Source organism: Rousettus aegyptiacus, unplaced genomic scaffold (assembly GCF_014176215.1).
Source record: "Rousettus aegyptiacus isolate mRouAeg1 unplaced genomic scaffold, mRouAeg1.p scaffold_m13_p_7, whole genome shotgun sequence".
NCBI classification, from domain to species: Eukaryota; Metazoa; Chordata; class Mammalia; order Chiroptera; family Pteropodidae; genus Rousettus; species Rousettus aegyptiacus.
Window position 1 is genome coordinate 90,428,386 of NW_023416310.1, and position 144,179 is coordinate 90,572,564.

At 43.4% G+C, this 144,179-nt stretch overlaps 2 protein-coding genes, 1 long non-coding RNA gene and 2 other non-coding genes across 20 annotated transcripts in view; 3 read left to right on the forward strand and 2 right to left on the reverse strand.

The window, feature by feature from the left end:
* Window positions 1-11,977: 11,977 nt before the first annotated feature.
* On the reverse strand, window positions 11,978-50,092 carry ARHGEF37 (Rho guanine nucleotide exchange factor 37). 7 transcript variants are annotated; one of them, XM_036224791.1, is made up of 15 exons: window positions 49,666-50,088; window positions 48,923-49,014; window positions 40,638-40,791; window positions 38,691-38,887; window positions 37,404-37,527; window positions 31,970-32,117; window positions 28,918-29,117; window positions 27,414-27,544; window positions 26,615-26,719; window positions 24,812-24,922; window positions 23,809-24,138; window positions 21,240-21,368; window positions 18,009-18,204; window positions 16,386-16,543; window positions 11,978-15,702 (listed from the first exon to the last, which is right to left on the reverse strand). In XM_036224791.1, exons 3-15 carry the CDS (start codon window positions 40,696-40,698, stop codon window positions 15,493-15,495), a joined length of 2,100 nt encoding a protein of 699 aa, XP_036080684.1. In that variant the 5' UTR covers window positions 40,699-40,791; window positions 48,923-49,014; window positions 49,666-50,088; the 3' UTR covers window positions 11,978-15,492. The 7 variants fall into 7 exon arrangements, with proteins under 7 accessions (XP_036080684.1, XP_016005842.2, XP_016005843.2 ...); XM_016150356.2 differs by having other exon boundaries at window positions 48,923-49,020; XM_016150357.2 differs by having other exon boundaries at window positions 48,923-49,304.
* Window positions 20,412-20,530, forward strand: LOC118606245. Its single transcript, XR_004952318.1, has one exon. It is a non-coding gene; the product is annotated as a 5S ribosomal RNA (ribosomal RNA).
* On the forward strand, window positions 33,315-33,421 carry LOC118605851. Its single transcript, XR_004952257.1, has one exon. It is a non-coding gene; the product is annotated as a U6 spliceosomal RNA (small nuclear RNA).
* A 13,045-nt stretch (window positions 50,093-63,137) lies between the features above and the next one.
* CSNK1A1 (casein kinase 1 alpha 1) lies at window positions 63,138-103,689 on the forward strand. Of its 9 annotated transcripts, none has more exons than XR_001597575.2 (12): window positions 63,138-63,792; window positions 64,422-64,528; window positions 78,770-78,896; window positions 82,165-82,263; window positions 84,590-84,673; window positions 88,296-88,435; window positions 89,816-89,894; window positions 90,888-90,962; window positions 93,396-93,502; window positions 94,283-94,431; window positions 99,038-99,460; window positions 101,164-103,689. XR_001597575.2 is itself a non-coding variant. In XM_016150350.2 (11 exons), the coding sequence occupies exons 1-11, from the start codon at window positions 63,670-63,672 to the stop codon at window positions 101,169-101,171; spliced, it is 1,098 nt and encodes a 365-aa protein (XP_016005836.1). In that variant the 5' UTR covers window positions 63,142-63,669; the 3' UTR covers window positions 101,172-103,689. The 9 variants fall into 9 exon arrangements, 4 of the variants coding, with proteins under 4 accessions (XP_016005836.1, XP_016005838.1, XP_016005839.1 ...); XR_004951831.1 differs by having other exon boundaries at window positions 94,283-94,395; XR_001597576.2 differs by having other exon boundaries at window positions 63,141-63,792; window positions 94,283-98,220; window positions 101,164-103,682.
* A 31,260-nt stretch (window positions 103,690-134,949) lies between these two features.
* Window positions 134,950-144,179, reverse strand: part of LOC107513551 — a 21,001-nt gene continuing 11,771 nt past the window's right edge. For both annotated transcript variants that reach the window (XR_001597574.2, XR_001597573.2), the window contains exons 2-3: window positions 144,026-144,146; window positions 134,950-141,652 (exon numbers count right to left, since the gene is read on the reverse strand). This is a non-coding gene — a long non-coding RNA (uncharacterized LOC107513551). The remainder of the gene's footprint in view (window positions 141,653-144,025; window positions 144,147-144,179) is intronic.

The following is a 144,179-nucleotide window of genomic DNA, read 5'->3' on the forward strand; positions in this document are numbered from 1 at the left end:
CATTTAGTCACATCTCTTCCTTGTTTATGTGGGGAGAGCTGGGGGGCTAAGAGGGTGGAGGACTTCTCCTAAGTCATGCATACAACAAAGCCAATGGGATATCAGCCTTCGGCTCTGTCAATAACTACACCCCTACCAGCAGGTGATAACGGCCAGCAGTGCAGTGCCAAAACCCTGACCAAGTGTCCTTCTCAAGGACATCCACGCAGGGACGCGGGGGGGGGGGGGGGGACAGGGGCTCACTCCTTCAGCATGACAAAGGGCTTTATTGCCCTTTTCTTAGTATCTCAGTTTCTCTAATTGCAATTGTACAAATGTACTGGAAATGTCGTTGTTTTAATCGTAAATGGAGTGCACAAACATGGACATGGGAAAATTTTTTTCAGAAGACAAAGATGAACAGAAGAGGGAAAATAAAACCCTTTAGTAATCTTGCCACCCGCATTGACCCTTATGACATTTTGGGAGCATATTCTTTTGCGTTTATTTGATTTTTCCTATAAAAATTTACGTTAGGAAGTTTGGGGATTAGCTCAGGGGGACCCAAGCCATCTTCTTAAGGAAGAAATTGGGGCAAGTTTTGGAAGAGAGGAAGGGAGATCTTCCATTCTTGGGGGTTGTATCAGACAGGGTTCTCGGTGTGAACACCACAAACTAAAGTGAAGGGGATTTTTTCGGAAGGCAAGTGAAAACCTATGCAATCAATGAAAGGCCAGAATAGTAGGCTTGCGTCAGCAGGAATTAAGGGAACTCGGAGGGCCAAGAAGCAGGAAGTAGGAAAAACAGTCACTGCCTTTAACAGAGACAGAGATGGGGTTGCTATCAATGACCCCACAACTGCTAGTGCCACAAAGAACGGCCAGAAACCATTTCCTTGTCCTTGCCAGAGTCGACACCCTGGGAAAGCTCATTTTAGATCAGTGTTCTCAGCGGTTCACCCAGGTGAAGAAAGGTGGGAGATGATCCCTTTTGACTTCAGGCCCGCAGTGGGAGGAAGGAGCCAAGAAGGACCCCTGCCCCAAGACAGTGGGGGAGAGGCAATTTTCCTTAATGAAACTCTTTAATGAGGCTTATTTAGGAGGAGATGGGTTCTGTACAGTCTCAAATCAAACCTACCCACTAGTGAGCCTAGAGTGAGCCAGCACTTGGGGGCTGCTGCTTCTGGAGATAGCATGTATGTGAGTCAGGAGTCTTGGTCCTAGCTTGGCCATTAGCTTGCTGTGTGATCTTTGCGAGTTGCTGGAGCTCTCTGTGCCCCACATCCCTCCTCAGGCCAATGACCTCTGCACTGCCCATCTCAGGGTCTGCTCGTTCATTGGTTGGAATGAAGTTAAGGTTATGGAAAGTTAGAAAAGACAAAATAAATAAAGGAGAATTAACAGTAAGTAACAGGGAAATTTTCTGCTGCAATTCGGTTTTTCCGTGCCTGCAAAGTTGAGGAACTAGGAAACAGGGTTCCGGTTCAGGAAAACAGTTGTCACAGGGTGTTTCTTTGTGTGCCTGTATGCGTGTGTCTCCATCTCTCTCTAACTCCACATTTCCTTCTGTCTCTCTGTTGCTCTTTTTGCCCTCTGCTCTATCTCTCTCCCTCCTCCATGCCTTCCCCCACCTCCTTTTCTCAGTGTTATCCAGGTCAGAGCTGAAGGTTCTCACCAGTGGCAGCTCAGGGCCCTTTTAGACCAGGTTTGCCATCCCCTAATGGCTGTGGTTGGCAAGATCAGACCAGGTCAAGACAGTCTCTGGGTTTTTCTGGGGCTCTGGCTCCAGCCTCGCAAGGCAGAGCATTTCAGTGTGTTGCATGTCCCAGGAGTGTGTGAAAATAGAACCTTAGTGACAGATCAAGGCAGAGAGGCCCCAGGCTGCTGCACCGAGCTCCTGGGGGAAGAGAGGGAGGGAGAGGGGGGGATCCTCCAGCATTTGGTGCATGTCGGTTTCAAGCCAAGGTAGGCAGCACTGATGCCCCCAGCTCAGCCCTGCTTCCTGCCCACTCTGCCAGCTGTCCTGTCAGTCAAACCTCTGCGTCAACACAAACCTGGGTGAGAATCCTGACTCTCCCACCTACTCACTGATTAATCTTGGGCAAGTCGTTAACCTCTTCTAACCTCGATTTCTTCGTCTGAAAAATGGAGCTGGTAAAAGGTGAGTTGTAAGGATCTTGTTGAACAATAGCACAGCACAGAGCAGCAGTCAGCACACAACAGCCTGCAGACCAAGTCCGGCTCACCACCTGTTTTTATATGACCTGCAAGCAAAGAAAGGAGCTTATATTCCTAAATGGTTAGGGCGGGGAGGGATCCAATGAAGAGCAATACTTCATGACATTGAAGATGATGTGAAATTCAAATTTTAGTGTCTCTAAATAAAGTTTTATTCACACATAGTCATGTTCATTCATTTATGTATTGTCTATGAGTACTTTTGTACTCCAGTGACAGACCTGAGGACTTAGGACAGAGGCTATACATGGCACTCAGATGTCTAAAACACTGCTGGCCCTTTATAGAAAAAGTTTGCCTATCCTTAGCAGAGGTTTAAGGGTACGAACTACCTGGGTTCAAATCTCTGCTCTGTCACTCATTCTGTGGCTTTGGAAAGGTCACCTAATCTATATGTGCCTCAATTTCTTCTTCCGTAAAATGGGAATAACAATCGTTATTATGGGTTGTTTTGAGAATTTAAACAAGTTAATATTTATAGAGCAGCAGGATCAATGTCTGTAATGTCTGTAGTATTGTTACTTACTGTTAATTATAGTATTATTTAAATTTTAAAAACGAGATCATGTATATGAAGACTTAAGCTTGTATCATGTGTTTTGGACTTGATTGGAAGCAAAATCAGAAAGAATAGTGGCTTCGTCCCTATTAGACACACAAATACAGACCTTTACAAGACATTGGAATGCACGGAGCGTGTGCAGATGGACAGGGTCTCAGGGGAGGGACGGAACTGGATTCCCAGAGGCTCTGTCAGGAACAAATGCACCAAGTATATAGATGATGGTTTGGATACATAAACCTAAGTGTGTCCAGTTACTTCACAAAGATATCAATGTGTGTTTGTTTTGTTTTGTTTGCTGATATTGAAGAATAAAAAAGAATGAGAGCTGGTTTCTTATCTCCTCCTTGACCACTCCACCTTCTGAAGAGGACAAGATTTTGACTCATGGACTCTAGAAAAGAAGTTGAACATAGGGTCATTTTTCTCAAGGTGGGCAAGGGCTTTGAAGAACTGGGGTGACTGGGGAGATGTGACATCGTAGCAGCATGCATGACATTGTTTAAGTACAAAGCATAATGTGCTGCCACCAGAGCGAGTGCAATCTCAGACTGCATCAATGGAAGTAGGTCTTATAGGAGAAGGGAGGTGATGTTCCTCCCTCGACTGCCCCTGTCCTATTCTGGGCAATTCAAGAAGAATGAGGACACATTTGTTGATATCCCAAGAACTTCCCATCAACTGCACTGGGTTTCTCCCCACCCTTATTATCCCTGGCCAACAGGAGCAATTGATAAATGCCAGTAGCTCCTGTCTTCCCAACCTCAATTCCACAGAACTCACCCAACTCTCCCCTGGTGAAAGCATGCCTGGAGGGTCAATCCTGCCTCAGGTCAAGATTTCTACTTTATCAGCAGCTACAAAAATATTAACCTGATCCCTGAGGACAAAGTTCGGCCTGTTTGGCAACTCCTGGAATCACCTGGCCTCAGGAGATCCAGCATTCCCCTGATTTTAGAGACAGGATAGTCCATCTTAAAGTCTTCAAGGCTCCTTGACATGTATCTGCAGCCTAATTTCCCAATCTTATCTCTCGTTAGTTACTCCCCTTTACACATATGCAACTCAGCCAAAGGAGAGCACAGTTCAACTTTTTCAAAAACACATGCTATATTAGTTGTTTTTCATTGTGAGGGGCAGAATGCCAACTCAGACCAGTTGACCAAGAAAGGAAACTTTATTGGCTCATGTGACTGAGATGTACAGGGTTGTTTGGCATTAGGCCCAGTTGGATACAGCAGCTTAGTCTCCCTGTCTCAGTCTCTCAGCTCTGTGTTAGCTTCATTCTCAGACCAACTCTCCCCTTGGAATTTTCAAAATGGTTGCTGAAAGCTCTAGACTCAAAGCTTGTAGTTTGATAACCTTAGCAGAAATCGAATCTCTCTCCTCCAAGAGTTTGAGCCCAAGGCCCAGGCTTGGCTCTCATAGAACAGACTGGGGTTCTGTGAAAACAATTATTATTCCCATTTTACAGAAGAAGAAACTGAGGCACATATAGATTAAATGACTTTCCAAAAATTACAAAATTTGTGACGTAACCGAGATTTGCCTACCCCAAGCCAAGTCCTATGGCAAGAGCCATTGAACCCAGCAACTGAACAGACCTAAGTCACATGGCCCAGGATGCAGGGGAAGAGACTTCCTAACACTGGGGGCACCATGAGAGCCAGTGTTGCTTATGTTGCAGAAAAATCAGACTGGCAAGAAACCAAGCACCACTCAGAGAGTTGGAAAATTCAGGTTTCTTATGCCAGTGGGCTCAGAAGAGCTAGCGCTATGAGATCTGGGAGCAAGGGTAACCTTACTTTTTATAAGGCTTAATGAACAAAGGCAATACGTCTGTTATCTAGACAGAACAAGCAAAGGGAAGGGTGAGTCTTCAGTTGATCTCGAGGTCTCCCTGCCCTCCAGCCTATGCAGCAAGCACGTCTACAGAAGCAGAACAAAGAGCTGATTACAAGGTTAGCCATTGGAATGGAAAATTCCTCTTCACTTATACCACAGCCCTAGAGAGTGAAAAAGGGTGTGTCTCTAAGGGACAACGTGCATTCTGTAATTAGGAGCAGGAAAGCCAGGTGATGGGGAAGCAACAGCACGTGCTCACTACCACACATGCTGTGTGAGTCCTCCTAGCACCCCAGGGAACTGGTAGTAAAGGAAGTCAAGCCAGGAAGAGCACCTCTGGGTGCTGGTGGGAAAGTCCCGCATTCTCTCAGAGCGCCTTACTGGCTATGGGAGAGGACTGGAAGAAAAGGCAAGGGAGCCATAGAGAGGAATTTGAACTTTGAATGTTGACCTCCCGGCAAGCATCATAACTAATGAAAACAGAGATGCCTCTGGAGCCTGGCCCCAGAATCAGGGAGGGAGACCCAGGGGGCAGGAGAGGAATTGCGCACAGACACTACCCAACACCTTTCATCCCCTTCCTTCCTTCTTGAAGAGCCCTGTACTGTATTCAGGTGTCCGCTCAGCCCAGCCTCGGGGTGAATCATGATTGGTCAAAGCCCTGTGGTGATGCTCAACCGCTCTCGCCAATGACTGGACTAGATACGAACATGGGATGCGACTCTGACCAATGATATGTGTGTGGGGGGGGGGGCGGGTTCCAGAACCATTTTCTTCACTGATAAAGAAACACAGAGGAAGAAACAGGCTTATGCTGGACATTGTTGTGTCCGGAAGTGCAGCATCTATGTTGTAACCAAGAGGAGAGCCTCCCTGAAGGTCGGCTGACCACTGAAAAAGACAGAGCAGAAAAATGAAAGAACCCAAGGCCTTATGACATTGAGACACTGGATTAATCAACCCTGGAGGCATCCTACGTTGGGACCTCTTAGAATGTAGTGTGATAAATTTCCCTTTTGGTTTAAGCCAGTTGCACTAGCATCCTCTTTTATCATAGCCACAGTACACTAAGTGACTCAAGTAGGCTCTACTTATTGAGAGAGAATCCAAAGAGAGAGGACGTTTTCAACACCAGCTGTTGAGGCCCTGGGCAAGGCGCATCACCATTCTGGGAAGTGTAAGACGGTGAACAGAGGGCCAGCTTCAGAGACTCACACTCCTAGGTCCACGCCCTTGAACACATTAATTCACCTCTCTAGGCCTCAGTATTTTCATCTCTAAATGGAAGAGTAACCTGCATTTGAACAACCTGTGAGAATTGAGACCATACGTAGGGTTCTAACATATAGTTATAGTGGCCGTTAATGGAAAGACCACTTTTATCTGTGTGACATTGGATCAGGATCTCAAATACAACCCGACAATCCCTTGTAAAGTGGTGACATTTTATCAGAATTCCTTCAGAAGCTTTTTGAAAAGTCCAGACTCCTGGACTCAATCTGTGGAGATCACGGTGTTGATAGATCTGAGATAGGATCTGTGGATTAGTCAGGACTCTCTCAATTGCAAGTGGCAGAACCCCAATTCAAATTGGCTGAACCAAAACAAAAAACAAAAAAAAAGAGCAATTTATTGGCTCACATATCTGAATGGCTCAGAGGGATAAGCTTAAGACATAGCTGGATCCAGGTGCTCATAACATGTCAGAAAGTGTGTGAATGTGTGTCTCTGTCTCTAATCTCTGCTCATGGTTTGTCTCTGTGTTGGCTTTATTCTTATTAGCCAGCAGTTCCAAACTGAGAGCTACTAGCCTAGAGCCTCCGATAAAGAGAGCATTTCTTCCCCTAGCACTCTGCCAAGATTCTGGGCCTGCCGCTCTGGCGAGCTTTCGCCCTGGGCTGATTATTCCGCCCATGACTGGCCCAGCCTGAAAAACATTCTCGCCCCTGGAAACCTAGTGAGCAGGGGCTCTGCTCAAACCACAGGGGTTGTGTGTAGGGCAGGGAGGACTCTGTAAGAGAACTCAGAGGCCATTCCTTGGGGGAAGAGGAAGTGGATGCTGAGCAGGCAAACACAGTACAGGGCTCCAAGTCCCTGTCTCTTACCAAGTCACCCAGCTGATTTTGATGCGCAGACACAGTGGGGAAAGACTGCTGGATAGATCACTGGTTTTAGGACCTATTAAGAGCCATGGAATCTCTTTCTTCCTAGAAAAAAAAAAATCTTAAACAGGAGCAAATCAAATAGATCTCAAAAGGGCCCTGTGCTGGTAGAGGAGGGGTCTGGGGGCTTCCATCATTCCGCAAGCAGCCCGGAAAGTGTCCGGGGCTCCCCTGAGCTCCCTGATTTTATTGCTCTCTGAGGTCCCTTTTGCTCTGATTCTCCAACCCTGCCTTTGGTGCATGAGCAGAGTGGTGGTGATGGCGGCCAGTCTCACAGAGCTCACCTAATGGTGTGCCCACTCCAGCCCCTGCCCCTGCCCCCGCCTTAGGAGCTAGTGCCAGAGGAGTGAACAGAGACAGGAGGGGCCAGTGGCTGACTTAGAAGGTGTATCAGACACGCCACATCGGATGCTTCTGGCTCTGAAAGCCCATCCTGGCCCGAGGCCAAACAGCTTCATGGGCTCTGCAGAGTGCTGGTTCCTCGGGCTGCGTGGGCGTTGATGACCCGCCTGTCTGCCAGTGACAGAGGGGATGGCGACAGCACTTGCATCAGCTGAAGCAGAGCGAGTGCTACAGGGACACGCTGGCTGGGGAGCTGTGGCGGAGGATGAAGTCAATTTCACACTTTATTAGTCAGTCTGGGCCAACCGAGGCCATCCTGAAACGGAGCTGAGGCCCTGACTCTCCCTCCTCCCTTCGCCAGCAAGAAAGGCCTCTATTGCCTAAAACACTTCTCATGGAAGGAACAGTATTTTTTTTTTTTTTCTATTCAAAACCCTACAGCATTCAAACAAGAAGTTGAGATCCCTTTCATTCTGCGAGGGACTGCCGCAGCTGAGAGGCCCGCAAGGCTGAGAGGTGAACACATCTGATGTGTGTGCCGGAGGGGAGGGAGGAAGGAGCTGAGATGTGGGGCCATGAGCCTCCCGCAGGATCACCAGCTAAACCATAGGGCGATTAGTTAAATTTAGATTTCTGGTAAACCATCAGCGATTTTTTTCAGTATAAGCATATTCCATTTGGACCATACTAAAGCATATTTGAATTTAGCATTAAATAAAAGAGATAAAATGCCCACCTTTGAGGAGCTTCCTTTCTAGCGGGGAAACCAGACAACAAACAAACAAGAATGTAAGAGGGAGAGATATCTGTATAAACAAGAATATAGAGGGAACCTATAACGATAGTAAGATGGGGGGATGTATGAATGAGCGATGGGGGGCAGGGTGGGGGTGGTGGGAGGCTTCCCAGATGCAGTGGCCAGCGGAGGCATCACTGAAGAGTTGACCTGCGTGGCGAGAAGCCGGCCTTGAGCCCACCTGGGAGAAGAGCATCCCAGGGAAGGGAAGAGCCAGTGCAAAGACCCCGAGTCGGGAACGAGCTTAGAGTCATTGAGGGATGGAAAGAGAGCAAACGAGTACAGTGAGGAAGTCGTAGCACAGTGATCAAGGCAGAGGGTGCGGTGAGAGGGAGGCAGGGGGCCCATCCAGCAGGGCCTTCTGGGTCAGAGCGAGAGCTTAGGTTTTGTTCGGTTTTGAGCAGAGGCGTGACAGCCTCTAATTTCCTTCTTTCAAAGAATCATTCTGCTCTATGGAGAGTAGGCTGAGGGTGAAGGACAAAAGTGGAAACCTCCAGACCATCAGGAGGTACCTGCAGGGGACCAGGTAAGGGACGATGCCGCTCTGCCTGGAGTGGAGGTTGTGGAAATGGGAGAAGTGAACCACTTTGGGGAAGATTTTAGAGGCCTCGCTGAAGAATTAATTGTGAAGGGCAGAGAGGAAGAGAGGAATCGGGGTGAATCCCGAGTTTTGGGCATGAATAGCTGAATGGATGCTGGCAGCACTTCCTGAGAGGGGAAGAGTGGCTTTGGGGTTGCAGTGGCAGGTTAGGTATTTGTTGGCACTGTACCTTATAGGAGGCAAAGAAGCATGACACTCTCATGGGAGAGTGCTAGAGTCCAAATTCCATATTCAGCTCTATTAAAAATAATGTATTCCATGCACATAGCAATACCTTTAAAAAAAAAAAAAGCGGAGCACATTATTGTCACAATACAAACTATGAAGAGTTAATCTGGACCAACCGTTTTGGGCTGATCGCTCTGATTCTCCAGGCGGGGGTGGGGACACATGGCTCCTACGGGAAGTGCCATACCTTGGAACCTCCGACCTGGGAGGTGGCCAGGAGAGTGGTGTAAAGGGAAAGGGGATGAGCGTTGAAACTTCTCCACTAGTTTATGTGTGTGCCATTGTGTTCGTTTTTTTAATTACACGGTTGCCATTCTGACCTATGGCTGTTTTGTTTGTTTGTTCGTTTTGGCTGGAAGAGAGGAGATGAAAAAGAATTTGTGATAAAAAACATTTAGAATTTGATTATAGTGGACAATTTGGTGACAGACAGAGGGGAGAGAGATTTGGAGGCTGGGAGAATGGGGTGAAGGGTTAACGAAGTACAGATTAGTAGTTGATAGTTGGTCATGGGGACGGGGAACATGGCAGAGGCAATGTAGTTAGTATTAATGTCACGGCTAGGTGGAGAGCCAGGGGAGGGAGGGAGCAATTGGAGGGATCATTTTATGAACATTATAGATGTCTACCCAATGTACTGTATACTTGAAACTAATTTAAATAAGTAAATTTTTAAAAATGTAGAAATTTGAGAAAAATAAAATAAAGGTAGGGGGAATGTAGACTCACAAGCACTGGCCCTACCAGCAAGGCTATCTACAAATGCGCTGTGGGCTGGTGAGGAAGCTTCTTGAGAGAATGAAGTAATTCAAGATGGCTGACTCTAATCACCAGAGAGCGTCTGAGGACATGGTCGCAGCTACGTTCTCAGGGGAGCAACCTTTGGCCTCTTATGACATCCACTAGTTTTCAGTTTTGAAAGAGATCACGCAGTGAGGGGCTATTTTTCAGAGTCTGAGTTGGTGAAGGGTCAGAAGCACAGACATGAGAGGAAAGTTTGAAGCCAAGGGGGAGTGTCAGCCCAGAGAAGAGAAAATTCGGGCATGGGATCACTGCCTGCAGTTTGGAGGGACCGCCGAGGGGGCGGGAGGCAGTAGTATGGACTCAGACGATCAAGCGCTCATATGTCCCAGACACAGTACCAAATGCTTCCATTCCTTATCCCGTTTCAACATCCCAACAACAATTCGAGGTAAGGCTATTTCCTGGGTTTACCCACAGAGAGGAAAGTGAGGTTTTAGAGAGATGAAGCAACTTGTTCAGGGGTTACACAGCTGGTAAGTGTGGAGTCAGGATTTGAACTCAGGCACTGGCATTGTGAAGTCTGGACTCCTGACCTCCCCTGCCTCTTTCCCAGACCTGCTCCCAGGTCCAACCCACCTTACTCCCTCGGTCCAATCCTGTCCTCAGACAGGAGGGTTTCAAGGTTCAATGCGAAGTCCCTTGCACTCAAAGCTGGACCCTAAGCTTGTGCCCAGCTCTCAATCCTCCTCCTGCCATGAACTCCATATCTTTAGGGAGCCTCATCCTGGAGTCCCCAGGACCTGGTACTTGAACCTCAACCCAAAGACTGGGACCCCACTGGCCTCTCTGTGAGCTGGCCTATATCTCTATCCTGTCCTCAACTGTCCCCTCGGGGCTCTGACTGCCTGCTGGACATATGCCTCCTCCTCCACATCCCTGGAGAGTGCGCCTGGGCATTGCTGCCTCCCAGCCTCACAACTCTGTCACTTGACTTGACCCTCTTCTAGGACTGGCAGCTGGATCTGTGTCCCCAACCTCAGCCTTGCCGCGTGGTAGAGACCAAGACCTCAATCCCAACTGCAACACCAGTGCATCTGGTGAAATGCCTACAGAATGAGGTCCACCGTGGCTGGCTACTGTCGAGATTTGTATTTGGCTTTTCAGTTTGCAGCTCTTGAGAGCTTCCGGTGTGCCAGGTTCTGGATTACTCGTATAAAGTGGATGCTATTATGTAAACCTCCGACCGTCCTGTGAGTACCGAATAGAAGCTGTGGTGGTCGTTATTAACGCACCAGATCTTTCCTCAGGCCAGAGGCTCTGCTGACGTCCCCAGAAGCCCGAGACCTCAGAATCGAGACAAGAAGCCTTTTCCCTAGATGCCTCACCCCCACTTCTCATCCTCCTGACCTGGGGCTCACTGCTCCCCACCCTCCCATCCCCCCCCCCCAGGACCGTCAACCCACACTCAGGCAGAAGATGCAAGAATGGGTTTTTGTGACCCGCACAATCTCCGCACAGAATACTTCACATCAAAAGGTTAAAACAAACAAAGAAAACCCTGGTTTCTGGCTTCTCTTGAAAAATCAGAATGTCTGGACCTACTGAGCCCTCATTCTGATGCGGCAACGTAGATGGGAGCCAAGAAGTTGCTCCTTCAGACTGAGCGTGTATGCTTGGGTCCAACACAGTCCCCACCACTCCCTAATGTCCTTCACCTGGCTCCAATGCGCATTCATTTCAGTTGGACTCCACAGCGCCTCCCAGCCCTCCCTCAGCTGACGGGTGGAGCTCTGCTGCCACCTGGTGGCCATAGTTCACATGTTCCCTCACTGCCTGTTGGTGATGCTCCTGATGTGGTCCGGGACCACATGCACTGTCATTTACGCCTCTCAGCCATCCTGTGAGGACAGGAATTGTACCCATTTTACGGATGAGAAAAAAGAAAAGACAAGTTCAGAAATTACAGAGAAAAAAACAGATGAGAAAGGTTAAGCGAATGGATTGTTCAGGATCCTAGCTCCTAGTGATGTGCCGGGAGGGGAAACCAACTCTTTTCTCTCCTTAACACCAGCCCAAGGCGTTTCAGTCTCTTCCCTGCCTTAACAGGCCCTAACATGACTCTTCTACACTGGAAGTTGGGTCCTAGAAGAGGGAGCCAGGGACTAGAGACAAGCCAGAACTCGACAATGAGTACTTCGGCGGCTGAGTAGGGAGGACAGGGGAGGCTGGGGACCCTCATCAAACTTTGTCATACACAGAAATCATGATAAGAGCATTTGCTATTTGCCTATGGTCAAGTAGGCCTTGAACTCGGGTTTTCTAAGGCCAATTAAGTGCCAGGCACTTTTCACAGCACCGCGCTACCTCCCCAGGCCTGCGAAGGCCTCTCTTTCCCTTTTTGCTTTCCTCAATCTTATTTGTCCTACATGGCCCAGCACCTGCCCCACCTCCTCCAGGAAGCCTTCCTTAACCACCTAAGCCCCTGTCTCCCGCCCCCACCAAATCTCCCTCTTGTTTCCTGCCCTGGAGTGCCAAGTAACTGCCTGACACTTGCACGTCTTGCCTCTCCAGCTGGCTGGGAGGTTCCTCAGAAACTGGGCCTCTGTGTTCCCACCCCTCTGGGATGTTTATCTGAGCAATATGTATAGAACTTGAGGCACGAGACAGATGCTTAGGGAGACTCTGGGGTGCGCCAGAGCTTGCATCCTGAAATAGAAACCCTGGGTGTGTCACTCCTCCGCTTCGAACCTCTTAGTGCCCCACCCCCACTGCCTTTAGCATAAAACCCAAAGCTCCTCACCATGTTGACCTAAGCCATCTCTCACCGCATCCACCGCCTCTACCCATACCCTATGTTTTAGTTCTACAGCATTTCAGTTCCCTGACAAACCGTGCTCACTCTTACCTCTGGGCCTTTGCACATGCCCTCCCTCCCAACTTCTCCTAACCCTAGTTACCCATCAGGCCTTGGCTTGGATGTCACTTCTTTCAGAAAGCCTCCATTAGCCGCCACATCCAAGTAGGGACTGGCCCCATCCCTGGGCTCCAGTGGCACCTGTTACTGCCCTATCCTAACACTTAATGCTGCATTTGACTGACTGTTGACTTGCCTCTCTCACCGGACCGTGGACTTTGGGAGGAAAAGGCCCCCATCTGTATGGTTTCTTGCTGTGACCTAAGGTCAACTCCTGGAGGTGTGCTGTAGATACTCCTTAAATAAACACGAGGATGAATGAGGTACCATTTTTATGTACAGCAAGCATCCAGTGAACAAATGTCACACTAGGGTAACTGACTATCCAATGGATAGTCACACAAATTCCGGAGACATTTTCACCTTCGAAGTCCTTTATTCCCAGTAGTTCACATCAGTTATTCACCAAGCTAGATCTCATTATATTAACCGAGAATTCACTCATCTTTCCTTTGATATTGTAATCTTGTCCTCATGTCCAAAACCGGGCTGGGGCCCAAAAGCTTAAAGAAGTCTCACTCCACTGCAGGGAGCAAGGGGCACCCCTGTGAATCAGTCCTCAACTCCTAAAGGTCTTGTTGGGTTTATAGGCAAATGCCTTAGCAAGTTCAATATGTGACAGCCCAACAGTGAAATAAACAAGACACAGTGCAATGGTTCTAGGCATTTTGGTAGGGAAAGGCACATTACACAGAGTCCCCTGGAGAAAATTCAGGCCATTCTTCATCTTCTCAATATGCATTTTCTCACCCCTCAGTGACTTTTAATCTCATCCACGAGAAACTGCAACCTATGTGCTACTGAATACTTTATTTTCCCTTCATGAGATAGATTTGGTTCCAAGTGTATTTCAGTTTTCCCCCTTATGCCTACAAAACATCCAATTTTGTTCAGATCCCTTTTAATGGCACTTATAAATATACATTCTGGGACCTGACAGAACAGCCTGTCCTATTTCAAACCACCTCTAGAGCTGCCTGTTCAAAACATCAGAGCTAGTACAAAGCACTGATGGGGCACGTCCTAGCTTACAGCTCGTGGTCATTTCTGACCCCAGGTCTCTCTAGTCCGCCACTGGGTATCTAGGGTAGAGGTCTCCAACCCTGGCCACACACTAAGCACCTGAGTTTTGGAGGCCTGGGCCACATCCCAAACCAATTACATCAGAATCTCCAGGTGGGGTCCCGGTGTCAGTCATAGTGGAAAGGTACCCGGGCGACTGCAATGAGCAGCAACGTTAAGCCCCGAGCCAAGGTTCTAGCACACAGCGGCCTCTCGGTGAGTGTTGTGGACCACAAATGGATTTCTCATTTTATCATCTGCTCCCCTATGCTTCCTGATTGTATCAGAAATCTGAGCAGGAAAGAGAAAGGAAGATGAGTCAAGAGCATCTTTTAAAGTGAATTTGGGGCTGGGAAAGGGGTTATGGGGACTGAGTTTCTCCCGCATTATGTAGCCTTCCCGCTTTTACAAGCCCAAAGGAGGTGAGTTACAGGCTGACACTGACCTGTATATGTTTCTTAAATGCCCTCAAAAAACCAGAGCTTAGAGTTACATTACCAAAAGATGTTCTTGGAAATAAGTCTTAACTGACACCTGTTTTTACACACACTCTATTTTGGGTTGGTTCCAAAATTTGTATTAAGGACCATGTTCGATCACCTTTATACTCTTCTGTGACTCTTGTAATTTGTCTTAGCCCAAAGTGACACCCTAGAGATCATGATTCAACAGTGGCTGCACCCAAAATCGCCCCAATGGGTCGGTCTTTCTTGAATGGGAGCCATTTTCAGGGGCTTCCATTTCCAGGTTCTACAAAAGGATAATAGGTTTGCTCTCATGAAGTTCGAGAGTTTGGCTACCCAGAATGCAGTATTGAGAAGCCTCCTGCAGCAGATGCTGGGTTGGGGGAAAGGAGGCCATGCTGACGAACAGTGCCCGCCATGGGCACAGGAATGGAGAGTGGGCAGAGATGCTGATGCTGAGACCACTCCCCAAACATCCTGCAACTAAAGGCAATTTACGTGTACATCCGCTTCACGGTGTGCAAAGGGCTCCCACATCATCGGCCTCAACCCTGTGAGCCCGGTCTTTATGGATGGGAGACCTGAGGTTGTGCCCTATGTCTAAGGTCCCACAGCCAACTGACATCAGGGCCACGGTTGCTTCCAGGCCCTCAGCGGCCTCCTGAAGTTACTGGGGGTTCCCCTGGCTCCCCTTCTTCCAGAAACAGGAAACCAAGCCATGACCAAGTCTCCACCACCCACCAGGCCTATAATTACCTGCTTCACAGTTTCCTCTGGGATTTGCATGCTCCTTTGTCCCCTAGTCCAGAGAAAACGGTCACAGTGTGTAACTGCTGCCAGCGGCCTCACACACCCCACTTAACACACCCTCAAAATCCCCTCCTCCCTGGGATGCTTCTGAATTTGCCTACACACATTCCAGAACTGTGACTTGGTCACAGCCACTCCCAGGCCTGGGCAAGAGTCTCCTAGGAACCCCTCCTCTGGCCCGACAAGCCCTCGCTCTCCCGCTAGAGGGGACTCTGTGGGGTTTAGTTCCCAGCGAGGAGAAATAAAAAGACGACTGGTTGGTTATGGTGCCTCCTGACACCACACGCGGAAAAGTGAGCTGCCAGACCTGGCAGTTCGAGGATTCTCCAGTGCCCCTCCCTGCAACCGCACAGCACACAGGTAATGTTCACTGGGTGACTCTCTCCATGGGTGCAGACGGGGGCACAGGTAGGACTGGCCTTCAGCTATGGCAAGCCCTGATCACCCTGCCATCTAGGGTGTTGTGACTCCGGGTTGGAACGACTTCATGAGCGGTCCCAGCTGGAGCCTTTCGCGCCCACCCACACCAGGGCGCACCCTCCTCTTCTGGCTGCCTTCTGGGTGCCCGTCACCCTACCCAGCCTGATGTCCCCTTCTACCCCGCCTTCTCTTCGCTTTTTCTCCCCCGGAGTCCCAGCCTGCAAGCCTGTCCATCCCTTGGTAATGTGGGCTCTAAGGAAGGCACCCTAGGAGGGCAGGCTCCAGCCCCACGGAGCTGGGCTTGGGGCCCTGGCCAGGAAGCTGGAAGGCACGTATCCCCTCTGTCCGTTCACTTCTACAAGGCTCCATTCCGGGTTTCCTTTCTTGTCCTGGGCCTCCAGGACAGTCACAGACTGGCCTGCCTGCAGACTCACTTCACAGCTGCTTCTGGCCACAAAGGGGTACACTGCCACCACCTGAAACACATGGGGAGCGACACAGAATTGATCAGGGTGGGAAGACAGACAGACGCAACCCAGAGAAGCGGTTCATCTTCATCCCTCCCGGCAACTCGGTCCCTATTGCTGGGCAGTCATCACCACCTAAACACGTCTTCTGTGCGAAAGACGATGGCTCCTCCTGCTACCTCCACCCCTAACATCTACGATGTGATCGGCTCTGTTCTAGCACTTTGTCTGGCTTTGACTTTCACAATTCTATAACTATTTGTCCCATTTTTCAGGTAAAGGAAATTGAGACTCAGAGAAGTCAAGGAACTTATTCAAAATCACACAGGCGGTTTTCGATGTGCTCACAAGGTTGCGCGGCCATCACTAGTTAGTTAGCAGTTACTTCCCATTGCCCCTGCCCGCAGCCCCTGCCAACCACTGATCTATTTTCTGTGTCTATGCATTTGCCTCTTCCGGACATTTCGCATCAACAGAGTCGGACGAAATGCACCTTTCTGTGTCTAACTACACGTGGCAGCAGGTATCGGCACTTCCTTTCTCCAGGTCCCACCCCTGGCCAGGACACTGGCGTGGCCATTGATCAAGGCCCTGGCCTCAGAGGATGGTAGCCCCCCCAGGTAGGAGGAAAATCAGAGCCCCACTCCGGGTGGCCATTGGAAGGCAAGCCCCCACCCCTCTCCCAGACTCACCTGGGTCCCAGTTGGGACAGAGGGGACTGGGGCTGGGGCGGGCTCTGGTGATAGATGTCGGAAGCCCTCATGAGGCCCCGCCTGCCCTCCGAGCTTCTCCTCGCCGGGGACGACGCTGTACTGCTCCAGTCTCCCAGCTGGCGCGTATCCTCGATGTCCTACAGGACACGCAGAATGTTATCTGGCTGTGGGCCACCTTCTCCACCCCTTCAATGACAGAGGAAGTCGCCGCCATTCATGGATGTCAACGTCTCCAACACAGCTTCTCGGCAGTGAAGAGGGCTTGGAAAGCTCATCTAGGAAGCTCATGAACCCACCCCGCACCCTGCACTCACAGTCTCTAGCTTCTGCTTGCACACCTCCAGAGACAGGGAGCTCACTCCCTCCTGAGGCAGCCCACTCTGTCTTGAACAGCTCTGACAGAGAGAAAAAGTGTCTCCTCAGACTGGGTTGAAGACTGCTTTCCCAGTGTGGTGCCACTGGCCCCCTTCCCTCTGGTGGCAGCCCTGAGCAAGGCCACTTTCCCAGGAGGCAGAACTTCTCTTCTCTCAGTGCTCCCGATTTCTTCCTCATGTAACAACTCCTCCAGTGCCGCCCTGGTTGCTGTCGCTATGAACGGCCACCGCTGCCCGAGAGCGCCCTGGGCGCAAGGACTGGCGTTGACTACCTAGACCTCACAGCACTCGGGTCGGTGCCGTCTCCATTCTCCTGCTGCGCCAACCAAGCTCCGAGCTCTGAGAGGCTCCGTAAGCTCTCCAAGGTCGTAGGGCTAGTAAAGTGGCCTTGCTGGGAGCCACGCCCAGGCCTCTTGACCCCAGGAGCCTTGTTTTAACCCCTGTTCAGCTGTTTTTCAACGTGAATCATGATTTCTGCTGGATTTGTGCTGCTTCCTTAATTTTTTAATAGGCTCACTTCTTTAAAATTCTTCTTGCACTATACAGTACGAATAAAATCATGGTTTTATGTACTAATTTTGTTTCCAATACACATGAAGATCCTTAAGTAATAATTATAAACTGTCCGAAGTGGGAAAACTGTCGCTCTGTCCCCTCCCAACAATCCTGTGTGACCCTCGTCCTGCGTGTTACATGTCCTCTGCTGGGCCATCTCCTCCTGGGTTCACACTGCCACCTGCCTCCAGTTACACTGGGGCACCCAAACCGGAGCAGCACACCTCGAGGGTGTGACCAGTGCAGAGGGGACAAGATAACACCTCTCTCAATCTGGACGTGAGACGTCTGTTCATGCAGCCGAGAGCTAAGCATCCCTTCTCTGTATCTCCATCTTCCAGGGCGATGCTGAAGGTGCCGAAGTCTTTCCAACCCAGCGGTTTGTGAGGTTCCCCAGGCAGGGCCCTTGTCTTCCTTGCATAGCATAGCACCCAGCACACAGTAAGTGCTTGACAATGAATGTTACAGTGAAAAAGACTCAAACTCCTCTTTTTGGCATTGCACGCACCACATTAGGCCACTTGCGTCCAAGCCCCACATTTTGACCTGTGCCCATTCCCTGTCTGGATGTTCACAGCCAGACTCTGGCCCACAAGACTGCCCATGTCTCCCCACCGGCTGCTGCTGGGTGGTTTTCTTAGAGGGGGGAGGACGGCCACAAAGTCCCACGTACCCCCAGTGTCCACCAGCCAGCGGCTGCTGTTGCCTTTGGTGTCCTTGTTTTGAAGGAGGGCCACGACTTGGCCCTGCAGCAGCGTCAGGTCCAGGGTCCCAGACCCGCGGATGTTGCTTGTCACCTGGTACAGCTTTTCCGGGCCATATCTGCTCAGGAGAGCCTGCACTTGGCGTTCAGCTCCCGGAAGGAGTGGCTGGGGAGAGGCAGGACAGAGACAGACAGGCAGACAGGCGCTTGAGTTAGCGCCTCAAAGCTGGGCCAGCGCTTGCCCTCAGGGCGAGAACCAGCAGTCCTGGGCAGATGCCGGCCCCACCCCTGCCACCCCGACGGGGGCAACAGTCCCCTAATGGACATCTCTGGATCGGATGAGGAAGACATAGTCTTAGTATCCAAAGGCATCTCAGAAGGAACTTCTAATTTAACCCCTAAAATCCCTCCCAGGTCTATACTGCAAGGGTTTTCTACAATTCTTATTCAGGTTCTGAAATCATTCGGTTACAGAACTCCAGAACTGGGCCCAGGATTCTGCATCTAGCACCAAGCTAAGTTATCCCTCAGAAAAATGCCTTGCACAGGCCTTTCAACACCACTAGGTGTTAGATTGTGATCTTCATGCGGACACCAGGCCTTACTCATCTGGCGTGTTAGCCAGCCGGCACAGGGCAGGCACAGGTAGACCCTCCCACACGTATGAATGAAGGGAATGCCATCTTTCACCCCCTGAGTTTTCAGTCCACAAAAATTTACGGAGCACCTACTGTTTAAAGGCTCGGTAACCCTTGTGAACGGTGTAGCAGAAACTCAGGAAGAGAGCTTTGCCCTCATGGAAACTGCCATCTAGCTGCAGAGAATGAGTCTCCCAGAGGCACTTTTAAGCTCGTCCAAAAATCTCTTAACAGGTCCTGTGTTTTATCGTTCACTGTTTCCAGCAAAAGTATCAACAAGAAGGGACTCAGGGGTGACAGTTCCCTTTTTGTAAAACAAAGAAAAAACTAAAAATGTTGAACAGAGATTTACTACACATTCATTCTCTCTCTCTCTCTTTCTCTCTCTCTCTCTGCCTCTCTCTCTCTTCATATATATATATACATTCACCATGTTCTACACAGTTATTTCTAGGTAGGGAGCTGTGGGGTTTAGGGAGGTAGACAGAGGTGTCCTTCAGGGACATTTGGACACAGACTCTGCCATTACTCATACCCCAATGGGTTCACTGAGTCAGGATCAGGAACCGGCAGAACCTGATGTTTCAAAACAGGCCCTTAAATGGAAGTGTAGAGACGGGGCAGCTTTTTATTTCAGACGGGTGGTGTTAGCATGAGTATAAAAGGCAGCGGTACGGCAAGCGTTTGCCTTCTTTCCCGAGTCTGGCAGCTCCCACCTGAGTCTGGCAGCTCCTACCTGTACGGAGAGCAGCAGCACTCCCTGGAGGGACTGGGGTGGGGTGGAGGGAGGCAGGGAAAGATATCGTCACTAGGACTGTACTAGGACTGTCCTGTCGGCTACATCACTTCTGTGGGTTCTGTGCCCTTAGCCAAGCAAGTCAGGAATTTATAGGAAGGGTGTGTGTGTGTGTGTGTGTGTGTGTGTGTGTGTGTGTGTGTGTGTGCGCGCGCGCGCGCGTGCGCATGTGCGTCCTGTCAGTGGGGGGTGGGAGAGGTGGGATCTATTCTCTTCCTACCAATTTGCATATGATACACACTGGGACTCTTATGTTCCCATTTGTTTCTTCTTTTTGTTTTTCTGAGTCTCCTTTTTTCTAGTATCGGCATAGATTGCTTTTCCAATAAGGTAACTGTTATTTTAAGTAGAATGAGAGAGAAGTTTCCCCAACTCACTCGAGTGGTTGATCTGTTCTTCATTTTCTGCGCCCTTCCTCTCTCCAGGTTGAAGGGACCATGTCACACCCCGGTCGAGGACTCGCTGGGGCAGTCTCAGTGTGGGGGAGGGAGTGGGGGCAGCTGAGGCCCCAGGAGCAGACACGTGTCTCTGATGGTCTTTGACATTCTCTGCGCTCTCGCCAGGTGTGAAGCCTGCCTGTATCTGCCCAGCTCTTCTGGGCTCCTTTCCTTGTCTCTCTGTCTCTGGGCCCCCTTCTCCGCTGGGGAAGCTTGGGGCTGTCTCCTGACCCTTCACCTCACATCTCCCATGTGACTGAACACAGTTTCAGTTTTCTCAGACCCAGGTTCGTCGTACTCTGGGAGCCCCTTCTCCCTTCAGCTACTTTAGTTACTTGTAAAACATGCACTACCTGGGTATAGTCTTCAAGTGGACCGGAAGATACACTTTCTTTATATTTTAGAGAAAACTACTTTACCACAAAAAGGATATGGCCAGCCAAAGCTTTGTAAACTATAATGCAGCTGAAATACTGTCTTTTGCAGTTAAAAATTCCATAGTATCTATGGCCGTGCCACCCTGAATGCACCGGATCTTGTCTGATCTCAGAAGCTAAGCAGGGTTGGGCCTGGTTAGTACTTGGATGGGAGACCACCTAGGAAGACCAGGTGCTGTAGGCGTTAATAAGTAAATAAGTAAGTAAGTAAATAAATAAATAAATATTCCCTAGCAAACAAACTTCTAGTTAAAAAATAAACAAGTCATGGGGATATAATATACAGCACAAGGAATATACTCAATAATATCGTAATAACTTCATATAGTGACAGATGGTCTTATCATGGGGATTATATTGTACAGTATATAAATGTCGAATATACTCAAAACTACTATAATATTGTATGTCAACTATACTTTTAAAAAATTCCATAGCAAAAAAAATTTTTTTAAAATGACTCCTTATTCAAACTTTTTATTCATCCCAAATGCTGGTATTGAAAGCAGGTTCGGTGAGAAGGTAGTGAGGAAATGGTAAATTATGGTAAAAAATTTGAAGGAGTTCTAGGTTGGGAATGTTAATGCTACTTGCCCATTATCACACCTAAGTTCACTTACTATTGAAATGCGTGGGTTCCCTTATTCTTGACCCAAGAGTTCTGTCCTGCTCTTTCGCTTACTGGCCATGAAGGGCGAGGGTGTACGGGGTGTGCTTCCCACCTGACCCCCTTCCCCGGCTCACAGCGAGAAAGGAGAAAGGGAACGGGAGAACGTTCATGGGTAACAGGAGGCATTGGAAGAAGAAAAGAGAGAGGCAATAGGAGATCGGGCCTCACCCCGCTGGCAGGTGAAGGACTGGACGGTCTTCGCAGGGGAAGGAGGGACACTTACTTGTACGGTCGGAGGTGGCAGCACTTTCTTGAAGTTCTCTTGAAAGGAGCAAAGCTGGTGGCCAGCCTGGCCTAGTGCATCCTCCACCAGCTTCCGGAAGGCTGGCTCAGAGAGCTGGTGGTGGGGCAGCTGGGTGGGGACAGACACCGTCATCAGAACCTTCTTCGAGGGAGAGGGGACAGGGAGACCCTGGCAGCCCACATGCTAGCCCCAGATGTGATATGGTGGGCCTTTTTATCTTGGCCAGCTATCATTTGTTGTCTGGCTACTGTCCCACTTCCCTTCGAGGAAGCCCCTTCCATGGCAGTCCCGGAGACTTGCCCATCGCGGTGCTCTAGCCACAGAACCGGCAGCTGTGGCCTCCCTTCTCCTATCTACCACGATCAGTCCAAGGACTGGGCAATAGGCCCGAGCAAGGCCAATCAGAATGCCCTCATCGGATTCAGTATGTGACAACTAGGAATCCGAGGGTCGCTCTTCCTTTGGGTTCTGAGATGTAAAAGTTCATGCTTGGAGCTGTTGGGAGCCACCATTCCCACCATGCAGGAAAAGGCCTGAGAATCGGGTCATCCCAGAGAGGGAAATAGCACCAAGGATGGAGCGAAAGTCAGAGCCCTGACAACGTTATTTGTACTGAATGCAGCCAGGCCTCAGCGCGACCTCCTCACGGCCTCCCAGGGGTGCAGGTCGGCGTTCTTCTTTATGCCTAAGCTGGCTACAGTAGTTCTGAGTAACACCGTCCAGTGACTTTGGCCCTGTTGGGCATCTCCTGCACGCTCGTCTGACAACCTGGGAGTGAGTGAGACCCCACACCTAACAGAGACGTATCCTCTCTGCTTGTCACCAAACTCACTGCTCTCCTGCTCTTGGCTCTCATTTAGAGCCTGCCCCACCCCCGTGCTGACAGATTGAGGTTTTACCATGCAACACTTCCCCAAGCTCCGCGGAATAAATCCAAGAGGGATACAGACAAGGAAGATGGCATCAATCACCATCAGGCTCTAACATTCTACATTACAGAACCAAACAAAAAATGCACTCTTTCTGCTTTTATAAAGTCGACCTGCCCGACTGGCATCCCTAGACACTCCCCAGCCTGGCACACTGTGGCCTAAATACAAGGGGGTCTGGTAGCCCTGGAGAGAAAATTAGAGAGCAGGAGGAGAATGAAAAGATCATCTAATCAGATTTACCCTCTGCCTTCAGGAAAGAGAAATGCTTCTTATGGCAGATAGTTCAGGCCTAATTCAATTCAAAAAGAGTGTCTGAGAGAGAACTCTGTATTAAATGCTGCGAGGGCCAAAAAGAAGAAAAGCCCATAGTTCCAGTCCTTCTTAAAGAAGAAAAGCAGCTTCATCCATCACCCCAGCAGAAAGCTGGCTCTGATATGTGCTTAGCAGCAATACATCCTAAGGGCTGCCGGAGTACAGAGGATGGAAGAGGGGGTCTTCCACCTGGAAAGGGGCAATTCTGAGAGCTTCACGGAAAGACTCGTTTACCTGTCATATATTTGGGGAGCTCCTACCCCATGACAGACACTGTGAAAGGCCTGGGGGACAATAGGGAGGGGCATCCAGACCAAGGAAGGAGTCTCTGCAAAGGGACTGGAGTCTACTCAGAAGAGGCATGCTGCAAGGCATAGAGTGGGTCTATGGGGGGAGGGGGGCGGGGGGAGGCGGTAAATGGGGGAAATTTTAGAGGAATTTCCATGCAAAGGAATGGATGGGAAAGCTGAGCTGGAGAAGCACAGGAGACAACATGTGGTATCAGGAGCACCGAAACTGCTCCCGAGGCTGGACCCACAGGCCATTCAGTTCTGATGATGACATCAGAGAGACCTGAAAACAGCTGAGGATTCCTTCCTACATCGACCCCCATCTTCAAAACTCCAAAATCAAAGTTTGCATTTGGAGGTTTGTCCAAACCTCTTTGCAACCTATTTCTGCTTTCAGCTGACAGCTTCTCTTACAGGCTGCTGAGCATTTGGAGGTGACCTGTCAGGGTTCACATCCCACTTCTGGCTGTGTGGCCTTGGGCAAATGGGTGTGTCTCGGTGTCCTTTTGAATAAAGATAATAATAAAACTTAGTCTGTAGGGGTGTTCAAGGAGTAAGTGAAATAATGCACAGATGATGCTTCAGACAGGTACACGGTAAGTGCTCACGAGGAGGCGGCTGCTAGAAGCAGTGAGTGTAGCAGAAACACCAGCTGGACACATTTACTCCTGACTGCAAGGAAGGGGCCTTGTCTTTGCCAACTTCTAATCCGCTCCAGGGAATGGCCTTAGGTCTACCATTTTTTCATGAGAGCTTCCTCTGCTTCTGAGTTCCAGAGCCTGGGCATGGCCTGGAATCCAAGTTCTATTCTTGTTTTCATAATCTGACTCCATTAATGGAGAGGGAACAGGCACAAGAGATCCCCACAAGGTCCCCACAGCCTCCTCTTAAGCTCCTGAGGACCTGTTCAGAAGGTCCAACCCCCATCACAGCCCCTGCAGACAGAGAGCTGAAGGGGCTTCAAGGCCTCGCCTGGCTACTCCCCCAGAGCTGTCCCAGTCCCAGAGGCCTTACCTGGGCCAAGCTGCCCTCTGCCCTCTGTAGCACTTGCTTTGCAAAGTCCCTCTGGAGAGCCATGAATGTACGCAGGATCTGGCCCAGCCACTGCATGGCCAGCTGGTTAAACTGTGGGAGCTCAGCCACCAGCAGGGAGTTGAGCGTCTGGTACATGTGCCAGGCCTCCTTCTCCTCGTAGGTCATGCTGCTCTCCTCCAACTGCTTCTCTTCCAGCCGCTCAAAGTCCAGTAGTTTGTCCAGACGCTTCTTGATCAGGTTCTGAGGGCCGCCCAGGGCTTTGGCCAGGCTGCACAGCGGCTGCCACACCAGGCCTTCCAGCCTCTGCTTCTGTGGGGGAGGCGAGCGTGGGAGTCCAGGGAAGAGGTGGCAGAGCGTGGGCACTGGGTCAAGGGGCTATAGGTAGGCAGGTAGGCAGGCCTGGGCTCCAGTCCTCCCCCCACTGACTAGCTGTCACCTCCAGCATATTATCTAACCTTTCTGAGACTCAGTGTGTCCATCTGAAAAATGGGGACAATGCAGGTAACTAGATTAGCTGCGTGCCTGGCACAGAATATTCAATTTGCCATTTCTTAACATTGATACTGTGCACAGATCTAGAAAAAGATTTTATAAAGAGTGGTGGTCAAAGCACAGATTTGGGGGCTCAGATCCCACCTGCACTTTGACTATCTGAATAACCTGGGCTTTCCCCCTCTCTGAGCCTCTGCTCTCATCTGCAGAATGGGCTATTAATAGTATCTACTCTGTAAGCTGTGTTGTGAGGATTAAATGAGGTGAAGAATGCAAAAGGCTTATCGCATTGCCTGGCAGACAGGCTCAGTAAACATCAGCCGGGGCTATTTTTATCAGCAAAATGCACTATTAATAATCTCTGCCCTGCTGACTACCCAGGGTGGTTATGGATGTGACAATCACGTAAAGGGCCTGACGTCTAAAGATTATTCTTATAGGCTCTGTCAGCTGCTCAACAGACAAAGAGGCAGGGAGAAGTTCCACTTACAAACTCAGGGAAAGCCTGGAGCTGCAGGTCTCTCGCCAGGTTGCAGTACTGCACCACGGGCCCCCCGCAGATGTCCAGATCACATTCCCGTGGCCAGAAGCGGAAGAAAGCCTGGACCCAGGCAAATGAGAGACAGCCAATCATGGCCTGTGATAGCCATCTTGCACCTGAATCTTCCTCCACCATATTCCTAGAGAGGTTGTCCAGGCTGCCTGCACATCGCTCCTGACAGGGAAGCATCTAGCCTATTCTATCCTTGGACAACTTGGTCGAATTGTAAGCTCTTCCTTAGACTAACATCTTTCTCCCTGTTCCAAGCACTTCCCAAACTTTACACATTTGCATGTCTCCCTTGTGATTTTTTTTTTGCCATATCCCATGCATTCCATTAATACTTTTCTATAAATTCACTAAGCATTCCTATTTAAATGGATACATTAAAGAAACACCTTATGATAGTACCACAAAGGGAAAACCAGTAATAATTGCCATAAATAGGCATGCAAGAATAACTGCTATAAAAACAAAGTTATTAAGTTCTGTCTGGATGTCACTGCCTGCCGAAGACTTCCAGCCAGAAACTGGCTCTGTCTGTGCTAAAGACAAGCCAGCAAAAGAGGCTTTTCCTGGACTCCGAGGATTAACACAGGGAGTCACTTTCTCGCCATGGAATTCCATGTCAACACTGTATCTGTCGTGTAAGTCCTGTGTCTAGAGAAATGCAGCCTGAAGCTTCCAAATATTCATCCTCCCCTGCAAAGCCAGGCATGTCTCATGACTCTGGGTTCTCTCTCTAAAGGCCCCTCCGTTCTTTATCATATCATGGCTCTGTGTGTTTTCTCTTTCCAGCTTCCTGTGTTGCTCAGATCCTTCCATGGGGGCCCGGGATGGAGCAGGAACTAGCAGGGAGATCTGCTAACACAGAGAAGCTACCACTCACTCCTGAAACGTCACTCCAAGTCCGACTACCCAAACAGCCCATTATCGTCTGAGTGAGCTGGTTTGCTCAAATGGACATGACTGAGAACAAAACCATGTTAAAAGGAACAGAGTGGATGGAATGAGTCGGCATCGACGACAAGAATGGGGCGGGGGGAGGTTGGCACAAGGAAAGTGACATGAGGGATGGGAATGCAGCCTGCAGCTCCCGTGGGATGAAGTTCGTATGTAGAAATATGCATTTTCTTAGGTCTACGTAACATTTAAATTTTTATTGAATTAGTTGCTCACACGAACGCATCATGACATTGCACCTAAAAGTCTGAATTTCAAATTTTCTTTTTTCCTTAAAATCAGGACTGACAGCACTGGCCCCACATTGCCACACAGAACCATCTTCCCTGAATCAAGTAATAACCGCCCTTCAGATTTTACTCATTCATTTGGTCATTCAAATTCTAAATATTATTACCTATTTCACTACCAAGAAAGTCTCATAAACGAACATTAGGCTTTGCACACCTGCACGCTTTGCTCAGTAATATTAAGCCTGAGTTTGTCACCCCTGCTCTGAGTACCAGTTTGAGGGCTCTGACTCCAGGGAATTTTGACCCTGCCCAATGGGAACCCCATCCTCTGTGGGAACCCCACCTTGCCCAGTGGGAACCCCACCCCCTGAAAGCTCAGTGGGCTCAGGACCTGCCCCGGTCTGACGGGCCCTCTTCTGGCCTGCAGCCAGCCACTGGATGACCTTTTCTATTTGGTTCCTGTAGCTGGTGCTTGTGCTATGGGACCTGCATGCCCTCTGGCCAGGGAATCTGGCCCCGCCCCGCCCCGCCCTTTATTCACTGCGGGACTCTTTACCTCCAGGTTATCCAGGTAAACGGCCATGTTGTTCTTCAGCTCCGTCACACACAGCGACACCCAGTGGAACCTTTCTTCTAAGTCATCGAATTCTTTGTCTTCTGTCTGAAAGTGAAGCTATGCTTGTGAGGACCAAGAATATCCACATGGGGGCAGTGTACACCCTGTACCTGCATCTCAAGTCTTCCCTTGGGACCACTTTTCCACAGACCTGCCATCAGAGCCAGCTCCTCCTGCCCCAAAGCTGGAGGGACAGTTAGAGGCAGTGACTGCAGCTTAGTGGTTTTGTATTCAGACCACAGAATCGGACACACGAGAACATGAGTCCTGGTTCACTTGCTTCTAAGCTGTGTGACCTTGGGCAAGTGTTTTACCCTCTCTGAGCCTCTCACCTACAAAATGGTGGGGAGCTGGGATGTAAAAAGAGCACTTACTTCAGTGTGCGGATCAAGTAATGCCTGATTCAGAGTAAGTGATAGCTATTCGAGGCTGATTCAGAGTAAGTGATAGCTATTCGAGGCTGGTTCCATGCCCAGACCCAAAGATTAGCTCCCCTATCTGTGTAAAGAGGCCTCAGAGAGAGAGAGCCAGTAGCACAAGGTACAGTGGGGAAAAGCCTTCCTGTCAATGGTGCCAATTCTGCCTCCTCCTGGCTATCAATGCTGGCAGACCGCTTACTTCCCTTTCCTCAGCTTCCTCCTCTCTGAAAGTGGTCTAAGCCTCCTTCCCCACCCACTGCACAGTCTTTGTTGCCCCTTGGGATGACTGGGACATGACTTTTCCTCCTGACCATGCTTACCCTGGGCACAAGCCCCGCCTCCTGCTTCAGCAGATGGCTCAGTCGGGAGGTCTTCTTGGAGAGGGTGTGTGTGTTGATGCGGGCCAGCCGCTCCCGGAGGGTCAGTTGCTCCACCTTGGTGTACTTGGAGGCTGAGCCAACAGAGACAAAGGGCATGGGGTCAGAAGGTGACCCAGGAAAGCAAGCATCCCTGACACGTCTGGTGAGGCACCCGCTTGGGCCCTCTTCTCAAACATCAGGGTCACGTCCGTTAGAATGGCAGGTCACGGACGACAGACATGAGGCTGAGCCCTCACTCCAAGGTGTGAGGCCCAGCGGAACAGCTTCCTGTCTGCTTTGCTTTGGCAAGTCACTACTTCTTGGGTTTCAGTTCCCTCATCTATAAATGAAGCCCGCCAGCTCACAGGCTTGCTGGGAGGGTCATATAAAATGATGAGTCTGAATGCACTTTCTAAAGAAGAACCCAAGCAACAGGTGATTTGCCTGAGGTCCCTCAGTCACTGTCAGCCTGGCCAGGCTGGGACCATACTTTCTCATTCCTGGCTCAGGGCTTTCTACTGATTGCCAGACCCCAGGCCTGAGTTTGAAACCTGGCTCTGTACCTTACCAGCTCTGTGACCTGGAGCACATGACTGAAGCTCTCATTGTACCCTGTGAAATGAGGCTAACAGTGCCAACCTGGTTAGGGCTATTGTAAGGATCTAACATGACAAAGAATGGAAAATATGTCATAGTTAGCCCGTAGTAAACATTAGCTAAATCATCAGTACTGCAGTCTCAGTTGTACAAATGAGTTTCTCCCTACTTGAGACGCTGCTTCATTTTCTAAACCTTTCTGTTTTAACAAACTGAGAGGCAGGATCTCCACTTCCCACCTTTCCCTGTCCAGGTATACAGTCCTTTGCCTCTCCGGTATTCATTTCTTCTCCAAAGAATAGCAGGCATGTGGTTAGGATGGGATTAATCTCACTTTATAGTTCAAGGAGTGGGTGCTGACTGGTATAAACCAATCCATATAATCCCAACCTCCTGTCCATAGTGATTGGTTCAAAGAAGGGACTACAACCCAGGCCTAACCCGATTAGCGCATGGTGTTCCCTTAACCATGGCGATTGGTTCAGGGTCAGCACGTGACTCAAGTGGGTCCTATCAGAGTGAAGCTATAATTTAATTTTTATGTCTAAAGGGAGAATGGCTTTGTTGTACCTTGGAGGGTGCGGTATGTAGATGCGAGTCTTGGAATAGCAACAGGCATTTACTACTATGAGAGGGGGCAGCCTGGACATGAAGGCGACACACAGTAAAGAGCAGAGACAAGAGAATGAGAGGAAAACTGAGCTCGCACCCTGAGCAAACCCTACCTAATGAACACATACCTCTGGACTTGTGGTTACATGAGCTACTACCTTCCCTGTATTGGTGAAGCCAATTTGAGATGATTTTTTTTTTTTTATAATTTGAAGTCGTCTCACCAATGTATCCTTTGACTTCCCCAGGTCCTTACCCACTTCCTTGCGCCTCTTGTATTCATTGATGTTGGTGTTCACATCCTGGACGGCAGACGTGGCCCTCTGAAGGACAGGATAGGCACCGGAATCAGGGGGTGTGTTCTCCAGAATTTTCTGCAGCAGCAGTGGGTACTTGGTAATCCTCTGTAGAGGGATTACCAGCAGGAAACTGAGGCCCGAGGGTCCAGCTTGTGGCCTGAGGGAGAAGGCTCATGTTAGGTAGGTAAAGCCCACCATTTGGGGCACCAGAGGGCCCAGGCTCTAATCCCAGCTTTGCCATTGAACTCACTGAGTGATTAGGGGAAGTCACCTCCTTCTGTGGTTCTCATTTTCTTCATTTGTGATTTGTGAGGCCTAGAGGTTAGATGTGCACTTTTACGTTTTCACTTGACCCCCTTTCTGGGGCTCGGTTCTCCATTTGTATCAAACCTAATGGTCAATTCTCTGCCCTTGGCCTCTCACTCACTCAACGGCAGACACAGCTGACCAGTCCCTCTTTCTCGAAACACTTTCTTCTTTTGCCCCCAGAGACACCACAGGCCGCTCTCTTGGCCAACTCTTCTGGCCCCTCTCCTATGCTAGAGTGCTCTGAGGCCTCCTCTCTTCACTCCCCACCCATTCTCTTACTGACCTCATTTAGTCCTACAGCTTTAAACACATCCCAAACCCCGATCTCCACTTCCAGCTTCTGTCCAGAGCTTCAGACTCACATGGTCAACTGCCTACTTGACATCTTCACTCAGATATGTCTCAAACACAACACTATATATTGGGCATCCACATGCTATTTCATGTCATAAATGGTTCTGCTGCTTTAATAAAAAAAAAAAAAGCTTTTAAAAATCACAGAAACTCAATGCTTAGAGATGCATTTAAAGTATTTAAAGGAAAAAGTCGTAATATCTGAATCTTCCTTTAAATAGTTTAGCATAAAAATAGATGAAGCAAACAGCAAAAGATTAGCGCTGGTTCATTTCAGGTGGTGGGCACGCAAGTGTTCATTACAGCCCTCTCTTTTTCTGTAGGTTTGAAGGTTTTCTTTTAGAAAAGTAAAAAAAGAAAACAAAAACAGAAACAAATAGTATCAAGGACCCTTCCAGATGCACTATTTCACAAATGGACAACTGTTTTTCTAATCCCCTTCTTGATGATGGCTGGAAGTTGCAGAAAGAGCATCCAAGTCGATGGCATCTGGGACATCTAGGATGTCTCCAACAGTCTTTCCTTAATCATGACCAGTAGCCCTCAACCCTGCTTTTCGAGAAACCCATGAGGATTTCAAAGTTCAATGTCCAATCATGCTTCTTCCAAGAAGATTCATGAACATTGCTCACAACCATTCTCTGGCCCCCTCTCCATGGTACCCCGGCCTCTTGCTCTTTCTCCTAAGAAAAAATCTCCAGACCAAATGGCCAGGAAAGATCAGCCATGAAGCTTAAAATAGGCAGAGCAGGTGGAAGCCCCCTCATCCACTGCAGGGAGTGGGGAGGCAGGGCTAGGATCACCATCAGGACATACCTACGCTGACCATCTGCTCTCACCAAGGGTTTCCTAGTGTTTGGCTGACCATGGGCAGGGAAGGTGGAAACATTTGCCACATATTTGCAAACTCTGTCCTCTGGGCTTACTTTCCATGGGAAAGCGCCACTTGCCTCATGGAGACACCTGTCACCTCACCAGCCACAGGGCAGGGGGGTCTTCAAAGAGATGACCACATCTCTTTCTCACAATCATCAAGGAGTCACTATAGAATTATGGTAGCCTTTTACATGTACAGCCTTCCTAAGGTAATTTGGAGGGAAAAAAAAATGTATGCAGCCTTTCAGATAGGCTGCAAAAAGTACAAGATAATACCCAGAGCTCGGTGAGTGTGAGGAAACAAGCCCTCTTACATTCTCTCGGCAGGAATATCAATTGGTGAGGTCTCTTGGGAGAGAAGCTTAGCAGTAGATGAAATATACAAACCCTTCGTTCTATCAATCCTACTCTAGAAATCTACCTACAGAAATGTCAACTCAAGCGAGCAAGGTAGGAGTTAAAGTAGAAGTTATTCGGCAACTGTATTTAAGACAGTAAAAATTTGAAACCAACACAAATATCTACCAACGGGTAATAGTTAAATAAACCATAAACCTGCCATGTCAAGGAACTTTATACGGCCATATATTTGAATTTGCTTTTATATGCATAAATGAACTCTGCAAAAATCTATACAAAATTTAAAAGTAGTTACCGTAACTTTGGGGTGGGAGCAGCAGTTGGGTGGATGAGGGACAAGGTTGAAAAGATTTTTTTTTACCAGTAAATTTGGAATGTTTTAAAGCTTTTTAACCATGTAACTATGTTACTCATTCAAATTTTTAATTTAAAAAAAGTTTATTTTCTGTATATCTCCACCTGAAGCTTCCACCCAATGTTGCCTGCCACCCGGGGCAGTATGATCCTCTCCCATGGCACAAGACTTCAGCCAGCTGTAGAGAGGCCTCCCCAGTTAATACACACCTGCTTCCCAACACTATTGCTTCCAGCACATGGTTCCCTGCACCTCGCTAACCTTCCTGTGGTGTCATAAGAGCTGTTCACCAACAGTTCCTGCTCTTTCACGTCTGGACACATGATAGGATAGCAGTGCCTGGCCTCCTGGTGGTTGGATGAAGCTAGGGTATTAGTTCTGGCCTATGAATTATGAGCAGCAACGGATATCATTTCTGGGCTACAGCATTTAATTATTAACAGTAGACCTTCCAGAGCTCTTTTTTCCTTTGCCACAGTTACTGATGGTATTCTAAATAGCGGCTGCTGTCAGCTCGGGTCCCAGAGTGAGGATGATGCAAAGAGCCCCAAATCAACCCACAGTGGAGCAAAAGGAAGGTATAAACCTTCGTGGTTTGAAGCCACCACCGAGAGTTGTGAGTTGTTTGTTTCTGCAGCATAGTCTATCCTTTCCTGCTTGAGATCTTCCTGAAGCAGTGAGGGTAGCATCAAATGGAGGTGACACCTTAATGACTCCTGACCTTGGGGTAAGCGTAGCAAGGTCATTCTACTCACATCACTGACTCAATGACGCCCTGGATCTCCCGCTGCAGCTCTGGCTCCCTCCTGTACGACTCCAGCAGCAGCAAGGCCTGGTCATAGTTGGCACAGTAGAACTTATAGACTCGCTCCAACTCCTCTTGGAATTCCAGGAACAGATTACCTGATAGTGAAAAAGAAACAAGGAGTTCACAAAGGCATGTCTGTATGTCCCTTGCTTGGGACAGGGAGGCAGTGAGTGAGACAGCTGAGCACTCCAGCTCTAGAGTAAGACTGCCAGACTTAACCAGCTTTGTCACCTTGAGCAAGTTACCTTCTCTTGCTGAGTTTCCATTTGTTTCATTTTCCTTTCATAAGGTCACTGTAAGAATTAAGTGACAGAATATAGAGTTCAGGCTGGTGTTCTGTGAGTACTTAATAAATGGTAGCTATAATTACAGCGATAATATTGATAGTGCTCATATTTGTACAGTGCTTTACAGTTTACAATCTATACTCAGGTTATACCTTTACAATGACTGCGTGTGGCAAATATAACTACAAACCCCCAGTTTATAAACACATGCGCTAGCACAGCACAGGAAGTTACAAGCATGGACTTTGGACTCAAAGAGAACTAGAGCCAGATCTCCAGTCAATTCTGTTCCAGTTTTGTAACCTGGGGCAAGCCTTGGATCCTTGGACCCTCCATTTTCCCATCTATAGACTGGAATAAAAATAGTACTCAGCTGAGAGTGTTTTTTGGTGAAAATTAAATGAAATAATAATACATGTAACACAGTTGACACAAATTTCGTTCATCAAATATTAACCAACTACTTATTTATTGACTATGTACCAGGCACTCTTCTAAGCTCTGTGAATAAACAACGCCCCGGCCTCATGGGGCTGATATTCTAGTGGGGGAGACAAATAATAAATAAATATATTACATATGCCAGGTAGTGATGAGTACCATAAATGAAGACAAAGCCAGAAAAAGAGTTAGAGAGTGATAGGGGATCTATTTATGGAAAGCTCCCATGAAGAATGTTTACCAGAGACCCAAAGTACCCAGCCCTGGGAATGTCAGGGGGTAGAGCAGCATTTCAGGCCTGGGGAAGGACAAACGCAAAGGCCTGAAGCAGGTGAGAGCTTGGCATACAGGCAACAGCAAGAAGGCAAGTGTAGCTGGAACAGAGTGAGCAAGGACACAAAGTAGAGAAAATAAACAGGAAACTGAAGTCAGATTGTGGAAGGCCTCCAAGGAAGTAAGGTGGAGTAGGGCATTTGGATTTTATTCTAATGGTGGCAGGAAACAGCTAGAGGGTTTTGAGTGGAGAGGACATGATCTGGTCTCTGTTTTAAAAGGACCACTCCAGTGCTCAGTTTCAGCAGCACATATACTAAAGTTAGAACCATATAGCGAAATTATCATGGCCCCTATACAAGAATAACATGCAAATTCTTGAAGGGTCTCATGTTTTTAAATCAGAAACTTGTGAGATTGGCTATTTGTAGGGAGAGATAGAACGGGGTGTAAAGGATGAGGGATGAGAGAGGAGCAATGCTTTGCCGAATATACCTTTCTGTATAGTTCTGACTCTTGGAACCACGATAATATTTCACATACTGTCCCCCCATGTATATAATTTAGACCAACCAAGGTATGGAGGGGAAACCCACAGTGAAATACAAACAATAGGAATAAACCTAATTCTTTTACAAATGAATAACATAACCATACTGAAGGGCATGAGGGAGAACTTAACATAAGTAACTATTTTTTTATAGGGGTACAGGCTAGTAATTCTGAAACTACTTTATGTGTCTACTAACTTCGAACAAATAAGTAAATATATTGTAGTTAATGACAGCCATTTCTCCCTGTCAGAGAAAGATGTTACAAATAAGAAAAAGAAAAAGATTTGAATGGATCCTGTGATGCTGGTGGAATTGCAGGTATCAGTATGAACTCATGGTTTTAAATGTGAAAATATAGATGGATATAGAAAGGAATATAGATATGTGTATAGGCATGTATTACTATATAAACACATATTTCCTAGCTCTATTAGCTGAGAAGGCCTAGGGGCAATGGCATCCCAGGAGCAATGAACACACCGAGAGCCTGGAACTTGGTGTCTAGATACCATTCTCCAAAGATAGGAACCAGGACTCCTAGGAGAAATGGATGATTCCAAGGGCGAGGCAGGGAAATTGCAAGATGTGCCTGGAACACCTGAGGGTGCCAGAAAGTAAGGAAGTACAAAAAACTGTTGGAGACACTCCTGAAAGGGCATGGAAGCCAACTGGAAGGCGCTTCCATGGCCAAAGCTGGTACAATTTGAGCAAGAAAATTAATCATGAGAGTACTAATTTCTGCCTCATGGAATAAAGTAAAAATCCATGAGTCCATATTAATATAAATAAATAATTTAATAAAAAATGAATGGAGAAGAAAGCACAGATTAATTTGAATTAATAAATGTAGAAGAAATAAGGGAAATAGAAAATTATCATTAGAATACCAATAATAATTATTGTAGGAAGAACCACCGATGGATGCTAAAATTAATGGATGATATTTTAGGAAGAAACAGAATATTTGCATAATATCAGTTTGTGCCACAAGATATTTATTAATTACAAAAGGAGGAATAGTAACTTTTTAGTGTAAACCCTAAAAGATACCACCTTCTATCAATAACATAATCAAAGTTGACATTGTTCTAAGTAATAAGATATAATGACATTATGTGTCCCTGATATGATGCCCTGAGGACATGACATAGACTATGATATTCTTGCCAAAAATGTATAAGCTTAATTTAAAAATGAATATAATTTTAATTTTATAAATCATATAAAATGTTAAAAACAAAATTTATTATAATACAAATTTATAAAATACAGATTTTATATAAACTTTCATAAAATACACAAAATAATTTTAGTTTTAATAATTAAAAAGCTCAAATTGAAGGATATTCTATAAATGTGAACTCTTCAGAAGTGTTAAGAGACTGAAGAATTGTCACAGACTAAAGAAGACTAAGGAAACATGACAATAAAATGAAATGTGATACCCCAGGTTGGGTTCTGGACCAGAAAAAGGACATTAAAACTGGAAAAATCTGAATAAGGTCTGTAGAGTTAATAGTCTTCATGTCCTATATACTTGAAACTATTTGATATTATTAACCAACGTCACCCCAATAATTTTAATTTAAAAAATAATGTTAATTTCCTTGTTTTGACAATTGCACTATGGATATGTAAGATATTAAAATTAGAAGAAACTGGATGAAGGGTATAGAGGAGCCCTATATTATTTTTGCAACTTTTCTGTAAGTCTGAAATTATTTCAAGATTAAAATTGTAAAAAGACCCTTAAGTGAAATAAACCAGATACAAAAGCACAAATACTGTATGATTCCACATATGTGAGGTACCGAGAGTCATCAGATTCATAGAGACAGAAAGTAGAATGATGGTTACCAGGGGCTGGTTATTGTTTAGTGAATACAGAGTTTCAGTTTAGGATGATGAAAATGTTCTGGAAATGAACAGTAGTGATGGTGGCATAATACTGTGGATGTGCTTAATGCTACTGAACTGTCCTTCAGTAGGTGAATGCATAATAAACTGTGTTAGACCCATGCAGTGGGATATTAGTCAGTGATTTAAAAAAAAAAAAAAGAGAGAGATTTCAAGCCAGGAAAAGACATGGATAAACCTTAAATGCACACCACTGGATAAAAGAAGGCACTCTATAAAGGCTACACAGTATATGATTCTAGCAATATGACATTCTGGAAAAGGCAAAACTATGGAGAAAGTAAAAAAAAAAATCAGTGGTTTACAGGAGTTAGGGTTGAGGGAGGGATGAATAGGCAAGACATAGATGATTTTTAGAGCAGGGAAACAGCATGTATGACGCTGTATGTAACAGGGGATATGTGACATTATACATTGGTCTAAACCTACAGTGCTGCCCAACACAAAGAATGAACCCACTGGACACTATGGGCTTTAGTCAATAATATATCAGTACTAATTCATCAGTCATAATAAATGTACTACACTAATGTAAAATGTTAATAGTAGGGGAAACTCTGGGGGTAGGGAGGGAGTACATAGGAGATCTCTATACTTTCTATTTAATTTTTCTGTAAACTTGAAAGTGCTCTAAAAATAAAAGTCTATGAAATCTATACTATGTTGTTACTGAACTAGGGGTCAAAAGTGGTACCAGGAATAGTTGTTCAAGGCTGCTACTAATATCCAGGCAAGAGTATTTGGTTGCCCATCTGGGGGAAAGTGGTGAGGGTAAAGGGAAATGCATTAACCACGAAAGGGCAGGTGGGGAGCCAAGGACCACGGGAAGCCCAGCTTGCCCTACTGCCTGCTGAACCTGTGGGCTGGACCACTGACCTGGACCAGGCCCACCTTGGATCACATTGAATGGTGCCTAGTAGACCAAAATGGTCCAGCTCTCAGCAAGGACTCCCATAGAGAGATTACCAGCCCAGGACCAAACCCTTCCCCAGTGCTGGTCCAGCCAATTCTTGGAGAGAACTCCCTCAGGAGAAGCCTTCATAACTAGGGAGAACGTGACCAGGAAAGGTGACCCAACACTACAGCTAGGGAGAATCAGCGTGACAGGGAGATCAGACCACTGCAGAGATAATTCTCACTAAGAGAGAACTTGGTGTAGCCAGGAAATCTAGGGCAGTTCTCACATTCTCAACGTGGGTGTTTCTACAGGACTGTGACTGATGCCAAAGAAACTGCATCATAGAGTATGGCCAGGGGCATGGGGCATGTCAGTAACTGAAGGGTAGACAAAGGCAAACTTCCAGAGAGCAGAGAATTCCAAAGAGCAGGAATGCCTGGGACACCAAAAAAAAAAAAAAAAAAAAAAAAAGCATATCTTTTCCTCTTGCCATTCTCTAGTCACTGATTATAAAGAAATCATAGCGGCAATGAAGTTACTCCCAGTGTCTAAAGGGCACTCTACCTCTAGGTGGGATTAGTCGGAAAGAAAGGAAAAGGAGGCAGGATAGTAAAGAGCTAGGGCTCTAGAATCTAAAAGGGCTGGGTTCAAATCCTGACTCTGTCTGGTCAAGCTGTGTAACCCTGGGAAAGTTACTTAACCTCTCTGAGCCTCAGGTTTTTCTTTAGTAAGATGGGGATAATAATAATCAATAAGTAATGGTGTCGTGAGAATGAAAAGGGCTACTACATGTTAAGTACTCATATTCTCCATCTTGTAAAGTGATGGGGTTGGACCAGATATTATTCGAAGGTCCTGCCAGCGCTGACACGCTATGTTTCAGGGATCCCAAACACAGACTCCCATTGAGCTGCATTTCCCTAGAACTCTGGACTCAGTTCTGCAATGACCACATGCTGAGGACAGCTCCATGGGAATCTACGGCTGACAGCTGCCTCGTCTTTTGCTTACCAATTAGCTGTACTTGTTCCTCTTCTTTGGAGTCTGTCTCCTGCAGATCCTGAAGAAATTTGCTGTTCACCTTGATAATATCATCAATGTTTGAGAACAGGACATCCAGATCTCCCTGTGGCAGCTGGAAGGAACAAAGAAGCCACAGGAGGTCACTGGGAGGTCAGAAAAGTAACTTGATTTGCAGGCTTTGAAGAACATCCAGAACACTCACACCCTCGGGGGCCCATCACTCTTGGGAAGACTGCCCCAGTGGAATGTTTCAAGGACTTTGACATTTTATAAATTAGGTATTTCTATTATGCTATAAGAAAACAAGAAGAGATGGGGTACTTGGCATGGAAGGAAAGTTGAGCTGGGGTTTTATCCTAGCCTGCTGCCAACTATCATTTTTCTTCTCTCAGTTTCCCTAATTGTCATACAAATATGGGAAGTTGGACTTCTTTCCAGCTCTGACATACTTGGCCCCTACAACCGTGACCTTGAGATGTATTCTGAACTCCAGCCCCTATTAACCAGGGTATACCATTGTTTAAAAGGATGCAAGATATCTATTTATGGACATATATGAGATAGATCTGTAGGAAGATAGTTCTAGGTGCACGATTAAATGGGAAAAACTATAGAAAAATATCTAGAGTATGCTCTTATTTTTGTTAAAATAAGTAATAATCTATATTGTTTATCTAATGCCTATGGAAAATAATCCTAATTTCTGGTAAGTAATATATGAGAGAACTTTTGACCTTTTACATTATCTACTTTAGTATTTCCTTCATTCAAGAAACACTAATTGAATTCTATTATTTTTTGATCAAGCACTGGGATATATTGAACTAAACAGTCTTTCTCCTGATGGAACTTCCAAGCTAGGAGATGCTTGAAATTTTATGGAGAGAATTTGTATAATTTCTGAAATAGAGAGAGGAGAGATATAAAAATGAACACTAGATTAGAAACCCATCATAGTGATAACTTCTCCATGTCCCCTCTCCTAAAATGAGACATAGAATGTAGGTCATTTTAACCAATCTGTTCCAAACTAGATAAAGGGCTATTTCACCCATTAGTTCACTTCTTTAGCAGATGAATACACTAAGTTTCCTAGGCCTTGCTGAAAGTTTCATAACCAATAAATGGAAGTATGAGGATTATGTCCAGGGAACTTCACATCTACCAAGTCTTCCCCTCCATCAAGGCTGCCTCAGGAACAGATGTGAGGTGTCAGAACCTGGGACCCACTTTGCCCCTAGAAAGACAAGCCGTGTGTGGCCCCAACTCAAGTACCTGCTGCAGGCGGCTCCTAATGTCCAAGGCACAGAGCTGGAGTAGGTGCAAGTAGGAGACTTCGGTGTCGATCAGCTCCCTGACGGCCAGCCTCTGATGGAGTGACCATCTGTCCTCAGAGACCTGACTTTCCTGGTCTGGACTCCCTGTCCTGGAGGATGGCTCATCAGCCCCACAATCGGCCATGTCAGCAGGTTCTGGGGAAGGCAAACATTCCAGCTCATTTCTGGGAGCTCTACTGGGACATCCTGTCTCTAATCCAAAGACACTATTCATCAAGCAGCCAAAAAACATCTTTAGCTCCATTCAGAATCAAGATGAACTGCGTGTTAGCATTTGTGGGCAGTAGAACAAAGCTCAGAAAATTGTTGACATTTTAAATTCATTTCCCAGGATTTAGATAATGTGCTTGCCTGGCTTTTCTTCTATGTTTTCCCCAGCTCTTGACCCAGATTTCTTTATCTGGTTCAGCTGAGTCTCTGTCTGTCTCTCTTGTCTCTCTGTCTCTCTGTCTCTCTCTCTTCCTTTCTCACAGAGGTTCTCTCCTATCCCCACCACTACTCTATTCACACCTTACTACTTGTCACCTGGGCTATTTCCACAGGCTCCAGGATCATCCCTCCAAATCCAAACTCCTCTCCCACCTGCTTCCACCCACACTCATTTATCCTGGACATTCTTCCAGTTTGAATTTCCTGAAAGAAAGCTTGTGACTGTGGGAGTCCCTGCTGTGAGATGCCACCCGCAGCTGCATGGTGCTGCTCCAGGCTAATTTTTCCCTTCACAGCCATATTCCAGTGAGAGTTGCATGCTTTTCTCATACCTGCATGGTCACTTCCTGCCTCTGTGCTTTTGCACCTGCCGTGCCCCTCCCATGTCTCTATCCTCCAATATTCATCTTCTTTACGGCCTTCCCTGATCCTTCCAGGCCATCTTGTCCACAGTATTGCCATTTGTACTTTTTAAACTTAGAGATAAGATGGCCTGAAAAACTTCCCTACTGAAAAACACCTAGAAATATTAGATCAGCTGGAACAAACATCCTTTTCATTGCAAGGCAGGGCTTGCAAGAAAGTAAAGGAAATCAGGGCACTGAAAACAGAGGGAACTGAAAACCAGAGCAGGAGCTGCTGAGCTGATGCAGCTGTGGCCCAAGTGGACCTGTTGGACAGCGAAGAGGGCATTGCCAAGCGTGGTGACCCAGGGACTTGGGAGCTAGTGCCAGACAGGACCAGGAGACAAGCGCCTTCCTAGAACTGGGACCCCCAAGGACTCCGGTGAAGTGGCAGATTAGAAAAAAACATCTCCCCACCCACACAGAAGATGACAAGTGGTTTCTCCATCTTGGCTCGGGTCCTGAGTGAGGGAAAGTCTCCTCTGAAAATTCCTAACGGGCCTGCGTCCACTGAGCTTCAAGTTATAATTGTTATGGGAGAGGGACTGGGGAAACCCCTAGAGAATCCTAGGTTTGACTGTTGGCTATAGGCAGACAGTAAACAGTCTGGACTAGAGTCAGAAGGTACTAGAAGGTCTTGATAACAGATTTATGAAATAGGTAGAGAATATGGTGTTTATTTTGCCATAATAACACATATAATATATATATATACACACACGCACACAAAACTAAGACACGAAATAATTGTTATAACAATTTTTTTATAATAAAAAATATAGGTTACTACCTATAAATAGAATTAACACACATAATAATGCAAGTGACCTAATTAACATGACATATAACTATATTGAGAGGATGGGGAAGGAGAAAGCTGTACATGTGTGGTAGGAGAGTAGAAAAAAATAGCTAAATCCTTATTTTCCATCGTGGAAAGTCAAAGAACAATGCCTAAACCGAAAGCTCAACAAGTAGCAGTACATGCATGCTATTTAAAGACATGGAGGTAAATGCAAAACTAATCAGCTAAAAATGTTAGAAAAAATTACCTTGTAGTGGCTGGAGCAGGAAGGAAAGAGAAGAGGACAGGCTGTTTTGCATAATAAACATTGAAGGATCATCTGTCTCTGTTTCTCATAACAAATGCAGAACTATCCATCCTCTTAAGTTATATACTTTCATAGCTTTGATATGAACTAAAAGCTAAATATAAGAAAAAGTGAGTTCCTCAGTTTTGCTGGAGGTCAATATTCAAAAAAAATCATATTCCAATATATGCCAACAATATTTAAAAGTGTAATTTAAAGAAAAATAGCAACATAATAATAAAAAGATTTAATAATATAATAAAAATAAATATTCCCTCCTAAATATCTCAATTTAACAAAAGATGTACAGGATGATCTTTACGAAGAAAATTTTAAAACTTTATTGAAATACTTTTAAGAACTAATTATAAGTAGAGATATACTATGCTCATGGGTAGGGAGAACCAGTGTCATAAAGATGGAAATTCTCTTTACAATTCCATACAGTTCCAATAAAACTTCTAACAGAGTGTTTTTGTTGTTTTATATTTTTGTTTTCAGTAGACCATAATAAAATGGTTCCAAAATATGTAAGAAAGAGTAAAAGGTTAATAATGGCTAAGGCAATTCTGAAGATGGGGGGACCGCTTCTACTAGATATCTAGGTCTCTTTGAAAGCCATTATAATTAAGCAGTATGGTATTGACAACCTAAATGTCCCAAGGAGAGTAGCTAAATCACTTGTGGTGTAGCCATGTAATGAAAGTCTGAACCATAGTGAAAATGAATAAACTATGTATCTGTGTATCAGTATGGATATCCTCACATTGTAAAGAGGGAAAAAACAAAAAACAAGTCCTAGAAGGGTACATAGGGTATGATACTATTTTTTAAAGTTTAAACCATAAAAAACAATGCTAGATATTTTTTGAGATACAAAGACCTGTAGCACGGGTATTAAAATTTTGATGGAAGCCATTAATAATAAATTCGGGATAGCAGTGACCTCTCGAAAGGGTGGCAGATGAACGGAAGTGAGGTGGTATCAAAGGGGACTTACTGGTGTCTGGGGCATTTTTCTTTTTAACTTTTAATTTTGAGTTAATTACAGACTCACATGCAATTGTAAGAAATAGTACATGTACTCTTGAACCAATTTTTCTATCATACAAAACTACGGTACAATATCACAACCAGGAGACTGACATTGATCCTATCAAGATACAGAACAGATCAGTCACACTTTTCACCAGCTTGGCTCCCACCCCATGCCATCCTTAACCCCTGGCAATCATGAATCTGTTCTCCATTTCTATAATCTTGTCAGTACAAGAATGTACGTAAATCATAGAGTATGTATATTGTAAACCATATAATATAGAGCCTTTTGAGACTCACTTTATTGAATCAGCGTAATTCCCTGGAGACTCATGTAAGTTGTTTCATGTATTAGTTTTTATTGCTGAGCATCTGAGATGTCTTATTTGTTTTAAAAAAAAAAAACTGAGGCAAATAAGACAAAAATGTTCAAATTAAACAGAGCTAGGCAGTAAGGTTGTGGACATTTGTTGTACTGTTTTTTGTTCTATTCTGGGTGGTTAAAATATTTCTTAATATTTAAAGTGGCACACATCCCATTCAACCTTGTTCTCACATTATTTAGGGCCATGCCTCATCTTCTTGGCTAGACGCCAAGCTCTTAGAGAAAACATAAGCACTGATTTATCTTGTTCTTCCTCTGTGCCTCATGATACAGATGATTACTGCATATTTACATACATAAACGGTTATTTTGCACCTATTAGTAGCAGTAGAAGTTTCTGTCCTGACCCCATGGATCAGATAAATTATAAACTGAGTGTTTGAGGAAAGAGAGGTTGTTCAGAAAGCAAAGGGCCCAGAAAGATCCTGGAACGCTTTTGTCTGTTGCACAGCTCTATTTCAGCTCCTGAACACTGCCTGTGGTCTGCTGACCTGTCCCTGGCCCCAATCGCTGACATTTGCCACCCCGTGCACAGCTTCTCTAGAAAGATCCCAGTGGTATTTCAGGAGAGCAGCTCAGGCCCCACTACTCACAACTGTTGATTATATGTATATGTATGTATTTATAGAATACTTAATAGGGAACTGCTAAATATTTAAAGTAGCATTAATTTGTACTTGGGTTAATTGCAATCTAGATCTCCAAGCAGGCCTGGCAAAACCTCTCAGTAGCAGCATTTTGTTATTTCTTGGTGTATAGCCCACATAATGGAAGAAAACACACTTTGATGTCTTTAAAAGTATAATATATTTTTGGGCAATGAAAGGAATGAAGTATTGATATGTGCTACAACATGAATGAATCTTGAAAACATGTTAAGTGAAAGGAGTCAGTCACAAAGGACCAACTATTTAATGATTCTCCTTATATAAATTGTCCAGAATACGCAAATCTATGACAAAAGAAAGTAGATTAGTGGTTTCCAAGCTGAAGGGATAGGGGATTAGGGTGTGGTGACTAATGGGTACACGGTTTCTTTTGGGGATGATGAAACTGTTCTACATTTGTTGTGATGGCTGCGCAACTCAGTGACTAGACTAAAAAACACCGATTTTTATACTTTAAATGAGCGAATTATATGATGTGAATTATATTTCAAGAAAGCTATTACCAAAAAAATATTCTCTGCTGGTAAGGTTTCAAAGAAGCTGCATCTCTCATACATTGCTGGTGGGAATGTAAAATGGCACAGTCACTCTGGAAAACAGTGTGTCAGTTTCTTTTAAAACTAAACATACACTTACCAGCACAATCACACCTCAGGGCATCTATTCTAGAGAAAGAAAACTTGCATCCATAGCAAAACATGTTCATGAATGTTCATGAATATTATTTATAATAGCCCCAAACTGGAATCAAAATATTGTTTTAATAGGTGAATTTAATAGGTGAATGGTTAAAAAAACAACAACTATGGTACATCCAACATCACTGAACACTCAGAAATAAAAAAGAATAAACTATTGATACGTTGCAACAATGTGCATGGTTCTTGAGGGCATCATGCTGTCTGAAACAAACCAATCTGAGCAGGTTACATACCTTGTGATTCCATTTATATAACATATAAAATTATATAGTGACAGAACAGATTAGTGGCCACTTGACTAGGAATGAGGGTTGAGGGCAAATGGGTGTGACCATAAAGAATGGCACTGAGGGAACTTTGTGGTAATAGAATGGATCTATTATCTTAATTGAAGTGATGGTTACACAAATATAAATGTTATAAAATGGCATAGAACAATCATGCAAATATATTATACTGATGCTAATTTCCTGGTTTTGATATTGTGCCATCTTTAAATAAGATGTAACCATTGAAGGAAGCTAGTAAAAAGTACACAGAACCTATCTGTACTATCCTTGCAACTTTATGTTGATCTATAATTATTTCAAAATAAAAAGTTAAAAACAAATAAAAGAGTATATAGCTTAATGATCCACTATCTTTGCAACACTCTCAGGGCAAATGCGGCTTAAAAGCCTGGGAAAGCAGGCTGGGTGCCCTAGTTCCATTTCTCGGTCTTGCCTGATAAGGAGGTTTGTCTTGGAGAAAGGACTAGGGGACATGTAGCTTTCCTTATAGTTCAGTCTATGCTTAGTCCTGAGATCTTTTTGATACTTTGCAATAGGCAATTAAGAACCAAAATCAGTCTAGCACATAGTCAGTGCTAAAAAAAAAAAAAGTTTCTATTGAATGTTCTACAGCAATTGCTTCTGACTCTAGGATAAGATAAAACAGTTAATTCTCTTCTTTCTCTTCTCCTCTGTCCACACTGGCACAGAGGTATCTGGACATTCACACATTCACTCAACGATCTTTGGAGTAGCTACTTAATGCCAAGAACAGATTAGTAGCTACCTGAATTCTGGTGATACAAAGGTCAAGAAAAAAACGGCTCTACAATAAGGATAGGACATTTAAAATATCTGGTTATTTGCTCTGATTTTCATTCCTCTAAAAGTAAATGTTATGGACATCCTGATTATGTCCTTCCTTTCAAGACAGAAAAAGTAACAAGGGGAAATGATACTTCGAACCTAATTCTGACCAATCGGAACTGGAGAAATGGAAGTAAGCAGATCTGTGAGGGAAAGTGAAACCATCAACTTAAAAGTGCTTTCAGAAAGTAAAATGTCACTGGCAGGGAAAGTTAAACATCCATAATCTTCTCATCCCAGGTTTTAGAGATAGGCCAATTTAAACATTTAAGAGAAAAAAAAAAAAAGGAAGCAAAACCTCTGGTCTGAGACTATAAGGATTAAGGAAGGCTGTCAAAGGTAAAGTTCAAGCATCATGATAGCAGGACTCTATTGAGGAATAAAGGGAGGAAACACTTATAGAAACAAAGGTGGCCACATAGGGGGATCCTGGCTAATGAGCCTGGTATATAATGATATTGACAGTAGCCAGAGGACAAGGTCCTATACATGGAGCTTCCAAGACTCTCAAACCCAGAAGGATCTGGGATGAACAAAATTATAAGAACCCCACAGCTCTGCCCCTGCTATGACTACTAACTACATTTTAGAATTCATGTTCAGAAAAAAGTAAGAAACAGGCACATTATTTGATGGCTTTGCTTTCCTCTTCTTAGGCCCAAAGAGTGACTGCAGGAAGCATTGTGAAGGTTCCGAGCCCAGAAAACATGATTTCAAATTTTGATTCTGCAATCAATTGGCTGGCTTTCTTGGGATAATTATGTAACCATCCTCACAATAAGATAATATTTTAAGTGTCTAACAGACTGCTTGATACTGCTTAGTAGCTCTTGTTTTTTTATTATTACTGTTAAACTGGAAATGATAACATTACCAGGGATCGGATGGGTGAAGAAGTTGTCTAAGGATACTTGGCTGGTCATACTTAAGCAGATGGTGAGAACAAGTAATCACGATGATAATAAGAAGAACTATATACCAGAGCCTGACTGAGAATGCAGCTAACACCAAAGAAATGGAGCTGAGAGATGGAGAGACCATGAGACTGGGCCCTGATGGCATTACTCAAGTCAGCCATGATGGAATCTAATTTCCTTTGGACTTTTTTTCACATGGGCTAAAACATTTTCATTCCCCACCCTGCTTTGACATGTCACGTTGAGCTGGGTTTCTGCCACCTGATTAAAACAGATGGTCTGTCAGCTCTTGGAAAGGGAAATAGAGATCACATGAAGGCAGCATAGGTTATTACAAAAACAACAAACAGGTCATGCCAGACTATCTTCATTCCCTTACTTCAAGTTAACTAGATCAGTAGATCAAAGGAATGCTGCATGCTTAGTGTAACTAAACCAGTGAAGTGTTGACGTTAGTCTCTTGTAATATCCTTACAAATAAGGAATAAGATATGGTGATGGAGGCTAGAGGTGGGAAGAGGCAATAGGTCAATAATATGGACAAAAAACTGGTACAACTTTCCGTCTCTAAGACCACCTGAATCCAAACCTCTGCCACCTTTCTCCTGGACCAGGACAGCAGCCTCCTGACTGGACGTGGTCATTTGAAAACATGAAACTGACTGCTTTACTTCTCTGCTCGAAACCCAGACAAGTCCTCCCTGACTCCCATCCCCCTTCCAAAGAACCACTCCATTCTCACAATAGTTATTTTTCTCATCTATTTGTTTTACTGGTTCATTCAATAGAGTATAAGCTCTACAAGGGCAGGGATCATGTCTCTTTTATTCATCAATACATTATCTAGTGTCTACTCTAGATCTTGCACATAGTAGGTACTCAGTTAGTTGAATTAATGAATGAATGACATTGTCAGAATAATGATCAAATTGCCAATGACACTATTACAAGACTAAGATCATACACAACTCTTGGAAGCCACCAAAAAGTTTGATGCCAGGTAAGATATAGCAATGCCTCTTCAGTTTTATATAAATGGAATTATATAGCATGTACTTTTTTTTTTTTCTTTTTTGGTCTAGCTTCTTTTAGAAAACTTATTTTGAGATCAATCCATGTTGTAGTACATATCAATAGTTTATTACTTTTTATTGCTGAGCAGTATTCTATTGTATGCATATATCGTAGTATGTTTATCCATACACTGGATAGACAATTGGTTGTTTTCCATTTTTCTACTATATTCAAGTTGGACCTAGGAATTGAATGTCTGGATCACATTATAGGTATATATTTAACTTTTAAAGAAAATGTCCAACTTTTTCAAAGTGATTGAGCCATTTCACATTCCCATCAACAGTGTATAAGAGTTCCAGTTCCCGCACAACCTCATCGACGCTTGGTGTACTCAGTCTTTTTAGCCAACCCAATAGGTATGAAGTGGTATCTCACTGTGGTTTTAACGTGCATTTTCCAATGATTAATGATCTTGAGCATCTTTTCAAGTACTTATTTGCTATCCATATATCTTTGTTGGACAACATGAGTTGTTTGTTTGTTGAAGTTAAAAAAGAGGCTCTCGCTCATCATATAACTAGACAAACAATACAGAAATTTACAAAGAAGGAATAGTCCCCCACTACCAATCCCCATTCCCAAAAACATATATAAGTAACCAAAGGTTCATAAGAATCACCAGGAGCCCTTATCAGACATGCACATTTCTGTCTTACTCTGGAAGATTCTGACTCAGTAGGTCAGAAATGGTGCGTTTTAACAAGCTCTTAAGTGATTCTGATGCAAGCGGTCTAAAGACCATTTTTTGAGAAATGCTGCTCTTAAACTTGTCATCCATAGGAATGGTTGGAGGATTGAAGGTAGTAAGTCTGGAGGGAAAACACACAAAGGGTGCACAGGCTTCCTTCAAATAAGGGAGAGCCTTTGCCTGAGAGAATGAGCATGTTTGCTCCACGCTGTACCATGGAGTCCCTAAAATTTGGAACCTAAAAGTCAAATTAGAAAAAACTTTCTAACAGAGCTATTGTGAAACAAAATCAGGCCACAGAGCCAAAAAGAGAGGGAATTTGCTAAAGTTACAGGGCTTGCAGGAAAAAAAGGAACTTCTCTGGGTTGAGAAATGGCCGATTAAGTAAGAGTGAAGTAGAGAGCGGACAAGACAAATCTCAAATGCACACACTCATATTCTCTCCCTCCCCCCCCCTCCTCCTTTCTCTCTCTCCACAACCTCAACCCCCTCTCTCTGAAGAAAAGCTCCCCTTTCACAAACACATAGAGAAGAATGTAACCCGCCATACAGGTAGTGTGCGTCTTAACCCAAATTAAAGAGCAGCTATTTGCCCGAAGCCGTATTTCTATTTGCAAGGCCTAAAATGGTAGTGAAAAAAGAAAACACAGTATTTTGTAAGAGCAGTCCTTTTTATAGAATAAGTAGGCACGCCTAGACCCTGTCCCCACAATTTTGGATCCACAGATTTTTAAATCCTTAAGCTTGTCAGTAAACGAGCAATGTGTTTTGGAAAATCGATGTCAACAAATGTCGTTTTGCTTCAGTTGCAGCACCCAAAGACACCCCCACCCCCATCAGTTAAATAAAAAGCCATTTATTTGATCTCGAGCAGAATCAGTCAAGGCACTGTTTACCACAGCAAGACACTGATCCAAGAGGGATGTGAGCCAACTGCTAGCAATTCCTGTATCCTGGCAGAAACAGAGCTGAGTTTCCATCACCTGGTGACTGGGTTTTGCACAGGTATGTCTTCCTCTTTCCTCTCATTTAAAAACAAACTATACAGGTGCCAGCTCCATTTAAAACAGGCAAATGAGACCCAATAAACTCCTTGTCAGAATGTCCAGGAGTTTGTTTTCTTTTTTGTTTGTGTTCTTTTTGTATTTATTTATTATTATTTTTTGAACGTCTGGTGGTTTCTACTATCAGCATTTGATCTTGGGTCAAATATCGAGTGTAGTGCATTATTCTAAGTAAGTATATTCTAATTTATATTACTATCACCAAAGTAGACACTGCCATTTGTAAGTCACAACAGGATTGACTTTGTATTTGCAGGTTCCTAATTTTTTTAAATTTTGTTTTATTTTATTTCAGGTACAGCCCAATTTCCTCCAGATTATCATCCTTTCCAACTGGCACAGCTGTGATTCACACTGTGTTACGTGTGCCAGCATTTTCCTGAGCACCTACTACGTGTCAGGATCCAAACTCAGCATTCATTCTTAAGCTTGACAATAGCCTACAGGGTGAAGCGACCAATCTTATCTCCGTTTTACAAAGAAAATTGGACCTTGAAGAAAGTGAGTTATGTGTCCAAGATCACACAGCTGGGGGCACCAGGATGCTGTCTGGACGCACAGCAGGTACTTACTCCTTTGCCAGGCGCCTTCAGCTGCTCTGCAACCCACAGCCTGAGCACCAGCCTTCAGTCACTCCCCAAAGCAGGAATGCTTCATGTCAAACCTGAAACTGTGTACCAGATTATGAGTAAAGCTGTCTGTGAGGAGGGGACCCAGATTTCTAAGGGGTCAGTGATCCCAAGAAGATTAAGAACCAGCACCCGGGCAGGCTGTCAGCTTCCTCATTTTCCTCTAAGGTCGAGGCGCTCACTGGGCAGGGAGTACTTACTGTACGGGGAGACGGAACTCTGGCTTCCGGTGCCAGCTTTGGCACTGCTCTGCCGAGGGCTTCGGCCAAGGCAGCTCACCTTACTGACCACAGATATCAGATCTCTTTTCCCCGGCCTTGACTGTCTATTTATAATTTTATACTTTCATTGGCAAAGATTCTCATTGTTTGTATTATCCATTGTCTTAACATATGGGTTCTTACTAAAAGTCTCCCCAAATCCTACACTGACACAGGCAGGGATAAACACACAGACACAAGGAATAGTTTTTACGAGACCGGCTTACTTCTCTGGGCCTCAGTTTGTCACCTTTAACACAACTCGGTTGGGTCACATGGATCAGGTCGATTGCATTCCCTAAGGCTCCAGAGCAACCCGGCACCAGGCGTCGCCGCTCCCCGGCTCCTCCACCTCCCCTACTTGGGATCTGACAGCAGCTGCTTTCCCCGCACCTCTCCCCGGCCCCCTCTGGCCGACTGACTCACCGTGTGTGCAAGGTGGCGGTACTCGCGCGGAGCTCGACCGCCGGGGTGACTGCGCAGCCAAGGCAGGAGGGGTGCCGGGCTCCCGGGACCTGCGCCACGCTGGCCTTTGCGCGACTGTCCCCACGGAGAGCGCGAGCCGGTGAGGCTCTGCTCACGCCGCGTGCGAGCGCCAGGAAGGGGCGGGCGGCCCGGTCTCCAGCCTTTGTTAGCTGCCTGTCTGGAGCCAGGTTGTTTCCCACTCGCAGCTCCCGGGAGTCGGCTGGAGCTGGGGTGGCCCAGTGGCAACAGCAACAGCCCTGCACTGGCCTGCGGCCAGCGCAAACTACTGCAAGTGGGTGTTAGCGCCGCGCCCGCGGACACACCCACCCCCGGTCTCTCATTAAGCATTAAGCAGCCTTCTGGTTCCGACTCGTCAGCCCGAACACACGGGCCCGCACTTAGGCCGCCTGGTGGGAACGCTGACGCCTGAATCACTGGATATTTGTGCTCCGGCCCCGATCACCAAACTTTAGGGCTGGACCTTGATTTAATTCTGCACGTCCTTTTCCCCGGGACCTCTGGGTTCTTGTCCCAGCTCTTTGAGGAGCCCTCTGCACAATCTTAGACAATTCTGACGGTCTCTCTACACCCGTTTCCTTTTCTGTGATGTGAAGGTGTTGGTCTATTCTCTCACCGTGAGCGGGACACTATTCTAGGCACTAAGCATGCAGCAGTCAACACAGCGGGCAAGGTCCTCACTGTCTTGGGGGTGGGTCGCACACTGAATACACAATTTAAAGTGATAGTTGCTATGAAAAGTATGGAAAGTTTCATATCAGGGCGACCAAACCTTTGTAGAATCATAAATGGATTAGATTGATTTGTCTAAATCCTCCCAGTTCTAACATTTACTCTTCTTCTCATTAGAGCTTATTATTTATTATTATTAGTGATAGTGGCAGTAATATTGCTTACTAAGTGCCAGGTGCCATACTAGACATTTTACTTGTATTTTCGCATTTATCTCATGCACACCATCTCTAAGAGAGAGGTGTGCTACTGCTGCTAATGTTATCACTAACCTCATTTTAGAGAGAAAAACCGAGGCTAGAGAAAGTAACTTGCCCAGTGCCACGCAACTTAGTGACCAGTATTTAAATTCAAACTGTCTGAGGCCTCCGGGTGCTTAACTACTACTCTACATCCATAAAATTGTGAAGACCCGGAATGGCGTGGTATCTTGAATGTGATGGATGAGAACAATGGAAGAAGAGAGGGTGGTTTTACCCTGCAGAGAAGAAAAGCGAAGGAAGTGGAGAGCTCCTTAAAGAGCTGTTCATGGATTAGACTCAACCCATATGACCTTAGCTGTCCCTAGCATGGGGAAAGCTACAGGAAGACGCGTTGCAAAAAATGTAACTAAGGACTTCTCTAATAATCAGAGCATTGCAAAATGACATTAGTCATCTGCAGAGAGTGAGCATCCTGTCACTAAAAGTCAGCATTCAAGCAGAAAGGCTTATTGGGGATGCTTCGGAGAAAAGTCATGTAAAAGTTAAAGACTGGCTTAGGTGATTTCTTCCAATTCTGAAGAAATTGAGTCCTAGAGTAGTTGAGTGACTTGTCCAAAGTTACCTAGGAAGTAAAGACCTGACCCCCAAACCAAGTCTGACTTCAAGATCACATTTGTGTCTGTAGGTGAGCATCTTGTGAGTGCTCAGCACTTGTTTAAGCTCCTGTAAAGGAAATATGTGGGGTATGTGGGGTATGTGTGTGTGTGTGTGTGTGCGCGCGCACGCATGTGTGTCAGAGAGAGAGAGAGAGACAGAGACAGAGACAGAGACAGACACGGGACTTTTTCTGGGTATATGGAATTATCTGCTTTACTTGTTTTACTTTACATCAGATGCAAGTGTCAACCCACCCCAGGCAATTGCTGTATTATAGGGGTCCCAGAGGTAGCAGGGTCCTGACTCCCCTGGAGACAAGCTGGATAGTATTTTTATATGAAACTAATGTTTCTTTGATTCTGTTTTAGGACTCTGAGCTATCTCGAGTTAAATTTCTAATGCACTGGCACTAACTCCCCATCTCTCCTCCTAATCACAAATATTTTGATGAGCAACAATCTAGTTGTCAACTTCAGAAGGGGTATTTTTTCTTCAGTGCTCTAGAGAGCTACTTGTTTCTTTTCTACTGGAAACGTCTAACAGAGGAATCCAACTGTCTTTTGGGATTGATTTCTAGAACATTTACAAAGAAATGAACATCAACTCGCTCCTAGTGACAGTAACTCAAAAATAAAAAATGTTCCCTGTTACTTCTACCCTCAACAGAGTGATTGATTTTTAAATTAACTCTTGAAAAGAAAATATATTTACCTGGTTCAAAATTCAAAAGTATACTGGCAGGGCTATAGGTTATTGATCTTGGAGTCCTCTCTGTACCTGGAATATTGCCTTGTAAATAATAGGTGCTTAATAAGTGTTTATTGACTGAGTGGATGAGTTAGTGTAAATTAAGAAGTTGTGGGAGACAGAGACAGAGGTGGTTTAGGGTGGGGCAGCAGACGTTCTGCCTGAGGTGCATGGGTTTAAAGGAAACCCAGACAGAACTCACAGAAAAACTGCAAATTTGACCATGATTTTATCCAGCAGTTAGTCTGTACTAAAAGCAGCAGCAGCAGACTCTTTGGGGTTGAATATTCCATAAGGCTATGTACTAGCCAGAATCTTTTGGTTGCAACCAACAAACTTGATTCTGGTTAACTGAAGCAGAAAAGAAATTTATTAAAAGAGTAGTGGGGAGCTCAGAGAATCAAAAGAAAGGAAAACCTAGCTGGAGAACCAGGCTAGGAATACAGGCAGGCACCAAGGGAGGCTGGGTGGCCAGACCCACAGAGGAAACCATGCCACAGGAAAGATGCTGCTGCTGGAAACTGGCAATGCCCTGGGGACTGCGTGCCATGGCTGATCTAGCTGCCATCACTACCACTAAGTACCGAACGTCACCACTACCAGAATAAACTTTCAATTGAACTGCTTCTTTTGACTCTTATCTCCAGAATCACAATCCGGGAGGGGTTGGCTGACCAGTCATGCCTGGGTTCCAAGCAGTCGGTGGTCAGGAAAAACTGCTACCCGAGCCTTTTGACTTCCTTGAAGGAGATGCAGGGGCTCTGCCTCACACAATGTCCTCTTCCCCAAGCTTATAAAACCATTTTGGAGACCAAGCAACCAGAAATAGGACAAATGTCCACTAAGCAGTCATCTTCTAATAATTTTTAGGCCAAAGCCGGAAAGAATGAAAAATATATTCTGTATAAAATGCTTAATAATACAACACCTGAGCTGAACTCTCATAACCGGAAGAGATGGCTAGCATACCTATTACTCAACCTTTTACATTTTTAGCTGATCAAGAAGTTATTTACAGTACCAATATTTTCTTCCCAAGTCTCTCCTTTCCTTTCCTGTTGGAATCACTTGCAGTTACAGAGTTGAGCAAAGAAAGGTTGAGAAGAAAGAGGTAAATTGTGCCAAATGCATATTTAGCCACACGAGAGGAAGGCAGTGCCATGAACCTAATAAATCCAATTTAATTTTCTGATACATTTTAAAAAACTACCTACTTCTTTTAGAGTCTCGGTCTTGGGATCACATCTATTATTTCATTCAACTTTGTGAAATCTACCTCTCTACAGTAATAATAAAAATTGATGCTACTTACTGAATGCCTAATACATGTCAGAAAATATTTATGGATTATTTCTAATTCTGACAAATACCCTATGCGATAGATATTATTCTCACTTTACAGATGAGGAAATAGAAGCTCAGAGGGATTAAGTAATCCAAAATTACATGGCTCAGAGGTAACGAGTCACAGCCAAGTCTACTACTACACATACTACCTCTCATGTGAGTCCCTTCTCCAAAGATTCCCATCGCCTTTAAAAAAAAAAATTCTACCAAGTCCAAATGTAAGTTTTGCAAATTATTTCTTCTATTTTCTGAAATATTAAACTGTCAAAAAGACAAGTCAAGATTTATTGGTTGCCATATCTTTAGCAGAATTAAACTTGTATAAGAACACAGCCTAGTGTAATAACCTCATTACTTACACATAAAAATGTGTATAACAAGACTATCTATTGAGTCTATATTATAAACTCTGCTAGCCCTAACAGGTAAGCATTACCATCTTCTTTTTACAAATGAGAAACCCAAGACTTAGAAAAATTCAGAAATTTGCCAGGGGCCTTGCTGCTAAAAATTGGCAGAACCGAGACTGTAACCTCAGCAGTAAGACTCCAAAGCCTGCATCTTTTCCACTATGTCATATGCCCTCTAGGCCAGCTTTATAATTTGTATTGAGGAATACCATTTAGCATCCCTGGAACATTCCTGTTCTCAATTTGCAGAAATATGTGGAGCCTTAGCTTTGAAGCTGATCCCCTCTAAGTCTACTTTGCTGGAACTCCATCACTGAATAAATGTCTCCGTTCTAGCAATTGGCCCGAAGGCCATCAAGAAGACATGACCACCAGTTTGACCTGGGAGCTGGACCCAGCAATTGGAGGCACCCCACTTCCTGCCCTGTGTACTTTTCTTGCCTTCCATGAGCTAGAAGCTACCCAAGTACACAGCCATGGGACAATAAGGTGGTGATGAGACCACTGGACTGGGTACATGATTGAACTCTGTGAAGGCCTCCTGTGTACGTGACTGATCCCAGTAGAGCTCTGTATGTAAACTTTTAAGATTTGGCAGGTGGGTGTGGAAAACTACTCATCAAGTGGACACCTAAGAAAAGCCCCATAACTAAGTTTCCTTGCTTATTAAATTTGCCGCTTACCAATCTGGAGTGGTCTGCCTTTTTCTTTGGCTTCTCCCTGCCCTCTGTGCATGGAGGCTGCTTTCAGACTACACCTGGGAAATTCCCAAAGAGGCTGCAACCCAAAACCCATTGCCATCGTGATTTTTAGCCCAGTTTTGGGGGGAACTTCTTTGCTTTTACTATACTCTTTGTTTAGTCAGTACTCCATTGGTCCTAGAGCCAGAAATCCAACTTACCCAGAAACAAAAATGTCCATTTGAAGAAAAAAGACCAAAGAAAAAAAGACCATCTCTGCCTATATGTCTCTTTCAGAGAGCAATCCCTCCGAAAAGCTCTCCAGCAGACTCTTCCTCCTATCTCATTGACTAGAATCACTTACTGACTGGCTTAGATGAAGACCCAACACTGGGCCAGTCCCCGCTTTGAAGCGTATAGTCATGTAGCCTTAACAAAACTGAAGTCTTATTGGGAAAGAGGAAGGACAAGGTGGAATGCTCTTGAGGAGGCAGCCAGGAGTATCTGCTGCAGGGGGAGTGGATAATTGTACAGGGAAGTCGAGGAGCTCCTCAAATATAATTTTAAGTTCTCTGACTCCAGCCCTTTCCTGGGCATTTAACATCTGACTGTTTAGATTCAACTAGGTAACTCTGGCCATGCATGATGCCAGGGCCGCAGAAGCGGGATAAAGCAGTGATAGTATATGGAAATGGCCACAAGATGGCAGCATTGCATCATTTTTGAAAACCCTGATGCAGCACAGGTTCTTGCTCATACCCCTCAGAGGCATATTCTGTGACCTATTAAGTGAATACCTGTTTTTAGAGCTTCACTTAATCTTGAAATATACGAGCAGTTTCCTTCTCAAGATGTTTTACAGTTTTGAGATGCACTGACTGGAAAAAAAATTAAAAAGCAGTTTCTTGGGGAGTCAGTAAAATCTGAGTTCAAGTACAAGAAGTATCCTTGACTCATTTAGTGTACTTGAGCAAGTTAACTAAAATCGCTGGGCTGCAGTTGCCCTATTTAAAAATTTAAAACAATGAAATTACTTTTTCCATGAAATCTTTTTATGACATAATATAGGTAAGGATAATACAGTATAAAATGCTGTACACTGAAAGTAATTATCTTAGCATGGGAAAATCAATAAAGGTAGATGCCATCTGAAAACTCACTATCTGCACATTCATTAGGAGAAAGGTTCTGAGGCCTTTAGAATAGACTAGAATATTTTTGTTTCCTGTGACACATTTTAAAAGCCTATGGTGACCTTGTCAAAAGGAACAAACTACATAAATCAGTTGTGGTAGTATCATAGTTACCTTTCCTTATTTTGGGATTTGGACAATAATTACGAAGTTCCTATTTCAGCTGACAGCCTGTCTCCATCCACCAGAAAAAGTCACCTTTGACTTGAATTGCCTAATAATAACAGCAGCACGACATATTTGTATGAGGTTTATGGTTTATACGAAGTGCTTTTACATATCCTATGTCAACTATGCCAGAAGCTATGCCAATCAATGATTGTTTGGGACAAGAAAATATATGCTAAGAAGGTCAACAGAATTTGAAATTCTAAGCAACAAAATATTAAATAATGTTTCATATAGGTTAGAAGGGGGCCTGAAAGATAAGTCAATAGGATCTTACGTCTATTATTTGCCTAGCCTAGAGAACACAGATAAGAACTAGTTTTAGGAGTTCAGATCAGGTTCAGAGTCCAACAAGAAGTAAGGAGAGCCTGGAAAGCACAGTAGGTAGCTAAGATTATTATGAAATAGGTCAGTTGGCTTCAGAATCTGACAGGGGAGAGACAGAAGTTATTAACACTGGCGAGGCGGGGGCAAGAAGCATTATCTAGGAGGGACGGTTGATGGGGGATAGGCAGATGGAGGTAAATAACTGAGATCGGAAAGCCAAGATCAAAGAACCAGCTAATATGCTCCCTATCCAGGTCTGGAGCAGGCACCGGGGTCTGGACAGAACATGCTAACTGTGAGAATGAACAAGCATAACATCGTAGAACAGTGGGGTAGATTGTGGGAAGTTCTCAAAAGCTGGTGGCCCTGGGTAAGCCACCACACCTCTCTAGACCTTCAGCTTCCTCACACAGAAGATAAATAGAATAGCTGCTTTACTTCCCTCTAATACTGGTCATGAAAAGCAGGAGTTAGTGTATCACAAAATACCTCATGAACTGTAAAGGGCTATACAAATATAACTTGATTTTTTTTTTTTTTTTTGCTTTGTACATTAGGGCCCAACAATTCAGAGTTCCTTTTTATGCCCAACCATACCCCTGGCTCCATTCATTGCAAAAAGTCTTTTTGTGATGGTGTTGGGGTTGGCCAGGATCAAATACGGCAGCTATTTCACTTTCCGTGTTCAGTATCAGTGCGCTCTGGCATTTGCACGGAGAGCTGAGAGTTAACAGGATGTGTTCCTAGGACTGGCTTGCCTAAGGAATGGCAACTCAAGCATCTTCCAAATTTAGTCTCAAAAAAAAGAGTAGATTACTATAGTGAGTAACAATGAGTCAGAGGGAGCAGTTTCATGCCCTTGCTAATGAACAATGCAGAGGAAGAGAATGCAAGCTGGGAAAGAAAGGGACATAGAAATTGCAGAAACTCCAAAACACTAATAAAATTCCTCCAGATAAAAACAGCCAACACAAATATCCCCAAATGCTATGCATGACTGCGGATTTCCAGGAATTAATGGTTTGTTTGATAAAAATAGAAATTTTAAAGTATAATTCGATCAGACGGACTGACCAGAACAAGATAATAAGGGTGGAGTGGAGAACACAGGAGGAATTTAGGCATTTCATCCTTTATAGTGTTTTGCAAGTCCTGGCCTTAGTAAGGTTTTCAGTAAGTAAACGTCAATGATTTGAATTTACTCCATGTAAGGATAGATCTCTGGCACTTAAATAAATATTACACTGCAGAATGTTCATTGCAGACAAAAGAGTGAAAGCCTCAGGAATTATTTCAATGCATCTCTGAGAGGGAGGGGTACAGCTAGCAGAAACAGTTATCTAAGAGGACAAGAAACTAGCTTGGCTTGATTTTCACTGTTAATCTCATTCTTTGCCAAGAATAAGACTGTTGAAGAATAAAATCATGAAATCTGAACAAAAAAATTTTTTAGACTTAAAGAATCTACAAGAGATCATTTAAGTGAGGCCCCTTCCCTACCTCCAGGGAAAGCTATATTTAAAACTAAGATACCATTATAGTTGGTTCTCTGCATCCTCAAGTTCCACATCCGCATATGCGAATTCAATTGTACTGAAAACATTTGGAAGTTTTCAGGAAAAAAATGAAGTTCTGCTGTTGCTGATGTGTACTATATAACTAGGCCTGCAATGATTATGTCCGTATTGAACATGTATAGGCTCTTTTTCTTGTCATTATTCCCTAAATAATACAAGGCTATTTAAATAGCATTTATAGTGTATTAGGTATTATAAGTAATCTAGAAATGATTTAGAGTATATGGAAGGATGTATATAGGTTATACATAAATATTGTACCATTTCATATAAGGGACTTGAGCATCTGAGGATCTGGGTATCCTTAGGGGTCTTGGAACCAACTCCCCTCCCCCATGGATACTTAAATATTTTTAAAAGATATTTCCCAATCTTTTCTTATTTGGGATTCTCTTCTAACTTCTAACTATCTCTCTGTTGCTATGTTTCACTGTTAGAGAATCTGATTTTCCTGACATTTAAGTATTAAAAAGCATAGGTGAGGTCCTGCCCATCAGAGTTTTATGTATTATCTGAATTTTAAGAAGCTGTAAAAGGAGAAGAGAATGTCAATTTCCTCCTTCTAATTCAAAATACAGAAGTCATCTTCAGTAAACAGCACAATATTTTTAAAGCTAAAAAGAACTTTAGAATCTGACTTCTTTTTTAAAAGCTTACATTGAAGCTGAGGAAAATATTTAAGATAAAGTCACAACTAAAATTCAGATAAGATTGTAACTACTTAGGTCAAGATTCATTTCCTTACACCACTTAACCTAGTCCTTAAATATCCAAATAAAGGAATAATTTGGCCTCCCCTCTTCTACCCCAAACTACTTAAGAATAAAATAAATTTTCACTACTGTAGTACTCTTTCCATGGGCTCTTGCTCAAAGTTAGGAAAACATCTGGATCCTCACTACTCTAAATGTAGAAGGCAACATTTTACTTACGTAGGTGGAAAAGGACATATCTTCATTTAACGAAATACACTGAAATGCCTAACTCAAGCATTTAAAAGATTTCTGGGTTAATCTCAGTTTTGGAACAATGACAAATTGATTCTTTCCCAACTCTAAGACCTTGCACATTTATTTCTATGGGAATCAACACTGATCTCTGTGGGATAATTGAGCTCATGCAAAATATGGGAGATTTGAACACATGAGATTATTGTTTTTCATACTTGATTAACCACATTCTTGATTTTGAGGATCCTTTGACCTCTTACAGTAAACTAATTCCCATTCCCACCTCCTTCGACTAAATCTAAAATCTATAAAACATAATTGTTTCACTAATGGCCAACAAATGTGTCTTAACTGTGTCCATAAAAGAGACATTTTCAATTGTATGAACACATCCTTGCAAACCACAGACTTGCAAAATTCTTGAGATTTTGAAATGTGTGGGGAAGGGAATAGCAGAGTTGCAAATAAAAGAGCTCTTCTAAGTTTATTAGGTTTTACAACAATAGCTGGTCAGAAAAGAAAACCTAACAACCTCTTTTAAGGATAGGATGGAAGGATGAGGACTAAAATTTGAAAAGATAAAATTAAGAAATGAGAAGATAAGATTGCCCATGAATATGGGTTTAATCCTCACAAACTGCTTAAACAGAAGTTGTTGTTTATGATGTAGAGGCTTTAAGACCTGTAGCATTTCTAGAAATATAGCTCAACCAATTAATTTTGGATGCCAGCAAAGATCTAGCTACAGAAATATTCATTAAAACATTGTTTATACTAGCAAGTTTGGAAATAACAAATACTCAACTGGAATTGGTTTCAATGTTGTTCTGTTACTACAATACATATTTAATATACAGTCATTAAAAAGTGATATTTTGAAAGATTATTTACTAAGATGGAAACATGTCTCCAACAAATCATTAAATAAAAAAAAGTCTCGAAACTAAATGTGCACTATGACTACTACATGTTGCAAATTAAGAAATTAAATATATGCATACATACATATATACTAATAAATATGTATAACCAACACACACATAAGATACACAGAAAAAAAAATTGGACATTAACATACAGTAATATGTTAACATTTGGTGATTCTAAGAAATTTCGGTTTTCTTTTTTCGGCTTTATCTAAATTTTCTAAATTTTTCAAACAAATATTTGTCACTTTAATAAAAAAATAAACATTTTATACGTATATGTGATTATTAAAAGATCATCAGGTAGCACACACGTGGAACTTATAAATCTTTAGTCTTGAAGCCTTATGGGTCAAAAGCAAAAAGAAGTTTAAAGAATAAAATTGAAATAAATTTATGGTTAATGGCTATATAAAATGTTTACAGAATGTCTCAAATGTGTTTGTAGTGGTCCACTTTAACAAAACCTCCTGAACAACAGAGTACAGGAACTGAGGCAAGAAAGAGACACGGACTTGCAGTCACTGTCCATGACTAGGAAACAGACTGAACGGATTATCTCTAAGACCCAACAGGACATTTCCGACACTAATAGGACACTTTGATCCAATAGGACATCACTCCACTAACTCAACTGATACTGATTATAGACAAGGCTGTGTAATAGTTAAATAACATCTGAAAGTTTTTGACATATTCGAAGGCAGTCCATTTTTTTCTACTTATTTGCACCTAACAGCATCCATCTACACTTCTTGTGCTTGTCCTTATCATTTTACCCAAAATATACTCTATTTACCAAGGATTTTTTTCTTGGGTAAATATTGTGGCTTAAGTTTTCAATTCATCCTGACCTCTCTATAAACGCAGAAGCAACCACTGGAACATGATTGTCCCAATTTGCCTTCTACCCTTTCCTTTTTATCTTTCTCTCTTTTAGAGGTTGGGGGTCTAGTCTTTTCTTTGCCATTAAGATCTGTATGATCGTGGGCAAGCCACTTTGTCCTAGAAGGGCACAACTGATATGTGTAAAACCACTCTATAAATTGCAAAGCATTTAAAAATACAGTTATTGAACTACACGATCTCAATCTCCCTTAAAGTCTAAAATTTTTATCCTGTACTTTTTTCTGTTTTTAGTGAATTCATCTGATTCAGGAGGTAGGAATTGCATTTTGGCACATTTTAGAAGGCTCTGCTGATTCAACAAGTACAGAATGACTTATAACTTTAAAATAGCAGCACCTAAACAGGTAATTCTTCAATTGCTGAGGTGAAAGCTACCAAAAATGAGACATGATTTTAAGGAAAAGTCTGAATCATAAGTCAACGCCTAAAATTCTCATTTTCCGTGTTAAAAAAAAAAAAAAACCTTCAACTTTTGTCCTTCTTAAATCTGACGAATTTAAATCTTAAGATGGAATCAACTGAAATCATGTTTGAAAAGGCTGTGATCACTCATATAGCCTTTTAGTACATTTTGTTGTTTTTTGTCAGTGTTGGAATAGTGACTACAGCAGGCTGGAAACAAATGAGACACACCAAACACATACATGAAATCACAGAATCTCAGTTGGAAGGGCTTCTAAAAGTTATTCAGACTAGTGGGTCCCAGAGTGTGGGATTTCAAAAGCTTATAAAAGTTCCAAAAAAAGAAAAAAGGAGGGCAGACATAAAATGTCAGCTTTAATTTTGCCAAATAAGGGTACTAATGAAACAAAATGGCTATCTACGCATCAGCACCATTTTATAAAAGGGCACTTTAATGACACATATATAAAAAGATAAAATCTCGGAATAACATTTTGAAATTAGATTAATGAAAGAAAAAATGCATTATACTGCTCTTATTTTTCTAATCTCTATGGAAACCTTTGTTAAACTTGCACCTGTCCATACACAGACCTTTGGGAATCCCTAATCTAGTCCACTTTATGCACACCTCCACCCTTACCCCAGCCCCTCAATCCAGCATTTGTATCCATATCATACCAAAAACTCTCTTTAAATGTATACCTTGCCCTGCTGTGGGGAACTCCCAAAGCTGGGGAATCCATTGAACTTTGGATGGCTTACACTTGGCCTTTTATTTTTAACGGTAATCTAAAAACAGAAATTTCCAAGTAGGCCAACATACTTTAGAGTCTCCAAAGGGTAATGTCTAATAGTGCTGAATTGGGAACCAGACAGCCTGGGTTTTGGTAATGCCTCAAACTTAAACCAAAACATTAGATGAAGTCTCTTCCTCTCTGTTTGAATTCAACTTTTTAAAACTAGAGTTTTATAATACAACCATTTAAGTCAGAATTAGAATAACACGGAGAAATTTTAGTTAGGGTATCTTCCCGGATAAACTCCATTACTAATTACTTGATCAAAATTGCAATTAAGTCTATAGTTTTTTCCATTTCCATTGTAATGAAATTATTTGGGATAGATTTTGTTTAAATTTTTACAACTCAGGTTTGATTCATTCTGGATTGAATTCATTCATCAGGGTTTGATTATTATAGGTGATAGCATCAACCACGGAATTCTTTTCTGTAACCATCATTACTACCGAGCCCGATTTTATAAGTCAAATTTTATAAACCAAAATGTGGTCTTGATTTGATTCTTTGGTCAGTTTCTAGTAAAAAAAAAAATTACTATACGAAGTTGTTAACGTCAATTTCATTTTGAAATAGTAATTTCTAGCCTAATTGTTGGGGGGGGGGGCGAGGTCAATGCTTTAATTTTCAACATGACCAAAATGGTTCTTTACTTTTTTGGGGGTGCGGATAGAGGTAGGTTAAGAGCTTTTACGTGCAGTTTTTTCACGGTTGTAACTTTTATTTTCTGTTGACAATATTTGCCACTATGAATCGGGTATTAGGTTCTTTCTTTGGAGATCAAACGTTTCAGTGGGGCAACGACACAATGACATAGGGAACCGAGGTAATTTCTGCTTTCGTTCTTTTCCTCTCCTGTAAAAAGAGGGTCTCCAACATTCGGTAGGGAGAAATCTAACTATTGCGGCTGATCGGCTAGACTTCGCTAAAATCGGGGGCCCTGAACAAACACACCTGGCCTGGGGCAGTTCTTCTCTTCTTTCCCACCAGAGGCGACAGCCTCTTTCGAAACAAATTGGGCTGGAATGGGCCGGTCAGGGGGAGTGGCGGAAAGATCAAAGGTTTAAAACCGCCTCAAACAAAGAGCAAAGGTCAATACCCAACTCCGAGGAGACCTGAGGCTCCCACCTTCAATGCAAAATGAAGGTGACTCCTTCCTAACTGCTCTCGAGGCCTGGGGCCGCGCGGCCTTCCAGAGACCGGGCGTGTCCGAGGTGACTAACAAACAGGTAGCAAGAGTGGAACAGCCGACGACCAGAAGTGGAAGCGAGCCCGCGGCGGGGGTGAGGAGAGGCCACGGGTCGCCTGCGCCGTCAGCGGGGCTGCACTACGCATGAGCAGTTGAGCGCTGACGAGGTGACGCTGGGAGCGTGGGCCACGACTCTCGCGGATCCGGTTCCGCCCTCCCTCTCGCTGCCGACCCTCCGGGGCTAGCGCCCGAGTTCCCTTTCCCAGAGTGCTCTGCGCCGTGAAGAAGCGGCTCCCGGGGACCGGGGGCATTTTGCGTTGGCTGGAGCCGGAGTAACAAGATGGCGGCGTCGGCAGAGTGACAGGGGTCCCTCCGGGAGGGAGCCGGCGGCAGCGGTGGCAGCGGGATCGCCGCCCTAACTCACCGCGCCCCTTTTCCAGCCCGCGACGTCGCCGTGAAAGCGAGGCATCAGCGGCCGCCTAGAAACAAGTGGCCCAGCCTAGTAACCGCGAGAACCCCTCACGAACTGCGGCCCGGCGAGAAGAAACCTGAGTGAGCGGCGGCGATCAGGTCCCCCTCGGCTGATTCCGGGCCTTGTAACGCCGAGCCAACGCTTTCCGTTTCCCGCCGCCCTCCTCCGCAGCCTTGCTCCGGGGACGAGCCCAGAGGCCTCCGTCCTCCTCTCAGAGGTGTCGGGGCTTGGCCCCCGCCTCCGTCTTCGCCTCTCAGGATGGCGAGCAGCAGCGGCTCCAAGGCCGAATTCATTGTCGGAGGGAAATATAAACTGGTACGGAAGATCGGGTCTGGCTCCTTCGGGGACATTTATCTGGCGATCAACATCACCAATGGCGAGGTAATCATCTGGGGTGGGGTTCACGACAACGCTGCGCCTGTCCTCACCGCCCCCCCCCCACTCCAACCCCCAAACTACTCGGGCCTTTTCCCACCTCACGCACGCACTGGGGAGTCCAGAGGGAGCCAGTTTTCCTGGCTTAGGAACCGTTCCCACGCTCTTACCCTAAAAGGGAAAGAACCCAATAGAAAGCTTGGGTGAACTGGGAAGTTTCCCAGCTCGTTGAAAATACCGTAATCGAACTTTTTTTAACCGTCGTTTTAAGGCGAGAACGGCAAATCCAATTTCCGTGGTCCCCCGTTTTTCCCTATATATTTCATTCTGCTGGGCTGCTTGTTATAATTAGGACGGTTTCCGATCGCTTGGTACCTCCTTAACCTCTCATTACATTTTCTGGATGAATCATTTTCCTGCACTTTAGAGGACGTGCCGATTTCGTCACTACCCCCGAAGAGGCCTTTGAGGCTGGTCGCCTCGTTTTATAATTACAAAGAAATTCGCTTCCCATTCTCTCACTTTCGCCATCCAGTTAACGAGTCGGAGCTTTGCTAATAATGTTTCCCCTCTTTTCCCAAGTGACATTGAATCCACAGGGATGCTGATGCCATTATCCCCTCTTTCCCCTGCAGGAAGTGGCAGTGAAGCTAGAATCTCAGAAGGCCAGGCATCCCCAGTTGCTGTATGAGAGCAAACTCTATAAAATTCTTCAGGGTGGGGTCGGCATCCCCCACATACGGTAAGAACCCGTCAGCACACAGGCTGTCCTCTGGGGGAGGGACGGAATGGGGGAAATGGGCCGAGGCAGGTAACAGGACCAGCTGCATCTGGGCTTTGGTGTTTGAGTTACCTGCGTTTCTTTCAGACGGTGGTTTCCTTTGAACCCTAAGTCACCACAGTCACCGAGTATATTTCAGTGTGCCAACTTAGTTTAGAATTTTGATTTGTTACAGTCGGCTCCGTTTAGCTTCCGTCATTCTTCCAGAGGCTTTCATTTGCAGTTAAGTGCTGGTCATGTTTGATACCTACCCGGAAGGGCTGGCGGCTGCTTTCTGTACGTCGGCACCTCTGATGTTCTTAGGTTTGTCCAGAGAAGAGAATTTGAAAGTGCCGAAGTGACCTGGCTGGACCAGTTCGGGTTGCTATTGGAGCTGGCTTGGGAAATGGCTGCTCTTTTGTTGTGTTTTTGTTCCAACATGTCTTCCTCCTCCGCTTAGAAAATGGCGGAACGACGTGACTCAACCGCAGATTCCTGCCCTTTTCTCTGCTTGGTTCACAAGTCAAGCTTCCTTGATTCCTCTCTTGGTAGCCCTGAGTGGCTTAAACCTTTGAAAAGCCAAGAATGAGGCTGCAGGCGGCGGTGGGGTTCAAGGAAGGAGAAGGCATAATGACAGCCTGTTCGCGAACTCTGCAGCAGATGCGACGTGAAATTATTAAAATTATACTATGCAAAATCCTTCAGAGCCTTTTTAAAGGTGTTAATTACCCTTTCTGAATGGTAACGTTGGCAACATTTCAGTTTGTACTAAATTATGGGTAATGGTAAATGCAGTTCGAGCACAGCACTAGGCTGGCATTTCCTCAAATGGGTTGTATTAAAAGAAAGCTTAATCGCGTAGTCACTGTTTGATGAGTAACTTTAACCTGTTGAGTTACTTGGTCAGTAACTCATCATATCGGGAATTGTGGCCTTTGGAGGGACCGAGGAAGGGATATTGGTGAAGACAAGTAGTAGCAATAATAGTAATCAATACAAGATAACCAAATAGAGACATTTGGGTTTTAAACGGTTAGCTTTCAAGGGTTTTAAAATAGTTCGGATTTTGAGATTAAACAATCTTTTCCTATAATACAGACTAAAATATGGCTTAAAACCTAGCGATATTCCAACATCGTTTGCAAGAAGATTCAGAGATAGTTGAAAATTAAGTGAAATAAGATTTACTGCAGCCTCTTTCCATTTCAGTTTCTGTTCCTCAAATCTTGAGTAAAGAACTAAATGACATACATTAATTCTGATGTGGAAACAACAAAAGAAACACTATCCTTAACAAAATTTCCAATAATGGTGGACATTGAATAATAAAATGTTCTGTTGGTTGTAAGTAATAAAGTAAATTATTTGAAAGAGAATTCCAGGTTTATTTTTTGGGTAAAGATTAATATGAACTCTGAGATGATCTATATTTGAGATTTTAAATGATTTTTGTCCTCCACCCCCCAAAAAAACATACTATATGGGAAAATAAATTTGTTATTGTGGTAAAATGAAAATTTTGATTAACATCCTTAGCTTTTTTCCAAAAAAAGTCAGTTACGTCAGCCTAAACATTTGAAACTCGTTTCCCTTTACGTTTGATCCCATCTCTCCAACTCTGGCCCATACTGATTTGCTTTTCATCACTAGTTTTTTCCTAAAATTTCATGTAAATACAATCGTAGTATGAGGTCATTTGTGTCTGGCTTCTCTTAGCATAATGCTTTTGAGACTTACCCATGTCGGGAGGTTTTATAAAGTTCACAAATCAGGTTGAATTTAATGTATTTGAAATCATTTTCAAAAAGCATTGAGCATCTGGCAGTTTCATTGCCAAATCCAAATTAAACACATGCCCTTTTTATCTGGTAGCTTTTATTTAAGAGCAACACAAATACAGATCAACAAAGGCAATAGTTAATATACTGAATAAGCACATGAATACAGGAAATCGTAAACAAAATAATAGTCTGTTTATAAGATGTGTGCACAGAGTTGTAGTTATAAATTGACTATGAGTGGCGTTAAAGAGATTAACCTGGCTTTCAAGTTAAGGCTTTGTGGGAGAGGAGATGGGATTTCAAGATCTGGCTCTAAGGAAGAAAGCTTGGTGAACTGGTTGGGGCAGGGATCCAAGACTAGAGTATGGCTTCTGGGAGGAGTCTCTTGAGGGTGGGGAACAAGTAAATTTGTTATAGGATTGGTAATACATAGACACAAAAGTGGTTCATTGGTTTTAAAGTGTGAGAGAACTGTTTTTCCACTGAAGCAGAAAGGATAAGATTTACATACAAGCGTTCTTTACATGAGCGTCAGCATCTTTCCACACCCTCAGTTTGTTCCTCACTATTTCCCCATTATCTGTAAATCGTATATACTCAATAAATATTTACTTGTTAAATATTTAATCAAATTGACTGTTCAGATAGATTAAATAAGGCAATCTATGTGTTACCCATTGTTTCATAAGTGTTAACACTAATTTAAAAAAATTAGATTTTGCTCTTCACTCATTCGTGTCCCAACACCCCCCGCTGCCGCCACCACCACCACCACCATTTTTTAAAAGATACTTAATGTATTCTAAACCAAGGGCTGAAAATTACCTAGCCTACATAGCAGACCTGCCTAATCAGGTCCTTACTCTTCTTACATAGAGGCATAGCATCAGTGTAAAGAGCAAAGAATGAGAGGGTGACATTCAGTCTCTTCATGTTTCTAAGAAACTCAAATTCTTGGACCTTGTGAATTGGCCTCTGGGAGCTCAATAAAAATTACTGTTTCTCTTACAATCTCCTCTTTCTTTGTGCTACTCTGAATTAATGTATCCTCTAAAGAAGCAATATGGTGTAACCAAGCTCAAGATCTGCCATGTGGTATTGACTGAGTAATCTTGGGTCAGTCAATCCCTTAATCTCTTTGAGCCTGTCATTTTCCTCATCTGAATTTAAAAAAAGGATTTTACCATTTTCTAATTTTGTTGGAGTGGGAAGAGAGAGTGCTGGACAGCAAGGTTTAGGGTTTCCTACTCTTCTGGGAAAAGAGTTTTGAATATGAGCTTTTGGGTAGGGTTTTGTTTGAACAAGTTTCCCTACTTAAATAAAAGTCACTGGTCTAGTTGACCTCAGAACAGGCAGCTCTGCAATTTTAAGACTTGTTTTCAGATAAGTCATATTTAGATCTTTGAATGTTATTTTCATGAGACACCACTCAAAAGATTCTTTAAAATGCCATCTGCATCAGGTAAACCATAGGTTATCATTTAGAAGAAAGTAAATTAAGGGAACATAGTTTTATAAGGAAACCATGAATTAAAAAGATGGGAGGGGGCATAGGAAGATTGTTGTTACCTTGTTTTTTAATTTTTTGCCCTCTGAATGTCACATATTCTAGAAGATAGTTATAAAGTACTAGTTAATCTCTACTCTTCAGTGTTAAAAGCATTTAAAATTTTAATATCAGCTTTTTTGGCTTGGAGCATATATCTTGTAAATAAGTCATAATACTGTTGTCAGAGAGCAAATATGACATCTGTAGTGGGTATGCCTTTAGTAGAGAAATCACTGGATGCATGAGAAATGTGATTTTATCTCATAGGATAACTGAACTTACAATATACTAAAGATGTTTATAATGGGTTATAATGGATTCTTAGTTATGGAGTGATGTAATGATACTTAGGTAGCATTTTTGCGCTAGGTGAAAACAAAGATACAGCCCAACATCTCATAATACGAATTAGACTGTTGACCCTCAGAGGGGTTATTGAGTCTCCTAACTTTGAATTTTCCTGTGAGCCATTTTCACCTTTGTGTCAAGGTCAAATCATGCAGCTCACATGCCTCACACCCTTTCATTTGATGCTGCAGAGCCCTACTTGCCTCCTTTACTTTATGTCATTTGGTCTCATACAGAGAAACTGTAACCTGTTGTTTGTATTATTATCTAACTAGCTGCTTATAATTCTTAATCTCCCTTTTGAAGACATGGATTGCAGGATGAGAATTTTCATTGGATATTATTAATTAGTATTTAAATTTGAGTAAATAACTTGTAAACCCATGTATAGTATACATGGATTATACTACCTTAGTTTATTTTTGGAGCTAGATCATTTTGTTTCAAAGTATATTTACACTGTACCTAAAGTATCATTTAGTAAGGTTTTCTCGTGATCTGTCAATATTTATTAAGAAATTTAATGTTAAGTTTATAAAAAGAAAGCCAGAATTTAAAAGTTTTAAATAGAATCTTTTAAGTTTATATTAAAATCAGTTACTAAGTTTAACAGAAGTTTTTCTGAGAGTAGATGAATGCCTTAATAGCTTTCATAACATAAATAATTACTTAATTTAAATGATGCTTTTTATTAACTGTTTTTGTTTTCAGTACCATACCAGGTGGTTTTTGAAATTTTGAATGACCAGTAATCATGTAACAAATACTAATGCATGTCTTGATGAAATTTTTTTAATTAGATGTAATTTATATAGAATGAAATGCACAGATTTTAATGTACCATTGACTCAGTTTTGACAAATGCATGTACTAGTGTAACCCACAGACCCTACTGAGATAAAAGAATATTTGATTTTTTTAAATAACAATTAATCCTTTTGGATCACAGTTACATATTGTTTTTTGGGATTTGATGTTATTTGTCAATATGCAAGGCTACAGGTTATTAATCTGTTTATCACCATGAAGTACACTTTGAATTACCCTAATAAAATAATCAGACAAGATGGTGAATACCTAGTGGCAATAGAGCTCTTTGTCTTATTCCTCTCTTAAAGAACTAGAATACTGCCTTTCGCTGTCTGTAAGTCATCAGTGGCATGTGTTTTTTAATGGAGACTTTGGAAGCACTCTACAAAAGAGGTTTAGGTGGAGAGTACGTTCTGATCCTCAACACAAAGGGAAATAGAAAGAGTTGCAATGAAAGTTAGGGTTCTGTCCAATATATAGATTTGAACCTGGAATGAATTCTGTAATTTATAATGCTATCTTTCATTTATAAAAGGAATTTTGTAAGACCAGCTAGGTCTATTTTCTTATTCACTTCTCAAATGCATTCCTACAAGAAAGCATTCTAGAAACTCCTTGAGGGAAAGAACCATGTCTTGCTGATGGAAGTATCTTTTATGTTTTTTAGCATAGTGCTGGGTAAAAAGAAGGCACTAATGGTTCATAATAAAGAAATTCTGCTTTTATTTTATCTATGTGCATTTACTTTTTTAATGGAACCTTGTAGAAACTTATGGCTTATACACATTTGCAGAATTTTAGGAGACCCTGATGTGTTCATGGTTTCTCAGATCTTAATGAGAATATTTATCATCTCTGTAGTGTTTACTCTTTCTTAAATATTCAGCTGAACTCACTAGCTGGCAGCCAATTTACAAATGGAAATGTGGCTCTATTAGTTCAGGTATAAAGATACTACCATATCATTAAATGCTAATGTCCATTAATTTCACAGGAAAGGTGCTGTTATGGAATATTCATCAGCTTAAGTACCTTTTAGCATTTCAGTGGTGTTGGCCTTTTGGAATTTATTTTGGTTCTAGTTCAGCAACATCAGGAAATTCATTTCCCTACACCGCCAGATTTGGGAGTCAAAAATATAACTTTTCCTCCACCCTCTATGTTCTTTGGGCTAATAAGATTAACAGGAGAAAATGTCCAAAGTTTATTAAGGGTGTATGTGCAGGGGTGTCATAAACATGAGACCTGAAGATGAATCTACCATGTGGGCAAGGGAGAAAAGGGGACAGGGGCCTGGAATTTCAAAGAGAAGTCAGGCAATTTGCAGGTAGATGAGAAAGAGCAAATGTGGTAAACATATTCTTGCTAGACTGCCCAGATACGGTGGGACACAGAAAGTTCAAACAGGGTTTGCTAGATTTCTCTCATTCTGCCACATTTAGTATATATTATGATGCTAAGGTGATGTTCTCTTCCTTTAAGCAAGGTTTTCTATTTCTTGAGGTAGCTATAGGGGTTGAGGGTTGGTCGTGAAAGGTTCTTTCTTAGTCTCTTGTTTCTTAATAACCAGCTTAAAATCAATATCCCAAAAGGCATATTTTGGGGTGGCAAAACTTTGGTCTTCCTCACAGACTATTCTGTTCTTAAAACAGCTTCTACAGAAAGGATATGGTGAGTTTAAAGTGACAGTATCCCAAGGTTAGGTTATATAGTTAAAGTGGCAGAAAATACAGAACTAAACTTAAGCCAGGTAATTTGGAGTGGGGTTAGATCTGAGCAAGATGAGCTTAGAAGGGATAGTAGAGAAAGTAAATTAAGAAGTGAGGACTGACCCTTTGGAAATTCAAAGTTAAGCAAGAGGAGAGTTGTAATAATGGACTGTTGAAGTTAAAAGAAGTCAATTTTTAGGAAGAGGTAATGTGTACACCCTAAAGATATATAAGAAATGAGATTTGGGTGTTTGGTGAGAATGGAGTGGAGTATATTGATGCTTCGTAAACAACTGTTGGCCCAGTGGTATGGTCTGAGTGGTCTAGTGAGGGAATAAGTATATAAAATTAAAGAATAATTTGGCAGAGGCCAGATTTTGGAGTTCTTCATATATATGAAAGTTTTCCCTTTTTTGGTAGATAATGGAGGAAGGGCATTGGTTTTTATTGCAGAGAAATGGCACCATGAAAGTGTAGAATAGCTACTGGAACTAGTACTTGGGAAGCTAACAATTCAAATGTCTTTCAAAATTTAGCTCAGATGCTAACTTTTCTAGAAAACTTTCCCTTTTATCATCTCTGAATAAATTGTTCCCTCTGTATTTTGTATTTATTGTGCTTATATATTGCACTTGTCATCTATCTCTTCTTCTTAGACCTTAAAATGCCTATAGCACTTAATCTGCAATATCAGACACACAGTGGGTGCTTAGTAAGTTGAATCAAACACTGGAGGAACAGATTTTGGAACAAGATTTTTTGTAAGCTTTATGACGTAATTTACAAATATAAAGCTTCCCTCATTTAAAGTATAATTTGTTGGTTTTTAGTATATGTGCAGAGTTGTGCAGCCATCACCATAATCTGATTTTAGAATATTTACATCATCCCCAAAAGGAATCTTGAACCCAACAGTCATTCTCCATATCCTGCCAGCCCTATACAATCTTTAATCTACTTTCTATCTGTATATTTGCCTGTTAGAAAAGATTCAATCAAGGTTTTATAGTTGTTATTGTAAAAACTGTAGGTACATTGTCAGTGGAAAAGTATATTTTAATACTGTATCCCCCTAAGCTTTTGGTTCTCCGCATGGTGTCTTCCAGTACCATTACTACCAATGTTAGCAGTAACAAGGACTAACAAAAATCAGATCATTTGTGATCTTTGAAATGTAATTTTGGGTAATATGACGAACATGATAATCATTTTACTGGGAACTAGTGAAAAAAATGAGAGTAAGATGGCAGATATAAACTATTATGGTTTTTAACAAGTTAATTGATAAGAAAATAAGGTGGTCTTATCTCTATATCAAACATGCTGGCCACTTTCAGTTTTCTGTGAATACATTCCTAACCCCACCCACCCCCTCACCTGGCCATCTTACGTTTATGCTTCAAGAATCAACCATTCTTTGTCAGAGAAGCTTTCCCCGATGTCTCCCTTTAAAACAGAGTTACCCAACCCCCTGGCCGCAGACTGGTACTGGTCTGAGGCCTGTTAGGAACTTGGCAGCATAGCAGGAGGTGAGCAGCGGGCAAATGAGGGAAGCTTCTCCTGTATTTGCAGCCGCTCCCCAGTGCTATCTCCTCAGATCATCAGGCATTAGATTCCAGAAACACCAATCCCTGGTGCCAAAAAGATTGGGAGAACCACTCCTTTAAAAGACTGACTGGGTCCTCATAATTTGTACTCTCTTGATACCATTCTCTCCATCACATGATATTATTATTTATTTGCCTACACACTGCTGTAAGCTTTGAGAGGAGGAGTTATTTGGTTTTGTCTTGTTAGCCACCATAAATATTGAATGGATAAATGAATAGTAGCTTTAATAGTGCATAGTGATACGTATCAAAGCACTGTTTTGTGTTGTTATACCTTCAAATTAAGGAACATTTATCTTTGAAGGCAAAGGGCAAGGAACAAGGACGCTGAGAAATGTGAGAATGTTACAGCATTTTTCTAGGATCTAGGGATGATATTTTGAGCAAAGGATTATTGGTAATAATTAGGGTTAGGATGAAGAAGAAAAATGAATCATCCTAGTCGATGATTCCCAAGTTTTAGATCTTATTCTGCAGTCTTGTTTACCTTAAAAATTGGTATACAGCATGGTTCAGGGATATCTGCCCCTCCCACCTTCTAAGAAAGAGATCAGTTAATTTAGATAAGAAAAAATATTACACCTGCATTTTCATGATCCTAACGTCTAACTGAATCTATTATTTCTATTATGTTTGCAAGAAACCCCCACTAAGCAGTACCTCTGGCTTTAGAACCAGTAGAAATCATAGATATTTTCATATGACATTATCGTTGTTGCAGGTATCTCAGAGTGCTATTTACACTCATCACTACTTCAAAATTATAGTACTAATTAAACCTGCCTCTATATCTTATTTTTAAATGCATCGATAAACTGCATGTGTATTGCTACATCAAAAGTAATCTTTTAAAATAATTTTATGGTAGCTGAATTTCCATATAATTGTTTTCCTTTATAATGCTGAATATTTTATACATTTAAAGCATTCTGAGAAGGGGTATGTAGGCTTCATGAGACTACCAAAGATGGGGGAAGGGGAAGTACATGGCACCAAAAAGATTGAGAACTCAGTAGTGTAGAATGAGTTACCCCAACCGAGTTACCCAACCCCCACCGCCGTGATACAAGTTTCTTGGTCATGTGGCTAAGTATATTTGATCCAGGATTGGTCTCTTAGTTGGATTTCTGATTTTTTCTTTACCTTCTTGTTCAATTTTAAATTAGTTCCATGCTTGTTAATGCCTTCTGCAGGGATGTGAGATTATAAAGGTGAGAAAATCAGCCAGTTAAAAGGGTTGAACAGTTCTGGGAAAAGTTTGGTGAAGTAAAAGAGATTGAGTTAACATCTAAAATTTCTTGAAATTTATCATGTCAGAATTATTATTCTGATGGATGTAACTATAGTAACACTGGCTTTTCCCGTAGTTCTTTTCTAAATCAGTTGTCATTGAGGAGAAATCAGTTTAACCTGTATTTGTACTTACAGTTTTTGTTGCTTGTATTCTACAGTGTCTGTTTATTAACCTGATTTTCCAGTTCCTTGCAGTAGCCAAATAGCAGTAGTGAGTGTCTTTCTATGTGAAAATGTTCTGGGTCCTTAATGATTTCAAAGAAATTGCCGCAAATTGTAAATCCAAATAAAGGGTTATGGATAAAAATTATGTGTTACTGACATTTTGAAATCTAATATGTATTTTAAATGTGAAATCGTGAGAGAAGGAAATAGATTGATGCTCTTAAATTTTTTATGGCAGGAGAAATCAAGTTTAGATCATTACATTCTAGGTTCTTTGTGTTGAAAGTGAAAAAGGCCGCAAATCTAAGGAGCAAATATGGGCAGGGAAGGGAAGCTTAAGGAAAATAAGAGTTATACAGCAATCTCGTTTACCAAGAATTAATAGAAAACCAGGAGGGAGCCCACCTTTAGTCAGGTGTCTAGTTCTCTTTCAGAAGGGCTGAAGAGTTACTACGTATCATAACGTAGTCTAACATCATTGGTTCTGTTTTCATGATGAATGCCATTAATAAGATGGAACTTAAATAAGTACTGATAGTTTAGGTTAGAGATCATGTCTAAGATGCAAGTTCATAGATATCTGCAGCTTTTAGAAGTAATCAACAAATGAATGCAGTATACCAGAAGGATTAGTGACTTCTGAGACTCAAGAACTTAAATCCAGAATAGATGGGTGAGGGTGCCTTACTGTTGGAACCTAGTAATTTAGGAGGGGAGGGGGACCTTTAATTGCTATAAATAAATGGGTATCCCAGCTCACAGACATACACACACTCCCCCAAACAAGCAAAACCAAAATGGGGGCAGGGAGCCAACATGGCATGATTACAATAAGGAACAAAGTGGTATTGGGAAAAGAAACAAAAATTGCCTGTACATAATTTGGCTCATGGTCTTTCCGGCACTGTTTAAGGATAAAAAGAAGGGTAGCCATAATTTTAAGAATATATCTATTATGAATGGCAAAATTATACTGTTAAGAATGGCACACATATTAAATGCTAGGAACATTAAAAGGAATATAGATAAAAGAGAGCAGAGTGGCTAAAGTAACTGTTAGCAGTAGCAACCTAAGGGGGTTAATTTGAGCTAGTTCTAAGAGTTTAGCAAGATTGTACTAGACTAGGTCCTTTTTCTACCTTCATAAAAATGAACATAAAGATTAGATGATGATATCTTGGCAAGGGTCTAAGTTTGGAAGACTCTTGAAAATGTAGATGTTATGAAAATGGGTATATTATAGCACTGATTCAGTGCTTGCTTATACTTTTTAATTCAGTGAAGACCGACATTAATATCCTACAGATGGGAAGATAAATGGTATAGGAAAAGACATTTGCCTATTAAAACTACTACTGTTAAAATTACTTTGTGTATTTGAATCAAAGGTGAGTAGAGTAGCTGCTCGCCAATGACTTTAAACTTTCAGTTCAGGGAGTGTTCTTGCATTCCTTATTTGTTTTTCTTATCTGTCAAATCAAGCACTCCTTAGCCTTTTATGTTTTTCATCTTTAATTCAGCAAATGTTAACTGAGCAGTTTCTGCATATAAGGCATTGTACTGGATGCTGGCAATATAGAGTTGTGAACAGGACAGATACAGTGGCTGCTGTTAAGGATTCTCTCGAGAAATGGATCCTGTATGATTATACTGAAAGACATCTTATTATGAAGGACTGGCTCACACAATTATGGAGACTAAGAAGGCCTATATCTGTGGTCTAGGGAAACCAGAAACATGGACAGTGAAGTTCTGTTTCCTTTTTATTCTCTTGTGGGCTCTCCACCTTGAAGAAGATGATCTTAGTCATTCAAATGCTAATCATCTTGATTCAAATGCTAGTCTCCAGAGACACCTTCACAAACACACCCCAAAATAATGGTTTACTGGTTTACAGGACTACCCAGCATCCCTTAGCCCAGTCAGGTTAACACCTAAAATTAACCATCACACCTGTTAAGTCAGTCCTCTAAACTGGAGGACCTACATTAAACAGATAATGTTTTCCTATTGTTATTGTCCTAGTCATGGGAATGGAACATACTTGGGTGCTTTAATCTGAACTGCATACCTATGATACTGATTTATAGTTCTTGGAAGTCCTTAGGTCTCATAGTAATACTTAAAATAGTTTAGTCATTTCTGAGATATTTCCATTTTTATAAATAAATTTCTCAGAGAAAAAAGAAACCTAGCTTTAAATCTCCACCTGTAATATAACACTTTTAATTGGTCCCCATGTCATTCATTCCTTCCTCTATTCCTGATTTCCATACTGCATGTTAATGCCAAGGCTAACCCTAAAATACTGAGTTAATTATATTCCAACCACACTCGACTGATAATTCCCCCCAGTTATTTATGGAACTTAAAGCTCTGTGGCCTGGCATTCAAGTCTATAATATAGCCCGAAACTGTCAGCCACCTTGAGTCTCTCCCTCTATAAATCTTTTCTTGCCCCTGCCTGGCACGTCCTTTTCTACCTTCCTTTTCAAAATACTATCTCTCCTTCAGGATCTCACCTGTAACAGGTCATTTTCATAAGAATTCTTTGGACGATTTAGTTCCCATGATCTTTTGATTTTCTGAATTCTGTTAACATTTTTGTTAGCCCCAGTGAGTGACTTGTGAATGTGTTATCTTTGTACTTTTTATGTGCATCTTAATTTTTTAACTAGATTTAGTTCAGATATGGGTTTAGGGGAAAGAGAATGAGAATAGAGTTGGACCTTGCCTTCTCTTAGCATCTTCAGACCTTAATGTGCCTTTTTTTTGGTATGCTCTAAGTAATGATGGTTTTATAAATTGTGAACTCATTCTTCAGCGTACTTCCTTGATTGGTCATGTAACACCCAAAGTGTAAAGGCATTGATTTGAAGCAAACAAATGAGACTTGTTACTTTTTTTTTTTAACTTTTGTACATTAAATTACTTGATTCTTCTGCATGTCTTGAAACTATTAAAAGAAGAATATGGCCCAAATCAAATCAGAGTTCTTTTTTTTTTTTTTAATTCAGGTGTCTGAGTACCTGCATCATGCACATCACTTTATCACAGTGTAACTTAGTAGCAGCACATCTTGTACTCACGTAAAAAAAAAAGTCTAAAGGTAAAAGGAGCTTCTAGGCTGAAAGCATCTAGAAAGTGGAGAATAGGAATGGGATTTTGGTGTTGGTATGTTTCAGATTGTCTGTAAACTTAAATGATATCAGAATCCAGTCATATAGGTTCAGTAAAGACTAAAAAAATAAAATAAAATCCAGTAATAATGTGAAATAGGCTACGTAAGGGAAATATCTTTGGCATCTGGATATTAGGACATTGGGGTAGAAAATAGAGTTAGAAACTCAGAACAGAAGTGGGAAGCATGGAAGTTGAGGTAGAAACTGAATAAGTAGAATTTGAATAAGCAAAAGACTGTTCCTGGCTCCTAATCTGTGTGTATTAATGTCTGGATGAGTTAGACAGGTGGAAAGCACAGATGGGGAGGATATGAGGTGATAGCTTTATAGGAAAAAAAGCTATATATTCCTTGAGACCAAGAGGAAGTATGAAAGTTAGAAACACCTGTCACCTTGGTTTAAAAAGTTATAGTACTATATAGCATTTCTAATTATTTTAGAAATGCATAGTTGCTCGGTGGAGAAAAATGCCTTCGCAGCATTTTTATTTTAGCTATTTTTATGGACTGTTTTATCATCTCAATAGAATAGTGGATTGTCTAATGCAATTAAGCAAGTATGGAGAAAAATGCCCAATAAAACTTGATTTTTATTTTTTCGGAAAGTATGTTTTCAAATTCATCTAATTCTCTCCCGTTTCTAATTATTATGGGAGTGCGTTCTGTTAAATTAGGCTTACTTTGCAGATGACTTCTCAAAAAATGCTTTAATTTTCAATCATGTAATTGCACAAAGATACGAAATACGACGTTTTGCCTTTTACATTTCAGGTTTATATTTAGGCTTAGGTGGATGATTGTAAAATTTGCTTATTTATTGTAGTTTTGTTAGTGAGCCATTGGTGCAAATCTTCTGTGGAGATAAGATGTGGTCTTATGAAAGTTGATTTATGCTTTCTCTTTTGCTTTTGACTTTTCGTGCCTTTCCACTTACTGCCTTAACCTTTCTGTATTTGGTGTTTTTATACAATCATTTCTTCAAAACCTAGATAATTAGATTTATATTAAAAATATGCTATAACTCTTAGTAAATTTATAATGGCAAGGACTGATTTTGAAGTTCCTGGGAGTTCCCTGGAAGAGATTTGCCTCCACAATTAAGTAATGCAAAAGTAAAAAGGAAAGGAAAATAGGAAAAAAGAAAAGAAAAGCATAACCGATTCACTTTGTTCATCATTTACCTTTTAATATTATTATTTATGTCTTATCCATCTCTTCTCATTTAACCACTGTGAGATTTTCTTTCAAATAAATGAATAAATGTGAAGATTGTTGAATTCTATGGAAAACAAAGGATAGAAGAGGGGAAATTTTAGTATCCTGTACAGCAGGCCCTTGAGTAATATTTTATTCAGCATTGTTTTATTATAACATTGATGAGGTGCCTTAGGAACTTAACTCTTGTTTATATCAATTAGCCTGTGGTAAAATTTATTTTGTTATATGTTGTTTTGCTTAATTCACTTAAAGTCACTGAACCTGTTGACAATGTTAAGTGAGGACTTATTGTACACAGTTTTAGGTACAATAAAGGCAGACCAACTCTGCCATTGGCACATCTATAATTCTTAGGCTAATGGGCTCTAGAAGGTTAAGCAGAAACTCTTCCAATCAGGGTACATTTTTTTTCTGCAAATGAATTTCTCTCTCGGGTTCATCATCTGAACCCGAGAGAGAGAAAACTTAGGCTTAAGAATTTTTAAAATTCAGTGATATTAAGTGATAATCAGCTTTTCATAATGCCCTCCCTTTTCCTTTCCCTCTTCTGTTTTGCTAGGTGGTATGGTCAGGAAAAAGACTACAATGTGCTAGTCATGGATCTTCTTGGACCCAGCCTTGAAGACCTCTTCAATTTCTGTTCAAGAAGGTTCACAATGAAAACTGTACTTATGTTAGCTGACCAGGTATGTGAAATTTTGATTAGAATTAAAACAGAATACTACTATTCAACTTTATTTAATGTAACGAAGATATTTGTGAACCTGTGGGTCACTGATTAACCTTAGGATCAGCAAAAAAAAGATAAAATAGGGCATGCTCATTCAAGTGTTACTAATCTCATGACTTGTAGATGTTTTCCTATGGGCGTAGGACAGAAACAGATTATATTAGTTTATCACTCACCTGTAGACTAGTAGTTTTCAAGCTGTTCCATCAGATGGAGTGTGTTTGATATTGAATATAGCAGGTTTCTTTTCAAAGTTTTGTTTAAAGAAAGGGCTCAAAGTGTTTGTGTATATATATATGTAAGTATAGATAAATGTATCCATAAGCAAGTTGTATGCTATATGTATTATGTGTGGAACCCTAATGAAAGCTGTACTTTTTTTTTTTTTTGAGGAAAATAGAGTACTAAAATAATTTAAGGAAGAATATTTGGACAAGTAAATGTTTTTGAAGTAATGGATTCTCTGTCATTGGTAGTATTTAAGCAAAACTGGGGAAATTTTGGAGATGTCAATGAATTTGAGTCATGCATTGGCTGGAGGTTAGATAAAATTGTTATAAAGCCAGAGCTTTGATTTTTTGATCTTAAGAAAATGAGAAAAAATTAATTTTAAAGAATTTTAAGGTGGGGGAATGGAGTCAGGAATAATAAGCCTTGAGGGAAGAGATAATACAATACAGATAATAAGTAAATGTTAAAGAATTTATCATTTTGAATTTTGATCAAGATGCTTTTAAAGGCAAGAAAGTGTTAGAAATACTTAAACTCAGTGTGTTCATAAAAATGTTGTGGAAGGGAATAACATTTAAAAAATTTGGATATCATAGGAAAGTAAAATGAGGTGATAAACAGAACTGGCATTTGAAGTAGAATTTTAGGGTGTATATACTCAAAGGATTAGATTTTTGTAATCAGGACTTGATACTTCCTAATCTTAACATAAAAACTCTGAGTGGCTCAAGCAAATATTAGCAAATTACAGTGTTGGAACATTATAGACTCAAACATTAAAAAGTTAAAAACCTTTACATGTTTTAATTAACATGTGAATGAATCCTAATAAAAGTTCTGTAGTCTCAGTAACACATAGACGTTCAGACAGTGAACATTTATTTAGGACCTGGTACTGTAATTAGTTAAAACTAGGGGGTACAGAAAGTAAGAACTTGACCCTTCCCCCTCTGACAGTGTGGAATTTAGTAGAGAAAAATGTGAAAATACAATGTCCAAGTTTCTGTGATAGAAGTCTACATTGGGTACATTGGTCGTATGGAAAAAAGAATGTAATTTAGGGTTCCAGGAAAGCATTTATTTAGGAGGTAATACAAGCTAAGTCTTTTTCTGTAGACGATAGGCAGCACTGGAAGTAGTCTGTAGTTTGTGCCATTATCTTTTGCCCAAAGTTATTCCAGTGAGTTAATAGTCACAGTTTAATGGTGGGTATTACTTCGCTGGGGTAAATATGTGTATTAAAGGAGCCAAATGTTTTGTTTTACTTTCTCTAATGTACAAGTTGTTGCTGTACCTAAAGATGGTATTTGGACATTGTATACAATCTGCTTTCTTGAGAGTATCAGTTTAAGCCAGAGATTACAGATTTGGCTTTAAAAAACATTTATCAAGGTAAAAGGAATAAGATTTAGAGTCTGTTACATCCATGGTAATAAAAGCTCTGGGGAGAATGGGGACAAATAAAATATAGAATCCTGACACATTGCTTCTGACAAGAGCAAGAACATATGGGTAGAAAGGTAATGTTGGCAGTCTTTGGATATGGAAAACATTTTCAAGTACAGCTTCTCGGTATCTTGATAATTTGAAGATTGAAACTGTTTTGGAAGAGATGCCATAAATAGTAGATAAGTTTTTTTTTTTTTTTAATGTAAATCTACATTATGAATGACAGATTAAAAAATTGTCTCGAATACAAAGAATTTGGAAAAATTGGCAAGGAAAGGGCCAAAAGGATAATGAACAAAAAAATATACACTGAAAGTTCATAGAATAGTAAATCCAAATGATCAGTATAAATGACCAGATTTCCAAGTGAAGTGTTAGGAACATAAGGTCATTACCTGCCAAATTGGCAAAATTTAGAAAGAACTAAAATAACTTTGGTAGTGGGAAAAATATGCTCTCAAATACTACTACTGGAAAAATGATTTCTTATAGCCTGTTTGGAAAAAGAGTCTGGTGGGCACCTGTCAGAATGGAAAATATACTTACCCTTTAACCCAGCAACTATAATTGTATGGGATTTGTAGCAGAATAAAAGCACTGGTAGGTAGGATATATTTACGTTTATTAATAATAGCATTGCTTACAGTGGGGAAATACTGGAAACAGTGGGAATACTATAGGGGAGGATTGGGGAAAACTTAACATCCATACCATAGAATACTTGTAGCCCTTAAAAAGAATGCTAAGACCTATACCATTTGACAGGTCAGAGTAACCAAGAAAAACTTGTTAGAATGACATGTTTACTATTCAGTTTTTGAATGTGACTATATAAATGTGGAGAAAAACATGAGAGAATCCAAAAAATGTGTACAGATATGAACAAAATATGTTAAAAAAAAAAAAAGGAATATATACATCCCTGTTTATATGAGTTATATGCTTATTTTGTATGCTACCAACTTCAGGAATCTTTGTGATATGTGTAGTTAAAAACAAAAAGTGAATAGAGTGCTTCTATTTAAGTTTACAACAATAACAACTTATAGTTCTGTCAAATGCTCAACACCTCTTATTCCCAAGTATGTGTGTCGGAGAGGGAGTGTGTGTATGTAAGAGTGTGGAAGTAGATCTGGGTAATAACAGGTTGTTTTAACATAGGTTAACCTCAGGAAGCATAAGATTGATGGTGAAAAGTGATGATTTAGCTTTTACTTTATGTAACAACTGAAATAATTCGAAATTTATTACTTTTGCAATTTAAAACACTGGTTCTTTCTATCAATTTAGATGCTATCTTGTTTATAATTATTGAAGAACAAGCCAAAGAATGCTACAGGTTCATGCTTGGATATTTATCAATCTAGACATAAATAGAGAGCCTGATCGCCCTTTTTAGTTTTGTCTAATAAAAATTTGTGGACTCTAAAATTATTTAAATATACCTGAGACATTGAAATAATTGAGAGATAATGTGTTGCTTTCTTTTATCGTGTAATTCAAATTGCTTAACTCAAGTCTTTCTCCCTTTTTTTTTTCCCTAGATGATCAGTAGAATTGAATATGTGCATACAAAGAATTTTATACACAGAGACATTAAACCAGATAACTTCCTAATGGGTATTGGGCGTCACTGTAATAAGGTTAGTCAAATGTTCTTTGCATGAAAGAACAAAGAATAAAAACTCCCAAAAATTGCTTTGGTAAACTTTCAGTCTTTTAAAAAGTCATAGTAAATTTAATTTGCTGTTGATAATTGCTTTAAAAGATTGTGCTAGAAGAATAATCGGCTAACTATTAACTTAGTAACTTGAAAGAAATTCTCTTCTACTTAAACAACCAAGGTTAGTTTTCTATATGGAAATATAAAATTCCCAAGGGCTTAATAATGAAATGTAATCATCTATGTTATTTGACTATTCAACAGTTTTATCTATTTTTCATTTGTAAGTGCTTGTGCCAGCGTGGGAACCACTGACCTCTCTGTCACCATGGTGTTAACATTTGCTGACTAAGCATGATTGATAATGAGAATTCTTCAGTCCTTGGATTTGTGTATTCAAAAGGATAACTTTTGGGCCTGTTTCAAAAGTAGATGACAGTTTCTTACTTGGGTGCCAGGTTGGGTGGGTTCTCCATCCCTCCTCCCCCTCTTCAAAGGAAAATATTAAGTGAAATGGACATTCATACAACAAAACTAGTGTTCACCGGGGTCTCAGAGTGGATAAACTTTATGGGGCGATTGGGTTTTAGTTAGGACGCATGATTGCACTTAGAAACTAATTGTGTTGAAATTTTTTCTGCAATGATTAGTTTTATTGAGTGAATTGCTTTATTTTTTGATTCAATGTTGAGCTCGGGCAGACAGGCAGCATTGGCAATGCACTTAAGCATATTATGATCTAATGATCTGATAGAAATTCTCAACTTCAGGACAACTTGGGGACTTTTTATGTTTTTTTTGTTTTTGTTTTTGGAAGGAAGATTTCTATTTGTTTTATTAAACCATTAGGAAATATTTGGTGTTTTTAAGTCTAGCTGTAAATGTTTACCTTTGTTTGCCTGTATGAATGCCAACTTGGAGCTATTACCATTAGAACCGGTGTTACTTGTTAATGTGTGAGACATTAACGTTGGTCTGACCCAGTTGTAGGAGACTAATTTTTTTGGTTGAAAGCTGAGCTTTAATATTTAAAAAATAAAGGTATTTAAATCTACTTAAAACTTACCTTGTCATTCCCAAATTGCATTCTTTTTTCTTTCTTTCTTTCCTTTTTTTTAAGTATTCCGTGGCTTCTCTTTTTGAAGCATCCAGGTTCTTAATTGTTATTGCAAAACCTGGTGATTGAATTGAAAAAAAATTTTACCGATGTTAGTTTTGGGGGCAGTTTTGTCAGTTTGACTCTAATCTTTTGGCCATTTCCCAGCCGCCTCCTTCCCATTTTTTCCCCTTCTAAAGATCCGTTATCTTCATGTGATCCATATTCTGCATGTTGACATTGCAGTACATAGTTTTTGCCTTAAAATTAAATGATGGCCTAGATAATACCTCTTTGCTCCCCCCACCCTTTAAAAATAACTTCTAAATCACATAGTTGTGTTAGAATCCCTATTTCCCAGTGATGGAAATCTTTTTATGATCTTTGTGTCCTCTTTAGAGATACTAAAAAGAATATTCATGGAACTGCTTGCTGTTACACAGATTCAGAGAGCCCCTAGGGCCCAAGCACTAGTGTTTTACTTAACTCAGATTCTAAATGTTGTTCTTGAACATTTTAGATTAGTGTTTTGTTTATGTAGTTGGTTTTTAGTGTTTTCTGTATTGTAGTTTGAAAAATGCCAGTTATATGAAACTGGATTCTTTGGTCAGCTTGTTTGGATAGTTTTTTATTCGTGGGGGGAAAAAAAGAGTTTTGGGGGGCTTTTGAGGTTGATTTTAAAGTCAAATTTATTATGAAAATTGTTCTGAATTTGACATTTAGGAGTGGCTACTCCAATCTTAGTGAATTTGCTCATCTCTTTCAGTAATAATCAGCCCTGCATGCTTATGAAAATAAATTTTAAGGTGACTAAATGCCTTCTACCTCTTCCTTACTGAAGATTTTTTTTTTTCCCCTGTACAATCTTTTTTTGGGGAAGGGCAGATTATGGTACGAAAGATTGCAGATCCAAATTCCCCAGTTTTTATTAAGAAAATCAAAGAGCCAAATGTCACCAGTACTATCCCTGATTCAGGCAGTGACACATTATAGTGGCATTAAAAACCTTAGTATTTTCCAGAATTCAAATGTTCTTGAGTATGTGATTCATATTTGGAAAACTGAGAAGCTACAGTGCTTGGTGGAAGAAGGATGGCATTTGGCTACCCTGTTCTTTCTCTAATGCCTCGGTGTTGCCTGTCTGCGCCGGCCATTGTTGCAATGTAAGCAATACTGTTTGATGCACTGCCACCCTCTATTGTCTGTTTAGTGTTTAGAATCTCCAGTGGGGAAGAGGAAAAGAAGCATGACTGTTAGTACTTCTCAGGACCCATCTTTCTCAGGATTAAACCAGGTCTGAAACTGTCTCCTATTCCAACCTCAATCCCAAATTCATGTGCTTTTTTTTTTTTATTGTTTTACTTTGATTATTTTTGTTTTGTTTTAATTCTGGAGAATGTAGATCGTGCTCAAGCACCTCTTATGTTGGCATTATTCAGACATACTTGGCAAACATATAACATTGTTAAGATCTTTCTTTGTGGCTTTTGCTTAAACTTCTGAAGTTTAGAGAAAACCTAAATGAAAACAGGATTATGTTTAAAAATCTGACATCCATACAAGAAAATGACATTCGTCTAGAAATTTTTACCTAATGGTAAACTTGAGGTAGACTAATTTTTAAAATGTATTAGGAGTTGCAGAACTACTGCATGAGAGATATCTAAATTCAGTTGTATCAGTTGCCCATATGGTGAATATGTTCTGCCTCAACTCTCTTCCCTTTCCCCTTTCCTACTGAACCTCAGATAGGCGTAGATCACGTTTCAGACCTAGTGTTTCTAGAATTGATTTACCTCAGTCTGAATTCTCTCAGCTTAACCAAATGGCATAAAATGCTTAAAGAACATTACTGGTACTAGAAGACATTGCATTCTAACAGTATAACAGTGACATAATTGAAGCACTTATCAAACAGTTACCATTAGTAACACATCAAATGAATATATAACGTAGAAACACCACAATAATTTTAACTGTAGGTGAAACCTTCATTCTTTTTCTTGTGTAGACAGGTTGGATAGATTTTTTAACTACGAATTTTTGACAAACAAGGGAAAATAGCTTTTTTAATCACAAAATTTAGGAATGTAAATTTCAAAGCTCCAGTACAAATAAATCTTTAGCAGTTAATTTTAGTGTACACTGAGAAGGAAGTATTGGCATGAGTAATTAAAAAGATCGTATTTGATATGCAAGCATACTTTGTAGTTCTTTATTTAACACATTCATCATCTGAGTAATCATTTAATCCTCGTCCATACCGCTCAGCATTATTTTAGGGACCGCCTTCTCCTGCTTTTACAAAGGTTTCAGAAATTCAGATTTATTTTATTTACAAAGAAATATCAACAGTGGTGACTAGATTTTGGTTGGGGAAAGAGGAAAGATGGTGGATAATTAAGCAATTCCATTCATTCACACATTTAACTCACATTTTGTAGCATAATCATTTAATAATTTTCATAAAGTTATATTGAATTGTTTATATCCTCTACATACAGGTTAATTGGGTGGTGAGAAAAAGTGATCTTGTGAATTCTTTGAAAGGGCAGGGGAATATGACCCCCTGGTTACGAGAAAAATTGCTGCAGATATTGGCAGTAAAAACTTATGAAGAAAATGCACCTCTGCTGGATGGGTTATCCTAGTATATCCAACATTACTCATTTCCACATACCTTCGAAGAAAAGGTGTATTCTCTAAAACAGGCACAAATTTTACTTAGAACATGTAATTAAAATACACAGAAAAGAAGCTTGACCCATCAAAGACATTAGGTCTCTTTCTGCATATGCAATCTTACACAGATACACTCTCATTGACTTCTTTGGTTCTACCTTTACATGTTTGCGCCTGTTTAGTTGTATTCTTGGTATCATGTGGTTTCATGTAAATACATCCATTATATGTTTGCATTCATTTTAAAATTTAAAGCATAGAAGTTACTAAAGAAGCTTGATAGGAATCAGAAGGTAATTCTAAGAAATTTTTTTTTTTAAGTTGTTTTTCTTTCAATTGTTTGCTCCTAAAATGAGATACCTTTGTTTGGCAGTGACGTTCCTTTTCTTAAGTTTTTACAAGAAGAGAAATTTTAAATTGATTTATTTGCTTCGTAGTGTTTTGTTTTGATATAAGATTGAGATTTTTAAGAAGATAGTAGCATGTTCATTTTTTTGTTTGTTTTCTTAATTAGATTTCATCCTACAGATTTGTGGAAGAAGATAACTAGTAAACACTTGAATTTTTATAAAGCAGCCTTAGTTTTAAGAAAGTATTTGGTTATTGAATTGCAGATGGAGCTACTGAATGTAGATTTAGACATGAATGAAACTGTCAGACATAATCATGTTAGAGATGTTCCTGTTTTCTCCTCCATTTTGAAGTACTGAAGGAAGCAATCCCCAAAAATAATTCCTTGGAGGAGATTCCATGTCCTAGTCACTTTTTATTTAAAATCCACATAATTCTTAGGCTTATCGTTTAAATACCTTGAAGCTGGATGTCGTTTTGTGTTTATTTTTCCCTTCATTTTCAGTATGAATATGCAAGAACTTAAGTCATAATTTTGTTTTGCTTAACATAATTTTTGTTTTGCTCATTTTAATATTTGTGTACCGAGCTGATATAAGCTTTTACTAAGAGAAACAGTATGAGCTTTATTTCTTTTCTAACACTTTCTCATGTTCTTATAATAATGCAGTTGCTTAGGAAGTGAGTTTCATCTTATTAGAGAGCTTTCATGATCTAATTACATTTTACTAAAAATTTAATCTTCATTCTTTTATAGTGGTAGACCAAGCAACAAATATTGCATTATTAACATAGTTACAGAAACTCAAACCTCAATGCCTTTCCCATCCAATGTATAACTATGACTAGGTTGACAGTTGCTTGCCTGAAATAGGTATTTGTCATCCTCCTAAGAGAGAGACTTGGTCAGTTCTTTTTTCAGCTAAATCAGAAACTTGCTTTGTTTGTATTTATCTATTTATTTGTGGATACAAACCCCAACAGACTAAGTGATTGGGTTTCCCAACCAATTAGACTATAAATTGTGGCAAAAAGGACTCAGTGGAAAAAAAGAACTATAAAATGTAGAAATAATTAGAACATTTTAAGTATAGTTCATTTTCCTTTGGAAGATAGTAAAGGTAAATATGAACATATTTTGGGTTTTTTGGTCAAAAAATTTTTTTTTTCCTTTTGAAAGTTTTAATCGTAGAAGTAAACCTGAATTAACATTATGAGTATCTTGAGTATCTTATTCTCTACCATATATATGAGACAGCACTAAATATTTTCTTATAAAGTACTAGTTTTGTTTTTAGTTAGCATATTTAAACTGCTGCTTGTGAGCCATCTTGATACTAAGTACCGTTTTAAGATTTTAGATCAACTTGTTATAATTTCTGTAAGTTTAACCTGGTCACATGCATAAATGTCAGTGTGAAGCATCAGAACATAATGCATGCTTGTTGAAAAAATGCTTTTTTTTTTTTTTTTTTAATAAAAATCTTGGTTTTGTTGTCATTGTCAAACTTTGAGAGTTGTCTTATTTACCAATAGTAACAAGATACCAGATTTCATTATGGCACACAGCACACTTGTCAAGTCTGCTATCCAGCATGTATATATTTCTCCACTACTTTCTACAGACAGGCTCTGGGTGTGTAATGGACTGGACCTATGAAATTGTCCAGTTGAAACGATCAACCACTTCATTTAACTGTATTTTTAAAATTTGATTTATTGATCAGGACTAGTAAAAGCTTATTGGAGTGTTAAGTTTATTCATTATTTGTTTTACTTATATTTCATTTTGATATATTTGAACAAATAAATACCATTTAATGACTAAAGTAGTTTAATTGAACAGTGTTGGAAACCTAATGTCTCTTTATTTTCTTTTAAAGTTATTCCTTATTGATTTTGGTTTGGCCAAAAAGTACAGAGACAACAGAACAAGGCAACACATACCATACAGAGAAGATAAAAATCTCACTGGCACTGCCCGATACGCTAGCATCAATGCACATCTTGGTATTGAACAGAGGTGAGTTCGACAGCTGAATGTGTTTAGCACATCCATAGTAAAAGCCTTTAGTGGGTATTTGAAATATTTGTTAGTTTCTTACAGTATCTAAAGATGTCTCTTGGCTAGGATTTGAAGGGTACTTATTGATTCTTCTACCTGCAGTGTTAGCCACTGCAGAGAAGCCAATTAAATGAAGCCTTTCTGTTTTCTTTGTTGAAGGTTATCTCTTGGGGAGAAAAATAATTGCATGATGAAAAATTGGAATCATGAATGCAATTTTATCAAGATATTTATTTTTGTAGCTGAAAACAGTACTTATTTTCTTAATGCTGATCTTGGGCTTTTTATTTTTTAGTGGTGTAAGTTGAGTTTGGGGGAAGAATATATTGGTTATTTTTATAGGGAAAATGTTATCTAAGTCCTAATGAACCAAAAGGCGATTTATGGATCATCTCCTATTCTTCAACATCTACATAAATTAACAGGCTCTGGTTTGAAGAAAAAATTGTCATAATCTTTGTGCTTAATTTTTTGAGTTCTAGTTTTTCATTGTCTCTGCAGTCGTTTTTGCTCCTTTAAAAACAAAGAAATGACAAATTATACGCTTCCAGGTTAAGAAAGCTTGTGATATTTTAAGCTTAGAAAATATCCATAAATATCCGAATGCCTTGGATTAACTGTATTTTCACGTTTTTCTTAGGTCAAAGTATTACCAGTCTTTAAATATATATATCTATCTGAATATATATGTACGTGTGTATATATGTATATGCAGTTGACCCTTGAGCCACTTGAGGGTTAGGGGAACCCACCTTCGTATACTCAGATCCCCAACATCAGAGTTGACCCTTGAGCAACTTTGGCTTGAACTGTTCTGGGTCAGTCAAACTGCAGTCAATTGAAAAAAATCTACATGTAAGAGGACTCTCACAATTTAAACCGGTGTAGTTCAGGGGTCAACTGCGTGTGTGTGTGTCAGTTCATCCGTCTGTCCGTCCATCCATACAGATGTTTACTTAGATTTAAAATGTTAATTTTTAGTTCAGCATTCCTAAAGTTATTTTTAATGAGCCTCTACAAAATTTACAAGTATCCTGTTCTTTGGTTCTTCCATCTTCCTTAACTTTATTTGGAAAGTTATTTAGCTAAATCCTTCTTGCTCTTTAAAAATTAATTCACAGAACTGTGTTAGATTTTATAATTTTGGATCCTATGAGATAGTTTTATTTAGAAGTAGCCCATTATGAACTTTTTTATTGCCTTAACTAAGTACCTTCTTGCACAAGACACCAAATTGCTCGCTCTCCTTGCTTGAGAAAATTTCTTCTTGTGTACCTGGCTTTCTTTCACAATTTTTCATAATAATTTCAGCTCATAAATTTACATTTTCTTTTCTAGTCGCCGAGATGACATGGAATCATTAGGATATGTTTTGATGTATTTTAATAGAACGAGCCTGCCATGGCAAGGACTAAAGGTAAATCAGACTTGCTCTACCAGTTGTTTGGTTTTGTTTTAAAAATAGAAATATATATTGGAGTTAATCCTTAAGGTCCTTATCAGATATGAGGTTTTTAACAAGTATATTAATTTTATTTGACCTGTATTAGGAAAATGAAATATGATCATGTCAATAAGAATTAAGTTAATAGACTCCCACAGACACACATGAAGAATAATTTGTTGGGAAACAGTAAGCAGATACCCATTGGTAACCAGCAGCTTTATCTGAATGGAAGTTGACATGGGCTAAGAAATTAGGTGAAGACTTTCTAATTTGGGTGTGTTGCCATTATATTGAAAATACATACTTTTATGTACAATAAAACTGGCTTATCCAGAAATAATAGCTCTATTATTTATCTTTAATTTTTCTGTTAACAAGGAGTTTTACCATTGCTTTTGTGAGTTTTTCTGTTAATGATAAATCACTGTGTCTAGAATTTAATGGCTGTTTTTATTTTCTGTTGGTTCTGTAAAGGAAAATAGTCCCTGTATTTTTTGATAACTGTAAGCCAGACAAATTGCTCAGTTCTTGTGTGTGTGACTTTATTTAATATGAATATTATTTTTTTGAAATATATTTTGACTTAACACCAGTTATAAATGTCACTGAATGATGGGCACATTTTTTGGTATTGGTCTACTTATAACCTTTGTCCTTGGGTTGAATATGTATGGGTTAAGAAAGCTCATTTCAAATTTTACTCCTCCTATTTTTACTGAAATCATATATCTTGATGTTCCTGTCAGATCCACCCTTTCCTAATGGCTAAAATGTTATTGAAGTAGAAATTCATGTAAAAAGTTAACAGTTGAGGGGAAAAAATTTTAAACGTAGTATACTTTTATTTCTTTTTTATTCTAGGTTCTAATTTCTCTTGACTCTCAAGTTTATATGTAATGTGTTAAACTAATAAGGCTCTTCTCAGTAGTATTATGTCTGTGGTTTGATTTTTATATTCCACAGGCTGCAACAAAGAAACAAAAATATGAAAAGATTAGTGAAAAGAAGATGTCCACTCCTGTTGAAGTTTTATGTAAGGTAGGTGTGCATAATTGATAAAATATACATAATCTAAATGATCCAGGAACAAAAAAGGAATTTTACTTGCCAGCCCTGGAACTTAACACATCCTTTTAGGAGCTAGTTATTTACCATTTCAAATTTACTTATTGATGATTTTTTAATTGATAAGTATCTTTAAGAATGGCTTGAACATATGACATTTTAAATAAGTTTTTTATAGTTTCTGGTTTGTTTGGGCTCTGTCGTCTGTTAAAAATTAGAGAGAAACAAAGAGGGAAGGTAAACTGTCCTAATTGAACCTCAGCAATTTATGAAAAAATTAAATTTAAAGTAGTATTGTCCCTAAGCCGGTGCCAGAAAAGAAAGGATACCAACAATTGGTATATCAAGGAGTAGGGAAACAGAGGCAGGCAGATCAGAACAATCTAAGATATAAATAGCACATGTCTGATGGTATAGATGACAGCTTTAATCAGACTCATATCTCCAGACTCTCAGATTTCATAGAGAGGCATGTGAGTTGAGAATGGAGAAATGTTTATGCCATGATGAATAACCATCGTCTTCCATAGAAAGAAGACCACATGGTCATCTTTGAGATAACAGATGCATATCTGAAATAATTAGAAAACAGTATATAATTAACATAGTTGGGTGATAGAAAGTAGAAATCAGCATGAGTTGAAAATAGTACTTTGTGGAAGGGGAAAATGGTGATGTTTTTATGTGTCTCCCCACCCACAAATTTGCATTCCCCTTTCCTACAAATCTACAATAAAGGAGAGGGTCAAGTGGGAGACTGATCTTTTCTGAGACTCTGTGGGATTTTAAATTATGAAATACATTTTAGGTTAATGAATAAAATGTTCATATGTTATAATCCTCCCAAATAACTTTAAAATCTGTATACTTTGGGAAGTACAGGAAAAGACAAGATTTAGTAACATTCTGTGCTTCTTAGTTTTGATCTAGGAATTGTGAACTATATCTTTTTGGATCAGCTACATATAATTGATTCAGGGTGCAGTGAACACAGAAGTATTAGATGTTATTGTAAAATAGTAAGAATATGTTCAGTCTCTCAGGTTTCACTTATGTACTTCTTATTCTGTAATGCTTATGATACTGGTAGTTCTCTTGTTGAAGTTTTGCCTGTTTTCATAAGGTGACAACACATGAAGTGTACCAGTTGACCCTCAGTCGTGGTGTTCAACTCCATCTGTAATAATACCTTTAAAAGTAAATTTGGTAATTGCTACTTACCATTAACATAGACCGTGAATATGTATTAAAAATTTTTAAGTCTTAAGAGTTTTAAAAAACAAAAATGTACAATATATATTTTTGGCTTTAGTTTCAGATGTTCACCCAAAAAATAAAATAACATAAAAGTACTCTGTAAAAATTAAAACTATTTACATCAGTGCAATCAATAAAAATACATGTTGCAAATATATTCATTCTATGATACCTTGATCTCGATGTGAGAAATTCCTTAAAATCATAAGGTTGTGAGAACCGAGTGCTTCTTTTAATTTATCTCCCTTTACATTCACATTTACTCAAGTTGAGAGGTAGTGATTTTTTTGTACTACTATGCCCATCTACATTCCTGATGGCAAAATACTTTTGGTGATTAATATCTGCAGTCTCAATAACATCCATGTATCTGCAGTTTCAAAAATATTCATATACATCTTTGAGAATCTTTTCTAGCAAACAACATGGAAAAAGTTTATGCCCACAGATAATACTTATTAGTATTTATAATAGAGAAAAATTAAAATCTCTAAATGTCTAATTATAGGGAAACATTTATGATGTATTCATTAGGTTGACTATTATGCCGCCATCCAGAAGTTTATGAAGAGGTTGAAAATAACAGAAGGAATCTTGTAATATAATGTTAATGGAACAAAACAATATATTATATATGCACTATGATAACAATTACAAACCCAGTCTATAAGATGAAGCATTGAATTGATCTGTATCCCAACAGTGGTTGCCTTGTGTGATTGCACCCTTGATGATTTTAATTTTCTGTTTATGTAGGAATGAGTGCTACTATTATAAAAAAGGAATTGCAGAGTTGGGAGGAAATGCTTGTTCATTGTCCTGTTCTGGCAAAGAACATTACTGGCCTCCATTTTATCATTTCTTTATTGTTGCTATCGAATTATTAGACATTGATAAAATTAACAACTGGGATATCTAAATAATTTAGGAATGTAAGACTCTAGTAACAAGATATTTTCTCTACCAATATTAAATGATATTAAATTTATGAGGATATCGGTCAGATTTTAGTTCTCGCATCTTCCAGTAAAGTAGTTAAAACACCCTCCTCAAGTACCTTTTTTTGCTTGTACTTAAATATATTTACTTTTCTATCTTGAAATGAGGTTTTTGTTTTTTTATGTTGTGTTCTAACTCTTGAACTTGTAGGGGTTTCCTGCAGAATTTGCCATGTACTTAAACTATTGTCGTGGGCTGCGCTTTGAGGAAGCCCCGGATTACATGTATCTGAGGCAGCTATTCCGCATTCTTTTCAGGTCAGTTTTGAAGGTGTGTTAAGACTGTAAACTCTAGTGAGGGGAATTAGTTAAATCTACCCAACATATCTGTTCTGACAAGTGGCAACTTAAAGTTCATCTCACCAATATGAATAAAATTTTAAGGAACTGTAAGTTTGGCTTTTCCATTTGTAGTGCAAATGTGCTTGAAATTATATTAGTTTGGGATGGAGAAACAGTTGAATCACAGTTAAACTAGAATCTAACTTTTCCACAATAGTTGCATTTCGTATTAGATCTAAGTAACTGTCGGTAGCCCTTGGAACTCTCTACCTTTCAATTGAACCTTATTCAATACCAAAATGAAAAGTAATTAAAATATCAAACAGTCATGGAGTCTTTGATACTGTGGAGGCAGGCTCAAACTCTAGGGTTCCCTGGATGCACCCCAGAATTGGTATCGAAAAGGGGAAGAATAGAGTGCACATGGTTTAAAATCTTAGTGGGAAGAAAATACGAATTGGAGGTAATCCTTTAACCCCAGAGAAGTCTTTGTAAGCCACTAGTATAGCTATCCACCTCACAAAGTTATAGTCCCCTTCATACTCTAATTTGGTTTTAGGAGGTGTACCTCCTATTGTGATTACCACTCCCCCTGAATAGCTAAAAATTATCTATAGGAGAAAATTCTTAAAAGCTGCCACACTTACAAGAAAATATTCAAATCCTCAAAAAATACTCTCACTGTCTTAAAAGTTCAGTAGTGTATTAAATTAGAGCCTTATTAAGGGATTAACAGAAAAGTTTTTTATTTTCCAGGACCCTGAACCACCAATATGACTACACATTTGATTGGACAATGTTAAAGCAGAAAGCAGCACAGCAGGCAGCCTCTTCAAGTGGGCAGGGTCAGCAGGCCCAAACCCCCACAGGCAAGCAAACTGACAAAACCAAGAGTAACATGAAAGGTTAGTAGCCAAGAACCAAGTGACGTTACAGGGAAAAAAAATTGAACACAAAATTGGGTAATTCATTCATTTCTAACAGTGTTAGATCGAGGAGGTGGTTTTAAAATGCATAAAAATTCGGCTCTATGTTTTTAAAAAAAGACGTCCTTGGAAAATTTGACTACTAACTTTAAACCCAAATGTCCTTGTTCATATATATATGTATATATATTTGTATATACATATATGTGTGTATATTATATCATTTCTCTTGGGATTTTGGGTCATTTTTAACAACTGCATCTTTTTTACTCATTCATTAACCCTTTCCAAAGTAAACATTTGGTGTTGGGAATATGGTATAATCAATCAATCCAAAATCCTAGACCTAACACTTGTTGATTTTTAATAATGAATCTGGTTAGCCATAATGTCTTGACTTTCAGACTAACAGTGTTAAGAATTTTTTCTGCATGTTAATGCTTTAGCATTTAAAATGGAAAATTGTGAACATGATCTAATTTCAAGAGGTGAGTTTGGCATTGCCCCAATAGTATCTGTCTTCTCAGTCGTAGAGCATCTTGTGTAAGCTTTTAAATACTCAAATAACTGAAAAGCTTGACAGTGTTCCTAGTCAAAAAAAGCAAATCTTTCTTTTAGTTGCTATTTAACTACATATGTTTATTTCAAAATGATTCTTTTGTTTTTGGCTTTGTTTTTTTTAAATCTTGCTAAAACAGAGACTAGGGATCCAATGTGGAATTGAATTCCACAGTTTTAGGCCTTGCAAATTGGAAAAAAAAAAAAAACTGGGGCAAATGCCATTGAAATGTTTCTTTTCTATCTTTTCTCTGGCACTCTCGGTGCTATAAGGAGTAGAACTGTTAGGGCACGGCTCCATATCTTATCACCGTTGCCATACAGTTCAACTCCTGTATTTCATGTCTTTTGTTTGTTTTCTTTTCCCCTTTCTGGGGCTTTTCTCCTGAAACCTGCCTACTTTCTGGAAGTGGTGGGCAGGTAAGGTTTGGTTTTTAGTTTCTAATTATTAATTTCTGAATGACTGCTCTAGTCTGAACTTGGTCTTCTTTGGTCTTTATTTTTAATTTTGTATTTTAACTATTTTATAAATAGTTATTTTAAAAATAAGCTCTAATCCGAGGATACTTTCAAGAAGTATAATTAACTGATGTCATCCTCATCCCAGCAGCTCATCTGTTAGGAATGAAGTTGAGATGCCTTCATGTTTCTGTATTTGGGAAGGATTCACAGTTGAAGGTTTAATGTAGTGGGGGTTCTTAGATGATGAAATTTCAGCTCAGGATAGCACACACTAATGCTTGCCCAGTACTCTGCCCATGCATCTCAGTTGGGACTTAATTGCTCCTTTTGAGTGTTTTAATCATTATATAACTCAACAGTGCCAAGAAGGTAGGAGAAATGGTCAGAAATGGTCCTCCTATTTAGGTAAGACAACAGAGAGTCTCTAAACTGAGGACTTGTTATACTTGACACTTGTAGTATATTTGCTTTTTCTCACAAAATGAAACCAATTTTTGCTTAAAGCTAGCTGGGATAATAGGATCATCATGAGTTGCAGTTTCTAGAACTAAAATTAGATTGAAATCTCAGCTGACCTAGAACATTCCACTTCAGGCATTCAGCAGCCTTCAGAAAGAATTATACCTTATTTTGAGCTAGTTCCATTGTTAGTTTACTGTATCTCTTACTCAATAAACAAGCAGAATTTTTGTCCTGCCTTATCTAGGTCCTAAAGATGAGAAGTTGGACCCACTGAGTTAGTATGTTTCCTTGGGGGAAAAATTGTAATTAAACTTAAGTTTAATCCTTACTTTGTATCATAGCTATTTTTCATAAAAGCAACTTAAGATTTTATGAAAATCTATATAGCATTATTAGATACAGAAGTTATACTTTGTTACATAAACACGGACTTTTAAATTTTTGAAAAATTGGACTTTTCGTAAAACACATCACATATCGTTGACCGACTGACTACTTTCAGATATGCACATCCAGATGCTCCAAGCAAAATATTGCTTGCAACTAAAACATGCCACTCCACAGAATAAAAAAATTACTTTTGATCTTTGACTTCTTGAAAACATATTTATTTTAGATATAGGCCTTAGTGTCCCAAACAGATATTACAGAAAACCTCCTGTATATAAAGCCATGAAAGTTTTTGCAAGTTTGATGGATGGTGACTTGAAATAGGTATGGGGAACCAATTCCTCTATCCTTTACCCCAAGCTCCTTTTCTCTGGGTCAGTCTCTAAGTAGTAAGGGAGTTCAAAAGCATACTCTCATAGGGTTCACTACAGTTTTTTATTCAAGGAAGAGCTCATGCAGCTCAATGATTTATTGGTTCTAATAAGAAATCCTTTCAGTGATGTTGAAAACACCATATTGCATTTTTCTAGTTACAGTTTTAGAAAGTGCTTTTTAAATAATCATATCATTTGTTATTCACAGAGTTATACTTTCAGAGGTTTCCATATCAGAGAATTCACTTTCTTAAATGAATCTTCAGCAAGTAGATCTCTATATTGCTGGAATGTCTGTTCCTGGAAAAATTCTTCAAGTAGTGGCATTCACTCGTATTTTTTATGTGATGATTTTTATTTTTGAAAATCTGTACCTAATGTTTCTTTCATAGAAAGCTATAATTTGTTTAAGTAGTTCACTGAAAATATGCAGACTCTTTAAAGTCTGGCTCAATTCAGCTAAGATGGGCTTATTATATGTAATAGGCTCCTATCCTAATTACTTTTCTAAAGAAAAGATCTTTTGAAATGTTCTATTCCAAAACCTATCAAAAACTAAGAATAAGAAACAAGTTGTTTCTCCTAATGCCCGCTATGATCTGTACTAGTTTTCATTGCTCAGGTATCACACAATTATAATTATTGTTTATCTACATATTAAGGAGAAAAAGAAGATTCACATCTAATTACACTTCCAAATCCGTTTCATTCCCTTTTCTTCAACTATATGTGATTATCCGAAAAGTACTTTTTAAAAGATATTTAAGAGGTAGTAAAGGAAAAAAATACCTTTAGGACATTCACAATCCAATTAAAGTTTATCATTTCTTTAGTTAAGGGCAAAGATGGGGAGAATTTCAGAAGGTAGAGAAACTGAAGGTGGATTTTCACATAAGTTTACTATTCTGATCATCTTGACACATCTGTTTACTACTCTGGTCATAAATACTAATAATTTTATCATAATAAGTACCTCGATGTCAAATTGTTGACATTCAAGAGATTAGAAATCGTTTTCCATCACGTTATCCTACCATGCCCATGGTCTTCCTTGAATTACCTTCCAGTATTTTCCAAGCTTCACCACCTTTTATGTCTAGCTTAACTTTTTCTGACTTCACCAATTGCTGCTAGGAACGTGGCTGATCACTCAGCAACGTAACCTAAATCACAGGGGAAGACCTTGAAATATCTGGAGAGACTGATCTGCTCTGAATAAACTCAGTTCAAAGGGAGCTGCATCTGGCTTGTCGAAATTTTTGTCAGCTTTTTTTTCACTGTGGATAATAAAGCTGGAGAGAAAAGAACTTTAAAAACCTACAGGAAATGAAGATCAGTGTGCAAGAATTGATTTGTGGATGATCTGAAGTCCACGTCTCCAAGGCTGCTGAACCTATCAAACTTTTCATATTGTCTGGATAATACAACAGTCCAGAAGACCTAGAAGAGTTCAGTGTTGCTGTGACTCAGTCGTGTATAATGCAGACCATCTACCAGTTGGGGAAGGAATCAGTTGTAACAGGTATTTTAAAATTCAACAACCTCAGATCTGTAGCAGAATGAATTCTGTAATAGGGAAGACAAAAGAAATCGGATCATCAGTCTGTGTTTTTTTGTTTTTTTTTGTTGTTGTTGTTGTCGTTTTTTTAATGCCGTTTAGGGATGATGTCTACCTGCTATACTTAAGTTGTCATTTATCTTATTCGTAGTGATAAAAATAAAATCTATTTCCTTTATCTTTCTTAATTTAATACTTTTCTGTGAAGAAGTAAGAGTTGTAGGTTTCTTTGTTTTTCTTCCAACTTTTTATACTGTCAATCTGATTCAAATTTTCTAAGCTTTATTCTGATTCTGTGTGACCATAAAACCACACAAACATGTTATAGGAAAAGTTGATTTATATAAAAGGCATTACAAAGTGATGACTATAAATGTTATATTTAAAATTACTTTTTAAAAAAAGTTATATCTTACTGCGTTGCATAGTAATGAATATAAATATATTTAAAATTTTAATTTAAAATGTTTTGTCTTATCCTTTGAAAGAATTCTACATTTCAAAAGCTCATCACAGACTTTTAAACCTTACTATTATGCAAATATCCCTTTGAACTAATTAGTGGTTCTGCCAAAAAAAAAATTTCGGCCACCCGAGGTTAATTCACAAATAGGAGCATACATTAACTTTCAGATTGAAGGATAGAATCTCCTGGTTATATAAAAGTGAACATTTTTTTCCTTTTGCAGATTTGAAAAGATTTAAATGTAGCAATTTACTCCTGAATCTGTCACATTGATCCTCAAACCCTGTTTAACTTTTTTTTTTCCATTTTTTTTAGGAACAAAGGAATCCATTTCTTATTTTAACTGTTGTTGCAGTGAAGATGGGTTTTTGGACTTTTAGAAGCCAGGAAATACTACCTAAACTACAAGATAAAAAACCAAGGACTAATGCACACTGGAGAGAAGAATGCTTACTTAGCACTTGAAGACTGAATGTTGAAATCATGCTGAATGCTTCTATTGTGATTTTTAACATCACTAACATCTTAGGACAATTCACTGGAGAAACATTGATCCCTGGGTGGAATATCATAGCACTGGACAATCTGAAGAATTAAATCTGGATTTGACTGCTGTATTCTGCCAGGAATATCGTTAGGCTAGCCTTTAACCAGTCCATAAACAGTTGTAAATCATTAGTTGACTCAGCAATTCCTCAAATATCAGATTAAAGATGAACAGATAAAATTCTTACCTAGGTATAATTCTTATCCCTACACAACAGATTTCTAATATTTTGACTGCCAGTGTAACTTATATTTCCATATTTTAGTTTGTTAGTGACTGTGGTTTCCATTTTAAAGCTATTTGGATATTCAGTGTAATAGCTATTTTAATACAACGAAATTGTGTACACAAGTTTTGGTAAATGAAAACCCAGCAATTTTAGTAGTTGTGAAAACATTTCTCTATGTCCTATTTAAGAATAATTGTAGTACTTGAAACCAAATGCCCATCAGGATAAGGGTTATTTTTATTCAGCCGATCCATAGTTTTAATTTACTTTAAAATTTCTGTGTTTTTAAAGTGGGATTAGATTACAGAATATAGTCAGATTTTTGTTATCTTTCATTTTTGTCATTGGCTTTATGAACGTATTTGGGACAGGCAGCAAAGGTCTGTTCTGTACCTTCTCTAGTGTTATGCACTGTGGAGCAACAAAGTACAGTACTACATCTTGTCCTGGGGGCTTAGCACAGTATATTTATTTAATGAAGGTGACTCTCAGCTTTCAAATGAAAGAATCTCTAGCTAACAAGTGAGGGAATATATTAATGTTTGGAATTATCTTTGGAAAAAAAGGCATATATGCATGAAAATTAATTGTGGAAATCTTTTATCCCACAAAGGCCTCTGGAGATAGTCCAACAAATGTTTGAGAAGTACCCAAAAAGGAGCAGTTTATAATTGATAAAAACATGATTTGTGCTAAAGAAGTGTGAGGTCAGAATGGGCTAGAATATTGGCTGTAAGAGTTTGGAAGGGGAGGTACCAAGGGGCATTGATACCTTAAAGGAAACCAGAAGGTGCCGATAGGATTTTCACGCTGTTCCTGAGAGATAGGCATATTTTTTGCTCAAAGCCACAGGTTAAGTTTGTAGGTAATATTTTCTCCGATTATTTTTAGCCATAGATAAAGCATGCAGCTCTTATTTGCCTGAATCCTATTAAAATGTGGAATCTTTAAGGTCTAATTGTGGCTGAGGAGGGGAGTATTTGCAGGGTGGCAAGGCTTGAGAAGTAGATAAAGCCAAAAAAGCATCTTGTTTATATTTTCAAATCGGTGATAAAGCCTAAACTTTTCAATGCAACTGATGGAGGTAAAGCAATTTTTATAGGTCTGAAGTTTCTTTATAAAAACATACCAGTTTTTTGTGGTCAGTGGAATAACTCAGATAATTATGTCTTGAATGCATTTATTAAAGTGTAACTGTTCCTTATTCATAGCAGAAATAAGCAGAAAAGTTCTCATAGAATGATTAGAACTATATGGTCTAGTTGTTAAAGCAAAGCAATGTATTTTTCATTCATTAACAAATAGTTGAACACATAATATGTTCTAGGTACTAGAAATACATAAGTAAACAAAACAGGCTTATTGGAATGAATAGTAACTCTCTAGCTTGAGAATAGTATGCCGACTGGGAGGCTTTAATTCAGTGTAATACTGCTCCTACCTAGAAGTATCCAGAAGAGAAAAGTTTCTTGTTTTTCTGTTAAAAAAAAAAAAAAGAAAAGGAGCTAATGATTTTCAAATAGATGGAAATCACATTAGTCACCATTCTAAAATAATATTGGCCCAAATCCACCCAATTTCCTTATTTTGGGTGTAGTTTAAAAAAATTTTTTTTTTTACCTTGGAATTTTAACGTTTTTTTCTGTTTTGATTTTTTAAAAACAGGTTTCTAAGCATGAATTGAAGAACAGAAGAAGCAGTGCAGATGATCGGAGCAGCATTTGTTTCTCCCCAAATCTAGAAATTTTAGTTCATATGTACACTAGCCAGTGGTTGTGGACAACCATTTACTTGGTGTAAAGAACTTAATTTCAGTATAAACTGGCTCTGGGCAGCACTGGCGATGCTATGTCCCGAGTTGTAGCCGCTGTAATTGTGAATATTAACTGAGATAGTGAAACATGGTGTCCAGTTTTCTATTGCATTTTTTCAAGTGGAAAAGTTAACTAAATGGTTGACACATACAAATTGGTGGAGAAATTGTGCATATGCCAATTTTTTGTTAAAATCTTTTATTTTGAACTATACTGCTTTGAGATCTCATTTCAGAAGAACGGCATGAACAGTCTTCAGCCACAGTTGTGATGGTTGTAAATGCTCACAATTGTGCATTCTTAGGGTTTATCTATCCATCCTGGGGTTTGCAAGTTGTTCACTTAAAACATTCTTAAAATGGTTGGCTTCTTGTTTGCAAGCCAGCTGATAATGGTAGCAACCAAAGATTCCAGTGTTTTGAGCATATGAAAGACTGCCTGCTTACCTGTGCTAGAAATAACAGCATCTAAAGTGAAGACTTAAGAAAAACTTAGTGACTACTAGATTATCCTTAGGACTCTGCATTAACTCTATAATGTTCTTGATATTAAAAAAAAAAAGCATATTTGTCACAGAAATTTAGTTAACATCTTAAAACTGAACATGTATGTATGTTGCTTAGATAAATGTAATCACTGTAAACATCTATATGATCTGGGATTTTGTTTTTATTTTGAAATGGGAGCTTTTTTTGTTTACAAGTTCATTAAAAACTAAAAACTGTTTCTGTAAGGAAATGAGATTTTTTTTTAAACAACAAAAAAATGCCTTGCTGACTCACTATGAAATCAAATCTCCCCAATTTTTTAATAGACTACTTCAAGCCATTTGTTACATAATACTCCTTTGCAAATCATTTTAGGTTTAGTGTTATAACTTTTCCTCAGATTTTTTATTTAAAAAATTGTTTTTTGTCTGAAGGGGAAAGGCATTATTATTAATTTTTAATGACTTGCAGGTATAAATCCTAAGTGCTGCAACTGCCAGGACTTAGTATTGTTGTAACTCCTGCAGCTTCAGACTAACAGCTGGACTGATTTTAAATAAGAATGAAAGTGTTAAAGGGTTTAACTACAAAATGAAGTTTTTAAGTTCCCTCTTAATTGACTTTGAGCAGATTGACTCCCAACCTTGGAGAACATCACACTATTCAGGTTCATGTGCTTGCTGACCTTCCCTATTCCCTAGCCCACCCATTTCTGTAAGTTATATACGCTTCTCTCAGTCTGATATGCCACTCTTTTCCTCCTGACCCAAGAAAAAGGTTTATTAACAATACTTTTTTTAGTAGTATAATTTATTCACTTATATAGCATGTCAGGATAAATTAAAAGAACTTTTGTCTGAAAATGCTGCCGGGAGCCTATTGTGTAAATGTAGGTGTTTTGTAAAATAACCTTGAAACTGTAAATTGACACGTGTTTGGTCAGATTGTGTCAAGCTTAGTTTTTCTTTCTTTTATTTGACAAAACTGCATTAGCAATAATTAATTCCATGATTACCACATTCTGCCATTAAAAGATATATTAGCATCATCATACTGCAGAAATCTTAATGAGTATGAACTTTTGGGGTAGGCAGCTTTGTTTTTTTTCTATCCACTCATGTCAGTTAAGGTATTCGTTTCTTGACTAATAAACCCTTTGATACTTTTAGCCAGAAATCAGTCTCATAAAGCTATTTTTGAGTATAGTTTGTGTAAAATAAAAATGTTTAGCTTTGGTAATAACTTTTCCAAGCTGAACTCCCTCTAGCAAGATATTTTTCAGTGCTTTTATTTACTATGCACTTAGACTATGCACTTTTTCTGAAATATTTTTGTAACACTTAACTTTTTTGTATTTTTGCCATTTGAAAAGGTTGTGGTGTAGTTGGTCTGTAATTAAGTTGCAGATTTATAACTGCTGTTAGCTTTGTAAAACAAAATATAGGTGTTTTTGTCCTGGTATATCGTCATTCCATCTACAGCTGGAGCTGGAATCCCATTGATCTTCTAGCTACCATTCATTTTCTTCACAGTTCACAAAAGAAGAATGTGAAATTCAGTGAATGCTGTTACTAATCCTGTCGGGAGATGAATCTCATTTCACCAAAATTAAATTATGTTTTTCCACTAAAATGATGATACAAGTTGAAGACACATCACTCAGAAATTGGAAGACCTCACCACTTAAGGCTCCGCAGTGGCTTACTCAGCTGAACTCTAGGTTACTACTCTTTACTTTGTTTACCCATTTGGGGGTGCAGTTTTTTTAAATGTTGGGAGATGGCCATTCTAACTACTGTTGAATGTCTCTGTTTTGGGAAGGTATAACAAGAAAATAAAAAAGAATATATGTAAAGGGAGAGACTGGTTATCTCCTCCCATACGGTTGTGCTCATGCTCCTATGGCCTATACATGGAATTTCGGAGGTTTGCTTTTACTATTACTTTTCATCAAATATTAAGATATTTCCCTATTTCTACCAGCCCTTGCAATACTATTACATGTTTTAAGCAGAGTATACTGTAATAATTATAAACTTAATTTTAATTTCATTATACTAAGTACCAAACAAGGATTTTAGAACCCAAGTCAACAAGCTTGTTTCCCCTAACATTTGCTGTTACCTATTGAGAATGAGTGCTTTTAACTTGACTAGAATGAACCATGGGAATTCCAAGAAGGTGTGGTTTAGACATTTTCAGCTCAGTTCCTGAAAACTAAGCAGTCGTCTGTGAGGTATTTGACTTTCTGAGCCAAACTGATATGTAGCAATATTTTAGGCTTTTTCTGTTAGTTTTTAAACATCGATGACCATGTGCCCAAGATGTGAGTGGGTCTATGTGAGATAAAGTGTAACAAACAACATAAAAAAATTTATCTCAGATATGCTGTCCCGTTAAAATGACTTCGTGAGACTAAACTTACTTTAATCATATTGCTATTGCTCATATTTTGGGGACTCTCCCTAAAATTTTTCTACTTCTCTGGAATATGTTTAGTAATAACAGACTTTTTATATACCTCTGAAACGGCCAAAGATGGTGGTGTAAGTTGATGCGATCAGGCTCTGTGTTCTGTATTTCATTATCAATCAGTATATAGTTGAAGAAAAAATATTTTTTGAAATGACTCATGAGACCCGTTGAGTATAGATGCAAACGTGTAATGAAAATGTTGAGCAACATTAGAGTAACTAGCTGTCTGAGACACGTTTCAAGCTGTTGGTCAGTTATTTTGTGTCTATTGCTTGAGACTGGACCCACAATGTGGCTAGAATTCTATGAGGCCACAGATTCAACAAGTTTGGGAGACCTGGATTCCTACTTAATTTGATCTCTGCTCCTTTTGAGCCTGGTGGGGTAAATTGATTCATTCTACCTTTTATCTTCGTCAAGCCAGATCCCTTGAAGAGGTGAATTATGAGGAAATGTTTGTAGTATTAATGATTTAAGTATTGAGAGTTAATTGGTGTCACTACTACCCAAGACCTGAGTCAAAGCACCTGACTCGGATGATTTCTGCATGAGTAGAAAAAATGGAGGTGAAGAAAATGTTTACCAGACCAGTAGATCCAAGTTCTTCATAGTGAGGCAGCCAACCAGAGTGTACAAATCATAGTTATTTATCTGATATTTAAATTCAGGATTTTCTTTTTTATCTAGTCATTTATTACCCCAGGCATACAAAATTCGAAGAAATGAACTGAGCTGTTTTGGTATCACGGTGTACCTTCCAAATTGATTTTAGATTGTCAGGAGCTGTGCCAGGGAATTCAGAAAGGAACCATGTTCCTTGGAGAAATAGACGTCTGAGTTTAGGCCTGGGGCATTGTCTTGTGCCAGGAAGAATGGAAATCTCAAAATGTAGGGTTTATACTAGCCAAATCTGTACAGAATACACTATTGAAATAGTAATAGCATAACTCAGAATCCTTGATTTCTATATTAATATAAAAAATAGGAAAACTTCCTTAAAGTAGAATATTAGCTAATAAAAGTAAAAATAATGTATTAGAAAATGATTTTGTTAAAGTAGCAAGTACAAGTTTGATAAGCAGAACATTTACATTGTCTTAAAAGTACATATAACCTATTGGAAGGCGTAAAATTACTTGGCCTGGACACTTAAAAAATAGTAACATTTTTTGATTCTCATCCTCAGAAAGGTAATTATCCCCTTTTAAAGGTTGCAATACTAAGTTTCACAGGATTAAGAAATTTGAATCCATATAGAACTTTAAGGTTCTTAAAGTTATGTACATCATCTCATTTAATCCTCATAATTACATAAAACTTAACTGTTATGGTAAGACAGGTGGTTAAGTTATTCAGAGCCAGGACCTAAACGTAATTTCCTTCAGTTTTTATATAGTTAAGCCATGGTATTCCTCCCCTTTTTATTTTTATCACCATTTTAAACTCAGATTGGTAACAGTAACTATCATTTATGGAGTGCTGTGTGCCAGGCACTTTGAGTGCTTTACATGTATGTATTTGCCTAATTCTCAGCTTCCCATGAGGTGAGTCCTATCTACATTTTAAATTTGAGGACACAAGCATAGGGTTGGAGGAGGTACTTAAGGTCTCTTGGTTTCTTAAATGAGAACTTCCCTTTTCAAAATAATTCATTGTATCTTAAACAAGTATCAAATGGTATGGGAGACTAGGAGGTGTTAGGATCCAAAATGATGTGTGCTGGGAGGGTTTTCATAAATAAGTTATCCACTCAGCTGATTGGCTGTTAGTGGAGTCCATATTTAGGACCAAATACTAGAGTTTGTTTTCTTCAGCCTGTTGGAGATGAATTGATAAAAATAAAGCCAAAAAAGATGTATGGATGTGTTCAGCCTCCCACAAACAGGATTAGAACCTGGGCCAAATGGTACTGTCACATATTTTAAAAACTTGTAGTTTTTAGCAATTATTTTACATATTGCATTTTGTCAGCCAACCTTTACCTAGTTATCACCAAATACCTCATCTATGTTGATAAAGTCAGCCAGTTTTACTACTGAAAACAGTTATTAAAAATTCGAAATTGTTTTTTTAATCAGCTTAAAAATGTTGATTAAAATTATTGGTATTGGATTAAGATATCCATATCTTAATATTCAGGAGCAGAATGCATTAATAAAATTTGCATTCTGCTAGATATAAAATTTGATCAAGTTATTTTTGCTTATAGGTGTGACTTTACAATTTTGGAATATTTCCATGTACCCAGGTTTATATAGGTTAAAATATACTAGTGTTTTCACTGAAAGGGTTTTCTCTTTCCCCCTATTAATAGTACTTTTATATTTCATAGCCTGATAATGTCATTGATGGAGTAGAATGTCTAGGTAGAAAAATGTAGCCTTTTTCAACATTGCCATATTAAGTCTGCAATGTTACTGATTACAGAGAAGTAAAATAGTTTGAATAACCATTGGAAACAATTTCTGTGGGATGCCAGGCTCTCATCTATTGGTCCTCTGCCAGTGGACAGTGACACGGATCTTAAGTGGTGATAAAGTACATTAGATATTTAGGACTGGAAGAAAGGGGGGAGGTGGGTATTTTTAGAAACTGCTCTCAGCAGTTGCTAAGTAAATACTAATTGCAAAACTACTGGTTTGCACTGTGCTAACATGTGACTCCATTGAGTGTAATGTTTTAGTCTACATTTAGACACAAAAAAACTAATAAACTAGATTTCATGTTTCTACCAAAAATGTGAAAGTAAATGGGCAGTTTTTAACATCCTTGACTACTCTGCCCTCCTGGTGAAAAATGTGTAAGTTATTGCTTCTTTATCTTGAATTTTTTTTGTGACTGCATTTTTTAGCCTATGTACAAAAGTACAAGTTCTGTGCAAACAGTAACAGATTAATTTTACAAACAAATAGCAGTTGAGCATTTGTTGAGTCTTAAGTGCCAGGCACTGTGTTGCTCCCTGGGTATTAAGGCGTGATAGTTCATATGAGACTGCAACATGGGATGTTACTAAGATGAATGCTTTACCAGTGGAGCAGATGGAGATCAGAGAAGTAATCTTGGAATTGCATCTTGAAGGATGAGTAAGATTTTACCAGGCTGACTGTCCTCACCTTGGAGAAATTAATCTGTGAGGAATGGTAGCAAAACACCCACATGAATAATTTAGTCCAGCCAAGTACCCACTCCTTTTGCATAAAGCCAGATGAGTGATACAGGTGGTTGAGTGCCAGAGGTTCACATCTACCCGATGAGATTACCCTGAGTAATATGTAAGTCATACATAAGTTTAGAATAAAAAGTCTCAGCCCTGCCATGTCTGTTCAGAGACAGTTTTATTGATTTACAAGCCAGGAGATCTGAGTGACGAGACTGATAGTAGGGGCAGAGGAGGAGGATAACAGTGTTAGAAAATCTGAGCAACAAGCATAAAGTCAGCTTTGTGGAAATGGGGGGGATGGTTTTCAGAGCAGACAGCAGTTCCAACAATATAATACTTCCATCCCCTCGCACCAAGACCAACCTCAGATTGGTGGTGGTGAGGACTCCTTGGTTTCAATCACATATTGAAACAAGTCTGTTAGGGTTTTAAGGCTGATAATCTGCCCCTATGAGCTAAACATAAAGTCTTTAAATGCCGCTTGTCTACAATTTCTGCCTTTAAAGGGAAATGCTACATATTTAATGACATCAGGAAATTTCCAGACATTAGTTTTCTTCTCCATTGTCACCGAAAGATCCTGATAAGGGAGTTTTGATACTCGAAAAATCTGGAGATAAGGCTAAAATGGATAAACAAAATAGCAATGAATGGAAAGTAAACAAAGCTCATTGAATCTTGAAGCTCGGATATTCCTTTGAAATAATATCCTGTTCAAGGTCACAGCTGGTTAGTGGCAGAGCTAGGAAAACCGAACTGGAGCCCTTTTGTCAAACTAGGCACAAGGCAGTGGTTCTTGAAAGTGTAGTTCTGGGACCAGCAATAGTAGCTGGGGACCTAAAAAAAAAAAAAAAAAAATGCATATTCTAATGACCTGCCCCAGACCTGCAGATGAACTCAGGATGGAGCCCAGCAATCTGTCTGAGAAGACCCCTTCAAGGGGTTCTCATGGACACTGAAGTTGGAGGAACACTGGCAAACGAGAAATGAGAAGATGGGTGGCAGTGAACTCGGAAGGAACCTGAGTGTGAGACCTGTAATTTCAGTTGCCTTGTCTGCAAAATGGAATAATCGCAAGGTTGCTACCTGCGTGGTGGCTGTGCCATTTGATAAAAGGTTTGCCCCAGACAATGGAAAGCTGAAGCTTTTAGCTCACGAAAACAGCATCTCTTGCCAACTCCGCATCCGGTGACGTTTTTAATTCAGACTTAGCTGTGCTGGGAAATCAGGAGAGCCCTGTATAACCAGGGCTCTTCTCCCACCCCCGGTCAGTTATTGGCACACCACTGGCTCCAGATTACAAAGTGCATCATGTTTATTTATCCTAGTTTGTAACTCGGAATTTGAAATTACTTTTTGAATGATTATTAGATCACAAACTTTTAATTTAGGAGAAAAGTTCAATTTATATACATTTTAACAATACTTCATTTTCTATCAAAACTAAGATCTATGAGTTCTGTGAAACCCCATTTTTTGAGTAAGGCATGGGGTCAGACGTTTCCCAGGCAAGAGATGTATAGGGGAATTGTCACAAGAGCAATAATAGTTGAAACTCCAAGGCAGTTTTTTCCAGACTCAATTCTGGTCTGGATGTTAAGAGAGCTGAACAACTTGGGCATACAGATCAAGGAGGAAGCTGTGTTGTGTTAGTCAAGGTATTTCATGCCAATTGCTGGAACGGACAACCTCTAGGATAGTGGCTTCATGCAAAATGTAGTTCTTAGAAAGATACTGGTGGCGTACCAGCAATGAACTGCCTCAGCAGGAGTGACTCGTCACTTTTTTTTTCCATAGATCGTTGGGCCGCACTAAGGCCCAAAATCTAACTGCAAAGGAGGCTTACAAATGTAGCTCTTATTTTCTGGCCGCAGATTGTCATTAAGTGCTATTGGGTGAAAGTTGGGTGTGTCAAGAGACCGCCCTCTGGCTTTTGGAACTCAGGTATGGCGGTAAAACCTGCAACAGCTAAATCCTGAGAGCTCCCTGGCACGGGCTCCTTGCCTCTCTGCCAGGGCTTGTCACAGGAGAACAAGCCATGCAGTCCTCGTTGCTAGGAAATGTATAAACACAGCAAGAAATAATCTGGCTGGCTGCTGAGGGTTTCGCCTTGCAACTTTCCCATAAATGACCAACAGCCATTTCGTGTTTGCGGGGGCTACAGCTCCATTTTGGCATAGAAATTGGGAAGAAAAGACTATCTCCTCTGCTAGAAGAGTTTCTTTTAGGGTATAAGCCATAACTCTCTCTTCTTGTATTCAAGAGTCTAATCCAAAAGGGTGACTGGTAAAACCACTGTTGAATATTAATGCAGACCAGGATAGTATTAGCTTGCTTTCAGCACCAGTGTGTTATTGATTCATTGGTTTTGTGGTCAGTTAAAATACTGCATTATCTCTTCTTCAAGATCTGTGGCCAGGCGACATCCATCTTGAACCTTTGGGAAATCTTTTTTTTTTTTTCTTTCATGCTGATTTTAGATTCAAAGCTTTTAAAGGGCTCCACCATTAATCAGTACTGTCCCCAAAAGAGATCAAAAATAGAATTGTAATCTCCCTACCTGCGAAAGGAATTTTATCAATATGTGGTCCAGGGTGTGTGCGTGTGCGTGCGTGTGTGTGTGTGTGGTGTTTATGTTTGCAAAAGGTCACTTTTTCAAGCCTTTTAAACCCCACAACTTTAATTTTTTCTCTTCCTCCAAACTGCTGACCCTTCAAGTTGTCTAAAACTGAAGTGCTTTCTTACCTATTGCTCAAGAATCTGCCATTCCATCTGCTTTCCAAAAAACCATGGGAGATGATCTGGAAACTTATTTGGATCTGTTGATAACTCGCTCCAGAGCCCACACTTAAGGCGGCCTGTTACTTGGTTTTTATCGTATACTCTCGTGATATGCCACATGTATCGTGTGATAAACTCCTGCCTCTCTGGCTTTGGTGCAACCTGAGCTCCAAGGTCCGTTCATGCAGTGGCAATCAGGGTTGACCTACCATGTCTACAAATGAACCTGCTATTCTGTCCTTCTAAACCTGCTCTTCCTCCTGTAATACTCTTTTGATGAATGGGAACTCCCAAGCAAGACACCTGGGAGCTAACCTTGACTCATATCGAGTCGGTCTCCTCAGTGTCCTCACTGGTTCTGCTGTAATTTGGCCTTTATCATCTCTCATTTGAACTGCAGGAGCCTCAGATCAAGTCTCCTTGCCTTAGGCCTGACATCTCCAATTCCTTTGCCTCATTCTCCCGGAATGTGCCACTCCTCTCCCCACCTTTGCTTTCAGGATAATGACCAAACTCCATAATCTATCTGTTCCCTTCTTACCAGCCTATCCAACCTCATCTCTTGGCCTGTATCCCCAGCCCCAATTTCCATCCCAACAGTCTACACTCCAGATACATTTGCAATCCCAAGGACTCGTAACATCATCATGCTTTCATAGACTTCTGTGTTAGAAATGCCTTCCACTTTCTCCTCCAATCTGCGTACTCGTTCAATTCTAACATCTCTAGGAAGCTTCACCAACCCCAGCAGAAAGGTCGATTGCTCCATTCTCCGTGTCCTCACTTTCCTAACTTGTAGTCGTGATTTCTTGCAAGTACTCAGACATGCGTTTCTCCTTGAGACTGAGATCTTAAGGGCTGGAACTTTTATTTCTCCCTGTACTCTTAATGCTAGAGGAATGGCACATGGGTAGTAAGTAGGTGCTTAGTGAATATTAACTGATGGACTCATGGATGACACATCAACTTAGAGCTAAGATAAGACAGTCCTGAGGGTAGGGGGTGAGGGACTTCTAATCAGAAAGAAACTGACAAATCTATAGGACACAGGGTCTCAAATGGAACATATATAACCCTATATGTGTTCATTCCAGGAGGGACGTAGGTGAGAGAGGGGTAGAGAACACAAGGTTTAAGTACTGAAAGCTAGCAAGAGTCTAAAAATGTTACTAATTGAAGAGACATTCAAGATCATAAACCTTTACAAGATTGTGTCTTCTAAGTGTATATTTAAAAATATGATCCAGCACTCTTTGCAGCTGAGGAAACTGAGGCCCAGAAAGGAGAAATTGACCACACTGAGGCTACAGAACCAATTAGCGCCATGTTGGTTTCTTCGTTCTTAGCCCCAGTCTCTCTCTACATCATAGTTCTCATGCAAGTTGGGTTTAGATGAGGAAGGGTGGGGAGAGAACATGGTTCCTACTTCTCCCAAGATAAAGGGCTGGAAATCTGATAAGAATTTTTTTTTTTTTGGTATGTTAAATTTTTATGTTGTAATCAAAATAGGCAATACAAACCAGTTGACATAACAAGAATGCATAACAATTGATGAGAAAAATGAGATGTGGGTGGTCATCTTGTTGGTTGCCTTTGCTTGTTTGGATTTTAGTCCTCACTCTCTTGCTCGCGTATTTCATACAAGACATTTGAAGGGAATATGTGCCCCTTTGCACACTTTTAAGCTGACATAAATTTTTTGCAAAGGATGTGCTCGGGAGGTTTTCACAGGCTGCTGCCTCTTGACTCCTCTTTTCTGAGTGCCAGTGGAATTCAATTTTGAAATTCCCGCCTCCGATTATAGCCCGAAGAGAGGAGGTCAATAAAAAGCATCCACGGCATGGCCTTTCACGTGCGATGATCTTGGGCCGGTGGCACTTACTGAGAAAGTGGAGGCCACGCCCCGTGGGGGCAGATCAGTTTACCATCATCTTTTGAAAACAAGTGGACAAAGTCCAGTCAGAAATTTTCTATCATTCTTTTTTCTCTTTGGACTCTCATTTCCATTCCACTTCCCCCATGAGATTCAATCATACAGTTCATTTTCCTGCCTTACTGCCTTTCGATGATTGTCATACTGTATTTATCTGAAACCAAAATATGCACTTAAATTCTAATTTCGGCTTTTAATTTATTTTGGTCATAAGCCTGGAAGTGTTGTTTCTTCTGGCTAGAGCTGTTCCAGTTGTTAGACTTAACTAATTAAAGCCACAAAGCACATTACAAATTTTGATAATTCGAATGTGGAGAGTTAAATTTTATTTATGGAGATAGATTTTTTCAAATGCATGTCCATGTATACATTGGTAAATGTTATTTATTCCTAGATCGAGATAGGAATCATTATTATTACTATTCCTGTTTTTCATTTTAATCCGTGTATGAGTTAAGAGGCCTCGTTCACACTGTTATACAGAACTGGAAAGAGTTTTATTATTGCAGTGTCAATTCTTTGAATTCTTTCCAAGACGCAGGAATACCTTGTTTTATTGAGCTTTACAGATGTCGTGTATTTTTATACATTGAAGGCAAGTCCCTCCACCAGAAAGAAAAAAAGACTATGATTCACTTTATTGCAATACTCACTTTATCGTTGTGGTCCGGTGCAGAACCCACAGTGTCTCCGAGGTATGCCCATATGTACCAAAAATCACTTAGAGCTTTTTTTTTTTTTTTTTTTTTTACCAAAATCAGTGAACAACTCCATTAGATCTCCCTTCAGCGTTACTATGGCCACTTCCTTTCTCTAAGGTTATTTTTCCCTGAAGGAGCCTCTGAAGCAAGGTGGAGCAGTTGTACAATATGACCGTTGGTTGGAGGCCGGGCTTCTTGGGCAGAGCTGTCCGCAGGCCCCGGGTCCTACCCCCGGGAGGGCAGTAGTTTGCTTCCCCCTGTCACCTCATTGCTTTCCCTCTCCAGGTTCAAATCTCTGGATCTGGTGCTTGAAACTCCCTTGAGCTGAAAATCAGGATGGTTTTCTGTCTCCCATTTTAACTACCCCTCTCCCTGAGTTGACTGTCTCCATAGGATAAAAACTCAGGCTATATAATTATCGAATCAATCCAGCGATCTAAAAGAATGATGCGGCTCTTAAAAACAGCATCAGTGAAGAGACAGACGGCCTCCGAAAGCTAACTGACACATCTACCTCCTCCCTGGGTTCAAAATCATGTGCTTTTAAAAGACAAGTTTTGCTGAAAACTTTCAGCGTCAGCTTTTTGAGCCATTTACAATCAGCCCTGACACAATGTAGGGAACTAGCAGGCTCTACCCAATTCGTTAAACCACTCTAGAAAATTGGCGCTGGCGTGGTGCTGGCTCCAACTCGCCTCCGTTAGCACTTTCGTCCAGGGCGTTAACTTTGATTTTGTGTCTGGGCCTACTTGGATTCTTGCCTCTTTCTGACCACATTAATTATCCCAGATTTCACCAGGTCCCTCTCCATGGCTGGCTCCCATTTCTAATAAAGATGAAGTCACAACTTCAAAGCAGTGTACATCGGTTAACTTCCTTTTGTATTAACCTTTATTCTGAAACAAGCAGAATCGTCTTTGTTCCTAGAAGGCAGCTTGATGCTTTGGATATAGCACAGAAGCTGGTGGAGACAGAGACTAGGGTCACTAGACTTCACTGTGTCACTGACAATGACCCAGCTCAGCTCCGTTCTCCACCCTGACACTCAGTCCCTGCGTTTAAACAATGGGACGCAGTTTTTGCTCTATTACATCCTCCTAGCTAAGATTAAGGGAATGGCGAAAACTGCTACGTACGTTTAGAACGATGCCGAGCATAGTTAGCTGCTGATGAGTGTTAGCAGCCATTATTATATCCAAGAGAAAGATGCTCCCAAGACTTTGAAGCCTGGTCCACAAGGAAATCTTTCTCATGCTCTCAGGCAACATGGTAGATTAGGCGGGTTTTGATGGGGGAGAGTGGGTTAAAGCGTTATCTGCTTAAGTCCATTGTTCCAGCAGGAATTGCAGGGGCCATATTGCTGAGGTCTGCGCAGGCAGAGAGTAGGCGGAGGGGCTGCTTTGCCAGCTCGGCCCCACCCAGCTGGTTTCCACAGCCTTTCTGGGAGGAGGAGGGGAGGCAGGGTGGTGCCCCAGCTATGAGTGAGTCATGGGAGCTGCATGTCTGGGCAGCAGTTTGCCCTACCTGCCTAGTGAAGAAAAGGCCGGGCCACCTGGGAGACCCAGTCTTGTCCCAGGGTGGCTGCTTTCCCAGCCCTGAGGGGGAACAATGGGAAATGCTCCCAGTGAAGTTTGGCCCACACCTGGGAGGCTGAGCGGCCCAGGCCCCGGCTCGCAGCTGTGGTTCGTCTGAGCAGAAGGGAACTGGGAAAAGCAGTGTGAGCTCCAGCTCTCAGCGATGGAGGTCTGGGTGTGGCTTCCAGCCCCACTGCGTACTAGCCGTGTGACTTTAAGCAAATCCCTCAGCTTAGCTCTAAGGGAGGAGATGACACCTGTGCCGCTGGGGATTTTATAAAAATTCAGCAATGTTTTGTCAAACAAGGGTCAATTTTAAGGACTCTGCAAATGTCTAGCTAGTGGAGTGGAGGGCGTCCAGGCAGTAGAATCAAGGGCCTGAATTCAGCTGGAAAGTGACGCCCTTCTGAGGGTTGAGGGGGCCAAAGAGAGGTCTGAAAGGCTGAGTGCAGGTGGGCAAGGGACGAGAGGAAGGGGTGAGTGCCTCGACTGAGGGAGTTCCTGAAACCAGATTACAGAGACAGGCTTTATGCCTTAGGTCACAGAGAGCTCCCGATTGTGTCTGAGGTGACTTCAGGGCTCTGGGAGGCAGGGCTAGACTGTATCTTCAAATATAAGGCTTGGCATGTGTCCTTGGGGAGGTGACATGGCCTATGAGGACAAGGCAAAACATTAGCATACCTGGGATATACCCACAAGCAGGTAACAGCCTCACACTTCACCCCTTGAGAAGGGAAAGAGCCAGTGGGTAACCCAAGGCTCAGCCCTAGGAGACCCCTGGATGGGACTCCGCGAAGCCCAGGCCCCAGGGTAGAGACCTAGTGCTCAGAGGGCTCTCTGGATACGGTTGCAGAATGAAAGAAAAACCAGGAGCCTCTGGCCTGGCCTTATATTTTGTGGGAGGGGGAACAGCGCAGAGCTGGAGCTTGATGTGCAGGAGCCTCACAGCAGGCAGCGGGAGAGCCAGGCCTAAGCGCGGGGCTCCTCCCCTCAGTCTAGCCTTCCGCCCAGCCAGCCCCAGTGAGCAAGGGCGTTGCAAGGAAGGAGCCCCTTTGTCCTACCCCAGCAGGGGTCTCTGCCCCTCTCCCAGGCCCAAGAGCCCCTCCCCCACAGCAAAAGGGCTTCCACCTCAGATTGAAGAGGTTAGGTCAGCAGTTCTCAGAGGGTACCACCCCGCCTGAGATGATCTCACAGTCTCCACCTCATCTCTCTCCCTCTCTGGCTACAGTCAAGAACCTCCCCAAGCAAGCCGCCTCCTTGGAAAGCCTCCAGAAAAATTACAAGGAAACAGTCCATGTCTGCATTTTGCATTCTCCAAAGGCCTTCACACACCTTCTCCAGAGAGGCTTGGGGCTGCTCCTCATCTCCTTCCATCCCATATGGAGAATGCAAGGCCCCGACCTCTTTTCTCCACAAACCTGAAGGTCAAGTTACACCCACAGAAGCACAGGGCAGAGGCACAGAGGTGGAGTGCGGGAGCCCAGGACTTGCCTCTCGGCTTACCCCATGGCTCCGCTGCAGCCTCCTCCAGCACAGCCACAGCCAGCAGCCCCGTAGCCTTTCACAAACATTCGGTCGGATCATGTCAAAACCCCACCTCGGTCCAGCGGAGCCCCAGTCTGAACACAGGGTACTCTCTTGCCCTTCATCACTTCCCAGTCTCATCTCTATGGTTCTCCCTCAATCACCCCCCCAGCCACCCTGACTCCTCACTGCTTCCCTCTTGCCAGACATCCCCCCCACACACACACACTATATGGGGGCATTTGCACTTGCAGCCAGCCTAGAGCACACCCCCCAGAATTCTTCTGGTCTTTGCTGAAAAGTCACCTCCTCAGGGAGGCCCGCCCAGACCACCCTATTTGAAGATACAAGCTGCCCCTCACTCCTTACTCCTTTCCCAGTTTTATTCTTCTCCTACTAACATACTTGTGTATTTTGCTTGGTATTTTTAAAGTAACAATAATCTCAGTCTTGGCTGGGGTGACAGCAACGAGAGAGCAGATGTTTTAGTCAGTCTGCTTACTGCTGTATCCCCAGGACATAGTATAGGGCCCGGCACAAAGCGAGCCCCCTACAAACACCTGTTGAACACTGACAGGATAAATGAGGAAATGCATAAATGAATTAAGAGAACCATGAGAAGCCGTTTTGCCTTCCTGGGCAGGGGAAGTTCCCTCCCAGCTATGGAAATCCTGAAAAATGCCAGATGTGAACTTTCGTGAGAGAGAAAAGACCAACCTGGGGAGGGCAAGATCGTGGCTGTTAAAACCACCAGGTGCAATCGCCGCCTCCACCCCACGCCTCCCAACGCGTTTATTTTATTTTTTTAAAAGAGAGCTTAGTCCACCCCTTTGGTCCCAGTTGTCGCTCTCTGCTGAGTCTCCTCTTCTTTCTTCACATCTTTTTAATTTAATCGAGGTACAAATTAGGCACAATAGAAGGCACAACATTGAAGCCTGAGGTTTGATGTCCTTTTGCATGTATGTCCACTCGGGCAATCACTCCCCAGTGCAAGATATGAGCCCTTCCTACCACCCCAGGAGGCCTCCTCCAAGGGAACTACCCTCCTGATACTATCACCTAGGACCAGCTTCTTCCGCTTTCGAACGTCACCCGAATGGAATCATACAGGATGCGCGCTTTCCTGCTGGGGTTCTTTTGACCGGCTTTGTGTCTATGAGGTTTCCCCTCATTGTCCTGTGTCATGACAGTTTGCTCTTTTATTGCTCTCTCTCTCTCTCTCTCTCTCTCTCTCTCTCTCTCTCTCTCTCTCTCTATATATATATATATATATATATATATATATATATTCATATTCCTCCCCACATCTTCTTGAGTATGGATTATATGACCGGGACCAGTTTTCTCGTCGGGACTAACAAGGACACAGGAGCCTCCACGCTGGCTCAACCCTCTGGGCTCTGAACCCACAGGCTAGAGCAAGACTCGCTTGCTCTCGCCAGCCTTGGGGACCTCATCACAGCCCAGCATCACATTCAGATCAGCGTCGCCACCAAGGGTTCAGGCCTTGGAATCAGGCCTGGGTTTGGATTGCTCATCTGCCACTTCTTGACGAGGTGACCTTGGGCAAGTCACTAACCTTTCATTTCTTCATCTATAAAATGCCGATATAATTATACTACTGATTATGTGGCACTGCCATGAAGATGAAAGAAAATGATCCACGACTCTGGTACTCAGGGATGGTAGATGCTTGATAAATGCTAGTTATTTTTATTATGGCTTAGACCACCAGACATTCCTCCATAATTGTCTTTATAGGGATCTTTGCCCAATGGGGAAAGATTATCTGTTTACGGACTGTCTGCCCTCATCCCCACCGGGCTGTCTGCTAAGGCCTCAATTTCCACAACTTTCAAACACTTTTATAGATGGGCACAGGGAGCATCTGGAACCCAGAAGCAGTACAAGGAAGCACACACACGTTGGGACGATTTACAAGCGCCATAATGAAAACTTTGTATTCTCGTTGGGTAAGACTCATTATCAGGTCTTTGATTCAAGACTTTGAACTTGAGCTTCACGAAGTGCAGGGTGAAGGAGCAGCCGAAGTGCAGACGGCAGGCATCAATTTGAGATTCAATCTGCTCTCACGGGTGGAGAAGCCTGAGCCACTTACGCCCGCTGACAGTGGCCTGGCGTCTCCTAGCTAGAAAGCTGCCATCCCCACCAATGTGACCACGGAGGGGGATGGGCACATTATGGGGATCCAGTGCCACCCATGTCAGCCTCTTAGGACGACCAGCCCGGCTACAGTGACGTGGCACAGGGAGGCTGCGTCGGGAGTGCTTAGTCACCCCGCCCCCCACCAGCAATGACAATGACAATTACCTCCCCAACAAACCATCACGAAGAATGGATGACAACTGCCATAGTATCTGATACGGGTGGACAACAGACAGTTTCTCAGGCGCACATTAAGTGGTACTCAGAGCATCTTCAGAAATCGCTGTTGTCTTCATGGAGGAGCGTTGTGAGATCTCGGAACCATCCGCCCCCAAGTTCCTCTCCACAGTGAGATTCTGAAGCCACCACTGGCCACAGCCCAGGGATACACTTGCACTGTCCCTGCGGCAGTCACCTCACCCCACAGGGCGCCCATCGAAACAACCGGACAATGATAAAGGACAATTGTTGAATGATGTGTGTGGCAGGCACACATCATTAGTTCCTTTAACCTGCTCAACCATTTCTGCGAGGTGGTGACATGGGTTGAACTGTGTGTGTACCGCTCCCCCCGCCCCCCCCCCCCCGCCGCCCGAGAGAAGTTGAAGTCCTAGCCCCCGGCCCCTGTGACTGTGACCTTATTTAGAGATAAGGCCTTTGCAGATGATCAGGTTAAGACGAAGTCATTAGGGTGGGCCTTTATCCAATATGACTGCTGTCCTTACCAAAAGGAAATTTGGACACAGGGAGAAGGCCACGTGATGAGGAAGGCAGATATCAGGGTGACACGTCAAAACCCAAGGAAGGCCAAAGATTGCCGGCAAAGCACCAGAATCTAGGAGCGAGGCCTCGGGTAGGTCCTTCTCTGTCAGCCCGCGGAAGGAACCACGCCTGCCGACACCTCGAGCCCAGACTTCTAGCCTCCAGAAATAGGAGAAATACATTTCTATTGTTTAAGCCCCAGAGCGTGGTGCTTCGTGACAATAGCCCTAGCTATTTTCATCCTCGTGATACAGATGAGGAAACTGAGGCTCTACTCTCCCTCTGCCAAGGCTTTCGAGAGAGAGCTGAGATGATGAAGGAGCTGAGGTGGGACTAGGAGAGTTCTGGAAAATTCCCCTGCCAGGGGCACCCGCTCCTACAGCCACGGAGAGTGTCACAGCCCAAGCATAACCTGGCAGCATCTCTGTCCCATCCTTCAAGGCCTCAAGAAGGAAGAGCTGAGTCAGCGGTTGAGGAATGAAGATGCAGAAAGACACGGGCCAAAGTATCAGATGGATTCAAGATACGTTATCCATGTCTAACATTTGAGAGTGGAATGCTGGTAAGCCCGCGGGGTCGGGGCGCGGCGGGGTGCCTGCCGGGGTTCTGAGCTCAGCTCTTTGAGCCGATCAGATTTCCCTCCGTCTCTCCTTGGTTTTCATGTGTATTCAACGTGCTGGTCCCTCGCCGGTTTCGACATTGCTTACGTCTCTTCAAGTCTCTCCACCTATTCGCTCTCCTCTCAGCGTTCTGCATCGAACGCAGATTCTTAATTTTGATCAGCTCGAACATAGCAACATGTTTTTCCTTATGATTTATCTTGTCCAATTTTAAGGAATTGTCTCCTGCCTGTTCCCCTCCATTCGATTCTTCTAACTGTAGCTGTGCCTCTTTTGTGAGGATTTAACCCCTCCGGAGTCCGCCTTTGCGTGGGGTCAGGTCGAGGCCCTTGGGTGGCAAACGAATTGTCCCAGCACCAGCTCCTGAACACTGGTTTCTAACAAGCAGGGTCCTGAGCTTCCTGTTCCTTTAAACACAGCCCATCCCCTTATACCCGGCTCCCTCCCCTCGTTGCTGTTGTCTGCCTCCTTCCTATGTAGTCCATCTGTCAAAATCCAATAATTCAAGGAAGCCCTGGGCACTCCATCCTACTCTTGTTGATGCGCAGATCCAATGAATATATCAAGGCTCTGAGTAGTCCTGCTGTTTTCCAAAGCATAATGGTCCCCATTTGATGTAGTGGGTGTCTCTGCAGACAGAGACCGTGGTCCCTGTGTTTTGGGGAGGCCGGCATCAGGGTGAGGCTTTGATATCTTCTCAAAGCACGAGGCAGGTCTCAGTGAACGAGCTGAGGTGCACCCCTGTGGTGTGGGGGAAGCTGTCTGACTCACAGGAGAGACAGAGGCAAAGGGAGAGCAGGTGGGGAACTTCAAACCCAGAGCCAGTGAGTCAGCATCTCACCCCCAGCATCGACCCTGGCCTGTGGGCATCCCCTCAGAAGCCTGGCCAATGCCAATATCCTAGGGGTTATAAGCCATTAGAACCTCCCCTGAGACCACTGACTCCTCCCAGGCTGCAAGTTCTGCTTAGGTAGAAGCGCTGACTCAGACTCAGGCCACGCCAGGGCCTCTGGGCAACTTTAGAGATGATTCCGTCCTGTCTAGTTCTTTCACGTCAGCGGGAATCGCTCGGTGGTGGCTTCCCGGAGCGCACTGTCTGGTTCCGCGCTCAGCTCAGTGAACAGGGCGGAATGCTAGAACTGGTTGGTCAGCACAGCCATGGCTGGAGTGTAAGGGTTGCCCCAAATTGACATCCTGGGCTCTACAGTTTATAAAGGGGGCCGAGGCATGAAAGAGACAGTTGGCGACACAAGCTTCTGCCTGCACCTTGTCCCAGCCAGCCTCAGCGTGCCTGCCACTCCCACAGCCTCCTCACAGGCTGTCATGTTGGTGCCCATGTTGGTGCCGTGTGACCCCACCTCTCTGGGTGCAGCCCATTGGGCTGTGGGTGGGGACCCAAACTATGGGTTGCTTCATCCGCCTTTGAGGTGGCCCACCGGGGAAAATAATTGCACCAACTAGATCTTCTTGGGGAGCATGAATTCAAGGCAAAGGATAGACTAGTTGGACACAAAAACAGAAGTTGTAAGATCAACAAAGAGAAGCAGAGAGAGAGAGAAAAAAGCCTAGTGGGTTATTGATACGCCCGAGAGTGACAACCGCTCACTTCCTGCAGCTGACACACCAGCCCTCGGGGAGTGGGCAGGGTGTGGGTGGGCAAAGGCTGAGCTCCTTGATTTATCAATAATTAGGTCCTCACGAACCCACTGAATCTGTTTCTGGCCAAAGGGATTTTTCCTGCACTGAGGGCTGAGGCTGGGGCTGACCCTCTCGGTCGCAGGTCTCAGGTCTCGGCCTTCAACTATGGATGTCACGGGGCGCTCCTGAGGGCATGTCTGCGAGATTAGGGAGGAGACCGATTAAAGTGACAACCAGCTTCAATTAGAGCTTGTGCTATTTCCTGGGCCAGTGTGGGTAGAGCATGTCATCTTGTGACGCCAGCTTTCACTTGTAGGGTCTAGTCACAGATCTCAGTTGGGGGTGTGGATGGGGCCTTACGGGAACATGTGTGAATTCGTCATGGGCTGCTGTATGGTTCTGGCCTTTCATTACTTCAGTAATTATTGATGGTGAGTGGATAAAAGCCTGGGCTCCCAGTCAGACCACCTGGATTTGAATCCTGGCTTTGCCACTTATGGTTAGAGGGGCTTTGGACAAGTCTTGTGAGTTCTCTGCACCTCAGTTTTCTCAGCTGTAAAATGGGGCTGAGGATGGCATCTCTCAGGACTGCTGTGAGAGACAAATATAAGCCCTTAGAATGGGGCCCGGCCCACAATCAGTGCTGCTAAATGCCAGACCTGTGCCAGGTGTAGAAGGTCCAAAGTGGGTTTGGCTCCTCCCCTGTGAAGCTTAGAGTTGTTGAAAAGAAACAACAGGCTCTAAATGGAGTCACTCTTGCTAAGCCCCACCAAGACCTGACACCAAACCTAACTGCAGCTTCGGCCGCCCCCGGAGTGGAATTTGAAACCAATCAGTCTGGGACATCCTGGTCCGTGCTAGTGAGGTGTCTGCCTGTAAGACCTCTGCCTTCCCCTAAGGGAAGGTGACTTCACCTGAAATGGTCCACTCTTTCACTGTCTCATCTCACCCTCTTTCTGCCTGTAAGAACCTTTCATTTTGTACAACCCCTGAAGTGTCCTCCTACTTGCTAGATGAGATGCCGCCCAATTCATGAATCATTTAATAAAGCCAATTAGATCTTCAGATTCACTCGGTTGAATTTCGTTCTTTAACAGACTCTAGAATGCAATGGCTACTGAGTGCCCCTGCCCAGCTTCGTCTTCCGTGCTGTGGGGATCTGGTCTTTTCTGGGGGCCTGATCTCAGTTAGCCTTGGTCAGACCGACATCCGCCCCGACACGTCAAGTCCTGCTTCAGACCTCCCGCCCAGCCCCGGCTGGCACATGCTGCCCAGCTGTGGTGGTAGCAGCACAGTCTGTGCCCAAGGGGAGGGAGGCGTTCGGGGCTGTGAGTCAGGAAGACCACTGCTCTGGGGGGCCCGGGGCTGGAGGAAGGAGGCCAGGCCAGGAACACTGACGCACCAGGCGTGGCCGTGGGGTCATCCTCTATTGAGTGGCCACTGTGTGGCTGGCACATGCTTGCAGACGGCCCTGTATTCATGTCTTAGGGCTGCCGTACTAAGTACCACAAACTGAGTGCTTAAAACAACAGAAATGTATCTTTGCACAATTCTTGAGTCCAGAAGTCCAAAATCAAGGTATCAGCTGGGCCATGTTCCTCCCAAGGACCGTAGTCAGGAATCCTTCCTTGGCCCTTCCAGCCTCTGGTGGCTTCTGGAATTCCTTGGCTTGTGGCAGCATAACTCCAACCTCCGCCTCCTTCTTCACGTGGCCTTCTCTCTGTAGGTGTCTGCACTTGGTCTCGGTGTCCAAATTTTTCATAAAGACACCAGCTATACGGGCCCGCCTTAGTCCAGCATTGCTTCATCTTAACTTGACTACATGGGCCGAGACCCTGTTTCTAAATAAGGTAACATTCACGGGTTCTGGGGGGATGTCAACCCAGTACAACCCCTCGGCCATCACCAACAGAACGAATTTGGGGCTTTTTCTTCCATTTTACAGATGGCGCTGGAGCAGGGAGCCCGAGCTGCACTCAAGAGGAAGAAAGAGCAGGGACAGGAAGGCCTTCTCCGGGCGGTCAATGACCGGCACTGCCTTTCGGCCCAGGATCTGGACTCCAGCCTCCCAGCCTTCCTCCCTTCTGTCTCCCGAACCCCCCTCAGCCCTTACTGGCAGCAGGCAGGAAGCAGCTTAGCTTAATGCTCTGCCCAGGCGTGCCCTGTGCTGACCTGGCAGGAATAAGCCAGCAGGAGCAGCAGGAACTCGGGAAGAAAAGCAGTGACTGAAACAAACTGGAAAGAATGTTTATCTGGGGCCAACAGAAGAGAGAAGGCTGGAGCTCACAGCCAGGGGCCTGCTTGCCTGGGAAGGGCCCTTATCTCCTCTGAGAGTCTGGGCCGTGTGTGTGCGGTGGCCAGAGGCTTGAAGTGGTGGGACCCAGCCCTGTTGTCTGTCCTCGGGCCCTGCCCCAGCTCGGAGAAGGGCTGATTCAGATCACAGAAGTACAGTCACCAAGGCAGGCGGGGCCCTTAGAGACCTCCCAGCCCAGGGGTATCAAAAATATGGCAGCTCTACCACCAGACTCTCTTTCTCTAAATCCTCCAATGCACAGCACCCCATGCAGCCACTGTCAATCAATTGGAGCTGATACAAGATGTAAAACCTGCCCTGTGGTTCTAACTGCAGATTCAGGAGTCTGAGCCTCCCTGATCTCTCCCAGAGGGGTCGAAGGACTCCCTCTAGGTCCCAGGCCTGAAGAGAGAGGCAGGTCAGGGCCAAGTCTCCCGGTTCGGATCCCAGGCACTTTTGCGTGGCTCTCAGGCTTGTGATACAGGGCGACACCCAAGCCTTCCTGTCTCTCCACTCCCCCGTGAATCATTCCTGGCTGTTGCCAAGACCCGGGTTTCACAGCTGCTGAGCTTGCAACCCTGGCGCTGGCATCTGGGCCCAGCTGCCCCTGCGGGACCCACCCCGCCCCCGGGGCCGGGCTGGTGTGTGTGTGGGAAAGCTCAGCATGGGTTTGAAGTCCAGGTAATAGTTTGCCCAGTCGAGAAAGGTCAAAAAGGGAACTCTGGGCAGAAGAATACGCATGTGCAGAGGGCCAGACAGCTGAGGGGGAAGGGTCAGGCGGCAGGGGCACATGACGCCGTTGTCCACGAGACCCGGGTTCTGGTCTTGGCTCAGTCACAGTCTTGTCGTGACACCTGGGGCTTTTCTGGGCCTCGGTTTCCCCATCTGCACAGCAGGAAGGCAGGGTCAGGTGCTCACCACAGGCCATTCCTGCCTTGCCCGAGTTAGTTCTCCAGTATCCTGCTCCTTACTGTCCTGTCCTGTGAGGGGACCAGGTGCTGATCCCCAGAGAGATGCAGTCTGGCTGCGAGGTGGCCCAGCTGTTCCTGGGCCTCTGCAGGGCCCCAGCGCAGGACTGTGAGGGGGGAGAGCCCTTACATCCTTCTCACCTCTTTGCGCTGGGGCAGGAGATAGCCTGGCACAGGGTACCAAACACCGCGCGCCGCTCTGCCCTGGGTGAGTCACGCACCCCATCTGGATCTTCCTCTTTGTAGCACAGCAGGACACTGGCCAGGGACTGGAGGCGCTGGCAGCTGGTGGGGTGTCTGGAGCCGGGGGTGGGGAGGATGCCTGCACCGCCCGCCCACGAATGTGTTTACTTCCCTCGGCTGGAATCCCAGCAAGGCTCCTACTGGATTCCTTCCTCACCAGGCCAGGAGGCCTCTCCGCCTCCTCCCCAGGCCGGCCACATTGTTCTAGAAAACCCTTCCTCCCAGTCACATTTTGGGGGCCGTTCTGCCTCCCTTTATCCCTCCACAGATATAAACCTGACCCAGTCAGGGCCTCCCTTGTCCTGGAACCAGTACCCTGCTCTCTCCGCCAGCTCTGCGCCTAACCACCGTGGGACCCTGAGAAGTCCTTTGCCCTCTCTGCCCTCAGTTTCCCCTTTCTGTTAGACAGGGATGGGGTGAGGTGAGCTCTGAGGCCGCCTGCAGTCCCAAAAGTCAGAGCCTCAGTGAGATCTCAGGGGAGGCAGGGTGATCTGGTGGCTCTGAGCACGGGTGGTCATTCATTCACCAAGGCGTCAGTGCCTGAAGGTGCCTGGCTGTGTTCTCGGTGTCGCCCAGCCGGCTGGCCGGCGGCCTCAGTGAGGGCGACGGGCATCGAACAAGCGCCTCATAGACGGTGGTGTGTGCCGAGCAGGAGGATAAGACTCATTACACATAAACTATCAGAGAGGGAAGAGATAGGGGGTCAGGGGGCGATGTTTAAGCTGAGGTGTGGAGGAGGAGATGGTGCCGGCATCATCGAGAAAGGGGCAGAGAAGACGATTCCAGGCTTCAGGGCCAGTTTGTTTGAAGAATGAGTGGGGACATTGAGCTCAAGGAGCTGGCTCTGCCATTAGACCCTGTGGGACCTGAGACACAGCCCTTCCCCTCCCCAAGGCTCATTGTCATCATTTGCAAATTAGCGACAATATCTAACTTGCAAGAGACTCATGAGGATTTGATTACATAGCACCCCCTGCTTATTTCAGGGTCTTATGAAGACTAGACACTCAAGAAATGACAGCCAAGTATTTAGTTATGCTCAGTGCATTCCTGATTTATATCCATTGGTCTGATTATATTTTATAATCCACTCCTCTTTTTCTTTATTCTGCTTCTTTTTCTTTATTCTGCTCCTGTTTTTAATTCATACTTCTGTATTACATTTTATGTATTCCTTTAAATTTCAGCAAAAAGGACATATTATTATTATGATTACTATTATGAAACTATGGAGAATGCTTTCGGGTGTGTAAGCTGCTATGCAAATGTGAGGAACTCTTATCACATACTCCAAGGGCCCCATGCTGCATCGATATATAATATATTGCATCACAGGATGAAAAGCTCTTTGCAAACCGAAGCCTCACCCGTGGGCTGGGGATCTATGGACGTTCGGCTGCCCCAACACCCCAGGCAGAACCGGACAGGCTGGCAGGGATTAAGCCCTTCTACAGCCTCCTCAGGAGCAGCAGTGGGGAGAGGCCCCCAAGGGCCAGAGTGCAGTGGGAGGGTCAGGAGGGCGCGGCGCTGGGCCTGGGGCCCTGAGAGCACAGCCTACAAGGCTGGAAGCCCTGGAGAAACATGGGTTACGCATTTAATGCTTCTGCCCTCCTGTTTTTCATTATTCTGTTTTATTTGCGATTTAACATCCTAAACCATTTCAAATCCGTTTTGGAAGGGGGTGGATGGCAGTGGGCCGCAGATGCCTGAAAGCCGGGATTATCCCTGGAACCCCAGCACAAGGCGCCGGAGCTGACGGACCCACCTGGCTCCACCTGCTCATCTCTGGGGAGGCTCACATGTGCGTGAATGGGCGAGCGCGCGTAGTGTATGAGCATACGGAAGTGTGAGCGACTGAATGCATGTAAGAGTCGTGTGTGTACTTGTGAGACTTATGTGAAAAAATGGCCGTGTGTTAGTGTGTGTGAGAGTATGAATGTGTGAGTTGTGTGCGTACACAAGTGTGAGTGTGAGTGCTTGTATGCGAATGGTGTGAAAACGGCATGCTTCAGGTATATGGGTGTGTAAGTGTGAAAGTGTGTGTGATCATGAAATGTATGTTTGTGTGTATACAAATGTGCTAGCGTGTGTATCTGATGTGTGAGTCGGTATGATTTGTGTGAAAATGTGTTCCTGTGTGTCTGAGAGTGTGTTGGAGTGAGGGCGCGCGCGCGCGCGTGTGTGTGTGTGTGTGTGTGTGAGCCTATCTACCCACAGCACCAGCATCGTCTTTAGAAAACACACAAGGATTATGTCATGACCCCGTCAAAGACCCGGCGGTGTGCCTACCGCTAAGACAAGCCCATGCCTGCGACGGATGGTCCGGTCTCCTGGCTGCCCTGGGTGGCCTTCCGCTGCCCTCAGTGCCCTCCTCCCTTTCCAGGTGCTGGTCACAGCTGGTCATCCTCTCCTCGCCCTTGGACTGCCCACCGCAGGGCTCCTCCAGAGACTGGAGAGTGTGGGGGTGTCCACCGTGGGGGGCCGGGGACCGAGAGAATGCTGATGTGTGCCAGAGGCGCTTGTGAAACTTTTTCCTGGCAACAGTGAAGCTGAAAATCCCCAGGCTTCCGGCTCCGCCGACTGCCAAGGTCAAGGCTCCCTTCCCTTTGATTCTGCTCTCTGTCGCCCTCTTCTGGGAGTCTGCGGGCGCCGACGCGGAGGGAAGCCAAGCGCTCCATCCTCACCGCGCAGGGCAGCTTCTCTCTGGTTTTCCTGCCACTCTGGCCGCACGGGGATCAGGCCGGATGCTCCCCAGGGCCTGGGATGCGGCTCACTGCTTTCTTGGTGCTTATTGTAGGTCTGACACTCAGTAGAAGAGAAAAGGAATGCACGGATTGGTTCTGTAGGCAAAAAGAAAACTGAGCCTGGAGAGGAGAAGTCAGTGACCTGGTTATACATGCTGGGCTCATACAGAGCCCTCCAAGTGCCCAGAGGTCGCTCTGCCATGGCTTCATTGGGGAGCGAGTCTTAGCCTTTTCCTGCTCAGCATGAGTCAGACTTTATCATCCGATGGGGCTGCCCCGGGGAGAAATAGGCTATCTCCAATCTGGGGCAACTGGGCCAACCCGCCTTTCCTGGGCACCCGGGCTGGTCCTGCTGGATTGTGCCGAGGTGGCCCACACCCGGGCAAAGATTATGTGGACACAGACACACTGGGAGCCAGAGGGTGTGTGTGCGGGGGCGGGGGAGATATCTTCACTCCACTCACCACTTCGGCCACGGCATCATTATTCTTCCGACAGATGAGGACATCGAGGTTCAGAGGGCTGGACTTGCCCAAGGCCACAGCTCTGCATGTCAAAGCCACTACCACTCGACCCTGCAGCTCACCCCGGAGTCCTTCGGAGTCCTTCGTGCGATCTCCAGCTCCCCAGCAGCTGTTCCTGTGCCGCTTGGGTGAGGCAGGGCCACCCGATGCCCTGCCCAGGGCTCCCGAACAGTGATAGCTTGGCCCCCTCTTCTAGTTACTCAGCGTGGAAAAAGGCAACACACAGAAAACCAGAAAGGAAGTGACATCACCCCAGCAGTCAGCCCCGCTCCCCAGATAGTCCCGTTAAGTCTGCCTGTGCTCGAGTCTAAACGAATTCCTCCCCCGGTACTTTCTCTAAAACGGAACCCCCTTCCTGACCTTTCTGCGAGCCTCACCCAGTCCACCTGCAACCCTCACTCCGCCAAGGGTGTCTCACCCCAGGGGTAGGTGTCCACGCCCTACCGTTCTGTGCTACCCCATCCCCCATTGTGCATTCCTCGGTGACAGTTCAGGAGCCCAGTGGGCTGCAGATCCCGAGGTTCCATTTCTAAGTGAGAGGACCAGAGACTCTGTTAATAGCAGTGAGAAGCATCGCATTGGCATGACTACGTCTGGGCCTCGTGCTGAATACATTGTAAGAATTCTTTGCCTTGTTCTCGTAACCGCTCTCTCTATAAGGAGGTACTACGACAATGCCCATTTTCCAGGTGAGGGAACTGAGGCCTGGAGATTCTAAGCGATTTGATCAAAGTCGTATCCAAGATTCCACCCCAGCGCATGCCCTTCCCACCGCCCTGGACTGTAGGGTTTGCCCGCTCGCTCCTGCCTTGTAAGCACCCTGGCCATCCTCCCCATTTCCTGTCTTTTCCCGCCCTCCTCATCTGGGCCCAAAGGCCCTTCCGTTCTGCTCTCCCTGCAGGCTCAGTCTCAGGGCCTGGACAGTGCAGGGCGAGGCTCAGGTGCGTCTCAGGCACCTGCTGTGCGGAGCATGCTGAGAGGCTGCAGGGATGGGTTCCTGAGAGGACAGGAACACAGCTGCTCTTTCACGTGGCTCAACACAATTCAACAGGTCGGTTTTAGGTCCCGAAACCCCAGTTCCTGACATGAGCTTGAAGAGCGCGTTGCAGAGGCCGGGGCTGGGGATTTGGGCCCAGGTACAATCACGGACCTCGAGCAAGGAGCTTAGCTTCGCTGAGCCTCATGTGGCATCTGCACAGCGAGCACGAGAATGTCCGGCTCACGGTGTGGCTGGGAGGGTTCCACGTGAGCGGGCACGGGGAGGCGTTCCATAAACTAGGAGGCTGCTCCTGGGGGAGGGGAGGGCCTGCTCTGTGGGATCAGGATGAGCAGGGGCCTGGTCGAGGGGCTGGGAGGAGGGAGAGGCAGTACAGATGCTGCCGAGGCCAGGCACAGGTTTTTCTGGTCGGATGCGTGCCAGTGGGTGGACAGGGAGAAGCGGCAAAGGGGCTCATGAAGGTAGGCGGGCCCCCGGTGGGAGCCGTTGGGGATCCCAGAAGGGCGGCTGAGTCACCCTTCTCCTCCTCTCTATCCTTTTTTAAAAAGAGTCTTAATTACATTTTTCTGCTGACGAAAGCAGGATATACTCATCGTATAAAGGTCAAACAACACAACTCCATAGTGCAGGAGGTAGGCAGTTTCCTGCGTTCGCGTTCCCAGATGTAACCGCTGTTGACATTTTGGTGGACGTTCTTCCGGATTTTTCTTTTGATGAACAGATGCATGTCTTTTAATTAAAGAAGCATGTTCCTTGCCGATGATTCAAAGCGATGCAGAACTATATTACGTATACTCCCTCCCGCACCCCTCTGGAACCAAGCACTATGAACAGCTCTCTGCGGGTACCTCCCTGAACTTTTTATACGCATCTGTACCCTCAAGTGGGCATAAAGGAGAAGGGGATAGTAATGATTACAGACACAAAAGCCGAGACTGCAGGGTACACGCCCCAGTCCCAGCAATTACTAGCTGTCTGACTGTGGGCAAGTCGCTTAACGTCTCTGAGCCTCATTTTCTTCCTCTGTAAAATGAGAATAATGACAGCACCTACTTCAAACTGTGACTGAGAGAATTAAATGAAATGAAGTGTGCAGAGCTCAGCAGAATGCCTCAGTGAGGGTTAGCATTGTTACACACACACACACACGCACGCACACTCACACGCACTTAGTCGTTTCCTCCTCCACAAAAAGGGAATCACACTGTGCGTTCTGTCCTGTCTTGTGTGGGGGCGGGATTATGAGGAAAGATGAGTCAGAGGGATCCTGAAATTTGCATGGGAGGTGAGAAATCTCGCACTGAGATTCAAAGACTTGGCTGCTTGGGTGCAGGGTGGGAGAAGCCTGGGTTCCCCGAGCTGAGTCACAGCCCCCTCTGTGACACGCGGCTGTGGTCTGGGCTTCGCCTCTTGATGCTGAGCCTTCGAAACGAGGGAGGCGATGGGATTTCTATCCCCTTAAAGACTTTTGCAGCCTTCACCCCGCGTACATCCAGATACCTACATAGTACCTTCTACCATGAGATGTCTGAAGCTTCTCCCTGCCGGATTTCACTTCCCACCTCCCTCCAGCCACCGAGCCCTGCAATCGTCCCATCCTCAGTGAAGGCACCACAGTCTGCCCATTGGCCCGAGGAAGACCCAGGGAGGCTGCGGGTGTGGGCTTGCTGCTTCGAATCTCCCATACCTGATCCCCTTGGGCCTGCGCGGCCACATGCTCCTCTCTCCCCGCCGCTCCTGCGGCCCCCACCCTGCTGCCCTACAGCCTATTTGTCACTCAGAGCTGGAACAAAGTTCTTAAGTTAACTTCGATCCTTTCCGAATCGGTGTAGTGATGGGTTGTTGGGGGCACCCCAAAGGATATGTCCATATCCTAATTCCTGGAAGCCGTGACTATGACCTTATTTAGAAAAAAAGGGTCTTTCCTGATATAAGTCCAAGATCTTGAGATGAGAAGATCGGCCTGGATTTTCCAGGTGGCCCCTAAGTCAGTGATAAGTGTTCCCATTAAAAGACGTGCAGGGGAGACTTGCCGGACAGAAGAAGAGGAAGAAACGAGGGGCAGAGAGCGGAGTGGCGCGGCTGCCAGCCAAGGCACGCTCGGAGCCACTAGAAGATGGAAGAGACAAGGAGCAGAGGCTTCTTGGCACCCCCCAAGGGAGCGCGGCCCTGCCAACGCCGTGATCCCGGACGTTCGGCCTCCGGAACGGCGGGAGGATGCCTTCCTGTTGTTTCAGGCCACCCAGTTTGTGGTCATTTGTTACGGCAGCCACAAGAACCGAATACAGGTAATAGACACATACGGGTCAAATGTCAAAACAACAGAAGATGGAAATAGTGGGAAATCTTGCTTTCCTAGGGAACCCACTTTTATTAGGTTCTTTTTGTCTGGGGTTTCTTTATAGAGATACAAAAAGATGTGAACGGGGAGTGCATTTTGATTCCCCGGTCCTGTCATCTTTTAAAATATCTGACTGTGTCACTCATGCACTTGGAAGCAGTGGCCCACAGGGCCTCCCTTGGCCTGGGCCCCGTGCCCTGTCCCACGCCCCCCACTCCAGGGCCCTGGTCTCCAAACACGAAGATCCCACGCTCCTTCTGCCTCAGAGTCTTGACACCCGTCTTGTCTTGCCTGACCCTCAGACGCTTTAGTCCCCGTTGCCTTCCTGTCATCAGATCTCACTCAGATGTCACCCCCCTCCCCCAGAAGTCCTCCCGGACCTCTCAGTTTAAAACAGCACTCCTAACTCTGCCACTTCTTGTAGCAGTCGGTTTTATTTTCTTCCTTGAATTTGTCACCGTTTAAAATAGCCTGGACGATGTGTTGGCTTCCTTGGCTGTGTCTGTCTCTAGACTGTAAATCCGTGGAGCTGGGCTTTGGTTTGCTCACCCGTCCTTCCTGGACCCGAATAGTGCCTGGCACATAGTAGGCCCTCTGCGAACATTTGTTGAATATGGAGATTAAACCTAAAGACCAACTGCTTTCTAGAAACTGTGACGTCCACTAGAGAAAGGATTTCCAGAGTCTTAAGTAATATGCTTCGTTTTGTGTGGACGTGCATTATTTTCACAGAGATGGTTGACAGCTTTTAGTAGATTCTCAAAGGCATCCTGACCCCCCAAAGATGTGAAGGGTTTTTAAATGAGGGCTCGATAGTGTAGGTCTTTGAGGACCATTGGGCATGTGAAACCTGGAGGAAAGAAGCCCCAAGAAGCCAAGGTCACTGTTTGTAAACCTCTCAGGCAGCAAAGAAACTTGGGGAAATGACGGGGCTTTCACCTCAGCGGAAGACAGACCGCCTAACAACCAAAGCTGACCAACTGCACAGGGCCGATTGGTGAGGTGGTGAGGTCTTCGTCCCTGAACGTATGCAAGCAGACATATACGCCTTTCTGTCAAAAACTGCCCTGGGATGAGTGGTCAAATAAACACACAGTTCTGGGATGTGAGAACGTTAAATGTCTTGGGTCAAAGAGGACAATCTCTAAATTAACTTAGCGATGGTTCCTTCTAGCCTCCCACAGGTTAGAGCGCAATTGACAGGCTTTCCCCAGAGTGAGTTCATTTGAGTGCCATCCCCACATTTCATATAGAAGGAGCAAGTCCAGACCTATCCCTTCCCCTCAAGGCCAGGTCCAATTTGCCTGTTCCCATGGCCCTGAGAGGGGCAGTCTGGGTCTGAGGTACAAGGACCGGCATGCATCCCCTCTTCTGGCCACTGCACTTTCACGGCAATGACCTTGGCTTTTGCACAGGCTGCCAGCCAGGCCTGCAGGACGGCTGGAGCTGTGTAATCTCCTGCAGGCCAGACAGTCCCTCTCCCCGCCTTCCTCCAACTTTCTCAGGAATGGCAGTTTTTTTTTTCAGTCCCTGTCATTCAGGACCAAAGCAACCCATTTTATATCCTTTATCTGGACCACTGGACCACATCCTGCAGCAATTTCAGGGTGCCCTTCTGGCTGTTCATTTCTGAGAGAGGCAGTTTTCAGGTTGCCCAGGGGCCTTTCTCCTTGAAGCAGGAAAAAAAAAAAAATCTCTCTCTACTGAATCGGGGGGTGCCAGTTCCCTCAGGGCACATATGGAGGCAGGAGATGGCCAAAGAGGGTGTTGGCTTCAAGGTTAACAGCATGTTGGTATTTGTGGCAGGATGTATCTTGGTGGATGAAGTCTCCCAGGGCCTTCTTCCCAGCCTAAGGCAGCGGAGGGATCTTCTGGGAGCTGGAGGACCAGATTCTACACTGCTGTCTCCAAGCCGGTATGGGAGCTGTTTGGCTAGGTACAGGGCTGGTGCCGCCTTACTTAGCAGTTATGGGATCCCAGAGAGATGCCTAATGCTCTGAACGTGTTCTTCTTCTGTACCACAAGGATCATCATGAATTTAATCAATCAGATAATATGCATAAAACAAATTCTCAGTGCCAGGCAGAAAGTAAGGGCTCAATAAATTACAGGTGCTATCATTATTATTATTATTTTAATAAATATTGCTTAACCTCTCTGGGCCTCTGTAACAGTATTAGGACACTATGCTTCCATAGCAAGGATCAAATGAGGTCAAGGGATAGGAAGTGCATTTTGAAATGCAAAGTCCTAGGCAAATGTGTTAGATAATGGTCATTGATAACAAATAAGGAGGGAAAGTCCTTCTAAGCCAGAGAGCCTGTCCTTCCAGAGTGGGCCACAAGAGGGCACTACCTCCCCTGCCCATGTTTTTTCCCTTGGCCCCACCTTCCCAGGAGGGACCGGGTGCATCCTCCCTCACTGCCTGAAGAGCCTGGGCCTAGTCCTGGGGATCTGTCTCTGGACTTGTCATTGGGGGTGCCAGTTCTTCCTCCTTACAGGACGGAGGACCATGGCATAGCATTTAGGGATGTGTTTGAAATAGTTATTACTTTAGGGCCATGTTAAGAAATGGTCTCAGCACTGGAATTCTGTAGGGCGGGGTGCAGGATCGCGCGCATGCGAGGGTCTGCCCTCCCAACTGCGCCCCCTCGGGACCTCAGGCTGCTCAGCAGGGCAGTGCAGGCCTTCCTCTCAGCTCATTCTGGAGCACAAATGAGAGATGTGGGCAGCCCCTGTGCATGTGGGAATTGTCATTTTAAGAGGTTGTCAGGTTGTTGTTTTTTTTTTCCCCTCAAAATGTAGCAGAGTTTGGAGGATCTTGCCAAAGGTGGGGTTATTGTGTTTAAAATGTCCCACTTGTCAGCTGTGATGCCTGTGGTACAGCTCCAGTTCAGAGTTCATTCTGAACCCTAATCCGTATGTGGGATGTGATTTCAGTCTCTTTCCCGTTTGACCTGGTCAGTCACACCTTCGGGGCTGAAGGCGAGCGGCTGCCATGTGGGTAGGTCCTGAGTGTCCCCCGGCCCTTGCATTGGTCCCACCCCGATGGGCCTTGCCTCTTTCTTCTGACCCTCCATAACCAGGTACTCCCCAGACGTGGCATGGCAGCTTCCTGGGGCTTCTGACTACCCTGGTGTGGGTCCTGATTGTGGTCTGTGCTGGCCCATGGAAATGTCTGGCGATGGGATCCCCTGGGGGTGACCTCAGCTGCAGCTGCCTTATGGGCTGAATTGTGACGTTCCCCCACCCCCCACCCTCAACCACCCACCGACCCACCACGCCAAATTCATTTTGAGGTCCTAAACCCAGTACCTCAGAATGTGACTATTTGGAGATAGAATTTTTGAATAGATAATAAAGGTTAAATGAGGTCATTGGTGTGGGCCGTAATCCAATCCGACGGTGTCCTTAAAGAAGACATTAGGGCACAGACACTCAGCGTGAAGACACAGGAAGAAGACAGCTATCTATGAGCCAAAGAGAATGACCTCGGAAGAAACCGAGCCTGCCGCACCTCGATCTCACTCTTCCAGCCTCCAGAACTGTGGGCAAGCGAAATTCTATTGTTTAAGTGTCCAGTCTGTGCTACTTTGTTGTGACAACACTAATAAAACTAATACAGGCTGGTAGCTTCCGTCCTTGCCTTTTCCTCATTCTCCTCTCTCCCCCGCCGCATTCCCAGGAAGAAACGGGACACGAGTCAAAGGTCCAACCCTTTATTATGGTCACAGAGCGCAGGAGAGACGGCCCCGGTCTCACCGAAGTCCTGTTTTACCCTTTCCCTCCGGGGAAGTCACCGGGAGACAGCCTTGCCCACCAGGCCGGTCCAGCGGGAGGAAAGGGGGCGTTAAACACAGAAACGCAGACTCGATTTGATCCCTCCCAGCTTCATGACTTATGAGCTGTGTGACTTGAGTCAAGACTCTCAAGCTCTCGGAGCCTTGGCTTCCTCACCTTTGAAATGCAGTGAGTGATAGGACCTGCCTCACTGGGTCGTTGTGAGGACCGAGTGAGGCGATGCCTGTGAAAGTGTTTGGCACAGTGTGTGGCGAAGTGGAAGTAGTGAGTGGCAGCCGTGGTCGCCGCTGCCGCTGCTGTTATCAGGGCGACGTTATCTTTCTCCGTGGTCCGGCTGGCTCTAATCTTTGTGTATGGGGAGGGGAATCTCACACTTTTTAAATGTCTTCAATGAGGCCTGTTAGGAAAACAGCCTGAGACACAGCTGGGAGCCATCTGGTCCCTGGGAATATGGGGATCAGACCCCGAAGTGAGGATTCTGGGGACATGCATCTACTGTCTGCACCAGCCACGTGAAAAGCACTAGGAGGGGTTTGTGAAAAGCTCAAGCTTTGCACCTGGACCGCTTCCAGTCGTGGGCAGTGAGTCATTAGCATTTCCTATGTTTATTCACGGAGTCTTCTTTTTACTTTTTAATTTTGTAGTTTCTGCTTTTAGCTGAGGTTTTTCCATAGCCCAGTGCACTTGGAATCGATCCTAGCCGTGCCTTTTGCTGTCTAAGTGACCTTGGGCTGGTCCCTTCACCTCTCTGAGCCTCAGCAACACACTGACCGTTAGGGAGCTTTGGGGAAGAAGCCAGGCTATGGAAGTAAGAGGACACTTTATGGGATGGAAGCATCATTGGCAATGAGATGATGGGTGGGTCTTAAGCGGTCACTGGCTCAAAGTGATTGGGGCAAAAGAAATCTCAGCACTTGCGAGTCTGTGTGTGTGCAGGCGTGTGGCGGCAGAGAGGATAACCCCCGATTCCTGGAGCAGGTGGAGGCAGGCACCACCACAAGAGGGCGCTTTGAGCGTGTTTTGTCTTCTCTACTTTGATGAAAAAAATTTTTCATGTGCATTTTTTAGTTTATCACTAATGCAGATAGATACGCGACAGTGGCCACTACCATAAGGCGTATTGGGAAGCCGGGTGAGGGTAGGTAGGGACAGGAAGAAACCCCCGCTTTAGCGTGTCCTGGTTCAGCTGCTGCTCAGCCGAGTGCCTGGACAAGCGTCCGAAGAGCAGGGCGGTGGTGACGTTCCCGCATCCAGCCTCACAGGGATGTTACGAAATGAACAAGATGGAAAGAAAAGCAATCTAAAGGTCAGTAACGCAGCCACACGCCCTCTTACCTTCAACGCACGCCATTCCACTTGACCCTCATGCCATGCTTGAGCCGAGGCCCCACGGGGACAACGCCAGGGTGGGGAGGAGGCGAGTCCGGCTGTTAAACCATGACCTCAAGAACAGTATTTCCAGGAATCCCCATCTTAGCATCTAAGGGATTCCTGGGAAAACTGGACCGTGAGGACAAGGTGAGAGAGAGGCCTGCAGCACCAAGGCCCTGCCGTGTCTTTACAGGCCAGCTCGAGTTTTCTTCTGCACCCAGCCCGTCGGCGGAACCCAGCGTGGGCGCCATGTATGGCAGGATGTGGCTGATTGCTCCAAGGAGTAGTGCTGGAACTTCAAGGGCCCTGGAAAGTACCTTCCCTGTAGTCAAAGGCCACATTGTCGACCAGCAACCGTCTGGCAAACCAGTCCTCTCTTCCTGTGACAGCCGTGGCTCGTGGTATTCCTGAGTCTTCAGCCAGAGGGAGGGTTTTACTCTGAACCAATTGGGCAGATCGGGTCCCCGGTCTCTGACTGACAACTTCCTCTCTGGTGACCTCTAGTAAGTCCCTTAACCTCAGCTTTCCTCAACTATAAAATGGGTTAGTACAGGACCTACTGGATACAGTGAGATAAACACGGTTTTGGGGGGTGGGGTAGGAAGAAGGGAGTCCATAGGATTGATGGAAAGTGTCCGGCTCTGTCTTTGCTACAAGTGACCCAAACGTAAGGATGAGACCAGAGCAGGATTCATTATGTTCCTACTTCCCCCATCCCCAGGTTTCAAAGTCACATGCAGTGGGTAAGAATATGAATCTGAAAGCAAACAGATTAGATTACATTCCTGGCTCAATACAGTCAGTGTGTGACCTTGGGCAAGTTGCTTACCTGAGCGTCAGTTTTTTTGTCTGTAAAATGGGCCAATTACATTGTCCACTTCCCAAACTTACTAGGAGGTTAAATAAAATGGTGCTTAGCAAAGTGATTCTCTGCTGTTCTTTGCTTATTTTACCGAAGCCTCTGCGAGAAGTCAGATGTTTGTGAGATGCTCGGACTGTTTTGGGGAATAGCCTGGAGCCAAGGTTAGGTGCTCCAAGACTAAAGAGACTGACTCAAGGCCCAGGACTTTTATCTTTAGGACCAAAAGGTTTTGTCTAACCCACAAATGACGAATGGGTTTCAGCTCTGAATCACTGAGAGTCGCTATCCAGGACTTAGTGTCAAAGAGAATCCTGAAGCCGCATCTGAGGTACTTCAAGAACGGACACCTTGACGGCATCGCCTTAGCAGCGTCGGCTGCGGGCTCAGAAAGAGGAAGCAGAGGCCGACGCTGGATGCTCCAACACCTCATTTTACAGACGGGCAAACTGCAGCGCACAGAGGAGTCCAGACTTTCCCAGAATCATGAAGCAGATGGTGACCCGGGTAGGACTCGAGTCCAGGAATGTCTTCCGCACAAGCAGCTGACGTAGGGAGCCCGGATGGGCTCCCATCTTTCCCGGGGCCCGCAAGCACCGTGGCCACTCACCGCTGTCAGGCCGACGGCCGCTGAACAACTTCTCCCTTCCTGAGCTACAGTGCTTCATCTCAGACTCCCAACTGACCAGAGATGCAGCACTGCACCTCAGGCTGGGAGACAGGGCGACATGCTGCTCTGTGCCAGGGCCCGATGGCGAGGAGTCCAGCCTAGGCGGGAGAGGGGCGTTAGAGGGGCGCGGGCTCCACCCTCCAGCCCCTGCCCCGGAGACAGCCCTGGCTACTCCGCCTGCGCCCTGTCCTCAGCCTGGGGCCAAGTCTCAACCTTTATTATTATTATTATTATTATTATTATTATTATTATTATTATTTTTATAAAAAGAGCTTCATGGAAATAAAACCCACGACGAAGTGGGTTTTACTACATTCACAAAGTTGTGCCACCATTGCCACGCTCAATTTTAGAATATTTCATTCCTCCGAAAAGAAATCTTTGCCATTTAGCCCCTCCCACCGCCACATCAGCCCTAGCCCCAGGCAGACCACACTCTGTCTCTATAGAGCCATCTATTCCAGACATTTCGATAAATGGAATCATCCAATAGGTTGAGCCCACGCCCCTCCTTTCCGCTCCGTGCATCCCAGACAAAAAGCACATTCATGGAACTTGGTAGTTTATGCCACCGAACATTCGCCTCGGCCTCCTACCTGGTCTCTCTGCTTCTACTCCCTCACCCCCGACTTCCCGCCCATCCTGCCCAGCCATCCTCCCAGTGTGATTACTCAAAATGCAAGTCATCTCTCTCTCCTCCTTAAATCCCCAAAGGGCTCCCACTGCCCTCTGACTAGATTCCGAAACCCTCACCAAAGGCCGCGGCGCCAGCCCTGTTGGGCCAGGGCCCACCTCTTCCTCGGGGGCCACTGCCCCATCCTTCCACGCCTCCAGGGAGTCCTGTGCTCACCACCTCAGGCTCCCCGGTGCCATGCTGCTCTCCTGCCCGTCTCCTCTTCGTGTGCTCAGTGTCTACCCAGTCGGCCACTTCTGGGAAGCGCTCCCCGACTTCCTCAGACATCAGGACACCCTGGTCATGTCCTCAGACATCCTGTGACAGCTTTCTAATATTTTACCACAGTAGTTTTCGTTTAAAACCACTTCCACTCATGTACCGCATGGCCCACCCACGAGGGAAGGGACCCTGTAGACTGTACTCAACACTGCAAGCAGGGGCAGGCAGTGTAGACACCCAAGACACTGGTTGGATGGCCGAATTCCTCAATCTCATTCTCTCTAGTGTCAGAGCTATTTGTATCTGGTCTGACTGGGCCAGATCTCCAGTTCCCTGAGGATAGCACCCACATCTTGTTAATTTGGGGGTGTCCCTGGGCCCATGGCATGCCATTTGGTGGGTGATCGTGTGGCCATGTAGTTAATTTATTTTCCTCTTTAGACCTGGCTTGGGCGGGAACATCTGAGTGAGCAGGCAGGGTCCCCTGTCCTTCTTCCCTTTGCTCATGATCTCAGGTCATCCCCAGAGGACTCTCCTGTATTGCTGGATGTCCACTGTAGTGGCCTAGATGACAAATAACATACTTTCAAGGATGTCTAAAGGGCCAAGGGGGGCAGGCATCCTCCCTCAGGACCTTCTTAAAATTAAAATGTCCCCTATGCCTGTAGCAGAAATCTGAAATCAGGCCCTTATTCAGAGTACTTCCCCTGGTCTGTCATTTGGGGCAGGTAGGTCCTCACGGCCTGCTGGGTGGGCAGCCCCTTCCTGAGGCATTCCCAGCCTCTTGTAGGAACTTTTTCTAAACTGCATTTGGCCGGGGCGTGATTCCAACATCAGCACCCACCAGGCGGGGCAGCCCGTCGCCTGTCTACTCCTCTCTCAGATGGCTCCCACCAGCCCTGCAAGAGAAAACGCTTGTGGGACTAACGTGGAGATTTCATGAAGGAGCCAGGGAGGGTGGTCCCGGAAAAGTGATCATCGGTTGTCAGGAACCCAGCGGGCAAGGCCAGGCCCTGCGTTCCTTTGTGCCCTTCCCCCCTAAACCATCCTTGGCTTCCCCAGCGCAGCACAGGGAGTGAGCAGCTTGGGGGTGGGGGAGGGGGGAGCCCGTGGCCATGATACTAACTAACTTTGGAAGACAGAGTAACTCAAGTCTGTCAATTTCCTCTCAGTCCTTCTGCTTACGAGGTGGGAGAAAGCCTCAGTTTGGGGCTCTCTGGCCTCTGACACTTTTCTGGATCCTGCTTATCTTACTCAAGCCTCAGGCCCAGGGCTTTGCAAGACACAGCACTGCTTTGTTTTAACTGTCTGTATTCTCCTAGTTATGTACAGTGTTATAGGTTTTCATTTATAGTAACTATTTATATTTAGGTATTAACAATGACTCATCTTAAATTGAAAAACACTGCGATTGTTTGCAGGTAAAGCGGAAATAAATAAAAGGAGGCATCTGAGTGACTACAGCCCGGGAAGCTGTGACCGGCCACATTGAATCTTGGGAACAGCCAGGGAGGCTGGCAGGGTTGTTATCACCTCCACATGGAGGACCAGGAAGGGGAGGGGACAGTTCTAGGTCATAGCCCGACTTGAACCAGGGGAGCCGAGGGCTATTTCCAGCACAGCCCACTGTCCCGCTGGGTTCAGAACATTGCTGTAAAGATAGCAGCTCTCCTGGGTGTAGAAACAGGAAATGGATGGGAGCAGTCCCACGCTCCTGTGGGAGAAGCTCTGACGCAGGCACAGGGGTTGAGGTGCAGCCTCTGACCAGGGGAGGGGTTTCGCCCCCCTCTTCTCTGCGGCTACAGGCTGCCTAGTTCTATGTTGTTTTTTTGTTTTTGTTTTTATCTAGAAAAATCATAGTGACGCTTACTGTACTAAGAACAGTCATTTATGGAATGTTTTAATTGCGCTAATCCCCGTGCACCCCCAAGGCTCTGTGGGGAGGAAATTTTCCAAGGGCAGAGAGCTAGGAGCCAAGCGGGGACTCAGAACAGCTGGCCCCAGCATCCTCGATTTTGACCTCTATGCCCCCTGTCTCATCCCCTGGTCAATTTCTCTGTCCTTTGGGTGTGAGACCGGATCTGACCGTCTCACCTGTTCATTCGGCAAGCTGAGCTTGTCGTCTCAGTGCTGAGGGTAGGTGGAAGGGAATCCGACGTGACCCTTGCCTTGGAGGGGTGCGGTCAGGCCGAAATCGAAGGAAAACGCCCCTGGCGAGGCAAATTGGGGACAGACTCACGTGGCACAAGAGAGAGCTGAGAAAGGACCGAGAAGGACTTAGAGGGGTAGGAGGCTCCTGCCCCTGGGGGAAGCTGGGAGGGCTTTTAGGAGGAGGTGGTAGTGTGGCTGGGCCTGGAGGACCCGGCCCTCTGGCCCAGGACCTGTTCCCTTGAGTTTCGCATCCCTTCCGAGCGAGCAGACAGCGCTGGCCCTGACACCTGGTCTCCTTCGAATGAGGGACTCACTGAGAAGGGGTTCCGGAGCCCTCCTGTTCTGTTACCCCACAAGAGGCTCCTTCTCACTCTGGGTCCCCAGGCAAGGGCACGGGCCACCTGGGAAACTCAGGTTCTATCGCCAGCCGGTAGGATGGCTTCTCAAAGGCACTTCATCCCTCCGTGGTTCTGTCTCCCCTTCTGCCAGAGGAGGCCGTTAAATGAGTGGCGTCAGAATCTTACCTGGTGCTGGCTGTGGGCAGTCTGGGCGGCTACTCCCTGAAGGTGGGCCGTTTTCCCTTTCCTGCTCCCCACTGCCTTGAGGAAAGGTCACTGAGCCTGGGGGAACCTCTGTCTTCTGTTGGGAAGCTCCAGGGAGGCTGGAAGGAGAAAATAAACAGTGGCTGTCTGGGTTTTCTCGCCAGGCCTGACTGAGGAGGCCTCCCTGGCTCCTTCCCTTATATGGCCAAGCCGCTCTGGGCTGGGAGCCTCCGCTGCTCTCCCCCACCCTCCACTGCCACTGAGACCTGGGGCCACCGCTCGTCACCTGGGACGCTGGGGCTGCAGAGGCCCCAGGTGGAGCTGAAGGTGGAGGGCGGGTCCCAGGACGTGAGTCTGGAGTGGCCTGTATGACCTGGCTCCTGTCATAGTCTCTGGGCTGCTTGGAGTGGCGCGGGTGGGCGATTTATGCTGGGAAGAGCGGTGTGGAGGGAGGGGAGCCATCTGGTCCCGACTTAACCTCCAACTCATGGTGCGACCTGGCCCAGTCCTTCCCCTCTCCTGGCCTCTGTTTCTCCCTGTGTCACATGAGGGTGTGGAAAATACTAATTAATTCTCAACTCAGCCCCATTAGGTGGTAGCTTCTGTGCCCCCATTCCACAGAAGGGAAAAACAGGCTTGTAAACACTAATTGGGCCACAACTATCCAGCAAAAAGAGAACAAGGCAGGATTTGAACTTGGGGCTGTCTGACTTCAGGGTCTGTGCTCTGATTGGGAGGATCACTCGGGCTCCTTTTGGTGATGATATTCAACCAATCACGTGTGCTCAAATGGAAAAGGGATTCGGCAGGAACGGCTTCCCCGGAAGGCTGGGGAGGCCCCAGTGTCCAAGGACCCAGCCCAGAGGAGACTGCTTCTTTAAGCAGTGGGGGCAGAGGCTCCATTCATCTCGATGTCCCCAGCTCCCCCCACAGGGCCTGGCACAGGCTCAGAGCTCAGGGAAGCGAGGTTGCGGAATCACTAGGTGAACCTCGGCAGTCACGTCTGTGTCATGGGCACAGCCCCCTAGTTCCTCAGCATATTCTGAGGCTGAAAATAAAACAATGGAGGAGGAGGAGGCACCGAGACGTCACCCTGATGGCGGCATCGCCTTTTTGTTCACAAGTCCCTTCTTCCCTCTCAAGCGCCAGCCTGTGTTTCTTCCTCAGGCCATTGTCTCCCGGGCTGATCAGTCCCCACTCAGCCCGGGCGTGGGACTTAGATGAGGACGGATCTGCCTGGGCTCTGGCAGCAGTGACCGTGGGAGAGGCTTGCGAGGGGAGGGTGGGAGGGGAGGTGGGGGTGGGTTGCTGGGAACAGCTCAGAAACGAGCCTCGCACAAGCACTAACATCCTGTGTGCTCTTGAGCCGGCCCTGGAACCTCCCTCAGCCCATCCATCATCATGGCAGCCTCTTGGACCCTGGCCCTCTTCCTGGGGCCCGGGGGCGGCTCAAGGGAGACCAGAGGCTGACTGTCAGCGTGGCCGAGACACCGCAGCTGGCAGTTCTGGGGGCCTGCTCAGTGTCTGAGAGGGACAGCCACAGGGAGGAGGCGCCTACAGCCCTCCTAATCCAATTTGTTTAGACCCAGTCTCCTCGGCTCACTGGCTGGAGAGAGGGGGCTGGGTGTGTGCACTGTGCTGGGGTGCACGTTTGCACGCACGTGTGGGGGATGCAGAGGTGAACAGGTGTGCCGCGTCATGTAAGCCCGGCCTGGGCCTCGTCACACATCCCCGGAGTGTCATGTCAGCTCCTTCCCGGAATCCTGCCTCCTCCGCTCGCCTCCGAGTCTTCCTCCATTTTTTCCATCCGCTGCCCCTGACCGTCTGTGCCACTAGGGACTCTGACTGAGTCCCTTCGCCTCCCCGGGGCTTGGTTTCTCCGCCTGTCTCACGGGGCCGCGGGCCGCCCTGCCTGCTCCGCGTGCGGGGAACTGGAACCCGGCCAGCGAGGAAAGAACGAGATGGACGGTAAAAGCAACTGCTCTGGTTTCTTGAGCTTCGCCGTGTGCCAGGCGCTGTGTACCTGGGCACAGACCTGACCTCGCGGACCCTCTCAAAGCCCTGCGAGCTGGCTCTGTCATCACCACACCCCCAGGGGCACCTGTTTCTAGAGCCCGATCCCGTTTACTCCTTTCCGGGGAAGAGTAGCATCATTCTCCGCATCTCACCCCGGCCCCCGGCCCCAGGCCTACATCCTGTGGGGCACCAGGCTTCGTTTGCACTGCTAGTTGGCAGGGAGCACGGGGCGGGGGGGATTCCTGGCCCCTGGTTGGTTTCCTCTCCTTTGGCCTCACTTGTTTTCACCTACAACCCAGATCCAACAGCCCTGACTCGCCCACACCCCATCCTTCAACCCCTCCCACTCTGAGGTCCGGTTTCTCGGTCATTCTGAGGGTTGGGATTGAGTGTGTGTCCCGCGGGACTGGGGTTACCGAAGGAGCTGCCAATAAGGTGGGGTGGGTGCTGGGTGCGGGGAGGAGGGAGCCACTCACAGTTTCATTTCCAGGACCCCTGCTGCCTGCCCTCCTCTGGTCCTCAGGGGGCCCCTCTCCGGGGTACTTGCTCCTCCAAGTCAGGGTCGTAGGGGCGGCTCCCACCAGCCAGGGTCCTTGTCTGAAAGGAACAAAGATACCACCTGTGAGAGGA

Bases quoted from the DNA above. Each gene is read 5' to 3' on its own strand.
- CSNK1A1 (XM_016150350.2), top strand. From the start codon at position 63,670: ATGGCGAGCAGCAGCGGCTCCAAGGCCGAATTCATTGTCGGAGGGAAA. The intron at 82,264-84,589 runs GTTAGTCAAATG...TTGTCTGTTTAG, and splicing joins TTGGGCGTCACTGTAATAAG to TGTTTAGAATCTCCAGTGGG. The intron at 93,503-94,282 runs GTCAGTTTTGAA...TTTATTTTCCAG, and splicing joins CTATTCCGCATTCTTTTCAG to GACCCTGAACCACCAATATG.
- ARHGEF37 (XM_036224791.1), bottom strand. From the start codon at position 40,698: ATGTTTATTATGCAAAACAGCCTGTCCTCTTCTCTTTCCTTCCTGCTC. The intron at 32,118-37,403 runs GTAAGCAAAAGA...TTTCACTATCAG, and splicing joins GGAACAAGTACAGCTAATTG to GTAATCTGTTCCTGGAATTC. The intron at 15,703-16,385 runs GTGAGTCTGGGA...CATGTGTTTCAG, and splicing joins CTGTCCCAACTGGGACCCAG to GTGGTGGCAGTGTACCCCTT.